General features: G+C 40.0%; 3 protein-coding genes across 12 annotated transcripts; 1 reads left to right on the top strand and 2 right to left on the bottom strand.

The window, feature by feature from the left end:
• Positions 1-65401: 65401 nt before the first annotated feature.
• On the bottom strand, positions 65402-71090 carry bambia (BMP and activin membrane-bound inhibitor (Xenopus laevis) homolog a). Of its 2 annotated transcripts, XM_061758759.1 has the most exons (4): positions 70503-71090; positions 69410-69566; positions 67900-68178; positions 65402-66425 (listed from the first exon to the last, which is right to left on the bottom strand). In XM_061758759.1, exons 2-4 carry the CDS (start codon positions 69432-69434, stop codon positions 66007-66009), a joined length of 723 nt encoding a protein of 240 aa, XP_061614743.1. In that variant the 5' UTR covers positions 69435-69566; positions 70503-71090; the 3' UTR covers positions 65402-66006. The 2 variants fall into 2 exon arrangements, with proteins under 2 accessions (XP_061614743.1, XP_061614742.1); XM_061758758.1 differs by lacking the exon at positions 69410-69566.
• Positions 71091-76142: 5052 nt separating this feature from the next.
• Positions 76143-101730, bottom strand: waca (WW domain containing adaptor with coiled-coil a). 4 transcript variants are annotated; one of them, XM_061757966.1, is made up of 13 exons: positions 101442-101729; positions 101230-101260; positions 100380-100572; positions 94222-94313; positions 93557-93672; positions 93321-93436; positions 87553-87804; positions 85434-85556; positions 85131-85282; positions 84187-84311; positions 80798-80993; positions 77752-77879; positions 76143-77669 (listed from the first exon to the last, which is right to left on the bottom strand). In XM_061757966.1, exons 1-13 carry the CDS (start codon positions 101480-101482, stop codon positions 77600-77602), a joined length of 1635 nt encoding a protein of 544 aa, XP_061613950.1. In that variant the 5' UTR covers positions 101483-101729; the 3' UTR covers positions 76143-77599. The 4 variants fall into 4 exon arrangements, 3 of the variants coding, with proteins under 3 accessions (XP_061613950.1, XP_061613949.1, XP_061613948.1); XM_061757965.1 differs by having other exon boundaries at positions 80798-80996; positions 85131-85279; positions 101442-101727; XM_061757964.1 differs by having other exon boundaries at positions 80798-80996; positions 101442-101726.
• A 2155-nt stretch (positions 101731-103885) lies between these two features.
• Positions 103886-137382, top strand: mpp7a (MAGUK p55 scaffold protein 7a). 6 transcript variants are annotated; one of them, XM_061758394.1, is made up of 20 exons: positions 103886-104145; positions 122228-122389; positions 122556-122674; positions 123970-124047; positions 125168-125248; positions 125678-125809; positions 126414-126495; positions 126773-126858; positions 127162-127236; positions 127940-128136; positions 128446-128510; positions 129234-129254; positions 129381-129395; positions 130244-130276; positions 131630-131800; positions 131889-131969; positions 133047-133140; positions 133745-133853; positions 133997-134140; positions 135512-137382. In XM_061758394.1, exons 2-20 carry the CDS (start codon positions 122353-122355, stop codon positions 135689-135691), a joined length of 1800 nt encoding a protein of 599 aa, XP_061614378.1. In that variant the 5' UTR covers positions 103886-104145; positions 122228-122352; the 3' UTR covers positions 135692-137382. The 6 variants fall into 6 exon arrangements, with proteins under 6 accessions (XP_061614378.1, XP_061614381.1, XP_061614382.1 ...); XM_061758395.1 differs by lacking the exon at positions 103886-104145 and adding an exon at positions 118414-118487; XM_061758396.1 differs by lacking the exon at positions 103886-104145 and adding an exon at positions 120325-120460.
• The last annotated feature ends 6797 nt before the right edge of the window (positions 137383-144179 follow it).

The following is a 144179-nucleotide window of genomic DNA, read 5'->3' as shown; positions in this document are numbered from 1 at the left end:
GATCCAGTAGTCAATGTGTGTGTCTGCACATTTAGAAAGGACCCCCGTCTCACACACACACACACACACACACACACACACACACAACATAGTGAAGTCATGTCATATCTGTGAACACTATGCACCTTCAGTGAGCACATACGTTTATGTTTAGTGTATCAGCCATCTTTACGGGAGCTGAAGAGGCAGATTTGAGCCTCAGGGTGCAGGGGGGCCGCAGACATCGATTATCAGTGGAGACACCGGTCTGTCTGCACTGGTGGGAGCAAAGCTTGCTTGCATGAAGACTGTGGCGCTTGTGAAGCTGGGGGCTACGCAGCCAGCCAGACCAGGAGGTTGAATGGTGGCGGGGCTTGATAAGTGGGAGTCACTTTGGGAGGGGGGCTTCCTGCTTCTTTAATGATTAAAGGAGGATGCGACAGCCTCCCTGGGGTCACACTAGTCAGGAATTCACCCTTAGGTGCTTCACTGCCACTGTTCTTGTTAGACCCTCCGTTGTCACTGTGCTGATAGACTTCTTCTGGTGCCATGATGAATGTCTTGATCACAACTGAAGAGACACATGTCTGGACTGAATATCACAGTCCTCTTTGACTCCTCTTCTGGCGAGAACTCCCAAAACGTGTGAGAACCACAGGTCCACTAGTGTTATTCTGCTATTTTACATACCAATAATCACGCCAAATTTGAGCAAATAGAGATGCTAAAACAATAAACTTCCTACTTTTAAATGTTTAATGTACAGATGACTAGCCCAGTCCACATAAATCTGCACAAAAGGAAAAACTAATTTCATATTCATGCCAGATGTCAGTAGTTGGCAATGTCCCCTTGTAAAGAAACAATGTCTGTGCCCACTCTATTTTGGATGTTTCATTTTTAGATTGAGATCAGTAGATCTCTTCTTGAAGAGAAAATCTGAATTATGGATGGAAATTCAGGCAACAAAACACTGTTGTCATCTAAAGAGGTAGTCAAAACAAGACTTTTGTTTTTAATTAAATAGTCATTCAACTAGAACCCCCTTTTTTTAAATCACCTGCAATTAACATGTCCTATAACATATATATACTCAATATACTAAACGTTTATGTACCATTCATTTTATGCAGAGAGAGAGTTATCTCTATTAACATATTTCAGTCTTGATTGTTGAATGCTGACAATCAAGCATCAATTGCACAAATGCGTCAAAATTAATAATTTTTACTTGTTTGGGACTGGTTAGCTATTATTTTCTCTAAATCCAAACATTAACTGGCTCTGAAATAAATTACGTATTGCACTTGTTTAAAAAGAAATTCATTGTGAGACCACAAGCATAAGTAAAGATTTAGCAATTACAACATTGTCGTAATAAGTCACTTACTAAGCATCCAATGGAGGCTGGATTTTGGTATGTGCTGTGTTTCCAGATAGTGTGGAAAAGAGTCAATTTGTTGCTTTCATTAGAATTTCTCAAAAAGGAAGGAAATTAAACTTTTGTATTATTACAATGCTGCAAGTCCTGAAACTCTGGTGAAGTATGTTAAATGTCCATTTCCTCAAGGGTCATGTTCTACTGCTGCTGTGAAGGAGGAGTATTCCTAATAAGAAGCTGACGGCAGGAAGTGAGGCTGTGCTCGTTGAGCCTCCCCATGGCCTGCATCTTGGTGCCACCCTCCCCCACCCACCATGCCGCCCCCTTACCAGTCAATAAAGATCAATTATTTTATTAATAATTTAACCACAGAACAGTGAGGCATACAGTAGACAATTGTCAACAGGGTGGGGTGGCGGGTGGGGGGTTTGGTTGCCTGGCAGAGGTTTGCCTCCAGAAAAATGGATGCCCAAGCTCATATCGCCCATATCAGAACCCGCCACTGGTAAGAAGTGTCTCTTCACATAACAAAACAACCCCCCCCCCCAAAAAAAATAAATAAAAAACACTAGCTAATTGCAGTTTTCAACCATGTTTTTTGGTGGAACTATTGATGTTTGATTGCTCAACAGTGATACCATTTATGCTGAAGTTGTTAAAATAATTACTAATAATAACTTTGACTACTTTTGGCACCTGTCAGTCAGTTCATCAGTATCAGTGCCAGCCTCGAGTTCAAGTATGGGTCTTCAGGCCAAAACACCCAACCTGAATCTAAAAAAAATAGTCTGCCACCATCCACTTGGTCCCGTCACTATTTATGTCCAAGGAAATGTTTGCGAATAGTTTTTCAGATTAGACCTGACTGCGCAAATATGTCTTTTGGGCCAAGTACAAAGAAAATAGATGGAAGCTTAGGCAGCTGTGCTATCAGACTTAGCGAGCCCTGCATAAGAACAAAATAGAATTTGACTCTTAATTAATTTTTAGGGATACTCTAAAGTTAAAATTTGTTTTAAAATAATGCAATTTGTAACTACTATAAAGTATACCAGCTATAGCTTTTTAATTTTTTTTTATTATTATTAGCATTTTTTTTTAGTCAATTAAATTGAAAAAAAAAGCAATTTACAACATCTGTCAATCAGTAAGAACAATGTCTGGGTTAAATTATCAACAATGGGATGTTTTTGACGTACAGTACGACTGGAAGCTATGAATTTACAACACAGCAGAGGGAGCCCTTGTGTGCGCGTGGGTGTGTGTGTGCGTGTGTGCGTGCGTGCGTGCGTGTGTGTGTGTGTGTGCGTGTGTGTAGTAGTAGTAGATTTGAAGTACAAAAATGCTTGAAAACAATGGCTGTTTACACATACTAATGTTTTAATTGTTACATTTTTGCATATATGTATTTATTCTTTTTCTTTTCTTTTGCAGACACTATAACAAATTTGTGGTAAGGTTCTTTTCAAACATGTCTCTGTCCCAGTGCATTTGGATGAGTTTGGTGAGGAAGAACTTGAGAGCCCTGACCTCACCACCATCAAGCTCCTTTGTGATGAATTTGAACAGATTCAGCGAGCCAGGCCCTCTTTCTCCAGCATGAGTGACACACACACTTCACAACGTCAGCCTCGCTCACTGTGGGAGGGTTCGTCAGGAGGTGATGAGGGGAGGGGGTTTCTATGGCGACAGTAATGAGTGAATGAGGTCGAGTTCAAGGACCCCGGGCTGCGATGCGCTTTGTGCCTCTCTTTGTCCCCATAACAGTGGAAATTAAGGGATGCAGGGGCAAACGGATTGAGTACACATGAGCTAATGAGGGTCCAGCGAGGGAATGTGGGTGGGAGGAGGTGGATAGACATGCCATGCAGTGGTGAGCAGAGCTGTTATACATTTTGACATTTTAAAGGTGTGACGACCGCTTAATATCTACTGTATCACCTGTTTTTTTGTTTTTTTAAAAGTGCTCTATAAATAATGTGGACTCGAGTTATAATATTGTCAAGTTTTTATCATTTGCATGTTTTGTCTACCTCCCTTGTTGCCTCCCCTTCACTCCTCCTCTCCTCTCTTTGCTTTCTACGCTGACTGCTTTGAGTCGATGTGACAGCGGCTCTCATTAAATGTGAAACACCGGTCACATGCAAAATTGACCCTGCAAGTGTTTTGGCTCACCCCATCCTTCCCTGTGCAGCGTGCATGACTCCCTGGTGAGGACTGACCGAAGCCCCAGAGGTGTCAGGTGTAAAGAGTACAGCCGGTTGAAATGAATTGAACAATGAATTTACTGTTTTGTCAAAAACAAAAAATAATTATCCACCAGTATTTTTTTTTTTTTTAATAACAATCTCCAACTGAGGAGTCACTCAAAAATAAATCAATGATCTTATTGTTGAAGGTCATTTTAAAGATACTTTAATATTTGGCTGCTATATTTGACTGAAGTAAGTGTGTGGGGGGAGAAAGAGAAAGAGTAACATCTTTGGTGGTGTCAGTGTGATAGTCTGGAAAGATCATTTGTTCATGGAATGGTATTAAGAAATATTATTTTTATTTTAAGTACAATTACTAATTCACCCTGACCGAACGTCTTTATGGGAAACTGATCTTTTGCCGCATATTTCTACAAGTAGAAGATGCTCGTTAGCCTCGTTCAACATGCGGGCTGAGTTCCGCATGGCTTCAAAAAGTCTTTCACGAAGTTAATGGCTGAACAAACATGATTTTTTTTTTTGGGATTCTTGAAAAATTGAAGATTTTGGAGATGCAAGGATTCAGCCTGGTGCCAGCAATGTGTTAATAATTGGTAAAATATGTCTTTTTTTAATTCAAAAGCGAGCCCAGGAGAAGCCAGGCGGAGTGTATGACAGGCATGGTCATTTTGAAGTGATTGTTTTGAAGTATACAGTATAATACAACTGACATGAATGTTGGCGGTTGCCTGGTAATTGCATCATATTGTGTCACTGGTCCTGTGTAAAATTGTATGGGGGTGGAGATTTGGCACATTTTGCATGGGTCCATTTAACCCTCCTGTAACTTCTGTTTTCAGGAATAGCAATAATATCCCTGGATCAATTTGATACGGGCATGTTTAATTACCCAAAAGTGTCAAAAATGAAACCAATTTCAATTAACATAGTTTAAATCTCATTCCTAACGAACTAACATGAACCCTTTTTATTGTACTGTATATGTTGATGGCAAATTCATTGTATTGCTTTGACTTCAAAATGGGTCAATTTGACCCACACCATAACAGGAGGACAATGTCTGTGTATTTTATGGCGCACTGACATTTATTATGAATTTTAAAGCCCTAACTAATCATTGTTTCATATTCTTTGTCTGTATGCAGACTTAATCGCTGGCATGTGCTCACATGCAATTCTGTGGGCCGGCATCAGTCTTATCTTCCAAGATTATATCTGTCACAAAGCAGTAAATTGCAGTCGTCTGTCCCAGGGCCTGTTTTTGTTGTGTGTTCCACAGCCCCATACAAATCTGGGTAAAAAGGCATGTAAATATGTCTCTGTAGCTCTGGACTAGCTAATCAGATCGTCGTCTGTTGCTTGTGCATTTGTTGTTAGTTAGCAGGATTACACAAAGACAATGCAAACAATTTCCACCAAACTGTGATTGATTAGCGCATAAGCAGAGGAAAAACAATTGAATTTTGGTGGTGATTTAGATAAAGCCGGCACGGTGGACGACTGGTTAGCACAACCACCTCACAGTTCCGGGAACCGGGGTTCAAATCCCAGCCCCACCTGTGTGGAGTTTGTATGTTCTCCCCGTGCCTGGGTGGGTTTTCTCCAGGCACTCCGGTTTCCTCCCACATCCCAAAAACATGCGTGATAGGTTGATTGGAGACTTTAAATTGCCCGTAGGTGTGAATGTGAGTGTGAATGGTTGTTTGTTTCGTGTGCCCTGTGATTGGCTGGCGACCGGTTCAGGGTGTACCCTGCCTCCCGCCCGAAGATAGCTGGTATAGGTTCCTTTGAATGTCAATGAAATCGTTCCCCACACAAATTCAAAAAGGGTATGGTCCCATCGTCATCCACCGTGAACAAGAAAGTGGCCCGCTGACATCCGGACGGACAAACAAACGCAAGTCAAGGCTACTAGTGATGTAGCGGTCACAAACGATCAGGTTCCTAAAGCCGTGAAGTGAACAACATGAGCTGATTCATTGTTTTTTTTTTCCTTTATAGACGCGTGTGTTTGAACAAGATGTGTGGCAGTGTCTGTCTATCCACATTAAGTAGAAGGGGGAAAGTGGAGGTTAAATAAATGCAGCACAGTGAGCACACAAACTGGAGCGAGGGAGAGACAATAGAATGTGAGAGAAGATTGCTAGATAATGAAAGACTACACACAGCTAAAACGAAAACATGAGAGTGAAAAATACAACGTAATTTGGTTATATTCTAAAGATCACCTTCCCTTACTGTTTTTCTATTCAATTTTGATCATCTTTGATGATTTTATTGGGTTTGCATGATAATTTTGGTTGGAAATGCCCAAAATGTCCTTTTTCAAGCTATTCGACTCGGTCTTGCCAGGCATTTGCGATGGTCGTATTTGTCATTATTATGCGACATGTAAATGAGCTTTGCTCTGATCGGATCGCTCATCTTCCCCAATTCATGTTGGAAAACAGCTTGCTCTGATTAGTCCATATCAGCCTCTGCTTTGGGCTGCCAAGCATTCATTGAGCTGTCGCCTCCTTCGATGCAACGTTCGGACTCGTGTCCCTCGGATGAGTTTGAGCGCGGGAGTTATTTATATACGTTGAACGTGCATTTGCTTTATTCGCACATTGATATGGGATCCTCTTCAGTGTGTCGTTCGGCAAGAGAGTGCTCTGAGCAGCCACGGAAGACGGGTGTCGCCCTGGCCGCTAAAATTTTACGAATTATGGAGCCATGTAATACTTTATCTAAACCCTACTGTTGTAGAAAATGTAAAATGTTTGCATTTATGCATGTGTAGGGGTGAGTGCATGTATATGAGAGAAAGTATGTATTGTGCTATATAATATTTAATCATGTGGTGCTCATTGTGCTTATATATGTACTGTATAGTGATGTGGATAAGTGCCATGTGTATATTGACTTGTATTGTATTGGGGCATGTGTAGAAGGATAGACACCTGGTATATTGTACAGATGTTGCCCAAGAACATCTTTAATGAAACTCTACAATTGAAAAAAATATACATTATCATTAATTGATACATTTATCCTAAATCGATGAAATGTTGTCAAATGCTGGCCCCTATTTTGTACGTTAAGTTTAACTGTTAACTAAATGTTAAATGTGTTTCTGATATACTTGGTCCACACATTTTTGTAGAAGAGATTATTAATCTAAATGTGACCTTTTCGCTTAATTTTGCTTTATGAAAGCAGTCTTTTTGAACCAATTGGGCAGTGACACTGTGGAATTTTGCAGCTCAACAAGGAGTACAGTGTGTACGTCTGTCTGTCTCATTCACTCACATCGGACAGACAAGGTGCAGCTGCTGTGTTATTGCATTTGGCCGCCTTTGACAACTTAATGGGATGTTTGATTTCCATGTTCGACTTCCTGTGCAACCGGCTCTTGACTCTTGGGCCTTTGATATTTTGGCTTCCCCTACTCACTACTCAAAACATAAAACAAACACACACAACACACACACAAACGCACTCACGCATTCATACATATCCAAACATATAAACACAACCTCTCGTCGCCTGTGAAACTCATAAAGTTGAGTTTGCTCAACCATAACCACACAACTTGTTAATGGTGGTCATTGACTTGTCAGGAAGTTATCCCCATAGTCCCGTAGCAAAGGTTACTTTTCATCTTTAAAAAAAAAAAAAGTTAGCAAAAAAAATGTCATCACTTCCAAGCCACACGGACATGAGAGACATTATCCTCTCAGCTCAGCAGTATCACTTCAAGCCTGGCAAGATGGCTATCTCACTCTCAGCCAAGTCTGCTCTCTATCTCCACGACATATGATGATAAAAGACATTTTTTGATGAAGTGATGACTTAAGGTTAGGGGCCAGACTGACCTTTCTGATGTATCTTTTTTTGTTTGGAATGTTGTGTGTAGGAGGTACGTAATGTGAATGTTTCCATATCACAAAACAACCATCATCTGTGTTTGTAGTTCACTGAGAGTGCTTTATATTTAGCAATATTTTATATAAATAGTGGTACCAGCCACAGGATGATGGCTAATCGGTGGGACTAAAGAGGTTTGATGGGAATACAAAAACATGGTTGTTACCTGGATAATCATGCACTGACACATAAATAGAAAAGACTAGATATAAATAGAAGAAACTCATAATATTATGAAGTGCACTCATCTAAAATTGATGCAACCTTATTAAAAATGTTTGCACTCACCAGTCACAACATTATACACCTGCACAATGAAATGTTGTAAAAGTTCTGTTCAAAGATAATTTCAATTTAAGAGGTATTGTACATATTTTATAAAATATCTGTATTACTGTGGCTGTACAGGGACAAAAAATATTTTTATAAACTACTGCTCAAGTTTTAGAGTACCCAAATTTTTCCAGCTTTCTAAAATTTAAATTTATGCAGTTCAATTTCTCATTTTACTCTGACATGAAAGCACAGAACACGTAAACTATTCAAGTTGCAAAAGAAATCATGGAATCAATCTACAAACCAAAATGTATTCTAAAGCTTTGACTCATTAAAGTAATAACCTTGTGTAGCTGTAACAGCTGAACACACTCTAAAATGGAAATCAAATATTCGTCAGACAGTTCTTCCCAACTCTGTTGTGGAAGTTCCCATAACTGTGTGCCTATTCATTGGACTTGAAGAACATGACTTAATTTTTAAAAAAGGAAAAAATTGGTGTGTTCTAAAACGTATGACCGATAGCACTACCGTAGTGCCACCAGTCAAAAACAGCAAGTGTCTTGAGCCCTCAGTACAGTGAGATGTGCATTTATGCAATCGAATGAAAAACATACGTAGAAGGAACCCGCGAGATGACTTGGATGAAGTGATGAAGTGTCCCTTGCTGTTGATTATCAGTCTGAACGCTCGGTCAAAGGAATGGAAGTCTGACTTAATGAGAAAACAGGCAGGGGAGGTCATTTTGAATTGATTTTGATGTACATAACAACATCTGACATAGCTGTTGGCGGATGTCTGCTAATTACATCTTGTTGTGTCACTGGTCCTATATGGAACAATCTGCTTATTGTTGTGCAAGAAGACTGATCAGACAAGCGGTAGACAGTTTTACCCCCAATTATCTCCCATTAGTCGCTCTGCTTCAAGCAACAAGGAAGAAGAAAAGACGGGATAAACAAATGGGATAAAGATTTAGAAAAGGAATTCACATGCAGCAGCACATCCATGACCCATGCGCAGTCAAGATGCTAACAGGTTTATGCATTGTAAAAGCGGCCATTTTCGATGAAGTAATCGATGGTCCTAATGAGCTCTACCAACAACTTCAACACTACTCCTCTTCCGCAGAAAAGGGGGGGTCAAAAAGGGGTGATTATGAATTGAGTTAATGAGCCTGGATGGGTGGGGGTGGCCAGGCAAGGACAGCCTTATTCACCCTCTTCCCCTCTTGTCCTTTCCTTGTTAGGAACAGACCGACATTACAGGTCTCAAAGTGAATGATTCGTAATGATGGATTCCTCTTGATGCCACTGAGATGCGACAGGTTCTTTGGCCATGTCTACGATGCTGTTGGATCTTTCATTTGTTATGACTTTCAGTTGTGACATTTAATCATTATGATGAGTATAAACACATAAAATGTGAAACATACACTCTTGAGTGTGTAGAATCTTGATCTCATACGAGACCCATATCCATAACTGCAATGTAAGCATACAGATGGCCACTATCAGAATCAGAATCAGAATCAGAATCATCTTTATTTGCCAAGTATGTCCAAAACACACAAGGAATTTGTCTCCGGTAGTTGGAGACTACCGGTATCCTGACATCATCACAGTGTGAAGATTTATGGGAGACATATCTGCAAATAACAAATTTGTTGTAAATCTATAATCTATAAAACTATAGTGGAAGTTTGGAGGCCCATCGCTGCCTTTTGAACCATGTAGAGATGGTCCAGACCAAACCAAACTGTGTATAATGTTGACGTTTGTTTACGTCTGTGTTGTTGCTTACTGTGTTTCTGTACAGGCTTGTAATTGTTTACCTGTGCTCTAGCCAGGTGAGCAAGCAGGTTGTGCCACGTGTTCATTATATGTAACCAAAGTGCATATCAGATGTTATGACACATAGAAAAGCATTGAATCAGATATTGGCATTAAAGCCAGCAGCATAATGCATGTCAGTATGAATGGAGTTATCGCAAAGATGGACCAGAACTGTTTGTTGCTGCTTATTGGACTCTTTCTGTCCATCCATCCATCCGTGCTGGTGTGATGAGGAGGTGAAGGCTGAAGGTCAAAGCAAAACAGGAGGATGATAGAAGGGGAGAGATGGGGGGTTATAGTTGGGGGGTGAGGTATGTTTATGTATTTGAGGCTTGGCCTACTTAGACTCATTTCAGCCCAGTCTGAGCTCCCGCGCGTCACCCGCAGAGTTCGCCTCAACACCGCTGACTTGACCAGTCAACCATGTGACTCGAGCCTGGAGCCAACGACAGACAGACAAACAGACTGACAGAAAGGCAGACAGACGGGCACACACAATTGGAGACAGTGGGAAAAGACAGACATGAGCCACAACATTGCCCTCATTTATTAATTTGATTTCCATTCTAATATGAGAAGGCTAGAGATCTCTATCAGAGCACTTATCTGCACAATTCATCAGGCATCCTCAAAAGCTGCGCTTATTAGCTCGGCCCATGGCGATGACAAAGGGTCAACAGCAGTAGACAAAAACAAGCTTTTTGGATTTGACCTTTTATAAACCAGGCTCAACTTTTCCATTACAGATAATGGCAAACTGCTGATCTGCTGCTTGGTATCAAGAGAAGGTCGCTTCCCACACTGAGTCCTGTCTCTTTCCCACAGACAGCTCCAAATGTTTAGAGATAGGTTTCGGTATTAGCCATGGCAAGTTTATCAGCCGTATTTTGATGCAGCTCTCATAGGCCTCCTTTCATTGCTGCTTTCACTGTCCTTCACCACAAATGATAGTGCACTGTTGCTGCAAAGACAGGGGGGGAAAGGAGTTTCAAACAAAAGCGCTTTTTGTCTATTATTCAGTCCGTGACTTCAGTAAACAAAGCGTGTTAATAAAAGACTTACTGTACTTTCTCCTCACTGGTCATTTACAAATGCCCTCACATGCTGTGTTGTACTGTATGTCATACCATAAACAGGAACATTGTCCAAGATGTGTTCACCTCTGCTTGGTGCATGTGGGCTTTAATGCACCTCTGGGTCCAAACTGTAGCTTTATTGTTCCAAGGAAATTAACATAACAGACAAATAGGCTGAAGAGGGTCTGACTGACCTGGTGACATCTGACTGGTGACAGGAGCAACACACTGTGACCTTGCAGCTTCAGATATAGGACTGTGTGTGTGTCTACGTGTGTGCTTGTTGTTTAGGTCACGAAAGACCAAACACTGATGGCCGTGATGACTCCTTGTCTGTCTGTCTCCATCCTTGTGTTGATCCATAACCATGAAGGCATGAAAGCTGACCGTCAAACAGTTACTAATCTCTTGGCACTTTCTTTTCACAGACATTAAATTTGAAATGACTCAGTAGCTGACCAGAAAGTAATTAATGTGTCCTCTCTTCTTTTTTTTTTTTTTTTTTTTTTTTAGTTTTCAAGGATAGATAGAACAGTTTTTGAATGAAAGTCAACGCATTTCCCACAGTGTTGGCTTGCTGACATCTGGGATGGATGAGGATACGTGATTTGTCTGTTGGTTGGTTTGTTTTGTGTTTTTTTGTTGTTTTTTTAGTCCACACAGAATTAGTTAACATTCAACATCAAAATAAGCATCAATCTACTTGGGCGTACACTTTTGGCTCAGTAGTTAAATTTGCAGTGTTGTAAAACTACATTACATTAAGAGGTTTTATCAATATTTTATAGCCAAAAACATATCTAAAATACTCCCCATATTTAAAAAAAATAGGAATTAATAATTACAATAACATTAATATTATTACTATATTATAATCTAATTATAATTAATAAATTATTAAATAAAACTCCAGGTGCAGTGGATTTCTACACCACCTCAAACTTCCACTGTAATGAAATACTGTAATAGTGCTCAGTTAATGTCACTCCAACAATGGCAAAACTGGGAATTCTTATTATTACTGAAAAGACAGCTTTTATTTGTAATCACAACCTGTGAGGAGATTGACCTAATGTTCTGGTCAGTGAACTTCTGTATACAGCAGAACTATGAAAGTGATATTCATAGTTGTGTTATTCTGTTTGAGTCACACTACCAACTACAGGCCTCCACCAATTTCTTCATGGCTCTATGTTCATGTTGATCATTCTTATCTATAACAGGAGGGTCACCCTATTTTGACCAGTGGTCTGTAAATGATTGACATGTGATCAACCAATGAATACATGAATAGTAATAGTGACCGAAAATGTACAATCAAGGCCAGAAGTTTTTTTTTAAGTCCTTAAAAGTGGTGGAAAATAGGACATCTGTTAAAAAGTAAACATTAAAAAAGACTGAAATACAAGGTGCCGGCTGTCATGTGAGTAGTGATGGCTGCTTTTACGAGACGTTCTAGCTACTTTTTACCTTTTGGTTTTGTATCTTTTTTGTCAGTGTGAACCCACTGTCAGAAGTAGGGATTAACGAAGTTATTTTATCATTAAATGACATAATCATTCAAATCAATAGGTGTGAAGATAAAACAACTACCGTTCACTAATCCTCAACTCTTTGTACTAAACTATTGGGCTTTATCTCTGAGGGGACAGGTCAGTTGGGGCTTTGTGATGTGTCAGAGCAAATTCCATTGTTGAAGTAATGGCTCAAAGACTAGCCCACATTCAAATGATGGGATTGGTAAAATAATTTGCCGCAATATAAATAAAGTTGATGTAGAGTGGTGAATAATGAAGTGATTACTGACATACACTAAATGTACCAAAGCCTGGATGCTTATGGAAGAGTGATGAAATTGCTGTCTGGCACAATTTAAATGTCCTGTTTTTCGTATGCCCTTTTGAAAGGCTATCAATGTTGTCAGATTGATATACTGTACATTGTCCTGATCCACTTCACACACTGAAACAGTGGCTAATGTTCTGGTTTTAGCAATTCATCATTCACAAACACCATCATTCCCATTTTCCTAACCACAACCCACCAGTGAGACGACAGGAAAGAAACTGTTGTGCTGCCAAAAACGACAAATGAATTAATCCAGCAGTTTCAGGTTTTGTTCCTTTGCTCACAATGTCAAACAAAACATACGCATAAGCCATTCAATTGCTTAAGTGTCATCCTACACTTCCTCGTTCTGGGAACCTACTCGCAATTATTCTTTAAATATTTTCTTATGTCTTTGGAGCTTTGATTTGGCTTCAGACCGATTACCTATTTTTCTATTAATTTGATTCGATCGGAATGAAATGCATAGCGAGGGTGAGGCACGGAGGAAATAAACATCAGCCATTCAATTTCTTAAGTGTCATCCTACACTTCCTCGTTCTGGGAACCTACTCGCAATTATTCTTTAAATATTTTCTTATGTCTTTGGAGCTTTGATTTGGCTTCAGACCAATTACCTATTTTTCTATTAATTTGATTCAATCGGAATGAAATGCATAGCGAGGGTGGGGCATGGAGGAAAGAAACATCAGTAAAAAATAAAATAAAAAAAAGAACTCTCCACCCTAGATGTGATTTGATATGTTGGACTTTTTCCTTTCCACCAACACTTTACTGTGTTGCTTAATTGCTACCCCTGGATTCTGACTGAAAAAAAGAGTGCGGTAAGGATATAATGGAATAAAGTTGATGGGCCACACAATGAAGTTGTGGGAAATGCTCAAGACCATTTTTGTTGTTTGTTTATTTGTAAAGCATCCTTGGGTGTCATGAAATGCGCTAATATTAATCAAATTTGTTAGTTTTATGATTATGATTAATATTAGCAGTAGTAGTATTAAGTGGACGAGAGAATCTGCATAGCCAAAAAAGTGCGCAACTGCGTATCTTTTCTCTAATGCTATGGAAATATTCAAATAACTGTTGGTTGTGTTTTCATTTGATAAAAACTTTAAAAATAATCCATCTATCCATTCCATTCCATTTTCCGTACCGCTTATCCTCACTAGGGTCGCAGAAACAAAATAATGCATCTGTACAATATTTAAAATATCGCTCTTAGAAAGAAAATCATTGTTAATATTTGCATGTTGTCAAAATATTTTTATGGAAATATGATTAGTCGAAACTACGAACGAATGAGTGGTGATTCTGATTCACTTTCAAGTCCATTTGATAAAACAAATCCTGATTCATAATTTCCACATTTGAAACGAATCAAAGAATAACATAGTACATACTTTATTTTGACAAGAGTTGCAATGCTACGAAGCCACATGTAAAACAGTTAATTTACAGTTTCATTGCAACATGCTGCCAATTTTGCACGTCTGTTGGGACACTTCTACATTATTCATCCAGTCACTGTTTTATCACGCTGTAGTATTTGCATTCTGTTATTGATTAATACTGGCTATGTGTTTGAGAATTATCTGCACCATTTGCACAATCGTCACTGTACGAGATCTTTGCAGTTTTAGTCACTTTAAATTGCTCTAAATTAATTGAGGACTCTTCATTATTTGCCCAATTTATTAAATTATTAAATTATATCAATATCACTACAATAGTGGTATATTTTCATTGCTCAATGATTAAACTTTTTTATGTCCTATATTTCGTCATAGTGGCTGTTTGCTATTATTCTAGCGTGGCTCCAACTACCGGAGACAGATTCCTTGTGTGTTTTGTAATATACTTGGTGAATAAAGCTGATTCTGATTCTACTTCTGATCATAAAGCTCTCTCAAGGCGTCCGATGGTCGTACCCGAGGAGCTGCGTGGATGTTCATGGCAGACTGCGAGTACAGCAAATGAATTGGATAAAGTTTTGAAAGATTCATTCAACACATCGTGGCAGATGATTGACGAGAGTTAGCCAGCTAGTGCTAACTAACAGGTACTAAGCTAATTTACGTAATTTACGGCACTGAGACCGACGCAAAACAGACCACGGCCACAATACAGCGAGGGATCCTGGTTAAAGTAAGCCATTTCAAACTTTCTTTTCCGGTGTTGTGACAAAATCTTTGACCAAAAAAAAAATAATACTGCAACCAAGCTTTAACAAGGGGGCTCTACATAGTTTTCAAATGATCAAATTATATTTTTCATTTGATGGACAATGACTTGTCTTGCCTTTATTTTGGAATAGTAAAAGGAGTAACGATTCGATTGTGATTCGCTAGTCATTCATTACTATCAATGCAAATAGCAAATGGGGATTTAGACGGCAAGTCCTAACAACGAGAACAACAACTACAACAACTACGTCTTCCACACAGTTCTGAGTTTGTAGGTTCGGATCTCAGCTGTGGCTTCCTGTATGTAGTTTGCATGTTTTCCCCATGCTTTGATGGATTTCTTTGAGTACTCAGTCTTTCTCCCACATTTCTTCAAAACATGCATGTTAGGGTAATTAAATACTCTAAATTGTCCATAGGTGCGTAGCCCACTTCTTCCCAAAAGTGAGCTGGGATAGGATCCAGCTCACCCACAACCCTGATGAGGAAAAGCGCTATAGAAAATGGATAGATGGATGAATGTAAATATTATTACAAAATTGCTTTATGAAAAATTTAAATATTATTACAAAATTGCTTTATGAAAAATATTTTCATAGTAAAAAATATTAGGCAGCCTAATATTGTATCACACATTACTCTGAGATTTACACCTTGAATGAATATGTTAATATAATTCTTATTTTTTACTTATTCATTTTTTTGCTCCAGGGCTGTTGTGAAGTCTAATTTATTTTTTCGTTACACAAATTAATGGTAAATTATGCAACTTATTATATTGTTAATATGAAACAGACATTGTCAGCAGCAAGCAAAAGAAGCCACAGCAATGACATGTACAGTACCTCTTAACCACTTGTGAATATGAAAACAATTAACAAATCAAGAGAGATAATTTTTAGTTTTTTACATTTAAAAAAAAAAAAAAAAACACTTTTGGAGTTTTACGGACACTACCCATGAATATACGTGGTTTTCACTGGACAGCTTTTCACGTTGTGTCTTGTTCTATATTACATATTTTTCAACCAACAACAAAGTAAATTATTTTTTTTTTTGCTCATCATATGTTTGCGCAGCTGTGAAGATAACATAAATTTCATAATGTACAACATGTATATACTGTATATCTTAAATCATTTACTGTGAAACTCATTATGTGGGACCGTGTAGAGCAGATGTTTCTGTTCTCCTTGTTATCAAGGATCTATGAGTCTGTCTGGTACTGGTTATCCAAAACAAGGGTTTAATCATTACAAAGATTCGAGACACGTTCCCATGCTGTGATTTACCTCACTGTCATTTTTCATCCACAAGTGACTGGAATGAACTTTATGGCCTTAGCTCCTTCACTTAATCCTGTTTTATGGCTCCTCTGACTCTCTTGTTGCTGAGAGGGGATGGCAGAACATGGCGACCAGGGGCCTTACACTAACAATTATGAGCGAGCTAGCTCTGTTTACCAGACAGTCGCTTCCTCGCATAGAGCCACATTCTCCCGTTCTTTTTACACGGCTGTCTTGCGCACTGTCAAGGTGTGCCGATTTTCCCCTTGATGACCTCTGACACAGCCCCGTGCGTACGCAACGAATATGTGTGCAACCGCCCATGAGGCGTGACTCACTGAAGTTTCAGGGAGGCTTTAATTACTGGCAAGTGGAGTTTCCCTGAGACTTGATTGCCATAGAAATCCTTTCGGAAAATATGTCAACACATTAAATGTGAACTTAACCCCTGTAGTGGATCCAGAAGTTGGGCGTCACCAGTGACACGTGAGCACCGCTCGTCTAACAGGGTACTTTGAAGGAGCATGTGTTTTTGGATTCTCTATTAAATAAATACTGTCCAATAAATGTAATAAGAATGCTGTGCTTATGAGTAAACACATGTTCAGCAGTCGGGCCATCAATAGGAAAGCGAGTGAGCTTGCTGTTGATCAGCGTTGTCCAGCAACCATACTAGTGCCGCACACGCAGGCGCTTAAACCGGTGATGACATAGACCAGTGATGACATAGATCACATAATAACAAAAGGAATCCAAATCTAACACATCATCGCACCATTAAGATGACTGCATTTGAATATCGATTCATTTGTATTATTTCTTTCTGTGTCCTCATTACAAAATGTATGTAATTGTAATAATTACTCGGAGAAAATCTGTAGTTCAATTACAGTTGCTTTTAGATATTTCCATGAGTACAATTTTTGTTACAGTTGAAAAATAGCTGCAAAAACTTTTATTTGTTTCATATCACTTTCTCCTTCTAATCCGACGCTTGTGATTGGCTCTCTGGTCATGTGCCTTTCTGCCATTGTCTCAAACGTAACATATTTTTCCAAATATGATCTTGAAGCGCCACCTTGTGGTGCAATCTATTATTTTGTCTGAGATTTTGAAAAGGTTTACATGGTTAATCCATTGTTTTAAGAGGAAACATGCAAGGGTCCCGTTGATGCATTCTTTCAAAATTTTGAAAAATAATCAAAATTTAATCAAGTGTACTTAGTTATATTACTTTTAGAAAGTAATTGAAATAGTTACACTATTATTACATTTTCAACAGGGTAACTTGTAATTGTAACCAACTACATTTCCAAAGTAATCTTCCCAACACTGAATGTTATAATGTTACAATCTGCTCAACCATTTTGTGACGAGCAGCTTTAAGTCAGTGTTTCTCATACTTGGATCCCCGGAGTTTGTGAGTTTCTCTTTTGTCTCTTGTATTAACAAGCTCCAGACGAAAGTTCCTTGAGAAAATGTGCGCTGTGATTCAACGGTATAACAGTAATAAAACTGGATTGATTGTGGTATGAACAAGTATCCCAATAGCAGAATTGAGAGTTTACCACAATTACAGAAACTATTGCAAATCAAACCAATATATCAAGCTGAGCAAAGCAATTTTGTTATTTGTAAAAGGACAGCTCTTGGCTTTATTCCTCAGTATTTATGTTGTTTTGCATAACCCCTGCTATTTCCATAAATAGATGTTCTTTGTCAATTTATTACATTTCATACACGGGTTCCAAAAATACAAACCCCCAAATTCTGCAGCGTGACCGTATAGCTTTTACATCTCGTCGTGCCAGTGTCAATAGTGGAGCCCTGCAAACCTAACCACATTGCTTTCACTTCCAGAACTATACCGTTGAACGCACTCAAGAACATTTTATGTGGAATTTGTTTACAAAGATGAACCTTCTTGATGCAAATCAAAGATCAAGGTCAGCAAACACATGTAACCGAACAATAATGTTAAGTGACGTTTTTAATGCGATGTGTAAGACTATGACTCCTTCACTGATGTAATGTGTCCTGGAAGGCCTTCATGTTGTCCTGACCTGGTGGATTTCCTCACTAGATTTAATTACATTCTGGGTTCTGCCCATCTCAGAATTCTGTCATTCAAATTGGATTTGGCTCTTTGCTGTGGTTTGCTTCAATTTGTTTTTCATAGAGCTAAATAGCAATGACAAATCCCCCTGCTATGACTTCCAGAGAGGAGTTTGAGGATTTCATGCACAAATAAAACTGCATATGTTTGCATTAAAACTCATTGGTGTCTAAATTTTTTTTCCAGGGTATTATGTAAAGCTTATTTGAATAATGGAATTCTGACACTTTTTTAGTTTGAATGAAGCTCTTCAAGCCACATTTTTTTTTAAAAAACAATTTAATGCAAAACAACATCTCATCCGCAGTGGAGTGGCCACACATTTCTAGGTGTCGAGTTCTAATAATTGACAGCAAAATCACACACAATGATACATTTAATTCAATAACAGTATTTATGCTACTACATGTACAACTAAACAAGAACCTTTCTGTACTGCTTGTAGTCGTGAAGGTCCCAAGTGCGTTGGAGCCTAGCCCAGCAGTGTGGTACATCCTGGACTGGTCACCAGTCAATCGCAGGGCACAGTGGGGTCCTACTTTGGATTAAACGCACCATAACAGATACTGCATACATGTATTACATTTAAACTGACATGCATGTGACCCAAATCAGAGGTGACACACTTGTCCCTGAACTACACTCAGCTTCCACAGTCTAACTGAGGAGCTATTTTATGATCTGTTTATGTTGGTCAAGGAAGTTGCCATTTTCCAGCCTTTTTTCAATTCTCCTGCTTTAACCTCTCCCATCGGACACATCAGGAAAATCTTTATCCAGCAGCGTGGGAATCCTGAAATGAACGACGGATGCTGGAAAGAAAAGGTTGTATCGCTCACATGTACTCATTCACTATAGGGATATGTTCACGCAGTAACACAAAAACCCTCACACAACCTCACGACTCCCTGAGCTCTCCTCACCTGCAGCAGCAACGTTGACAAGCCGTTAAAACCGTCACGAAAAATGGACAACATCCTACAATCACCTCAGGTCTGAAGAAACGCCACTCTCCATGTTTTTAGTATTTGGCTTCGTGGCCTGCATACTGCACTAAACAGCACAATCACTTCTTTGTTCACACATTTCTAGTGTTTCAGCACTCCGATTCCACAGTACATGTATTATTGTCTCGTACGTTATACAAGTTGGAAAATGCTTACAGACATGGGTTTGACACTTGTGATGCAGATAAAGTGACGCGAAGGTCATGTCATGGCCAATCTAGGATGAGGGAAAGCAGCGGTGGCCACAGGTCCCTTGCACATGTAAAACAGTCACAGCGCTGTCTTTGTAATTATGTATTTATTTTACCTTTCATGTCCTATTCCCAACGTAGTGAGGGTGGACATGTGGGTGAAAACAGAACTTTTAAAGGTCCATGGTTAGTGAACTACCACTATAGTTCAACAACACGGAAAACAAATGATATTCACGTGTTTTCTAAGTACAGTACTGTATACTATTGTAATGTTAGGAAATGCTATATGCCACATTGTACAGTTTAATTCATTGTTGAGTTATACATTTTTGTGTTCCTCTGACATCCCAGCCTGCGGTGAAAATCCAGGTTTCTTATTCTGTACTACTGCAAACTGAACTGAACTGTATCGCTCCAGGGAAAGCTTTAGTACTAGTACTTTAGTAGTGGTACTTTAGAACTTTTCCTAAGATTTGCAGATGTCAATTAAAATACGTAAACGATCTATGGGTCACAAAATGTTAGCATGGCAACCAATGATTTGGTGTCTACAAAGGCCAGGTCATATCATATGCTACATCCATATATTTTAATGAGATGTGATAAAAGTCTCGTTTCAGTCAAACTAGTTAGATATTAAGTGTGCTTTAAGTTATTTTTTTAGCTTGACTTGTTTATCATTTGACACAATTTTACTTCCATCGTGCAGTTGAAAATGTCATTATTGAAGTTGTAATGTTGCAGGTTGGGACTGGGTTCAAAAAGTAGCATTCATGCCTGTAATTATGAGATCTGTTCCTCCGCCACTATACCTGTTCCCATTTAAATGTTGTCTTTAAAGTTTCCACTTCAATTTCCAGTTACATCCTTAAATGATGAAGGAGGCCAAATTAAGCAGCCACAGTGGCAATCTGTTTCTTATTTCAAGATGTAAAAAGATTGAAAATGAAAAAGCAAAAGAACAGAGGGAGAGAAGAGAGTGGGCTGCTGCTTGCCACCATGGAGATGCTAAACATTTCCATGTGTCTGTGTGTCTTTACTAAATCCCCCACCCCGCCTTCGCTTTATGTTTTTTTCCAGGCTGTCCCACTGCTTCTTCCTGCCATAATACCAGCTATAAAGACCATACAATTATAGTGGGATGGACTAAACGGGGGGCAGGCACTTCAGGCAGCCAACCACAATCTTCCTCCCCCAACTGGCCAACCCTCTGGCTCCCTTGATTGGCAACAATGGTTGCACAGATGTTCCATCTTTAACGTTTTTGTAACCATTAAGTTAATGGTTGTTTATGGCAAAGAAATGCTGGAATGTGGGGGAAGTGGAGGAAGCTGTTGGATAAGAAATGGAGGGAGGGTACGGAGACAGGAAGACATGACAGTGGGCCAAGTGTGGTGGAGACTGTGGGTTAACACCGCTAGTAGAATGGAGACAGGGGCTTCACACGCCTTACAAAGACACACTCACACACTTAAACCCAACCACATTAAAGCTCCAGTCTGAGTAACTTGGGTCATTATTTTGCTGATTTGCAACTTACCTTAAAATGAAGTATAACTTCAATAACATGTTTTATTTCTTTCCTTTCCTACGTCTCCTGGACTACAGACTAAGTAGAAATTAATTAAATGTTCTCTGCTGTCTGCGGAACATTCCTCGCTATATTGCAAAGCCCCACATTAAAGTCATGAATGTCATTAAATATGTCATAATATATGATGGCATTATAGCATCCATCATGTATTACAATTTGGTGCATACTGTACTGTAGCAAGCCTTACAGTCGAGAGGTCCTGGTTTCAAGTCCCAGGGCTCCTGCTATGGAGTTTGCATGTTTCTATTGCTTGTGTGGATTTTCTCAAGGTTCTCCATCTTCCTCCCACATTACAAAATATGTGGATGTTAGTTTAGATGATTGTTTGTCCTTACTATGTGTGCCTTCCAGTTGGCTGGCAACCAATCGATGTACTCCAACTCTCACCTAAAGTCATCTGGGATAGGCTCCAGCTCACCTGTGACTCCAGTTAGAGCAAGCAATATAGAAAATGAATGGCTAGTGATCACAGAATGGGGTAGCTTCCTATGACAGGCTGTGATGGAACATTTCTTAGCAGTTTCAGAGGGAATTGCAATTTCTAATAACAATTAGAAATCCATGCAAACATTCTCCAGGCAACTGCAAGCATTGTTGTAACATTCTAAACCATTTTTCAGCGTGCTCGTACTATTTGTGCTACCTGTAGACATGGTGTTCTAATCCCTCAGATTTAATGCAACACTTCACCCAGTAGTTTTACCTCCTTAACAGCTGAGTGTCCCGCCCCCATTTCTATCCACACACCATCCCATCCGTCAACGGGAATTTAACCCCAGTTTACCTGTAATTTGAAACAGCATTGGCCTTCACCAACAACAATTCTCATTCCCAAGGTACGCACGCACACACAAACACATACACTCTTGTTCTCATGCTATTTAAAAAATATGTCCTAATGCTTGGATTGGTGTGAGGATGAAGTCATCAACACACATGCAAAAGCTTGGATAGGGATGCACATACATTCCCGCACTACTTGAGCCACACACACACAAACACGCACACACACACACACGGGCAGTATTTCCACCACTAACTGGCTGCTGGAGACAGCAGTGTTATGGCTTCATTCCGGGCAGACGTACAGCTGGGAATGTGGAGCATGCAGGCTTGAATACCATGAAGATTCTGAGAGAAATGCAGCATTGACAGGAAGGTATGGCTATGAAACAGCAAGTATGCATAGGCGTGTGGGGTAGGGCTTGTGAGTATTTGGGTACTGTTTGCATTATCGTTTCGATTTTTTGTTAAACCACAAACAACCCACCAGTCATCATCTTCTCATATATCATTCCAAATTTGTAGAAGATTAAGGCAAATGTGGAGTGACATTTGAGAGTTACAGTGGACCAGGTTGGACTCCGCTCACCTATATACATGCTACTATTGTTAAGTCAATATTGATTTGACACATCTCTAAGGACATTCCCTCTGCGTGCCTAAATACCCATCTTGGCACAGAACGGTCTGACAAATTGGCAAACATGAGCAGCGAACCTTGCGCTTGCACGAGAATCAGGATCCTCCAGCATTTGTGCCCCGCCGCAGAAACACTGTTTATTAAAATAGAGCCCCTTGTGTACATGCAGGGAGTCGCGGTGCTTGTTAAGCCACAGTTGAATGTGGACTGGCTCCATTAGCTGGTAAGCTCGGAGCACTTCAAACGGAGGAGGGAAGAGGGTGCAGATGTTGCTGATTTAGTAACACAACAAGGAAACTGCTAATGGTATCTGCTTTATTTGTTACGGCTAATTACAAAGGTTCACTCTCGGGAAGCGTCTTCCAGCAAATGACAGTGCTGGTTCTTGGCTCTCGTCCTGATCTCACAGTGGACACCACAGCCCCACACATTCCATATTCAATGAGATTTTGTCTGTGGATAAAATATATCTAATGCCAGCACGATCGTTAAAGCCAAGGGTTAGGGTGGATTTTATATGCCTTGAATGCTTTCATTTTGGCCATATATATATATTTGCTATGCTACAGTATTGCAGTATTACTGTTGTTTTTGACAAACAAACTTTGCTTTCTGTAAGCAGAGCCCTTTTTTACGAGATTATAGTTGTGTAAACGGACCCTACTCCGATGGCTGAGGTCCCAAGTCAACCACAGACACCATGAATGAAAGAGAAGTGACCACCGCATTAAAGGTGGAGCCCTATTAATTCCTTTGAAAGTCACTTTAAGACACAAGCAGCCACAGAAGATTTACTTCTGGGTAACATCATCATCTTTGCCACAACCACTCTGGCATTTCCTCATTAAAGCCCACATCCTGACCACTCACACAAACAACTTCAACAAAACTTTGAATCCGGCATGTAGTAAAACTCCCTGACATTATTATGTGTCACTTGTATCTCATTAGTACTGAACGTCTGTTGAATAAGTATTTTTGTACTTGACAAGATCCATCCATTTTCTATAACGCTTGTCCTCATTAGAGTCGCAAGTGAACCGCAGCCTATCCCAGGTGACTTTGGGCACATTATGTCTTAGCATTAAGACTTTCTTTAGATGAAATTATACTGTATGTCCTGTATATAATATACAGTACAATGTTTAGTTATTTTTTGTTTTATGTGTCAGTTTTATAGTAAACTTCAACTGCGAACATCTTGAAGCATGCAGGCTTTGCCTCATTGGGAGACCGGCGCAAGTGGGAGATTCTTCTTTTAATTTTCTCAAACCGATATTATACGAGCGAGAGTGAGAACTCGCACTAAGGAATACTGTAAAAGTGTTTTGTAATAAGTGCATGTGTGCTTTCCTAAGTTTAAATATATTTAAATGTACTGTATTTAAAGCGTGTGGGGGAAGTAAAAAAGAAATATGTTCTCTCTACTGTATCACCCAGATTTTCATCGTGGCTGAGCCCGGAACGGTTCCACCGTGATAAACAGAGGGTCACTGTACATTATATGTGTACAATAAATTCTCTTAAAATCACTTGTTTTACAAAGGTTACAAACAAGCCAGTGCATGCAGTGATGGACAGACAGCCGATGTCTCAAGGGGAAAAGGTGCATCAGGAAGGAGGAGGCAAAAAGAAATTGGAAAACTGTAGGGCGAAAATTGCCGGAGCGGGATTATGGAGGATTACCGCCCAGAAGCAGGATGTGGGGGAGCCAGAGAGAGTTAGCTTTCATCTGGTGGTACAAGACAAAGGAGCTGGTAGTCCCCCTACAGCCATGCTAAAAGTTGGAGTAAAAGTGAGTGTGTCGTTGGGTTCAGGTAGGGATTTTGCCGCATGTGTGAACTAATGCAAGAGACGCAATTAAAGTACATCCCTAAAATGCTAAGATTTACCAAGATTATTGCTCTTGGGAAAATATGTCTGAAATGCCTTTTGGAAAGGTCACAAACAAAAGCAGAAGAAAATAAGCATTTTGGAAATAGCACAGCCTTCTCACACACTGACACATAATAATACATTTTGAATGGTGGTCTCAAGATGAGTGTTTGCAGTCTTAACAGAAACCTCATTTTCATAGTGTTGTGCGAGCAGACGCTCTAATGACACCTCTGCAGCGCACCACACTGCTGCCTTAATGTCAGGTTAGTATGGATGAAGAGCTTCATGAACGCATGGGAATGTATGTGTGACTGCGTGTGTGTGTGTGTCCCTGCCACCTCTTAAATTCCATCTCTTCCCCATCACATGATATCATCAAGTCCTCCTCAAAATACCGTTTGTACTTTGGGATTATCCTTTCAAGCCACCATTGTAAATACAAATCGACAGCAATGAAAGAAGAATTCAAGCCAATGAAGTACAGTACATGAGTACAACAAACAGAACTTGACACCTAATAACCTGTGCTTGGAATTAAACTTTGTTTAATCCTTTCTGCAATGTTTTGCAAGCTTTGGACAAAACTGTAAATATTAAGTAACTGACTGAAATGTTGCCAAAGTATGAAATCAAGTAGACAGTAACAGAATTTCTGTTGTTCTTACAGGCCTGTGTATCATGCAATATATTTTAGTACTTCTGGATGCCCTAAAGAGGCCTTTCAAGCCCATTCCTGCTGATTGAGGGTGAGAGTGATACACTCATAGCTGATCGGGTGTCAATTAGCCAGTATCCAGACCATAGCGGTCCAAGGACAACAACTACAAATTCCCTTGAGAATCCATATCACGTCCTTCCATAGACTAGAACACTGGACATTGATCTAATTCTGTTATTGGCTGAAATGGTTTTTATAATTACCTGATTAAATGTATCATTTTCCAGCAACCGAAAAGTGTCCTGGTTGTTGTCAAAAGGTTTGTCACCATTAAGTCCTAACAGCAGAGAGTGTAACTTCTCAAGTGCTACTTCTTTTGGTGTTGCTACGGGGTTATTTGGGTTTGTTCTGTTGGTGTGTGTGGGCATACATCCACATATAAGATGGAACAGTGCGCATGTAAAACAAGAGAACATTTCAAAGTAGTAGATACTTCCCTCTGATTGCAGACAGAGAGGACCAAAGTCATTCACACATACACACACAAGTATAAATGGCTGCCAACATTATCTTCCATGATTGAAAATAGAACAAATATATAGTTCATTTTATATTTTGGAGATACCCTTCGTGGGCGCTCAACTTGGTGCTCATGTACCTCAAATCCTCTGTACCATGAATGTGTGACCCGAACTGATGTGTCACCACTTTTCTACCCTCATCACATGTATTACAGCCTTCACAATATACTACTTATTCTGGAAGCTGGAGCCTATCCCAGTTGACTTGGGGAGAAATGCAGACGACACCCTGGACTCGTCACCAGTCAGTCACAAGGCAAATATACAGATAAACAACCATTCACACTGACACCGCCACTAAGTTGTCACGTACGTGGTTAGGGCGAAGGCGAGGAACGCAAGGCAAGAACATGGTGGACCCATTTGCAGGGAAGCAGGGAGGCAAGGCAAGAGTGCGGAATCTCAAAATAATAATATTTAATTCCAAAAACAAATGAAAACAAAGATCAGGAAAAAGTCGAAATGCTAAATTAACAAAGTCCAAAATCTAAACACAAAGTAACAAAGAAACACTTGAGTGAACCCAAAACAAGAAACAAGACATGACTGGTGAAATACCTGAACGACAATGACATTGCAAGACATGTGACAACGACAATGAACCGACGAGAACTGAAAGAAACCAGGGAACTAAATACAAACAAATTGACGAGACAACGAGGAACACCTGGACAAGACGAGTGGCTAGAGAGAGCTGATTGGTCGACACAAAGTAGACGAGAACAGGTGGACACAACAACCTAATGAGCACACGACAAACATGGAACACAGGAAAACATTGAACAAAACTAAACAACCCAAACCAAAACACAGACCATGACATAAGTGGGAACTGAACCCATGCTGCCTGCACTGAAGTAAGGCAAGTGTACCACTACACTATCAGTGTCTGCAATAATTAGACATTGAATAAAATAAAATGAATTGTAAATGGCTCCGGGGCGCTCGGAGCAAGCTTTCGGAATTGGCACATCATCATAATAATATGGATTCATGTTGTTTGTTTGGTATTGAAATAGTTTTTTCAGACAGTGATGAGTAATGTGAAGAAGAGTTACTGTACAGCTTCACGCAGATGCTGTCCCACCCTCAGGCCCATTCCCTTCAATGCAATGCTGACTTAGTGCTGTCGCTCAGGTATCCCTCAGCTAAGACTTTAATCTCAGCCAGAAACTAGAGCCACACACAGCACTAATGGGCCATTATGCTTGACAAAAACACATGGAACTACCTGCAGGGCCTCTCCGGCTTTTCACAATCTGGTAATTCCCCTGTCCCAGGCCTTGCCCTCAATCTCCCTTTCTTGAGCCAGTTTCTTCTTCTTCTTGGTAACATTCTCCATCTCTCTCCATCCTGTGGTTTTACATCCTCTCTCACTCTCTCTCTCTCATGTTGGGCAGGTCTGTCAGCAGCACTGGATTCCATGGGTGCATATACAGTACCTTTGGGTCTTCTTTTGAGACCTGCCGACCCCTCCACTTAACAGATTTATCAGGTGTGTGGAATTGTCATTGTAAATAACTGGGTGGGTTTTAGTAGACCTGCAATCATGAATCTGTTATGAATGGTGCAGATGCATAAACTTGTACCAAAAGGAGCCAGTGCATGTGTCGGCCACTCTAATGTTAAAACGCAAAGTTCAGTGACAGTTTCCACATTTGATGACACAAGCAGTGTGTGCTTCCTTCTTGAGAGAAGAGCAATTATTTATCTGTAACATAAACAGTTTCTTGTCCTTACAAGACTTCAGTGCTACAATACTGGTACGCACACTTTTTGCAAAACGGCTTGATCTCCATTCACCAGAAAACAGAGTAAAGCTGACTTGGCATTCATAACAGAATGCTGATGATGATGTCATCAAACACATTAAGCAGCGTTATGAGGATTGTTCCAGAATTGTATGTCCTGCTGCTGCTTGCCTTGCCTTTTGATAGTCATTGCATTACTCGTTATACAATGTCAGGTCGTGTCTAATGTTAGGGTCATCCTCTGCCCCCCTTCATATTTCCTTAGTGTACTATTATCACACATTCATCAAGTAATCATCAAACTGCCTCAAAATCACAAAGAAATTTCAAAAGTTTGACTCTGATGCAGAGCTGCATCATGGGAGTCAGAGCTGGCAGCAGGAGGTACATCAACCTAGTTGCGTCTGAGTTGGAAAGAAAAACAATATGAATGGTGCTTTTAAAGACATGAATGATTATGGTTTGCACTCTCTACAAAAACAATATTCTAAAGTGTCCCAACAAAAGTACATTTTTTAACGCGCGAATGTAATGTTGCTAAGAAGAAAGGAGGTGTACAAAAAAAATCTCTCTATTTGTCATTTACAACTTGGTTGCACCATGCGTATGTAATACTTTATAAAAAAAATAAAAAATAAATTCTTACAGTATGTGACTGAGCACATGCAACTTCAAAGTGTTACCTGAAGATAATCTCCTGGAAGCTCCTCTCACATTTTTCAAGTCTCCTCTCTTCTTCAGCTTGCTGTTGTACACCATGACCCCTGAATTCTTCCTTCAGTGTCAGAATGCTCGATAATTAGTCACTGTCGCGCTGTCTAAACTAATCCTAAACAATGCAGAAGGCCCTGCTGTCCTGGCTTCTATCAAAGTCTGCGAGAATCTCTATTTCTCCCCCTATTTCAGAAACACGGTAATTCAGAGGAAAGCGCTTCTAGGGTTTCATAAACCTGGACTCATTAGGAGGCCATATAAGAGGGAAGCCACTCCTCCTTTCAAAATAAAATCACCCAACAATGTCCAAAAACATAACCCCGACCGGAGCCTTATTAATACCTGTGTTTTGCACTCGTAAGAAGTGTGAGACTGTTTATTTTCTTAGTACTGTAGCTTCCATTGCAATGTGTAACTGCGGACCAGGAATGTACAGATCGTGGGACGGAGTGCCCTCGCAAAGTAAACATTATTTAAGCATTCCTTGACAACGCTGGCTTGACACCATCTCATTTCTGGCCAGTGTGGAGAAATCATCTGCATTCTCGTGCCACAGCCTGAATGTGCAGTCACTCCCTCAGACCGGATATTTCTCTATTTTATGCCAAAGTATAGGGAGAGTACAGAGAAAATGACGAAGGACTGCAGATTAATTTAAGGCAAATGATGTTATTTAAATCTCTTGTGCTTTGTAACCCTCATCTTTCCATTCTTTCTTTCATTTTCACCCTCGCTCCCTCTGTCCCGCTAAACTATAATCTTAGTTGAGGCTACGGCATCTACCTCCTAACCTTCAATCTCACGCAGCCATAATTATGGCCACACCAAGATGGAGAGACTTCTAAATCATTCAGAAAGGGTTTTGGCTTCCTGACTGTTCTTCCCCTCACCCCCCTTGTTCTGCTTTGTAAATAAAGCTGGGCTTGTTCTGAAGGCTAAATTATAACTGTGTGGATGTGTTTCTCCTTTGCGGAGTATCCTTTTGATATTTTATCTCGCACTATTTGGAGAGCCTTTTCTAAATGGAGGGAATTATGGGCGGGGGCTGGCTCCAGGTTGATCTATTAAGCTGCAACATGAGCTTATGAGAATTTCGTAGAAAATTGTACAAAAGGTTGAGTGTCCGAGCTGGAGTGTTTTAGAGGATGAAAATTATGTTTCTTTTAAACATTATTAATTATTAAAGGACTAAAATTAAATGTAATATCATTTTTTTTTAAAGTAAACATTTTTGTCAAATATCCCAAACCTTTGCCCATTTTCTACAAAGTTTACTTTTTGTTGAATATCCTACATAATATGTACAGAATTGATTATGTTATTACCACTGACTTTAAGACATCACATTTTCAAATTAATACTTAACTCTGGGCTGCAATGTCATGAATATTACCTTGTACCCCTAAAATGTGTAACCTCCTGTGAGAATGACACAGGGAATGTGTTTTCTAGGATCACTGATACAAATGATACGCACATATTTGTTAGTCCACAAATTATTAATTATTAATTGTGTGTCCCAAAATTCATATACACATAAATTGTAGAAGAAGAAATTTGACTAAAATGTACTTGGCTACTGGAATAGGGTTAGTGTCTTTCATCTGTGAACTTCATCCAGAACAAAACAAAAAAAGCAACGCAAAGACAGAGGTGTTCCAGTTGGATGGTGGTCGAGGAGAGGAATGGAAAGAGACAAAGGTTGGCGGAGGTGGGCGGTTGACATGAAAAAAAATCTGTTTTCTATCTTCTGTGTAACAGTTTGTCATCTTCTGTAAATATATTTCATACAAGTTTATTTGCCTACAGCGATTCCCTGGAAAGGGAAGAAAAACAAAGTTCAAACGCCACTAATGTGATTATGGTGAGATCAGAGAGCAGCTCCTATCTCTCCCTCCAGCGCTTCAAAAACATAGTCGCACCACGAACTCCACAATGCAACGCTGACGCACACCAGCAGAGCCTCAGACGCCGTGGTGTATGGAATCCAGACAGCCACGACCAAGAGAGCTAGTGTGTGTGCTAATTGGGTCAAAGGCAAAGGGTGCATATTTATGCAAAGGACAGTGGAACGAAACGCTCTCACGAATAGAAATTAAGTGCTTACAACTTGACATGGCAAATCTAGAAAGGAAACAAAGTCTCTTGATGTAACAGTGAATTAAAAGCATTTATTTTTAGATCCTGATCAACTAATGATCACAGAAAAGATCTGAGGGGCACTCTAAAGGGCAAACCCATGCAGGGAAACTGATCAGACACATCCTAAAAGCAATTTAGCTTTGACACACGCGTACATACTCAAAGACCTCCATTTATAGGATTTCTTCAAAATGTCGCTCAGCGGGAGGAACATCAACACTACATCATCAAATATTGAATGGAAATGCCCAAGAAGATGAGGCTTTATGGAGCTCTTCCGGCCGCTGGCCCACATTTGGCTCCCGTGCACCTCTGCCATTCACAAGTCAGCGCAACAAGTTAAGGGGAGGAAAAGACCGAACAGAATGGGAGTAAAAGGAGGGCTTGTTTCATACTCTTCTATTAAATTAGCATCCATTCATGAGTTGGAAGGCAGGAACTTGCCAAGAGTTGGCAGAAAAGTGTTCACGCGAGATTCCTAGCCAGCGTTTATGGCCTCTGTTAATGCTTTAACGGGGAATATGACCTTGGGAACACAATATGTGAAGCAATGTGGAAAATATCAAAATATAACTCCAGCAAAGAGGGTCAGTAAACTCACACATTTCCTACTCCTGCTCACAAATTTGGATTATGGTTACAGGTTGTCGGTAAGCACCGTGTCATGTTACACTGGAACAGGAACAGCTCTGGTTGACCTGACCGGGAGAATTACGAGTAGTCTTTTAGAACAAGTCTTTACAAAGTTGGATGATGGATCTACTGTACAACGGCATTTTTTGTTGTTGTTTTTATTGTTGCTTATTGTTGCTGTGTTGTGCCATGTCCAACCACTTTTGCTTCGCAAGATGCTCTGCCATCCATTCATCTATGGCTCCAGTGACGTCTCCTTGGGCAAAACACTGAACCCGCCCATTAATATATGTATGTGCATGAATTGGGTGAATCTGTGAGCACCTGTAACACACTTTGGGCACCGAAATGGTCTAGTTAAAGCGCTATGTAAGTGCACTCCATTTACCATTTCATCTGGATCTACAATATTTTCAATGGTCTTACTTTTGCCACGACACATTGTGCACTCCTCCTAACACACACACACAAGTTAATGAATGAACAAATAGCAAGGCCATCTCTTGCTGTATCCTCCGCAGTACAGGTGCATTTGGGTTAAGGTCAAAGGGAGGGAGATAGGATGCCTGTCTGGATCTGACCAAGGTTACTGATGACAGATGCGCAAGTGTGTGTGGTGCGTGCGCGTACGCGCACACATAGACAGAGATAGTAGGATCCCAATGTGTGCAGACGTGCACCACCTGCTGCATGCAGCCACTTATCTCCCATCTGGCCTCTGGAGGACAGACGGGAGGAGGCACCTGACTCGCCCAGACATCCCAGACAATGGCGCTAACAAAAAAGGTTGGGAGGGGGTCAGGTGACGGAGTGCTGGATGGTGGAGACAGTCGACTGACTCTGGACACATGGAGCCAGTTTGCTTCACTAAAAGCTAGTGTCATGTCTGCAGCCTCTCTGTACCTTGTTATTATCTGTCCCCGAATGCACTAATGTCAGCCCCCATGGCTTCACGGACATAGTATACCTATAATGATGGCAGAGAGGAGGGACGATGTCAGTGGAACAGGCCCTGGGGCCAGCAATGATGGTGACTCACCGTACAAAAACGAGGCATGAACACAACCCTAGCTGGACTTTGAGGACATAAAAATGGCATGTAATCACACAAATACAATCCCAGCATCTTATCGTGCTGATTATTAATTGACCAAGGATGGTGCCTCTTGAGTTTGCAGTCCACTTGCAGGTAAGGATGTGGTAGCACACAGTACATGTGTGCAACGAGCTCCTGAAGGTTGTGTAACTGCTGCACTAATTCAAAGCTCTGCTGGACCGAGCGTCCCGCCAGGCACTGCACTTTAATGTCAAGGGGGCATGAACAGAGCCGAGGGTGCCCTTTGCAATTATCAAGCTTGATGGGACACTGAGAGACGAGAACATCTGGCACGAGTGGAAGAGGGGGGGGGGGGAGGGGAGAGGGATACGCACCTCCAAGCTCCCTCCCTCCTTCCTCCTCTTCTTCTGCACAGGAGACGCTGTGCTTTGATCTCCAGCTGTAGCTGTCTGCTGTGCCTCTCCAGATCAATCACGCCGACTTGAGCTGTTTTGCCATCATTGTCATCAAACTGTAACTACAGTCGCTATCTTGGAACATAAACCACACATTAAGGGTTCAACCAAAAGGTTTTCTGGGCTTGAGGGTAAAGGTTGGGTTGTGTGTTCACCTATTAACCCCCTCCTCTGCACCAATGCATTTGCCTTCCCACTCAAACTGAACTGTATAATGAAGAACAGTATGCAATGTTGTCGTCTGATTCTGCGTATTGTTCCCAATGGCCCATTCAGTTACTTATAAGAACACCAAAATATTGAATGGCAAGCGATAACTAACGAATGTGTCGTGATCTCAATATTTTGCACGACTCCTATTCTACATCCGTGTCAACGTCATTGCTAAATATAAAATGATTTAAGTGACTTCAATAGAATAGAATTCAATCGAATTAAAAAAAATGGACTCACACGAACTAACGTATCCTAAACAATAAGCACTTGGTTATTAGAGTTCAGACTTGAATGCAGGAACTGATTCATAAAAAGATCTCACTTTCTGTTTACATAGCTCATTTCTAATGGTTATGGGGTGTGACAACAGGCTCAAACCATGACACATGGGAGATTATCACAAACATGACATGTTTAGGACAACGTGACATCATATTCATGACTTGAGGGCACATTGTCTTTTGTCGAATTAGAGATGTGGAAGGTAAATAATAGAATGCATGTCCTTTTAAAAAGGAACAAAACATGACAACAAAAATACCTTGATTAGAAAGTTTTTAAAAAAAAAGGGATTTTCATGGAAACGGGATGTTTAATCAAGGACAAGGGACAACATTAAATGAAACAAAAGAGAACTTTCTGTCCCATACAACCGAAAATATGTTCACTTCTGTGTTTATTTTCTCTTAATATGGGTTCGGAATACTCTCAGCTTTCATCAACTAACTTGAGGCATGTTAAAATAGTGTTTCTTGCTGCTGTCACTCCCCACCTGGAAGTAAATCTCAGAATAACAGTTTACTGTATGTCATCTCTAAGGCCGGTGATACAGAGGTGAGAGATTTGCTGAGTCTAGGAGGAAATGTGCTTAAAATAGAACCATATGTAAATACTTACACATGTAAAAGGTTTATCTGCAATATCCTGCTAAATCTTGCTGAATGTAACCAAATGTGCATTCAGTACAAGGACCCAACCAAACTCAACCAGAGATCCGTATGGGTTCTGGCCTATGCTGTCTTAAGTCTTTATAGGAGATGGTGAGGTGATAACAAACCAGAAGAGGTGATAACAAACCAGTCGGGCGAATGTTAACACAGGTCATGTCATAATTTATCATGGAAACATGATTCATGTGCATGGTATCATACTGTATGTCAAAAGGAGCTCAAGAGTCCAAAGGAACATGCATTGAAAGAAGTCCATTGTAAATTATTGGATCCATTGTATATCACTTAAAGCGCCCGTATTTTGGCCATTTAGACCTCCAAAGAGTGACTCCCTAACATGGACAAGTGTCAATTTGATTTAAAAAAAACATTGGATTTGTCATATGAATGTCCAGAAAAAGCCCCAGCTACTGACAGCTACTTTTGTGTGATCCAGTTTTGGATCCGCTTTGTCCATACTTGGCTAAGACCTCCCCTTTTCCTCTGATTGGTTGCCACTGCGTAGAAGACCCACTTGTGAGCGCACACGTGTTTGTTATGTTGACAGCGCTGGCTCGGGAGCAGAAAGGGAAGGCGGAGATCTTCGCTAGTGATGTAGATAAGCTTAAGAAATTCGAATTACCTGATTTCAGGGCTATCTGCAGAAAAACGTCTGGAACTCAGAAATGCGTGGATGATTTTAATTTATATTTCACATGTTTACTGAGGTGGCGGCACGGTGAGCGACTGGTTCGAGCGTCTGCCTCGCAGTTCTGAGGACCGGGGTTCAATCTCCGGCCCCGCCTGTGTGGAGTTTGCATGTTCTCACCGTGCCTGCGTGGGTTTTCTCCGGGCACTCCGGTTTCTTCCCACATCCCAAAAACATGCATGCTAGGTTAATTGACGACTCTAAATTGCCCGTAGGTGTGAATGTGAGTGAGAATGGTTGTTTGTTTGTATGTACCCTGCGACTGGCTGGCGACCAGTTCAGGGTGTACCCCGCCTCCTGCCCTATGATAGGTGGGATAGGCTCCAGCACACCCGCGGCCCTTGGAGGAGAAGCGGCTCAGAAAATGGATGGATGTTTACTGAGGCACAATAGAGACAATATTGCATCCTAAATACTAGAAAAAGTTGGTTTGGCAAAATATGTCCACTTTAAATGATTATTTAAGGGAGTGTGTTTTGTGTAAAAAGGTGTGAACATCACAAAAGGTGAAATAAGCATCTGCTTTTGGGACATTAAAATCATAACCAGGTGCAAGAAAACATATGTGTTATTACCTGGATTTCAGTATTTCACCAAACACTGGATTTATATTAATTCCTCCTTAGTCAAATGCAGGTGTATATTTATAAATCAGAATATTGTAGAAAAAAGTTTGTTTGTAAAATTTCTTAAGATCATCCCAGTTATAAAAAAGTAATAAAATATTTTGCTCTGTGCGAAGTGAATCTATGAGTTTCACTTTTTGAATTGAACAACTGACATAAATTAAGTTATCCATGATGTTCTAATTTATTGAGACAAACGTGTATATGCCTTTTAATTCCTGAGAAAACACTCGCAATGTCGTCTCTTCTTTCCCACAAACTAGGGGACAGTTAAGCTTTATTACTTGTGTTTTTTTGTATTGTTGTTAGGCTATATCGGTGTGATTTTTGTTTTTCAATGCCTTGGTTAATTACACACCTTCAGGCCTGCTTGGGGCGAACAGGCGCCAAGCTGAGTTTCCAGTCCGTTTATGTAATGAAGAAGAATGGGAGGAATGACAAAAGTCTGCGACAGTTTACGAAGGAGGAAACCTCATCATTCTACGCAGGAACAGGTTGTCTAATGTGACAAACAGTGTTTTTTGGGAATTAAAACAAGAAATTGTTGTTCCTCTGCTTCTAGGACAAGTTGTGGACTAAGCATCTTGTCTTTGCCTGCAATTTACCCTTTCGAGTCCTTTGATTGACATTTGGTCGGTCTAGTGTGTTATTGCCCAGAGTAAAGCATCTTAAGATCCAGTCCCCCTTTGACCCTGCATTGCATAATAAAAATAGAAAAGGACTGGATAGTTAGGTTTTTCCTTCCAAAACCACCAAATAAACACGTGTAAATAATGTTTGGACTTCAACATGACAGTCTTTGATAAAGAACCACTAAAGCGTTTGTCCAAAGAACTATTACCGGTACAGTGCTTTATTTGTGATACTTTTTTCCTGCTGCTTATCTCCTGAAGGCCTCGTTTTTCATAGATGTGCATGTGTGTCCTTCCAGGGTCCTTTGAAGGTCAAACACATGTAATATCACAGACACATCGGTGGCATCAGCCCAGAAGATATTTTTTTAAAGAAAAATGTCTAGATGGCATGTTACCCTTTCAACGTTTTTTTGGCGATCAACAATATACACACAGCAGATAATAAATGGGCCGATTCAAAGTCTGGAATGCAAACATCGAGAGAACATTAATTATTGCAAGCTAGTATTAATAGTTTATACTGATACTGGGCAGTTTTTTAGATCAGGTTGCTAATACAGTGTTAGGAATACCCTAAAAGGAAAACGTTTTGACAGTCACAGCTAAAAATCATTTTCAAAAAGTGAGTAATTAAATGTTCACATTTTTTATTTATTTTTTTTGGCTTGGTTAAAATCTTTTCTATTACAGTTCAGTTGATCTAAAATGAATGCTACCATCCAAACCCTGTTGCAGACCAAACAAGGCGGATGAATCCGCTTGATGAGGTTGGGCTCAGTCCAGTTGCAAACCAACTCTAATACAGTTCAAATGAAACCAAAGACACATAACCATGTTAAAATGACTATGGAAATGATAAGAATATCATGATTATATACTCGAGGAACTAATGGCACTTTTGTTTGCCTTAAAAGGACTTTGTTACATCATGCTATGTATAAAATAGCTCCATGTAAACACAAATCCAGCAAATGTAAGTAATCCAGCAGGACAGCATTATTGTTATGGAACTTTGTCTTTTATGAGGTACTGAGCAATAAAACGCAATCAAGTTGTGACTTTATTTAAATGTTTGTGGTTGTTTTTTTTCTCAGCAACTTTTGGTGCAAATTCAAAGTGACCAAATGTGAAAAATCGGTGAAACATGATGTGTTATGCAAAACACACCATTAATCATTTCTTTTGTTTCAAGTGTTTCAAATTCCAAGTATGAGCAACCATCAATGCATTTTTCCTGTTCAGAATCAGGTGAGCTGGAGTCTATCCCAGCTGACTTTGGGCAAGACTAATACCGCTTTTCCATTAGAAGTGCCAGAACGGCCTGCACCACTCTGCCCCGCTCTGCCCCGCTCTGCCCCAACCTCGCTTGGCCTGGCCTAGCCTCCGTTGCTTTTCCATCACAACAGGCACCAATCAAAAGTGAAAGGGATTGGAGTGAGATCAAGACAAAAGTGACGCGCTTGTTTCTTTTCGCAGCTTCCATCTCACTGTATTTTATCTTCTGTCACAATGGACAAAAATGGGCGCACCTCCTCAGTCAACCACAGAACGAAAGATGCTTTCAGCCTGCTGCACATTGCGCGATGTGGTCCAACCCGACTGGAAGAAGGCTCATCGGCTCCATTCATCTGAACGTGCCCAGCGTGTACGTACGTTCGCGTACATTCTGGTCACAAGCTTTGCTGTTATATCCACAGGCACATTATACATTAGTGAATACATTAATATAGTTAAGTATTGATCTAAATCTGAGTATTTTATGCTTTATATACTATTTACTACTACTCCCTAAACCTGTAAATGTATTTTCCCCGTGAGAGAAATCTGTGGCGACATTAAGACGGCAATTCAAATTTTGAATCGCGCCGAAACCACTTGCAGGCTGAATGGCCACTCATGAAAACACGCATACTACACGACAGTTCAGTCGGGTTCTAGGGCGGCGCTCGGTGTGCGGCAGCCTTTTGACGCAATGATTGTGAAAGAGACAAATCACCGCGCTTAAAGAAACGCCTACATCTGTCGGCCAATCAGATGACAGTTACATCACAGCCCTCCTCGGCCTGCGTTTAAGAGGAGATTTTGAAAAGCGGTGCCATTGTCACTGCTCAGCCTCAAAAAAGTGTAATGGAGAAGTGACCACATGGGGCAGAGTGAGGCTGGTTGGGGGTAGAACCGGTACAATGGAAAAGGGGCATGGCTGTCCATCCCCAAGTTCCAGACCGGGTATAGCAGCCTGGTAAAGCTCAGTCCAGTTACTGTACAGTGCTGTCCCTCGAAACTCAATCGGGCCGCCCCTTACCCCAACATGCAAACAAAGCATTCATTGAAAGGCAACAAGCGAGGGAAGACGGTTTCTCAGGAGGAGGACAATAGGCGTTCTCCTCCATTTGGCTCACCCTTTCATCCTCGGACACCCACAAGGGACGCAATTGTTTGGACACAAAGCGATATGGGGCAAAGCTAAAGAAGACGCATCGTTTTTAATTAACTGCTGGTAATGATCTCATTATCAGGACCGAGTGGGCCCAGAGTTGCGCGCGGAGAGTTGAGTCTGAGGTCATCATTCTCAAGGCCCTCCAGCCTAACCGAAAAAACATGGACGGATTTCTCATGCCAACACAAGACGATAAATTCTCAAGTTGGACTGCTTTTGCTTCAGAAAAGAAAACAAATTATGTTTTGTAGCCCTTAAACAAAAATTTTTTTTTAACAGTACAGATTTCTATAGGGAATTTTCTTCTTTGGACTTATTGCGTGTAAAAATATGGAGGAGAGAAAAGTTATGAAATTAAACATTTGACTTTTGGGAAAGTTCCAAAGCTTTTGGATGGCCAAATGTAAAAATTCCCTGTGTGATGCATTTATGATCCATCAAAGAAGTGATGTAAACTGCAGACAACTAGGAACAATAAAAGTTATCCCACGAGGGTTGCGGGCGTGCTGGAGCCTATCCCAGCTATCTCTGGGCAAGAGGCGGGGTACACCCTGAACTGGTCGCCAGCCAATCACATGGCACATATAAACAAACAACCATTTGTCTCTCACATTCACACCTACGGATAATTTAGAGTCTTCTTTTTTTTTCATCTTACTTTAGAGTCTTCAATTAACCTACCCTGCATATTTTTGGGATGTGGGAGGAAACACACGCAGGCACGGGGAGAACATGCAAACTCCATACAGGCGGGGCCGGGATTTGAACACGAGTCCTCAGAACTGTCAGGCAGATGTGCTAACCAGTCAACCACCGTGCCACCCCTGGGTATGTTATTTTTACAAATTATTAGCAAATCTAAAGTCCTGATGATCTCAACAAACCATTTCTTTGGTTTCCTGAAAAGTGATGGTTTTGGAAATGTGAGGATTCCACCAGACGCCAACGATTTACAGGAATTATTTTTGTACATTGTACTGAAAGCCTCTTCCTAGGATGGAGTTCCTCTCATGCCTACCTAAAGTGACAGAAATATTATCATTCAAAAAAAAAACCATCCAACTACGTAGGTTAAGTTAATGTTCTTTTATTTATCATTAGCATGTTTAGACATATGGTTATTATTATTAATCAGTTTATTTGAAAGGGGACAATGCAATTTCATAAAACACATGAAGTACACATGGTTAAAAAAGCCAGAATTAGCCAGAAGGCTAGTTTTCATCTGTCGTCCCGTGGCCATGATGTAAAAAAGCAGTAAAATACATCTACAAGACAATGTTATGTTAATGTGATGGCGAGGCTATCATGTGCTCAATAACTTGGTTCGTTGGCCAGCATGCAAATCTTTAATTACACAATTTAACTGAACTAAATACATATAATTAAAATTTAAAAAAGCATAATTAAAACTCTGCCCACTCACTTTTAAAATATATATATTTTTTAAATACCATAAATAATACACCCATCCATCTTATCCTGCTTTGCCTCAGCAGGAAAGCACAGAACTTTATATTTCAATATTAATCGAATGGAAAGATATTTAGATATTCTGTTCTCATATGAGCACTGCTCTTAAAATCCAACAACATTCAAAGAGTTCAAATATGTTGTCATCATCATCATTATCTATACACATATCATATAATTATAATATTTTTTTTCAAAGTGACTCACCCTCACACTCCTGAAGGCTATTGGTTGCCCTGTGGGTGCACTTTGGAGCCCCACCCTCCCTCTCTCTTTTTCTTTTTCTCCCTTTCGCTCTTCTCTGTGTGTGATAGTGATGATAAAACTCATATAGTTCTGCTATGTTGTTTGAGCCAACACACAGACGTGAAATTGTTAATTTTCTGAAGACTGTTAGAGACCTTATCTTCAGACGAAGCTAAAGATGTAAATGTGCACTCCTCCGAGGAGATAAATAAGCAACAGCTAATTAAAGAGTACAGTATTGATGTGTAGGGTTGAGCTGGACTATTTGCTAGTGTAATATTTACAGCATCAACTTATTTACATTACCATGTACCATCAATTCAGGGTTGACACAGAATATTTTCAATATATTTAGTCCTGTGTTAAAAGCAGACTACAGATCTCTTTAAGAGTACAGTAAGGTAATTAAACTGTCTTAGGAAAGACAGAATGCTACTTTCTACCCTTTGAAACAGTCTGAATGAACCTGACAAATGCCTCTGGGCTTTATACAACTAATCCAATTCAAGTTACTTAAGTGATTCTTTCAGCCCTCACTGCACTTTCTATTAGTGGAACAGAGATGAGTACATCAATTTTTAGTTTTATTCCTCATACATAGATATACAAGGGAATCTATTATGGCTGAAAGACCATATGTGGTGCATTCTTAACATAAATAGTATGTTGTACAGCGCTGTAGACATGAGCATTGTAACAGTGAACCTCTAAGTGGGTCCATATAGGAAACAGCAGCAGTAAAGTCAGCGCAGGAGAAGCGCTGAAGGGCAAACTCAGGCTTCAAAGAAGGGGTGTTTCCTGCACTTTTTAAGACTAAACACATTGAGAGCACGCAACATGCCGTGTATGTGTTTAGAGTACCTGAGGGTTTCAGACTGCGTTTTTCAATGTGTACTTGCGTGTGTGTTTGTGTGACGGTGAGTCACTAGCTTTAAAAAAAATAATAATAATCTAAACATGGTGCAGTCTGCACCCTTCAGATTCAAGAAGGAAACAAGAAGAGTTCCTGATCGTAGTAAGATTAAAAAATGTAAAATAAAAAAAATTAAAATAAATAAATAAAAAACAATTGGGCCAATTGTCCTTTCAATTAAGTAAAGCTTTATACTGTACATCACATTTCAAAACGGGTGATACACATTTTTTTTTAAATAAATCAGACACAAAGCACACCCTAAAGTTGGGGACATCCAAAATTGTCAAACATTCAGTGATTATATTATATAAAAGTAATTTTATTTCTGAAATTTGTTTACATGGTCCCCTTTACTTATTCAATTTCTGTAGCGCTTGTCTCCATTAGGGTTGCGAGTGAACTGGATCCTATCCCAGCTGACTTTGGGCGAGAGGCGGGGTAGACCCCGGACTTGCCGCCAGCTAATCAAAGGGCACATCCATTCACACTCACATTCACACCTATGGAAAACCTACAGTGTTTCATTAACACGCATATTTTGAGACAAACTCCACACGAAGGATACAGTTGCGATTTGAACCCGTACCTCAGAAATGTGAGACAGAAATATTAACCATTCACTTACCATGCTGTTCATTACTGTACACCTTTATTTGAAGGGAAAAATGAATTTTAACAAAAGAATGTCACGAACTGAGACACAACAGTGAGATAAACAGCTGCTGTTGCTCTCTAGAGACCTGCCTAGATGAATTGTGGAATACTGTATGACTAAATGTGGGTGGCACGGTGAAAGAGTGCTTAGCACAACCGCCTCACACTTGAGATTGGTGGTTCGAATCCGGGCTCTAGCCTTCCTGTATGCCGTTTGCGTGTTCTCCCAGTTCTTGCGCAGGTTTTGTCCGGGAACTCCCAACTTCTTCCCACATTCCAAAAACATACTTGTTAGGTCAACTGAAGTCTCTAAATTCTCATTGGGTGTGAATGCGAGTGTGAATTGTTGTTTGTCGATATGTGCGCTAAGATTTGCTGGCGACCAGTCCAGGGTGTACCCTGCCTGTCACCCAAAGTCTAGCTGGGATAGCTCACCCCTAGCCCTTAGGTGGATAAGTGGTATACAAATTTATTATATTAATTATTAGAATTAAAGGTGTGTTAAGAATACTGGTTAGATCAAGTTTGATACGAGTACAAGTAATAATTTTAATTGAACTGTCATTATTTGAGTTGTTTTAGTATTTTCCTAAATTTAAGCAACTTGCTAATGTTCAGACTGCATAATGTTACATTGGCTTACAATAATATTAAATGTACTTTTTAGGATTAAAACCACTGTCTCATTTTTGATGAATACTTAACACCTACTACACTGCTTTATTTTAATGTTGTCATTATGGGGGTACTTGGAGAGCGAAGTAATTTTTTTAGATGGTACTTGGTGTAAAATGTTTGAGAACCGCTTAGTTCAATGATCAAACATACCCGACAAAAGCAGCGATTTCAGTCCGTGCAGTTTAATATGTTTCAGTCTCCATTCACAGAATCACATCAAGGTGTACATACTCTGTATTGTGTGAAACAATGACAACGAACTTTGGTGCTGAGATATAACACATTTTTTAAAACACTGACAGCGCAGTTTACAATAAAGATAGTTTGATGACGCAACAATGTGTTCGAGTGTTTCTTCTTAAAGCAACTCGTTAATAAAAACACCCATAACGATTTCAGATTCAAAAGTCTCGCCAGCAAATCCAATAATATGAGGCTGTTCCCTCCTGTCTCCATTCTCTATGGCAGCAGCTCAACGTCACCTTTTTGTCGGGAGTGCCAACAATAGGAGCAACCATTGCTAAAATTATAACCACAGTGGACAAAGACATGAAGCTGCACTGTGATGTCTAATTGCGCCCTGAGGCGATGACATGCTTTGTTCAGTCTCTTTCTTCCTGTTATACCTCAAACGTTGGCTCCCATTCACTCATTCATTGGCCGCTTCCGGCTTTAGGGTGCCTTTGATTACATGCTGTACATTGTGCATCTTCTTGTGTCAATTGCTAGGTTGTTACATTTTTGTTAACTTGAAGGTAATGACAGTTAAGTGTAAATGCAGTAGGAGCATAGAACACCGCAAGCCCCAACAGTTAGTTACGCCCAAACAATCTTATGAGATTAGATGCAAGATCTGTACTCCAAGTTCTGCCTATGTAGCTTAGGTTTGATTGTTGCTGTTTCATTATGGAAGTTTTAGTGTGCTTTGCCCCAATCTCTCAAGTCAGGTGGATAGCCTCCAGTTACCCTCAGCACTAATAAGGACAAGGTAAAGAAAATGGTTGGATGAATGGTTTGCTTTGCATGAGAAATATGTTTACTATTTTGGTCATCTCATATATCTCAAGAAGGTAACAAACTATATTTTAATTGTCGCAAATGAAAGAGAAAAGAAAATTAAAATGTCATTGCTTCGGCATAAAATAGCTAATTTTGTCTTGTTTGTCCCCTTTAAAAAGTATTACGTTTTGCAAATTGAAAGCCTGATATATTCATGTAACTGCTCCCTTTAATTGTAAAATCTGAGTAGGCATTACACCATGCCTAGTTTTTCAAGTTGCCGTGTGCCCATTGCATGGGGTACCCCATCTGTAACCCAACGTCAGCTTGGCTAGGTGGTGTCGCTTCCAAATTGGCCATTTTCTCATTCCACCTGACAATCACAGATCCCGTGGATCGGCTGACCTCAGTGGAGACGACACACATAAGGATTTGCGATCATATTGAACATGTTTAACATTTATGATTGTCAATCCTAATTATTTTCTGTGCACGCAGGATTGTCATGATCAGTGTTTTTGTTCACATTGTTCGGATTAAAGTTAGTTTTGTTTAATGTTACTTCGTTGTCCTTCACATCTTGTTTGCTTGTTAGGTTTTCATTTACATCTGTTCTCGTCAGCCCTGTTCCTTGTGTCTACAAATCGGCTCAAGCCACTCCGCGTCTCGGGGCCTGTGGCCTCGGCGTCGGATGGTTGCTTTATCTGGGAAGATTGTTCACGCGTGCTGGCTGCGGGAGGATGCTGTGCGCGGGTTGTGGATTAGGCGAAGTTCGCTGAGAGCGGGTCCAGTGTGGTGGAGTGTTTTGGCGTTGTGGCTGCGACGTATAGCTTGAGTGTTGTCGTCGGGGCGGGCTGTTTAGTGGGTAAAGTGTACGGGCATGGGGCACTACACAGTAGCTGAGATCTTGTTGTTGTTGGTGGTGGTGGTGCCGGCGGGGATAGGTCGCGGACTTACGTGATTTTTGCGGAAGCTTGCGTGACTCATTTCTGAGCGCGATTTGCAACATCCCAGCCCTCGTGGGCGGGATGCGCGCGCCGGCTGTAGTGAGCCGGGCGTGCGGGTAGCCGTGCCGCTCTCACAAAAACATGCATGGTACATTGACTGAAGACTCTAAATTTCCCGTAGCTGTGAATGTGAGTGCCAATGGTTGTTTGTTTATATGTGCCCTGCGATTGGCTGGCGACCAGTTCAGGGTGTACCCCGCCTCTCGCCCGAAGATAGCTGGGATCGGCTCCAGCACGCCCGCGACCCCAGTGAGGATAAGCAGTACAGAAAATGAATGGATTAATATTTGGGATGCATCCTGCCTCGCCTTCCTGCATCCTTGTGCTTGGGTCCTCCACTTCTACCACCAAGCTCACCACAAAACCTTGACAAGTCAGTCAGGATAATCTTTTAGCGACATCCAATAATCAGGCCTTTGCTGACTTTGATTGGAGGGGGTGAATCGACCTCAAATATAGCCCAATTATTGGTACGTGTACCCAGTTTAAGAAAGTTAACGGGTGGCTCTACTGTTAAGTCAATGATGACCAAGGCTACCTTTGAGTGCTCTAAATTGACAACACGTTTACCATTTTGTTTTATGAAAAACAATCATACAAACCCACCATGTATAATACCAACCACTTAAAACACCATTCAGAAAGATGAACTTTCTCTTAGACAACTCTTAGACATGCACACAACACCACCGCCCACCCAACAACTGCTCCCCCACCCCCCACGTCAGTAGCTGAGTGTTTGTACACAAGCTACTGTCTGTTAATTGAGCAGCCTCACCCTTCTCCAAACAACCCACACCTTTCATTAACCACACTTCCTGGGGAGTCGACCGGACAACAGCGGTAAATATTTGTTCCTTATCGCCTTCTGTCTTCTCACAAGCTGACACTGGTCTTTCTAAAGTAGCCCTCCCAGCACCCCCCACCCCAGCACCCAAAACAGTCCCATCCCTCCATCTGTTTCTTCTTCTTTCCCTTCTTCTACAAACAGAGAATGAATGCGAGGAAGCAGTATGGACAAACAAAACGCTGTAGGTAAACATTTAAAGAGCTGCTTGTTAATCTTACATGCATGTCACGCACACAGATGTACTGTCAATGACACACACACACACATACACACACACACACACACACACAACAGACACAAAAACGCACTTACACACAAACTGAGCATTGTCAACAGAGCAGCTGCGCTACATTTGTTTTGACATAAAAATGTTTACTTATTGTCTGACTCAGGCTTTTTAAAGACCAACTAATCCAAAACACACTTTTCTCTCATCATAGTTAAAAAACAAATTATGCTAAAAATAACGTAACAAAATTATTCAAATTATTACTAAATGTTGTTTGTTGAAAGATTTTAATCTTTTGACTTCTTGTTCAAATATACTACTTACTTTTGGTTAGTTTGTACATCTTTTCTCTGATCTATGTTATTGGTCTCGACACCAAACAGCTGCGGTGGTGACATGTCAGTAACAACTCAAAGTCTATTTACCCCAAACAGGACACAATTTTATCAAATGGACTTTTGCCGTAGGGTCTCTATCAGTCTCTAAAGTGGAATGCCCCCGAGCTTGTTCTGGTCGCAATTTCAGCCAAAATTTTCAAAAAAAGTCATGTCCGCCATTGCGTGATATCAAGCAAGACCTGCTCAAGACCAAATTTCAGCTATTATAAAGAATTAACTTTGCGTGTTTAGCTTCTTCTTTGGCTTTTGGTTCCTTTTTTTCCCCCCAACAATTCCAATAGAAGTATCAGCATCAACAAGGGTGTTAATAAAAGAACCATGGGGGTCATGTGATGTTATTTTTATTGACTGTCCTAATCAAGTGGTTAAAATCATGAGACCATTAAAGAAGTGACAAGTACTGAATACACAGTATGCACAATTATTTTAGAAGGGTTTTTACTTTCCTTTCCATTCATCAGTATGAAAGAAATCAGCGCAATCAGTTGGGTGATCAGGAACTGAAAACCAACTCAATCTTTTTTCATTTTCTTCATCATCAACATCATCATCACATTCACTTTCTGTAACATTAATCGGACATGAATGATTTAAATAATTAAGTCTGCTGGTCACATGTCACTCATCAGGAAGTGTTAATGTGACTCCTTGTTTGAGTGTCAGAGCCAACATCTGCTTCAGAGGGTATAATTGATTTAAAAGATTTAATGCTTATGTTTGGCACCTCAGGGTGACATCATCCCACTCTGCTGGAATGGAAAGAGTGAGTTTATATGGGCACACACGTCACTGGCCGCTACACACCAACATGTCCTACGGAGTGAATAAATGGCATCGACACTTGCATGTCATTCTCTGAAATGACATGAATGCTCTGTGCAGTGGAATTGTGGCTTTGCTCATCGAGAAAACAGCTTCATGCCTGAAGGAATCAGACAGTCAACATAGCCTGTAGTCTCTATGCATTATCAGAACCATTGACACTGAGGTCCAGACGTATTTGGACAATGACAGTTTTTATGATTTAAAAAAAAAAAAAAACATGTCTCCAATGTCAATTTGTATCAGAATAAAGGGAAGCGAAACGTGTGGAGCAAGAAAAGAAAAGTTATAAAACAGTGCAGATGAATAAGGACCATTAAAATACAGCTACTTGGGACTTTTTTAATATAAAGAATTTGACTATTCCACTCGGTGGCCTGATCTCAACTAAACTGAGTATGCTTTTCACTTATTGAAGATGAAAATAAAAACAGTGAGACCTGCAAACAAGTAGTAAGAGAAAGTGGTTTCAGTAAAGTTCCGGAAAAGTACTGTAACTGTAATTCCTGAATAGTAAATGTCATATGAAAGTATAACCTCCATTCTTCTTGAATTTATTAAGCCACCATCAAGACTCATGTCATTGTTCAAATATGCTTTTATCTTTTCACTTTAAATATCAAGAATTTCTCCTTAGTGGCGACATTGGGATGAAGCTTGGAAAGAATGAATGGTGAAAAAGGGAGGGAGATGAGAGGGTTGCAGAGAAGCACAAATGACAGGGTGACGCGGCATGCAAATTCTCACCCTGACACACTCCAAGTCTGCAAGTTGTGGCAGAGGATGAATGTTAGACTTTTTATTCGGATTTTTAAAGTTTAGTATTCAACAATCACCTATGCGGTGATAGAAAAACATTTCTATTGGTTTTCCACAGAAAGGTTTCTAGTGTGACGCAAATGACATTTCCCTTTCATTCCCAATACAAGGGGACCTGATGCTTGGTGAAAAGTGAATTTTCATTTTCATCTCCTCGTCAGAGTCTTTCAAAGTTGTGGAGAGGTACCAATTGGCTCCAGACTTGAGGTGATGTCACAAAGTCAGCTTGTAAACCAATCGCTTAAAAATGTATTCCCCCTTCAACAGAGGAATGAGCGGCTAAAATCAGTCCCATGTTGAACTGCAGTCAGCTCACAAGTCTAAACGGACTAACCAGCTAAACATGTTTTGACTAGATGGTGAGTTTGAAAAAATATATATAAACTCAGATACTAGAGTCATAATAAAATTGTTTTTGTTGAAAAAAGAAGTCTACTCTCCCAATGCGAGCCAGCAGTTTCGCACTACACTACACGACATGTTACATGCCACGATGAACATGTTTTAAATATTGACATGCAGCCAGACATTTTAATACAGTACTTGCATTGGGTCTCATTTGATTGCGAAGGTGTGGTCACAGATTTGGTAATATACTGTTTAATAATTTGCAAAAGTTGACTGCAGACAAAAAGGAAAAGATGCCTTCGAGCTGAAACCAGCTTTGAGAGTTAAATGACTGGTCTGAGGCTGCAGGAATTATGCAGTATGGTTGAGACACTTCTGTTATTTACAGAATATCACAGAAAGAAAGGGTTTTATTGAAGAAAATGCCTTCTATTTTTTGGAAGTGTTTGCACAGTGAGCTTCCTCAGGTCCAAACAGAAAAATCCCAAACTAGACAAGTCACTGTTCTCACACCTCAGTCAGTAATTATATAATTATGAACTATCGCATCAAATTGAGTAAAATGCATGTAAACATCTTAATTTAACTGTGTTTGACTTTCTAAACGTGACATTAACACACCAGGACTATGCATTTGAAAATAAAATCTCCATTGTGCAACATTCCCTTCACCAATTGACCTGTACCAGCATATTAAATGTGAACTGGGACTTCACAGAGAAACAGAAACAGAGAAACTTTACAGAAAAAACTGCTTCATTAATTTGTGCATGTAAACAAAATCGGTGTGTTTGTAGAGAGGGACGAAGGGGCAGGGAACAATGTAGCCATACCTTTGAACTCAGTGTTGTTCCTCTCTCACATTGAGCAAGGGTATAAATGCATGGGGTGTTTTTTTACTTATATTTAATTTTCCATTTTTGATTAAAGCAAATGATGCAGAAATTGTGAATAAATGGGTGTTGGTGCAAAACAAATTGCAAAAGTGAATGTATTCACAGGTAAAAGTCACAGGTGCATACTTCTGAACATGGGTTCTGATCAGATCTATCTAAATTGATTTAATGCCACTGTATTGGAACCGAGGGCAACAAAAACTAGAAATGGATGGTCATTCGTATATGACCATAATGTATGTTGCTTGGCATCCTCATTGTATCTCTGTCCAAGCACCCTAGAGTACTAGTAGTAAAAATAGTGGATGGTAAAGAAGGAGATAACATTTTTGGCCTCACTACAAACGCACTTAATTCAAATTGTGTCTAATTTCAATTTTCATGTCACCTGTGCATCATACTCAAAAAGGGAGAATTGGCAAACCTACAACACAAATAAATAAATCTGTTGGCTCACCATTTTAGCGACACATTTTTTACTGTCCGCGTTTTAATTTACAGTATGTTCTTCAGAAGCAAATGTGTGACAGTCTAATACAAATGTTGATTTCATAAAAAGATCAAGTGTTTGCAGTGAATTTTATTGCCTGCTGGTTGACTTTTACTGACTCAAGTCATGTTTTGAGCTCACAACTATTACACAGAATTTGGGAGCAAATGAGAAAAAAAAACACAAATGGGCCAGGCACAATTTTGCCCACATGCCTTTACTGAAGTATCATTATAAAGTAAAGACAGTGTAAGCGCTTCATTACATGCAAGTGGGTTTGTGTGTATGTAGTGTTTTATTTGTGATAAGGAGACTCATTTATATTCCCGTCGGAAAATCCCCCACCGTGCCAAATACCTCATAAACTTGAACGCAATTACACTTCAGTATGGCGTCTGTGGTAACAAATGAGGGGAGGGGGAATGGAATTTATACTCATTCCAAATAAATGCACAGATCAACACATACTATAAAAAGTCCCCCACTTTCTCAATGTGTGGTACATCATCAAGTCATAAAGTTGTCACGTTTTTAGCCTTTCAGCAGCTCTTGGTTAAAATAGTTTACATGGCGCAGAAAGGGTGATGCTTTCTTAAAGTCATTGACGTTGATTTACATTGAGGCCATTGCCATTAATATGTAAATGTTCTGTTATATCCTGAAGTTGTATTAGGACAAAACCAAATACATCTTCAAGTTTCAATTTTGTTTTTGTCCAAATGCAATGTTTTTTTGCACTACTAAAAAAGATGATGTGTCTGCTGTTTTAAAAGAAAAAACTGGGCACATCTGGTTTTGACTTTTACTGCATTCTTTGACCAATCATTTTGCATGTCATGTCTGGAGAACACTCTTTTATCATTTGGTCAGGAAAAAAAAGAAAAAAAAACATGTCAGCTTTCCTGCGGCTCTCTTCCTCTGCAGCAGGAAGTTGAGCAAACTGTAACCAAACCAATACATCTGCCCCGGAGTCCGCCCTTCCTCCTGTGCCCATCTTTGATGAGCATTATTGACTTGCAAGGAAATGAACAGGTCAGGCTCCGACTGTGATGTTGAATCACCATGCGAAGGAAAAGAAAAAAGGAAAAAGAAAAATATACCCTTTAAACCATTAATCTGTTTCTCATCATATTTTTCTTTGAATGTACAGACCTGATGTGTGTCTTGTAGAGGGAAGCATAGTGAGGGCAAAGGAGAGAGATTGTAATGTTAACTAAACTGTAAGTGGTAGGCTGCTTCAGGCGGTAACAGGATATCATAATGAGTGAGCCCTCCCACTGGGCATCTCTTCCTGTCTCTGCTCTGCCTCAAAGAGGCTACCACAAGCACTTCGTTTGCTTACTTCATTTCAACATTTTCTTTGGTATGTCATTCATTTCCTCTATTCTATTTCAGTGAAAACACACTTTACATAGTGTAAAAAAACAACAACAATTTGATCCAAAGATCTCATCGACAAATTGGTACAGTAAAGATACATTTCTGTTCCTCAAGATGTAATATACACTAATGTACCACACAAACACAAGATATTTAATGTTCAAACTGATAAACTTTATTGTTTTTAGCAAATAATCATTAACTTAGAATTGTATGGCTTCAACACGTTCCAAAAAAGCTGGGACAGGGTCATGTTTGCCACTGTGTTACATGACCTTTTCTTTTAACGTTTGGGGACTGAGGACACTAATTGTTGAAGCTTTGTAGGTGGAATTCTTTCCCATTCTTGCTTGATGTACAGCTTCGGCTGTTCAACAGTCCAGGGTCTCCGTTGTCGTATTTTACGCTTCATAATGCGCCACACATTTTCAATGGGAGACAGGTCTGGACTGCAGGCAGGCTAGTCTAATACCCGCACTCTTTTACTACGAAGCCACGCTGTTGTAACACGTGCAGAATGTGGTTTGGCATTGTCTTGCTGAAATAAGCAGGGGCGTCCATGAAAAAGACATTGCTCGGATGGCAGCATATGTTTCTCCAAAACCTGTATGGACCATTCAGCATTAATGGTGCCTTCACAGATGTGTAAGTTACTCCATTGACACTAACACAGCCCCATACCATCATAGATGCTGGCTTTTGAACTTTGCATCCATAACAGTCTGGATGGTTCTTTTCCTCCTTAGCCCGGAGGACACGACGTCCACAATTTGAAATGTGGACCACAGAACACTTTTCCACTTTGCATCAGTCCATCTTAGATGAGCTCGGGCCCAGAGAAGCCGGTGGCGTTTCTGGGTGTTGTTGATAAATGGCCTTTGCTTTGCATAGTAGAGGTTCAAGTTGCATTTACGGATGTAGCGCCGAACTGTATTTACTGAAATTGGTTTTCTGAAGTGTTCCTGAGCCCACGTGGTGATATCCTTTACACATTGATGTCAGTTTTTGATGCAGTGCCGCCTGAGTGATCGAAGATCACGAGCATTCAATGTTGGTTTTCGGCCTTGCCGCTTACATGCAAGGATTTCTCCAGATTCTCTGAACCTTTTCGATTATATTATGGACCGTAGATGATGAAATCCCTAAATTCCTTGCAATTTTACGTTGAGGAACATTGTCCTTAAACTGTTCGACTATTTTCTCACGCACTTGTTCACAAAGAGGTGAACCTCGCCCCATCTTTGCTTGTGAATGACTGAGCAATTCAGGGAAGCTCCTTTTATACCCCATCATGGCACCCACCTGTTCCCAATTAGCCTGTTCATCTGTGGGATGTTCCAAACAGGTGTTTGATGAGCATTCCTCAACTTTCTCAGTTTTTTTTGCCACCTGTCCCAGCTTTTTTGGAACATGTTGCAGCCATAAAATTCTAAGTTAATGATTATTTGCTAAAAACATTAAAGTTTATCAGTTTGAACATTAAATATCCCTAAAAGTAAAATTGTATAATAAGTGAGAGTGATAACCCACAAGCAGTACAAAAGTGTATCTGTTTACTCAAACTGTAGTTAATCAAGTGAAAATGTGCTTATGCTCCTGGACCTTATAGATCAATAGGCAGGGACACTTTGTTTTCATGAATTTGACGTATTTAAGTATGTAATATAAATAATAAATATCATTACAAATATAAATGAAAACTTCATGTGTGTCCTTTGTTTTCACAGAGACATTGTTGGTGTCATATTCACAAACTTTGTTATCCATTTTCAGATGTTTGAATTGTTTTAGCCTCTATTCTCTGCAATTACTGTAGAGCAGAAAATAATACACAGATATATGGGAAGTCGGTCGAAGCTGATTGAAGCTGTGATATGTGTCGTTTGGCGGCCGACCTGGGGGTTTAGTCAGGTCGGGGAGTTGGGGGGTAGCTGTTGGATTGGTGGGGGTCATGCTACCGTGGAGACAGACATGCAGGGGAATGACTTTCATTAGCTGAGCACTCAGCGGGCCCCTGTCAGTTACTCTGCCACTGGAGCAGAACGAGATGGAGCAGACAAATATGAGGGAGCCTAATCAACAACACGGCAAGAAAAACAAGCTTCAAAGTCAATGTGCACATTCACCACTTTTGGCCACTTCAGAAGGAAGACTGCATGTAGTGCATTAGACAGATAGTCTTCTGTCCTTTGAGAGTCCATTTTTCGGCCGAACCACCATTGACATTCATTACATCTTAAATCAGCAAACAACTTTTCTGATTACGCATCAGAAGATCTGAGCAGCAGGTCATGAGAGTCATCATATCCTGGCCGTGTTTGTGCCTGCATCTCAAATCTAATGAATTAGAAGTTGGCTGTGCGGGAGCTCTCACTTTTGGACCAGCCAGCCAAAGCACTTTGGACCACACTCCTGCTCTCCTCTTTGTGTAACTGCCGCACCATTCAGAGAATGCAGCAACCTCACTGTAACGAGGTCATGGGAACTGAGAGGAAAAAAGTGGAAATTGATCCAGATTTTGGTTATGAATGAAATGTTTCATTTTGGTAATTTGCCGACACTCGTGTAGTGAGCTCAAATGAAGGGAAACACCATTGGTTTCGGGATACTACTTCATAAAATATACTTCCATCTCCATCTAAACACTTCCTTACTTCAACGAATGTGATCCTCGTTGGGGATATCGGATGTAGATTAAGTCCTTTAAGGGGGTAGTTTCGGGTCTGTGGTCTGACCACATAGCACCTCGTCTCTCCTTAGAAACGCAGAAGGAAGCCTGTCTGTCAGCCTGTCCGTGTTAATCGCGCCTCATCTGGTTCCTGTTTGCAGCTTTATAGGGCCGCTGCAGTATCCCACGCACTGCTCCTCCTACACCCCCCACCCACATACACACATTAATTTTCCTGCACAAACATGCACTCTCATTAGAATACCACAGGAGGATATGGGGCCGTCATGCAGTTAAACCTTCCACCATCTTGCAGCCAAAGCAAACGAGCATAGACAACCTCGAGACAATGTGGTCTTCATTGAGCTCAAACACAAACAGATGAAATGTTAATGATGCTAATTATGGAGTTCATCGCACACATCTAAGGTCCAGAGCAAAAAAAAACACACAAAAAAAACCCAAACTTTTTTGTTGTTCATCATTTTTCTGAATTCATTGTACAGTGGTACCTTCACTTATGAGGGCCCCAACTTATGAGTTTTCCCAAAAAATAAAATTCAGGCGCAAAGTTGTTGTTGTGACTTCCGGCTTGTCCCAACATATAGTAATTACGCTAAATAAAAATCACTTTATACCTTTACATTCTATTTTTTTTTTTTTTTAAACAATAAAGTGCTAATTGTCTTTATCAAAATCGGTGGTTTTTGGTGGCTCGACTGGACTCGTGGAATTTAAATTAATTTCAGTGAGGAATATTAATTAAATGAATAGGTAAATTTCATTAGGTGATTGGTCATGGAACACAGACTTAAGTCTAAGTACAGCTGTAGTTCTAAACCACTGAAAATTACAATAGAAATAATATGAATACTGTATGGTTAAATAAATGCCACTCCAACAGTGTCAATAAATAGTAAGCATTATTAATAATAAGGCGATAATATATATATATTATATTTAGCCCTTTGGGCATTGGTAAGTTAGTTAGCAGTATTACCGGTAAGTAAAAATGACATTTCCTTGAGTCGTGAATGGGCTTAGGAAGAACCCATGATTTATTGATGCAAATCTGGATAAATGTATAAATTATTGTAACTTTTAAAATTTTATTTTCATTCACTTGTTGTTACAGTATGCTTGCATTAGGCCCAAGTGAGTCAGTGAACCATCAAATCCAGTAGATGGAGCCGTGGTGAAAAAAGCTTGCTGTGTCTGTCTAGAGTAGGATTATACACTTCAAATGAGTCAGACGAGTAGACTTTTTTTGGCTTTGGCAGAGGTCTGTGCCCAACCAAGCACAAATCTAGTTATCAATATAAGAAGGAATTTATGACACAGGGCTTATAATGGATAGCATTAGCCTGTATAGGTTTAACAGATGTGTGTACAACAAATATCAGTGTCCACACATAACCACAATCTGTCAGTCAAAGTAACATTGAAGCAGGTGATGAAAATTTTCTGCACTCTTGCTGTGTGAACCTGCCGTATATGTGAAATGTAATGCGCGTATGTAGTGTGGAAAGGCACGCTTGTCTTTTTCATATGTTGACAACAGATCTCCCTTGCAGAAATAGAGAATGCTCAAACACACACTGAATGAGTTGACTGAATGATGAATGTTCTTCTACAGTATGTAGGCCCTAGGTCCGTTTTCTATACTTTCATTGATGAACATAAACTCACCAAGCGAGGAAGTTAAAGAGGAGGAAACATCACATCACGCTCAAGGCTGTCACCGGGGAAGCATTTATACGAACTTCTAACATTAACAAAGCTCCACTTACATTCACAAACCAGGTTTTATATAACCCCGTGTCCCTGAAGCCAGACTGACTGCTGAGTCTTTGGATTGGATTCAGCTCAAGTTGTAATAGCAGCATTTCAATTTAGTGGGACTGTATTCTCCCTTACACGCAATATTAAACACAGAGGTGGTGTAATAGGCTTTACACTGAATCAGACAGAAGCCCTTACAGGCTCCAGCCCGGTAGACGTCCAGATCACATGGCCTTCATGTATGAACAAGAACATCACTGATAATGTCACCCTCCATAACACTAATTCAAGCATAAACAAAAATATCTGGGGTTGCACAAGTTCATAAAATAGAAGAATATCTCTGGGCACAAAAATATTAGTGAGGTTAAGTCCCATTAGGTCTGAGTTATAAGCAACGCCATTCCAGGCCGGGCCATGCGGGCCTCCTGTCATCTAAATGGAACGGGAGTTAAGCCAGTGCTTCCTGTCAGGGATCTCAGGTTCCACCTCTGGTCCAAATTATGTCTGTCTGTCCTAAACTGCCACACCAACCCTCACCCTCTAACTCACCCCCCTTCCCAACATTGCCTTCATCCCCATCCAATCACAATGCCCCTACAGAGTACCAGATACCCTGCTATGTTTCAGATACTGAAACATTCGGGATGAATCCCCACAGTGGCGATAAATGGACAGAAAAATAATAATCTTTTTTTACAAATAATTTACATTTTTATGTTTTTTTTTTAAATTGAAATAGAGTATGTCAACTGCTAAAAAATATATCTATATATCCTGGGTTAAGCAAGGAATGTAAATGCAGTTTCTTCTACTGTGGTCTCATCCCCCTCTGGTCCTGACTTGCAGACAACAAAGGTCTGCCCAGTGTTGGGGAGACAGCCTTAATTTGCCTCTTGTTCTAATGCTCCACAGATGAAGGATGCCACAGTCGCCTTAACCACACAGGACGTTCCTGGCTCCTGAAAGGAGCAGGTCTGGGCTACAAAAGGTTTTGCCAATGTTGAGAGTAGAAAAGTGACAGCTTGAGAAACTAAGTGGGGGCCGCAATAAAAGCATTTTCTTGTACACAGGGGAGTCAAATGAGTCGAGCGCTTAGGGGAATTATCACAAAGATCTCTTTAACAGGGACGCAGGGGGAATCAAGAAAAAAGGTGTTCAGAGCAGCCACAAACCCCCCGCATTGGGGGGAAAAAAAAAACTAATCAAATCCAAAACTGTCTCTCCTTGCTCACATGTTAAAGAATGGTACCAAATAGTCACAAACGCATGATGTGATGTTTACTCAATCAAAACTAGGGGGCAAATGAAGTGACATTTAGGCTATACTCAGAGTAAATAAGCCATAAGAACATAAAGAGCTCCAGGATATCGATAACAAAGCATGGCAGATGTCTTATCTGAAATTCTAAAGGGCTTTAAACGTACTTTTGTGGCTTGAACTTCAGAATCTGACAAAGATGAGCCTTTTTTTTAGCACGAGGACAGAGGGCCCCTGTTAAAAATGAGCTTCGCTGTAGCTGTGGCGTGCACATAGTGTGTTGGAACAACAATGGCTCTTCTCAGAGAGGCTGTAACCATGTGCATAGATCTTGACCCCAGCAGTAAACAATGTTTCCACCTGATGATGAATAGCAGATCAGGACCCGGCTTCGATCTATTTCTCGTGGGCTTCTGACTCCATAGTGTTAGAGTTCACTGGAGCTGCTAAATAATGAATACTCAATTAATAACGTCCCATTTGTAATGAAAGACAGCAAGTTACAGTATGATTGGCTGGAGCCCAAGTTGTTGTCTGCGGCGTCTCCTAGTTAGCCAAGGCAAGGCATAATTACCTGCTCCTTTTTTTGGCCTTTTTTATCTGAAACCCAAGTCAGAGATGATCTATTGCTGTCACATGATTTACTATCTAATTTGACCTGACGTACAGTACATTCATTGTTTGTTAAGCTCACGTCGCCATTGCAAGTTCAGCCATAGCAAAAAGCAGGGAGGGGAAGCTCTCTGTTTGTTTCTGTTCAGATGAAATCTTCTGAGTCTTTGCCTTAACTTATTTACGTCTGGAAGTCAACTTAGTACCCTCTGAGGGAAGGAGAAGAGGCTCTCTGGGGCTTTGATTCAAGAGCATTTTTATATGATGTGCCTCTTATCCAGTCAGCCTCTATCAGACCTAACATGTCCACTCCGCTACTTACCTCTTTTTGGGTTAGTTTTATTTTTTTACATTTTTACTTGTGAGTTGATTTTAGCTGCCCTGCCATTGCCTGGCGACCAGACCAGGGTAAATACCGCCTCTCGCTTAAAGTCAGCTGGGATAGGCTCCAGCTCAACCATGATCCAAATGAGGACATGCTGTATTGAAAATAGACTCATTCAATGAAGATTTGTTTGTTGCCATTAAATGTAAATTATTTAAAATTGTTGGCACCCTTTTTTTAAAGAAAGGAACACACGCAATCATCATTGAAATACATAACTCGGGAGCAGTGAGGAAGCATACTATCATCTCTCTAACAACTAGTTGCAATTTCTCATTCGTCGGCAATGGGACTGGACTCGCCGTTTCAAAGACCAAGTCCTTAAAGATAAGCTACTGCCACTCCCCAAAATCATCACTGCCCCGTGTGAGGATCGAACTCACGACCTTCAGATTATGAGAGTGACACGCTGCCTACTGCGCTAACAAGTCTATAAGGCACGTGGTTGCTCAGGTGTTCAGTAAATGTTTACAAACATGTCTAGGAAGTGTGTGTGTGTGTGTGTGTGTGTGTGTGTGTGTGTGTGTGTGTGTGTGTGTGTGTGTGTGTGTGTGTGTGTGTGTGTGTGTGTGTGTGTGTGTGTGTGTGTGTCTCTTGAAATGTACACGTGAATAGACAGTATAATAAACCCATAAAGGTTTCGGCAGTAAATCAAAATTGCAGTACACGAAATTGGGCACCTACACCCGCAGCCGTCAATCTAGTCTAAGACTTCTGTAGCTTAATAAATACTCTGTGATTTTGTTGGTTGGATTTTTGACTCAATTTCTCAATGACATGGAAAGTCTGTCCACTTGAGTGGTTGCGTTTGTGAAACTGGCCTGAGTAATTTCAATTGTGAAGCAAGCTGCCTGTTGGGTATTGCGGGCGCTGGCTGAGCGGCCAAAGTGGCTATTGGGAGTGGCTTCTCTACCCGTCAAGCCCTGATTATTTCAGTATTCATATTTTTGTTTCGTGGTATGCCGTAAGATTTTTCTACTGTAAAATAGATGTCTGGGCCCAGTAAATGTTGGGAAACACTAGTCTAACTGTTTAGTTAGTTTAGCTCTAGCTTAAATGTAAAGCTCTCTGAGCTTTATGTATAATTCACCAAAACAAAACAGTTAATACTTGATGGCATCCGTGCAAATGATTCCATCTATAAATAATAAGAATCATTTTAAATATTTCTGAACATATAATTTGCATTTATAATCCTTGATAATGTCTGCCAATTTTGCAGTTGTGTTACTTGTGTTACACTTTACCACGACCTCTCATATTATTGACTAATGCAAAGTATGTCATACTTCTTCGTAAATTGTATGAGTGGAAATTGCACAGCAAATGTAGATACATACAAAGTCTATAGGAGAATAAATGAAAGTGTGCATGTACAGTATTTCAATTGCGGGAAAGCAGTACAGTGAGTGATAGTAACTTGTGTACGTGACATCATGTCTTGTGGCGTGCTTTGTGTGTAGGATCAGTGGATCACGTTAACACGTATCCGGTAGTTCCCGCAGGGAGCCAGGCTTGTCCTAACAGAGAGTTAAGTGATGCTGTTATCTGTCTTCTTTGTAATTTCCCAGTGAAATACACATTCAACAGAAGCGCACATGTAACATCCAAACATTAATTTCATTTAATTTATCTGTTTATTTTCCACGCATTTTGCTTTAGTTATCTGTCACTAGACACTGTAATATTGACTACCCTTCCCAATTTCTCATAGCTATAGAGACATTTTCCCCAAAACATTCCCAAGTAAATGTCATCCAGCAAAAGAGTAATTACCTGTTCCCTAACATACAGCCGCTCCTATACATGTGATTTGACATGCCCCGGGGCATCACTAAACGAAGGCTTGAACATAAACAAATGGATCCATTCAGTTTGTCAGGAGGAGGGAATTCTAGTGTTTTGTTTGCTTTTATCACATCTAAACTCCTTTGGCAGCATAAAGTAATGTGTCTTCTCTGGCAAAATACGTCAACATGTTGTATGGCTTCACTTGACAAAGCCAGAATAAACACCAGATGAAGACGGGGCTATAAAATATGTAGAAACACAGTCAGGGCTTACTATTTAGTCTGTGCGGTTCTTAAAGTCTAATTTACCAGTTGCACTGCAGGAGATAACCGGGACTCGTAAATACTTGGCTGTCGTCATCCCTGCTCTTGGAAATAGGATCTGTTACGAACCTCTGACCTCTTTTGATGAAAAATTAGCAAGGCAGGAACATGGCATAAGAATACATGTGGCAATGAATCACAGCAATTTTAACTCAAACCATACTCAACCTCCTCAAAGCTTTCAATGAAGGCTTCTATTCTTAGTGTCTTCCGCTCCATTTAATCAAACTGTTCTTTTTTAAATGAACGGAATGAATCTGTTCCATCGTAAAACGCGACAAATGCCGAAGGCGTATTGTGACACATTTACGATGTGACTTTGCCTCACACATCTACAGCATTTTTTTTTTGTACGTTTACTTGTAAAATGGGGGGAGGGGGGGAACAAAACATTGATGTCTTAACTTGGCTATTTAATTAGAATTCCTGTAAATGACCCTTTAGGTTTATGGACTTTCAAAGTGGAAATTGAGCCTCAGTTTTCATAATTAAGAGCAATGTCTGTTACTGTTATCCTATTTAGAGACTTTCCCCATATTTATGACGTACAATGTGATCAGAAAAGTGCCTCAACATATTAATAACAGGATAGACGTAACACTAACTTAAAATGGACTGCACTTAAACTTTGGAAGTAATCCCCGTAAACAAACGGTGGCGTATAATGCCAATTGTCTCAAAATGTAGTTTGAGGCTTGCGTATGGAGGCATGAGAGCCTTTTTTGCTCTGGGCCCAGTAATCCCTGGGATCTGCAGCCACAATGAACACACATCAGAGTAAAGCAGCAAGTATCCAGTCCCAAGGCTAGGCTGTCAACTCAAGGTGCACATCTCTGTTCCATAGAAAGGCACTGGCCTTCTGCCAAGCCAAATGACTGTGAAAGCTATTATCGTTGGCCTCCAACACGCACACAAGCATTGGGAGGTCACCACACCTCCGCGTGCCCTTCGTCCTGCTCCTGAGGCTTGTTTATCAAGTGTACAGTGTTCAAGTTGCCATGGTAGTTGCCAAGTATTATGCAAAAAAAATGTGCTTAAAACGTGAATTAGTAAGGCTGGCACGGTGGATGACTGGTTAGCACATCTGCCTCACAGATCTTAGGACTAGGGTTCAATTCCCGGCACCTCTTGTGTGGATTTTGCATGTTCTCCCCCGTGCCTGTGTGGGTTTTCTCTGGGTACTCCCACATCACAAAAACATGTATGGTAGGTTAATTGAAGACTCTAAATTGCCCATAAGCAATGTGAGTGTTCCTCTTGCCTGAAGTCAGCTGAGATAGGCACCAGCACACCTATATATATATACATGTATCCATATATACAGCTTGAATTAAATGTCATTATATTGAAACCTTTTGCTGGAAGAGGCCCTGTGGTGCTGTAAACATTTTCTCTTGGGGCATAATTTATATCTCACTGTTAACAGCAGGATGAGGTAAATGAGGACACACACCGTAGAGGCACTTTTATCCATTGGAAAGAAGTGAATTAGCTAAATATTTGGAGCATATCCTCTTTCTTTTTAAGAAGGGGAAGATTTGTTTCCGCAGTCACGCAATTTTGACGTAAAAGAATAAGTACTTTTTTTCCCAACGGAATGACAAGCTGTGTTTATTTCCCTGAATTCTTTGTTTGTTTGTACCCCGGTATGGGTAAACAGCCCTAGAGTATCTGTGATATTCACCCGAAGGCCTCAATAGAATAGAACTTTTGTACCAAATTAGTGTGGAGATATGTCAATGATATGTTAAAATCTGGAAAAAATTCAAAAACAAATGACCACTCACAGTACTCCGGAACTTAACAACTTACTTTAGCCCAAAAACAGCAACAGTTTAACACATCAATCTATGACAGTGATTTGCAACCTTTATGGAGCCAAGGAACATATTTTACATTTGAAAAATCTCACGGCACACCAACAAACAAAAATGTTACAAAAAATTGATACCGTACATTATTGTATGTACTTTCTGCCATCTAATAGAAGAGCATTTATTTGTTCTGTCTGTCACTATGCCTCACTGGCATAAATAGATAAATAAATTATTTCTTGGAAATATATAATTTTTGGGGAAATTAAATAAAAATTTGAAAATTTCCCATGGCACACCTGAAGAGCGCTCACAGCACACTAATGTGTCCCGGCACTGGTTGAGAATCACTGATCTACGAGTTATACTTTAAAAAAACTTTTGAAAATCCTAGAAACCCTCTCCAAAACAACACAGTTTCAGATTAAGGATACACAAGTTGTCAATTTATGTCATACAAGACAGAACAGAGTACACCATACAACTCACTAAACTCTAAGGTAACTGTATCTTTCAAACAGTGACATTCAGGTCAGGTCAAAAGAAAAATGGCTGCACCTACTGTGGGAGGTGTACACCCATACGTAAGTGTTAACAAGTTCCATGTGTGTTTACACCTCATATACTCCTCCAATATGGACCTGCAACATATGAGGCCTCTCCTGGGCTACTACTGCTAGGATCATGCCATGCCAGCAATGCAAACTGCTGCATTTAATAAAAATCACCCTTGCGAGCAAAAGTGGACTAACTCCATTTTTGTAATTTTTTTAAAGTGGCAAAATAAATAGAGCAAAGACATGTTACAGATGAATATATGTCTAAATTAAGGTTTAGTTTCAAATTTGAAAGACAGTGGGAACTTATTATTACACTTTTCCTGTACTGTCTTGCAACAAGTGGGTTAACTCCCATTTACAAGATGGCTGAACCAATGAAACCAGGCTTCACCTCCCACAAAAACATCCCAGAAAGTGACATTCAGAGATTGATTGAAGATTCGAAAAGTAGTGCTTGAGCTTGTGTACCAGTGCATCTGCATGTTAGTATAAGGGAATGTTATTTATCGTCTTTAGTGAAATACTGAAAGATTGGACGTATGTTTTGGGGGGAAAAAAATAAAAAAATCTGTGGAAAACCACAATTTCTGAAAAACAAGTATCCACGAGAAGTAATCATTGCCACATAAAGCAGCAAGATATAAAATACCACATACTTTATTGCAGCCATAAAAATGTGAATCACTCTGCTGCAAAATGACAAAAGTTGAGTTATCCCACTCCAGTTCTCAGTGACTCAGTTGGGGACTTCGGAGTTGAAAACCAGCATCAATGCAAATCCAGTAGCGAAGTGTCGTGCTGCTTCTAGTGGTCGGGCGCAGCAGAGTCGCTTCTAAACAAATTGGGTCCCTTTTGACCGCAGCCGCTTGGTTTCCTCATTAAATTTGCATGTGAATACAAAGAGCTTGACTGCCGAGTGTTGCACAAAATGGCCGATGCTAATGACCTTGCCGTGGCTGCTGGCTTCGGCAAGTGTCACGACCCAACTGACAGCTGGAAGTCGGTGAAAGGAGTGTGTGTGTGTGTGTGTGTGTGTGTGTGTGTGTGTGTGTGTGTGTGTGTGTTTGTGTGTGCATGTGTCTGGTGGTATACAGTAAGTGGTGGTGTAACGCACAAAAAAATGTATGACTTGTTAGCGTGTCTGCCTCACAGTTCTGAGGACCGGGGTTCAAATCCCAGCCCCACCTGTGTGGAGTTTGCATGTCCTGCGTGTTTTTTCTCCAGGCACTCCGGTTTCCTCCCACATCCCAAAAACATGCATTAATTGGAGACCCTAAATTGCCCGTCGGTGTGAATGTGAGTGCGAATGGTTGTTTGTTTATCTATGCCCTGCAATTGGCTGGCAACCAGTTCAGGGTGTACCCTGCCTCTCGCCCGAAGATAGCTGGGATAGGCTCCAGCACGCCCGCGACCCTGGTGAGGATAAGCGGAACGGAAGATGAATGAATGAATGAACATCCTTAGACATACAATGACATTTGTAAGGTTATACATTTTGGAAATTGGCCAAAATTGGAGGGAAATATGTCATCACCCAAAAATGTGACAATATTCCATGAGACCTCAACTCAGCCAGCTTCAAAGGATTACCTCTAGCTGTTTTTTCTATTACAATTATATATTTATATCATATTTTTAATTATTATGTTTAAAAATGTCAGTTTTTGCAAGTGAAACAATAAAATACATCTATGCCAACATTGAGGCAGCTAACAAGTTAAATGGGGGTTGCACTCTTGCACTGATGGTTTTTAGCGTTTATTTTAGTCTTTAAACCAACATGACAGCTGATGACAGACACAAAAATAAAATATAAATTAGTTTACCATACTGGAAAGAAAGTAGAAACAGTCACATTACAATCTTAACATTGAGCTAAAACTTCCCAAAGGTCAAACTAGTGGCGTAACATCACAATGGATTGGGACAAAATTCACAATAACATCTCACAGTATCCCAAACACTAACTTTGTGTCTCATCGGTGGGTAGGTATAGGAATCAACGTTTTACAGAGCATTTGATTCCACTCATTACTCTTTCATTCATTACCCCAAGTCAAATGTTCATTTTAGTTTATGCTGCGGGCTGCTAAGAAAATTGATGTTCATAATTTGGACACTCTTTATTTAAACCACGCAAACCTTTTTGACCCAGCCCCCTAAAAGAACCGGAATCGAAATGAGGAACCGGAATCGGTACCGGAATCACTCAAATTCGAACGATGCCCAACCCGAGTATTCACTATTGAGTACTCACCAATACTAAATACCAAAACCACTAGTAATTTTGATACATAAAATTTCAAACAACACAATGAATGATCATTGTGAAAAAAGAACTTTCTTTCTTTCCGACGCAAATGATGATTCGCCAATGTGTCAAACCGCGACAGTCTAGCGCCAAGTACTGCCGAGGAGGACGTACTGGATGTTAGATTGTTTTTTGCCTTAAGTATTGGTGGTATCGGTAGCTTTCATGAGTACCTAATATCTTGAAATAAGGCCGGTATCGTCTCATCCCCACTAAAAACAGTAGCCTGTAAAAATTGAGGACATGCGTGAGTCTGTCACAGTCATAACAGTAATAGTAGAACACAGAACAGTGTGTGCTCATAATGTCCAGCAGAGTTGACACTCCAAAGCTTCTCGGCTGGCGACCAGTTCAGGGTGTACCCCACCTCTCGCCCAGAGTCAGTTGGGATAGGCTCCAGCACACCCGCGACCCTACTGTGGATAAGTGGTACGGAAAATGAATGAATGAATGATGCAATGATGGATAGCAGATGTCAGGAGATAGCCTTGTTAGGAGATGGAGGCCAACCACCAAACATCCATTTGGACCATCCAAAGTAGCACAACATTCACCAGTGAATAAAACAGTAGGAAAATTAGCTTTCATGTATTTCTGAACCCATTGCAAACGTTTCTCCTTGGGAGAATGATTAGGGTATCAGAAAAAAAATTGTTTGCATGACTGAAAGGATCCGAAATTGAGGTCTTCCGACTCTAGAGACACCAGCAACTTCAAATACCAGCTTGTTGCTCAATAGCTTTTTCACAGCTTTTCACTTAATACAATGCATTTGCCACACATACGCTTTCCTTAATACGCCTTTATCGGAACAAACCCGTTCAAGAGCTACTTTTCAACATTGTTCCCTGCATGTGTAACTTTTCAAAAACACAATGGGACAAAAAAGTTTGTTTTATTCAGTTGTTGTCATGTAAACATTCCCCCAGCTTAAGGTGGACACTCTCATTGACTCGTCTCACTGCCACCTGACACCTAAGGTTGAGTCAGCAAAGTGGGCTGATGCTAAAGCAAACAGCAGTCACATTAGGCAGGCTGAGCAGAGGACATTGTTATGATTACATGTGTAATAGTCCTGGGGGAGGCCCCGACTATAGGCTGAGCCCCCACTAATACAAGCTGCCGTTAAGTGGTTAGCTGCTAATAGAGTTTTCCTGTCCTAATGCAAAGAAACAAGGGTCAGTTCTCAGCACATATTCAGTAAGACACAGATCAACACTAACTCAGTATTACTATTGCGACTGACAAATCCTGAGGGTGTTTTCTTTCTTCTTTTTTTTGTATTTATTAAGCTATCCTGAATAGTACATTGACAGAAATAAGAGTATAGTCCATTTCTATTCCTCATGGTACAGTGTACCATTACAGTATGTACTGTATAGGGCTGATTGTTAGACTGCAGTTTGCATTTTCTTCTAGTGCAAAAAAAAGTAGGTTCCCAAGGACATAAAAGTGTGTGACAAGCTTAATGGTACAACTGTGAACCTTCTGCTGAAAAATCTCAACCCTCCTGAGCCAAGCGTAATGTTTTTACTAAAGACAAGGGTCTTTTTAAGAAAGGATAAATAAATACATTTCTAACATGTGTGGTGAGAAACGTATTTATGCGACAGCAGGGACAGTGCTGTCTGGCTAGGAGATTGAGGCTAACATATATCTACCAACACCGGGAGAACTATAAGCAGTGCAGAAGGAGAAAAAAAAAATCTGAGCTGAAGCAAAGAGATTGAGTAGGATCAGCTCAACTACAAAAAACAAGGCCTTACTGTTTAGCACTGCCCCAACCCCCGCACAACCTCACACATCATCCTGCTAGGCATACCTTTGCATCCTGCTTTCTACACATCTTGACCTGTCAGAAATATGACCGCAATAGCACGTGTAAACCCCCATACTAGAATATAATACGTTTTAAGGCATCAGCTACGAGGAAAAAAAATCCAATAAGTCAAATAAATAAAAAGTCACTTTTAATGAAGTCTTTCACGCTCACAATCAAGCTTAACGTCTGATCACACAGAGCGATGCTGAACATTCTTCTAAAACAAGACACACTGGTCAGTTTTGAATCAGACAAAAAAATATATATATATTTTCAAAATCTTTACAATAAGCTTGAACGTACACAGAGGAGTGTGCGCACCTACAGTCAATTTAACGCCTCAAACAAGTCTGTACCCTGGTGTCAGTGTTAGTTTTTTTTGTTTTTGTTTTTTTATCCAAATGTGCAAAATTCAGATCGGTGTGGAATCCTTCAGCGCTCAGTGTACAAGTCCAGGATCTTCGGGTGCTCTCACTCCACCTCACAGTCCCGGCCCTCTCGGGTTTAAACACGGCTCCTCGCTGCTTTGCCTTTTCATTTTTCAAGTAAAGTGCTCCTCTAGCAAAAACCACACGGCATGAGATCAGTCTCGTATTTTTTGCCACTGGTAAAAATAAATGAAAACACAGACCCAACAGTCCAATGGGAGAAACATTTGGGAATGTTTTTTTCCAGAGTAAAAAAAAACAAAAAACGTCTGCCACACTTGAGGTGTGCTCCTGGACAGGAAGTCATACAAATTCCAGCTTGCCGTGGCCGCTGTACATCCCCCAGTGGACAAGGGATAGTATCTTATCGTTGCTGAGGTCCGTCTGCCTCATCTTATCACAAGTCAGACAGCAGTTCTCGTGACCCGTGACGGGCACCATGCACTCCAGGTCGAGCTTGGCCACGTGGCCTTTCTTGGTGTGGTGGCCGTGGAAGCTGTAATGAAGCCGCGACAGCATCTGTTGCCGCTGGTCCTGCAGCCGCTTGTTCTCGCTGCGCAGCATACGCAGCGCCAACATGATAAGCAGCACTAGTATGAGGCCACCCGCGATGGGCACGGCGATCACCGCCGCTCTGAACCACACCTCCTTGGCTGAGGCTAGCTCCTGAACTCGTGTCACCAAGTTTCTGTTGTTGCTCTCTGGCTGGTATGATCTATGATCTGCACACAGAGATTGAAAATTAATATGGTAAACACCCATTTGTTACTTGATGAAAATCTTTTATGGTGAATATTCTGCTTTATAGCAATTAAGCCACTGCTGATCTTTTTCCCTATTACCTTTTAATTTAAATGCACTTTGAATTTTTGCCATTTTTTGCACATTAACAAATTACAACATAAGACAAAGATAATGACATTCGAACAAACAGAAAAAAAATGGAAACAGATTTTCAAGGACAAAGTATTTCCAAATGTTATGCTGTAATTCATATCTTTATTGTTAATTACGGGGACCAAAAAATGAGTTATTTTATTCCTCATACATTTTCCGCGCGGTACAGTGAAGACTGATTCGTACATCTGCCTCGCAGTTCTAAGGATCCGGGTTCAAATACAGCCTCGCCTGTGTGGAGTTTGGATGCCCTCCCCGTGCCTGCGTGGGTTTTCTCCAGGTACTCCGGTTTCCTCCCACATCCCAAAAACATGCATGGTAGGTTCATTGAAGACTCTAAATTGCCTGTAGGTGTGAATGTGAGTGTGAATGGTTGTTTGTTTATATGTGCCCTGCGCCTCTTGCCCAGAGTTAGCTGAGAGAGGCTCCAGCATGCTTGCGACCCTAGTGAGGATAAGCGGTATGGAAAATGGATGGATGGATATAATTTTTTTAATTTTTTTATTAATCGGCTGACTAATTGGTTATCTTTTTTTTATTCTGACAAATATCTGAATTGGCATTGGCCTAAAAAAAAAATCCATGTTGGTCGGGCCCTAGTTTATATATTTATAAGTGTTTTTTATTTGTTTTTAGATTTGCATGGTGGGCTGGATCATATGCCCTTGACAGGCCGCAGGCTCCCACCCCTAAAGTGGAAAAAAAGTAAACCAGAAACGGGGACAAAAACAAATGAGTCACCTTGTCCCAACTAAGAGCCAAAATTCATTTGACTTAATAAAAATTGGTTCTGTCGAAAATGGGGTCACTGTTAAGAGGAAAAAAAAATCCCTCCCCTCTCTGGCTCATTAAGCACACTGCATGCAGACATGCCAGGGAATATTCAGTCCTTCTCAGTGGGAATACTACAATGTGAACATGAGTTCAAAAATCCACGTGTTTAAGGTAAACTGATCATTCCCCTCTTTCTCAGGTGCAGAGGTTTTAGCCTATTAAATTTTAAAGTGAGGTTCTGTAACGCTGGGAAGTAGAGGGAAAAAAAGTAAAGGGGGGGGGACAAGGCTGGGCAGGGAGACCATAAACCAAAAAAAAGTTGTTTGAAGAAACCTACAGCTTCACTTATTGCTTCAGGGACAGGAAGGCAGGGAAAAAAATGAATATTTACTTGGAGGGAATCATAAAACTCCCCCAGAGAGATCACTTTTTAATTCACTTGGATGGGTTTTATGTTTAACTCCCCTGAAAGGCAAAGCAAATAAACAAACATTTTCCAACAGTGACTGTTTCTACTCCTCTTACCTGTGGAGTCCCTTGCGTGTGCCAGGTCATGCAGGCCTCTGTAGTTACACATGTCGTCGTGGCAACAGTCCAGAGTGGCGGCACCGGTGAGGGCGTCTGAGCCCCTCTGGTTGCTACAGATGTCGCCGGCGTTGCTGATGGGGTCTAAACACCCATGTGTGAGGGGAGAGTTTGAGCTGAGAGGGTCCAACACCTTGGTGAAGCAGGCGTTCAGCTCAGACTTGCACATGTAGCCTGTGGCCACACAGTGCGGCGCGTCACAGTAACACCTTATTTCTCCTGGTGGTGGCAGAAATTCGAGATGATGATTAGTTGAGGCCTTGAACTGACATGTATAACACATCCTCAGCTTAACATTTGTCAGGGTTCTTCAGCCATTTGTACCCCCCCACCCCCATACATAAAAAAAATACAGAAGAACCTCCAAAGTTGTATATTATGGAGTTGTTCAAAGCATCATCACGACTTCAGCTCCAAGAGTGTCAACAAATCTTTCCTGCTCCTTCCATCAGGTGTCTGAAAATGGTGAGTAGTTTTACTTTATTTTACTTTTTATTTTACTTTTTATTTTACAGTTGACCCCTCTTTCTTCTTGCATGACAGTTAAGAATGTTACCTAAAGTAGCAAATGACTCTACATTATTTTGCTATGAGGACATTAGTTTGATGTTACATTAACCACCGTTATGAAACAGGTATCAGCAGTATTCACTAATACAGTGATTCAAAAAAACTATTATGCCAAAGATGATTTGTTTTTAGATTATTATTTACTACTAACATCTACATCTTTGTTCTATGCCAGTGATGTATAGCCAGTGAGAACAACTACAGTAAATGATTTTCCACTCACTGGCAGAAAGCACATACTTAACCTGCGTATCTGCTTTTGGTGAGATTTTTGTTTGGTCATGTAACATGACATTTCCAAAAATGTAAAATATGTGCCTTGGCACAATAAATATTGGCAAACACTACTCTGATAGAACTCTACTGACATCACTCTTGCAATAATATTACATTTCTGCATCAATTAGGCTACATTTGCCATTTTTACTAAACAGGAACAAGGTAGTATATAATTCGTGGTTTGTCCACTAAAGTCAATTTCTTTCAACTATAATGGAAACTCATAAAGAAGGAAGGCGGTGGGGGGGGGTTCTGAGTGGCAACGGAGGCTCCTTTTCCCATTTACACGCAACCAAGCTTCACTTGTGGCTTCCTTGCCGAGGAGGAGGGGGGCTGAGACGCCGAGGTCCCGATTTAAAAGTGTGCAGCTACCTTATCATTACGACTGCCTTGCTGCTTCTAAACCAGACCCAGTCATTAGTTCATCCATGACATCTTTTCTTTCACAGCATACACTCACAAGCCACATTAGGTATTCCTACACCACTGTTTCCCAAACTTTACAGAGCCATGGCACATCTTTTTCTACATTGGAAAAAAAAACCTCATGGTACACCACCATACAAAAATGTCACAAAAAGTGGAGAGATAGTTTATGTACCTTCTGCCATCTTGTGTGCCAGCATTTAATGGACCTTCTGCCTATCATACCTCACTGGCATAGATTGATGATCAAAGATACATTGTCTTTGTGAATAATTCATTTTCGGACCAATTATGTGGAATTGGATGGTTTTCCGCTGCACACTTGACGATCTCTGATGGGACATTAGTTTGAAATTACTAACATATACGATCTAATGAAATACAATTTAATACAATCTTGTAAGATATGCCACTGGACTCCAACATACTAAGGGGAACTTCTAATGTTACTGACACCTTTTTTAGCCACAATATCAGCTGCTCAGTATGATGCAGTAGTTTTTAATCGCTGCAAACTACAAAAACGGTAATAAATGTGTTTTTACATTTTTTGCAGGTCGTGATCTCTTGTTAACAAGGGGGGGAGGGAATAAAAACAATTCAGTGTATCTCAGTGCCAGTTCTCCCTCTTTGAATGCAACAAGTTTCAGTGGAGGAGCACATTCATTAGATCAGTGTTTTGCCTGGGAATGATTGGAGCAGCAGGGCCCGGCAGGTCATTTGGAGAATATTTCATTAGAGAGGAGAGGCCCCTTTGTGGGCTGAAGGGGGGGTCGACCTGGGCACGGAAGCTTTTTGGGCCCAGTTCACTTTTTATATGAATGGCAGCTTTAAGAGTTACACTGAAGGTATCCCTGAGGAGACGATACAACTAAATGCTACGTTGACTCTTATATTTATAGAAATGAAGGCTTTAGCGTGGAGAACTGCTTGAAGCTGAGTGTAACAAACGTCAGTTAGCTTGGGCTAGTTAACTGTCATTAATTAACAGCAGTTGTGCGAATTGTTTTCGACGTAGTTACATTATTGTTGTCTACACATTTAATACTCCACAAACCAACTCAAGCGGAAAACTTGCTTGTAAACCGAAAAAAAAAAATTAGAAGCTTATAACTGAAAGGCTTCGTGTCACATTGTTTTAGCAGTTTGTGCATTTGGGAAAATGTTGTCACGAGTCACCATGGGAGCGTTTTACGACTGATTTCAGGCATTTCTTAGCGGCGAAGCAAAAACGTGTCAGGGAACACAGAGCAAAATATATAATATACCTTTCGTGAGAAGGACGGCCACGGCACACAGTTCCAGTTGGAGCCAAATGGAAATCAAACTGAAGTGACGATCCATTGACGCCAACGTTGATGCGCAACACGCGCTCGTGTGTCCACAACTAGCAGCACTGTAAGCCAAGAGGTGGACGTGGAAAAAAATAATTAAAAAAAAAATATATATATATATCTAACACGCTTTACATAGGAGAAAAAGTGGCCATTCCTATTCCTAAAACGTCAGCTCGCAATTCCGCCAGTAGTAGAAAAGGGCTGCGAGACGCTTTCTTTCAAGCATGGAAGCATATAAAAGTTGCTTTTAAAAACGGCCCCACATTTACAGGAGACTCAGAGCACTGCGTCTACTTCAAGTCCAAAGAAGAAAAAAGAGAGACGATATAGTCCTGTTGTAAAGAGTGTCAAATTAGAAAATTGAAAGCCTTGGTTCCTCGTTTACTATTTCTTTCCCTCTTAGCGATGATGTTGAAGCATCATCTTAGTATTCCTGGAAGGATAATTTGTTGAAAGTGACGGACAAACCCGTTTTATCAGACAGTACGAGCGAACTCGAAGTAGTCAAGATATAACAGAAGAAATAGCTGTGAGCCGCGAGAACTCCGCCCCCTTAAGCTGATTGGTCAGGCCATCAGGGACGTTTGTGACAATCTTTTACCCCGGTGTACTTCCTTTCAAAATAAATTATTTGTATTTGGGTAGTACATTTGGAGTATACGGGTTGGCAATGTGTTCAATTTAAGTGCTGAATGATTTTAAAAAAAAAACACACATTTAAGACCACATTTATTGTGTGAGAAAACACCCAGAGGCAGTCTACAGTGCCAGGAAAGTTTGTGAATATCTCGGACCCGGTGCATTCCTTTCAAAATAAAATATAGGGAGTTAATTGGTTTAAAAAAATAAATCACTTATATACAATAACCATCCATTTCCTTTACCGTTTATCCTCACTAGGGTCGCGGGGGCGCTGGAGCCTATCCCAGCTGTCTTTGGGGGAAAGGCGGGGTACACGCTGAACTGGTCGCCAGCCAATCGCAGGGCACATAAACAAACTTTGCTGAATTCTTCCTCCATTGATTTTTTTTTGGTCTTTTCATGCTAAGTACTTGAAGTAATATAATATATATATAGTATATACATTTTTTAGTGTAAATACTATCATGAGAGGGAAGAAGAAATGTAATGCGTGCAAAAGATTTATTCACTGGGCGATACAGTGGTCTGAGGTTGTGTGTTCGAATCTCGGCTTTGGCCTTCCCGTGTGGCGGTTCCATATTTTCCATTTGTGTTGGTTTCCTCAGGGTACTCCATCTTGCTCCCACATTCCATAAACATGCTTGTTAAAGTCATTGAAGGCTATAAATTGTTCATAGGCACGAATGTGACTGTGAATGCCTTTTTGTCTTTGTGTACCCCTGTGTTAAATGGATTGATTTACTGGATTTGTATTTATTTTACTTTTTTATTCAGGCAACAATAATAAAATATGTAATTTCACTTTATGTTTGTGTTTTGGGACATTTTATTCATACAGTGCATGCTGGAATGTTTTTTTGTTTTGTTTTAGGGGGTTGTTTAATTCAAAAGCCACAGTTTCTTCAACTACGTATTTCCTATGATAGGGAAATCTGGTTAATGTTCGGTTTACTACTTTACGTTATTTCTATAGTTTAGAAAATGATGTAACTTATGTGATATTTTGAGTAAATATGGAAATGTTAGAATTATATATAAGCTTTAATTATCTGCCAGTGTTTATGCACCACCGATTGTCCAAGTCCTGTTTTACAGATTGCACAATAAATCCCTCTATGAGCCTCTATTATGCAAAACTGCAAATTATAACCAGTACTTTTCAATAAAGACTGTATCACCGTGGGTGCACTTATTTAATTGCAAAGTGAAACATTGCCTGAATGTTTGAGGTCACCGCAAGACTGAGTCATTTTACTGCATCGCTGGGCTATTGTCACTTAAATGTGGCCACAGTGTTTGTACCTGCAACGTCATCCCTGCTTTGGCAGCCAGGTTGACGCTGTACTGAACCTTCAAGCCTTCAGGCGAAGCAAGGCTGCTATTGCCGCCTTAAGGGAGGAGCGGACAGTCGTTAAAAGAAATTAGCAATCCAAAAAGACTCATGGCGCCACTGAGACGACAGCACGCGCACGCGCCGCGCACGCACACGCACACACGCGATTGGATGTCACAATCTGCAATGCAAAGTCGACGACACGGATGTAGCAGTAAAAAAAAAAAAAAAAAAAAAAAAAGGAATCTAATTCCTGAGAAATGTTTATTTAACTTAATGAAAGTGTTTTAAAAGTGATTTACATGCACTATAAATACAAAAAAAGAAAGAAAAAAAAGTTGCATGACTGCCAGAAATAAGGCTTTACGCGTTGTACATGAAGCCAACAGCCTACTGCAAATGAGTATACAGCTTTAGTGAAAAAAAATACACATGACAATTACAGCAATTATCTGCAATTCACAGAGGCGCCAGTCCGGAGCTGTGTCAGCTATGCAAGAAGACTGCTGCAAATAGAAGTGTCTGGAGTCAACCAAATACGGCTTTATGTCTTACAACTATACCTTCGTAAGTATTATTTCTTCTTCGCATATAGATATAGATCTTAATGCAATAGAACGTGTTTATTTGTGCAACGTGGAAAGCACGTTCGCTTTACTTGTAATTGCAATCGATTTTCGTTGGTAGTTGTATTCTACCATCTAGTGGTAAGAGTTCGTAACAGCACCGTCCCTATGCATGAACCACGAACTTCATTCCCCGATCCGATCCAGTACTATCCTGGAGTCTAACTACTTCACAGACACAAATGCTGTTGATACTATCACATCAATAATATTGAATAAAGGTTGTAGTGTTTAGTGGTGCAGGCGGCATAGTAGAATAGTGGTTAGCACATCTGCCTCACAGCCCTCAGGGTTTGAATCTCTGCTGCGGCCTTCCTGTGTGGTGTTTACAGAGATGCGAATGTTTGGGTTTGCATTAGCTGAAATCTGTATCATCATCAAATCTATGAAAATTAAGGTTCGAATTATTTGACTGTGTGTAAGGAATCTATGAGTTTCACTTTTGCATTTAAACTACTGAAATAAATGACGAGTATTTTAATGGACTGATACTCACCTGTATTACTATGTGATCATTTTACTGTGTCAGCATTTAAATTATGTACCTTTAGTTGGCTGACATGACTATACTTGTAGCACTTAAGAAAAGCCACAGTTTTAGCAAAATTTTTTTAGCCGTGAATTAGAAAATAATGTGTGTGTTTTTTCCTGCTGAGAGGATGAGGGTTAACAAGCTTTCAGCACTGGGTGGGTAGTGATGCAAATGACATTTGCTGTGTCTGGTTTCACACATTTGGCAACACTTGTAGGTGTGACCCGGTACAGACGGTGAAGGCTTTGTGCTACAAAAGCCCCCTGCTACTTTGTGTCTGTTGACATGATGGGTGAGGAGGGTGGGGGTCTGCAGGTAATATCTACCTAAGATTATGAGCAAGCCAAAACTTCTAAAAAAACAACCCTTTACATATTTCATAATAGACTAAAAGTGGCCATAAGTTGATAGATATCTCCACTTTGAAGATGTGGCCTTCACATGGAGTCACACCAAGGCAGACAAACTTCCTCCAACACCTCATTGGCTTCCACCCCTCACTTTGATGTGAGCCATATCAAGGATGGAACAAGAGACAGGCAGACTGTCTCCACGCTGCTTGTGATAATGGACTGAATATTCCCTCCATTAGACCCCACACTATTGTGCATGCAAACAGTTTGTGGTGCAGGAAGATGGTTCACAGCGACTTTGATGATAAAGACATACTTTAAGGTGCTTGCATCCCAAAGCCTTCATGCTGTCTTTATCTTTAGAGTGCTTCGAGAGAGAGGTAACTGATGGCATCCGCTGATGTGTTTCCGGTTTTGTAATGTATCTGTGTTTGATCGTCAGGAGGGATTGTACTGTGAAGGTGGTACAGTCTATCAATTGGATAGTTGAGCTTCTCAATTTAAATATGGAAAATAACTGCGCTCTGATTGTCTCGGTATCCAAACAGCCAGCCCAGTTCCATTTCTGGTTTTATGGGAATCACTATGTTCCTCTTTGCGTCACTGGTACTGGTAACAGACACAAATCCAAAGCAGCAAAATACCTTTCTGGTTTAGATGTGCACTGAGCTGAAGTCAAAACAAGATTTCCAGATGTCTTGTACAAAAAAGTACAATTAAAACAGCGTACAGTACAAGAAATATTATTTAGAAATGAAAATACTCTAAAAAGCATGAGAAAAAAGGTTTTTAACCTGGATTTAAAAACATTCACACTTGGGGCTGACGTCACTTCTGTTGGCAATTTATTCCATTTGTGTGCAGCATAATAGCTAAATGCTGCTTCACCATGTTTGCTTTGGACTCTGTGCTCCACTATTTGACCTGAGTTTGTCGATCTCAGAGCCCTACTGGGTTATATTCTATTAGCATTTCTTTCATGTATTCAGGACTTAAACCATTTAGTGATTTATAGACCAGTAGCAGAAATTTAAAATTTATTCTAAAGCTGACCTTGAGCCAGTGTAAAGACTTCGAGTAATATGCTCTGACCTCTTTGTTCTGGTTAGAACCAGAGCTGCAGCATTCTGAATGAGCTGCAGTTGTTTAATGCCCTTTTGGGGGAGTCCAGTCAGAAGACCATTACAATAGTCAAGTCTCCTTGAGATAAAAGCATGGATGAGCCTCTCCTGGCCTGCTTGACACATGCAAGCCTTCACTCTAGATATGTTCTTCAGATGGTAAAAGGCAGTTTTAGTAATTGGTTTTCTATGACTGTTCAAAGTCAGGTCGGAATCTATCAGAACACTAAGGTTTCGGACTTGGTCTTTGGTTTTTAAAATAATGATCCATAATTTTTTTGTGTGATGTTTTAGAGAAAGCTACCAAGGGTCCCGTTGATGCATTCATTCAAAGTAATACAAATTTAAATAGTTGTATTACCTTGAGATTAAAATAACTACAATAAGTTTTTCAACAGGGTAACTTGTAATTGTAACCAACTACATTTCTAAAGTACTCTTCCCAACAGTGTCCAAGAGGTAGTGAAGCTCTTGATTGCCACCCTCACATATGGCCAAGAGCTGTGAATCATTACCGAAAGATCACAGATCCAAGCGGCCGAAAAGACTTACCGCCGCAGTGTGCCAAATTTCCCTTAGAGAAGGTGACAAGCTCAGTCATCCGGGACGGGCCAGATGAGTTGCCTCTGGCATCTAGTTTGAATGCCTCAAAGACATCTCTCTGCAAAGGTGTTTCAGGCATGTCCAATCAGGGTGTGGCCGTGGGGAACACCCAGGACATGCTTGTCTGTCTCTCGGCTGGCCTGGAAATGTCCCGCGACCCAACCCTGGATGAGCTAAAGAGGTTGGATTTATGTCCCAACAGTTTCAGTGAGTCTTGGAATTCTATTGATAAAAAATCTTGCAGTATTGCACACCACTCAGTGGACAGAGGACTGCAGGTGGGTGGAAATAAATATTACAATGAAGTTAAAATCAGCTAATTGGGGTATTCACAAATGAAGTTCAAGAACGCAAGAAGACATAACCCTGGAGAGACATTTTATTACATCTGTCATATACTTCAGGAAACAATATACAAAGCAAGGATGTGGTCACTTTTATTGAACGTGTGGTGGAGTCGAGTTTTGGCCTTGAAGATGATAGCATGGTGGAACAAAAATTTGCAGCTTGGGGACCCTGTGATTCACAAGTGGAGGGCAAACAATAAGGATGGGACATGCTTTTTGAAGATCTTGTTTTTTTTATTTTTTCATTTTATTTAGTCAAACAGAAGGCCAACGAAAGCCAACAGGAGAGGGGTGTGTAGGTGAATGAGACTTTCAACAAGGCACTAGCATCATATCAAACCAAACCCAACACTCCAATAAAATAATCAGGGCTCTCTTTAGCTTAACACGTTTACTATCTTACATATAATTCATATTTTAACCTTGTGACCACACACACACCTCTGTCCAAACCTGCCTGTTTGCTTCTTGTTCCTTCCTACACCGAGTGCAAATCAAAGTGTAGCTCTCCACAACTCTATAAATAAACCCTGTAAAATAAATGATGTCCCCTTTGTTGACTGTACAATGGAATGAACCTGCATCTTGAAAGGGAACATTAAAAAAAAACAAAAAAAAAACTATGGAACGTGGGAGGATGTGGCAGGACCAAGCTGAAGCCAGTCAAGGGGTGTGGGAATGATTCAGCGCAACATCCCAACATTTTTTTTTTTTTTGACTCACACACAACCAAACCACCAGGCACTATTTTGTCAAGACTGGGAGATGCAGGGCCACCAGAAGCTGCAAATACACCACCCATCTATTAGGAGCAGCTGTGTTGGACTTTGCTGGAAGGAGATGTTTCACCATGCCTGAGTACACTTCACTCCAAGAGAGCAGAGAAGGGAAGAGTCATCAGTTCATTGAGGTTTGAGGAGGAAAGAAAAATGATATCAGTGTTCCTCTGTATCGCTTCGGTGTAAATTAACGACTCAAAATATTGTTCTGTGATCTATGAACTAACAACAGGAAGTTGTAGACGAGTTAACATGAAGGAAAGGCTAGCTAAAGAATGTAGCCGCCAAGGCGCTGATTAGTTTGGATGTCAAAAGCTTTGATAGACATGGCTTTCCATGGCTTCATTCTACAAAACATATTTACAACAGATAACATCTACAAGAAATCTACATTTTTTTCTCTCTCTCTTTTTTTTTTTTTTTTTTTTTTTATAAAGCAGAGTTGTAAATCACCCCTCCTCTCCAAACAGCTCTTCCTTTCCTCTTTTCTCTTGGTTCTTCGCCGCCCAAATGGTCCAAAGCTAAACCAACAACAGCTGCTGTGTGCATGTGTTAAGATGGGCCTCGAGAAGAACTGAACAACCGCTCTGCCTCTGGGCTTCCAGCTATGTGCAATGGGTCTCCCTCCTCCTATACCCTTTTTTTCTTTTAACCCTCCTTGGACGCCCGCTTCGACCTCCGACAAGAAGTTCTCAGACCATGAAAGAATTCTGGTTCTTCAGCTTTTCAAGTTCTTTGATTTGCTGTCTTAGAAACAGTATCCTGTGGGAGAAGGAAATCAAGAAGAGAAATTAGTTGTGTATCTATTTGGACTACAAGACTCACTGTGCTAAAGCGTTCTTACCTTTGCTCGCGCAATGTGGCTTGTATTTCACTGACTCGGACCAAGGAACGCAGGTTTTTAAGCTCAGTGCAGTTCTCAGACATGCAAATGCTCCCCATCGTGTGGGCCTCTTCACGTAATCTTGATGCCTGTCCCACAAATGGTTTGAAAAATGCATAAAATATACTAATATTCTATCTTGCACATTATAACTAAACAGAATGACGAGAAAGAGCCATAAAACCCTTGTTCAAATACCAGGTTTGACACAAAGACGACAACTGCTTATTACCAAAAGAACACCGTACCTACAGTGAAGCATGGTGGTGGCAGCAGCATGCTTTGGGGCTGTTTTTCTTCAACTGGAACTAGGAAGGCCTTAGTCAAGATAGAGGGAATTATGAGGCGTTCCAAACTGCTGTCAGTGGTAGCACAAAACCTTCAAGACTGCTGCTGGAAAGCTTTCAGCATGACAGTGACCCAAAGCACATATCCAAATCAACAAAAGAATGGCTTCACCAGAAAAACGAACGTTTTGGAATGGCCCATCCAAAGTCCAGACCGGAATCTAATCGAACATCTGTGGGGTCATCTGAAGAGGGCTATGCACAGGAGATTCCCATGAAATTTGAGAACTCTGTAGTGTTTTCATGGCACTGTATCTGTTTGCCACATCAAGATGTGCCAAACAGATACAGTGCCATGCAAAAGTATAGGCCCCCCTTCTCAAATTATAATATTTTTGCACCGTTTCCCCAATTTATGTTTAAGATCAACAAACAAAGGTAAAAAGACAAATATAACCCAAGTGAACTTAAAATGCTAAATGAAAATGACATTTTTTTTTTAAGGAAGAAAACTATATATATAAACCCACAGTTACCTGTGTGAAAAAGTAATTACCCTCCTTGTTAAATCATGAATTGTGGCTAATCATATTTTTTGGTTAACTTTCACTGATCACACCCAAGCCTGATTACCTCTAGACTTGTTCAATCAAGAAATAAATCTGTCCCGAAAAGAATCAAGTCAGACAAAAGATCTAAAAAAGCTGCAACAAAATAACACGATCCCAAGAAATTCCATAAAAGTCGAGAAATAAAGTAATTGACATCTATCAGTCTGGAAAGGGTTACAAAAACCATTTCTAAAGCTTTAGGATTCCAGCGAACCATAGGGAGAGCCATTATTCTCACATGGAGAAAATATGGAAAACTAGTGAACCTTCCCAGGAGTGGCCAGCCTATAAAGATTACCCCAAGAAAATAGAAATTACTCATCCAGAGTCCACAAAGGAACTTCTAAAGAAATACAAGCCTCCCTTGCCTCAGTTAAGGTTGGTGTTTGTGACACCATAATAAGGAAGAGACTGGGCAAAATGGCATCCAACAGAGTTCCAAGGCGAAAACCACTGCTGACCAAAAAGAACATAAATGCTCGTCTTACTTTTGCAAAGAATCGTCTGAATGATTCCCAAGACTTTAGGGAGAATATTACATAGATATGAGCTTTTTGGAAGGTTTGTGTCTCATTACTTCTGGCGTAATTGTAGCACAGAATTTCAGAAAAAGAACATCATACCAACAGTCAAACATGGTGGTAGTAGTGTGATGGTCTTGGGCTGCTTTGGTCCTTCAGGAGTTGGACAACTTTCTGTGATTGATGCAACCATGAATTCTGCTCTTTAACCGAAAATCCCGAGGGAGAATGTTCAAGCCATCAGTTTGTGACCTCAAGCTGAAGCTCACTCTGGTTCTGCAAGAGGATAATGATCCAAAACACACCAGCATGTCAACTTTTCAAAGGCTTAAAAAATTAGTTTTTTAAAAAATAAATAAAAAGAACGTTTTGGAGTGGCCTAGTCAAAGTCCACACTTTAATCTGATTGAAATGCACTGGGATGACCTTAAAATGGCCGTTCATGCTTAAAAACCCTACATTTTTTTCTGAATTCAATCAATTCTGCAAGGAAGAGTGGGACAAAATATGGCCACAGTGATGTGCAAGACTCATTGCCAGTTATAGAAAAGGCTTGATTTCAGTTATTGCTGCTGAGGATGGCCCAACCAGTTAGTAGATGCAGGGGGTAATTTTTTTTAAAATTTTTTTTTAAATATATAAACACAGGGCCAGGTAAATTAAAACTTTTATTCATTTAAAAAGTCACACTTAATTTGGGTTATATTTGTCTGAGATTTACATTTGTTTGGCAATCTTAAAGTGGGGAAACTATGTAAAAATATAAGAATTTGAGAAGACTTTTTCACGGCACTGTAAACTCCTCCCCATAAAGACTGCAGATCATAATAAAAGCCAAAGGTGCTGCAACAAAATATCAGCAGCCCTGCATTGACTTAAGTATCGCTGGTATAAGCAGCCTTCACGAGTACCAGATACATTGAAATAAGGCCGGTATCGGTACTAGCCCATCCCTAATATTTGTATTGATTGGAGAATTGAACCACTTTGTCTGTGTGTGTCACTCACCAACAGAAAAACAATCCAGCTGTTGACGGACTGTGGTTACTCGTGTACTTTCAAACACAGCTTCCAGTGAGTGACGTCATGCACACTGCCATCACAACATCTATGATCCCAGCACTTTCAAACTGGTCAAAGGAGACTTATCTCAACGATTAAGTGTTAAGGGTTGCGTGAAGGAAGTTTTGGTTTATTATTTTTTTGTGTTGGGTTTTGAATATGTATACGTTTTGTTTTGTGTACAGTTTGCGAACATCACATTTTACGTCTAGTTCTATTTGCTTTTATTTTGCCTTGTACTCTGCTGTCAACAGCCAGGTTGGCATTGCAAATGAATAAGTTATCAGTCCGCTTACCTGGACAAATAATGGCTAAATAAATACATCTTGCTTAAATTATACATACTGTACATTGTACAAATTAGAATTATATTGGAAGGTTATGTTAAATAAGTATCCCACCTCATGACTTGTACTTGCGGTAGCCCTTTTGTGTGTCCTAACTTATAAGTGCACCAATACATTATTCTACAAGGGTTCACAATATGAATTTAGCAGGAGATTAAATTTGAGCAGCTGGTACAAACCTGTTTCTCTGCGTGTTCAGCAGGCCAACCTTGGACATGCTTGATAAGATTCTCGTTGAAGTGAGCAGCAAGGGTGGGTGTGAAGGAGCAGGACGGCCGGGTTGTCAAAGAGGTGGGCGTAGCAGAGACAGATGTAGGGGCATTGCTGCTGCTACCATGTGCGACATGGTTGGGACCAGGAGAGGGACTCCTCTGACTGCTGTGATCGATAATAGAAGCATATCAGAATATGAGTTTACAGTGGGTACGGAAAGTATTCAAATCCCCTTCAATTTTTCACTCTGTTATATTGCAGCAATTTGCTAAAATCATTTAAGTTATTTTTTGTCCTTATTAATGTACACGCATATTGACAGAAAAAATTGGAATTGTTGACATCTTTGCAGATTAAAAAACAAAAACTGAAATATCACACAGCAATAGGTATTCAGACCCTTTGCTCAGTATACCCTTTTGAGCTAATGAGTCTTTCGGGGAATGATGCAACAGGTTTTTCATACTTGGATTTGGGGATCCTCTGCCATTCCTCCTTGCAGCTCCTCTCCAGTTCTGTCAGGTTGGATAGTGAACATTAGTGGACAGCCATTTTCAGGTCTCTCCAGAGATGCTCAATTGGGTTTAAGTCAGGGAGAACAGTCACAGAGTTGTTCTGAAGCCACTCATTCGTTATTTTAGCTGTGTGCTTAGGGTCACTGTCTTGTTGGAAGGTGAACCTTCGGCCCAGTCTGAGGTCCTGAGCACTCTGGAGAAGGTTTTCGTCCAGGATATCCCTGTACTTGGCCCCATTCATCTTTCCTTCGATTGGAAACAGTCGTCCTGTCCCTGCAGCTGAAAAACACCCCCACAGGATGATGCTGCCACCACCATGCGTCACTGTTGAGACTGTATTGGACAGGTGATGAGCAGTGCCTGGTTTTCGCCACACATACCGCTTAGAATTAAGGCCAAAAAGTTCTCTCTTGGTCTCATCACAACAGAGAATCTTATTTCTCACCATCTTGGAGTCCTTCAGGTGTTTTTTTTTAGCAAATTCCATGCGGGCTTTCATGTGTCTTGCACTGAGGATAGGCTTTCATCTGCCATAAAGCCCCGACTGGTGGAGGGCTGCAGGGTAACTAAGTAAGGGTAACTTTCTCCCATCTCCCGAATGCATCTTTGGAGCTCAGCCACAGTGATCTTTGGGTTCTTCTTTACCTCTCTCACCAAGGCTCTTCTCCCCCGATTGCTCAGTTTGGCCGGGCGCCAGCTCTAGGAAGGGTTCTGGTCGTCCCAAATGTCTTCCATTTAAGGATTATGGAGGCCACTGTGCTCTTAGGAACATTAAGTGCAGCAGAATTGTTTTTGTAACCTTGGCCACAATTCTGTCTCTGAGCTCTTCAGGCAGTTCCTTTGACCTTATGATTCTCATTTGCTCTGACATGCACTGTGAGCTGTAGGGTGTGTGGCTTTCCTATTCAAGTCCAATCAGTATAATCAAACAGCTGGACTCCAATGAAGATGAAGAACCATCTCAAGGATGATCAGAAGAAATGGACAGCACCCGAGTTAAATATATGAGTGTCACAGCAAAAAGTCTGAATACTTATGGCTGTGTGATATTTTGGTTATTCTTTTTTAATAAATCTGCAAAAATATCAACAATTCCTTTTTTTTTTTCCAATATGGGGTGCTGTGTGTACATTAATGAGGAAAAAAATTAACTTAAATGATTATAGCAAATGGCTTCAATGTAACTTAAATGATTATAGCAAATGGCTTCAATGTAACTGAAAATTTTAAGGGGCTCTGAATACTTTCCGTACCCACTATACATCAGCCTCACACTAGGTGCACACAGTTAAGGATGCTTTGTGGTACAATGACTTTTCAAACAGCCATTTTTAATACAATTGTAGTATGTTATTTAAAACAAAAATAGGTTGTTATTAGGTGACCGGAATATTCTGTGTGTTGAAAAAAATACAATTGTATGGAACCGGTTGACCAAATAATAAGTCAACATTTTTAGATCGCTCTAGTGTGAATAAGTGCCCATAAACCAAGGAAGCTGGCTGAGTTCCAGTTCATTACCCATACAATATTATGCACCTTTTTGTAACTTACATTAGCTGCTCACAACTATTTCCATTGATTTAACCAATATCTATACAAACTATGCAAAGAAATAAGCCGCTGTGCATCCAGGACTTGGTCTTAACAAATTTACCTCATGTTCAGAAATTGCGCCACAAAAACACTGGAAGATGCTCTAAGCAGATATCCGTGTTTTGTTTCTAAATACATTAAATATGTTTGAAGTCCTGAAAATATATGCAAAGACCAATATATAGTGCTGAATTGCTGAGATATAGCTTAAGCATCTTTTACACCGGTTGAATGTTCCTGATTTTGTGGGTGGGGCTAAAACACAGCCCTGTGAAGTCCGGGGGTGTGGTGTATACTTTTTAGCGAGTACCCTCCTTCACTACATAAGGACAAAGTGACGTAATTTCATTTGGCTATGCTGCTCAGTTGTGAGTTAGCTGTGCTTAGCTTCCAAAAAATGAAATAAAAAAGCAATAGATTGACTTTTTAAAGGCACACACAAATGGCGAGCTGAACATCAACACCACTAGCCGACTAGCAGTGCACATTTTACGACAGATAGTTTTGTAAACGTTCACCAGAGACAACATGGCTTTGTGGGTAACTTGATAATCGTGAATGGGGCAGTGCCGACTAACTACTTGGGCTTCCTCCTACCACCCCGCTGTCGTCAGGTGCTGTGTTCGGCTATGACATTATGTCACCAACAACGAGGGTCAGTTGACTTGTGTGCTTATTTTATGATTATAGTCCACAATAACATTTTTGTTTTGAAGTTGTACCTCCTAATGTGATTTTATATCATAAAAGTTATCACCCCCTCATTATGTTTGATTCCTTTTGGTGCATCCAGTCGACACGCCCACAGCTTCTGAGAGGTGGCCCTTATTATTCAAGTTGTGAAACCTGATTTTATATACTTACTGATAAATTTTTTTTTATTCATTAACATTTGGTAGGCTTATCATTACTCTTCTCTGTGGCGTGTACATGCCATTTTTGGGGCCTGCTTAATGCCAAGATTTTTGTCAACCACGTTTCTGTCAATGACCAGCAGATGGCGAGACAACATTGCATTGCCTTACAACAGCCACTATGTCTTGGGAGCCAACAGAATTCACAAATGTGAAACCCAATGCCATTTCCTTACAATGGTTAGTTAGAATTTTAGTACAAGACTGAGACAAATATTTGTTGTGTCAGTCGTAAAACTATGACACACGTGCTTCTTCCATCACATGGAACAAGACAACAAACCCTCAATTATTCTGAATGGCTTCTGCATGTGGTGGAGGTACTATTACCCTTGGCGCTGGAGGGTGCGTGGTGATGCTGTGGTAGCATCATGAGTGTGCTGCTTATCACTGGGAAGGGGCTGCTGGGATGTCTGCTGAGGATGAGATGACTGCTTGACTGCTGGTGTGCTCACCTGTACAACAATCACCCAACATGCAATATGATGATTTTAGACTGGATTTTCACTGCAGGTCCAAGTGCTCAATTCTGATTTAATGCCTATGTCCACTTCTCCCCCACCCCTACCCACCCACCCACCCACTGTGAAACTGTGTTTCCGTTCAGTGACAGAGCTCATTCGCAGTGTGGTTCTTTGCAAGTTTGTGGCTTTCAACAAGCATCGTGACATTTCTTCTTTACTTGAGCAGATGGCAGGATACTAGCAGAAAACAGTTTTTTTTTTTCGAGGCCAGCAGATTGGGAAACCTGCCGGCCACTTTCGTCTTCATAATACAAGGCCGAGCATAACCTTTAGACTTTGGCACTATTAGACTAATCGTGCCATCAGGAGACAACGAAAAATCTATCAAAGAAACTAAATGGTTTGACTATTTCATGACTTTAAAAAGAACAAAGATTAGGTTTCTAAGGCAGTGTGGGAGTAGTAAAGCAACCAACTGTAAACAAATGCAATTCTATTTTATTTCACCAAGAAATACCCATGGTAAATATGTACAGGATAGTTGATATAATACCCAGACATCAGTATTTCCCAAAAGAGCCAACACCAAGGTAAGAACAATTAGAACTAGGCCTGTGGGAATTAACAGACCACTGGGGACTGACTGAAGAGCTAATCATAGATGGGCTACAGAGCTGCATCATGAGTCAAATCAAATCCATGCTTTGGGCACATTGTTGACATGTAAAAGTAGTTAAGTAATGTAGTTGTTGGTATTCATTATGGACGTAAAAATCTGAATAAACAAATAGTTCTATCTTATTTCCCTACCTTTGATAGTGAGATGACCGGCTGTGTGCCGAGTAGGGGTTTGAGGGGACCAGCGTTGGTTTGTGGTGTGCTGATACGGGGAGAAACATAGGATCTGGGCGATGATGCATCTGACGTTAACGACATTGGTGACTGGTTTGACTGCTGAGCTGCTAATGACAAAACAAAAAATACCAAGTCCAACATAGAAAAATTATTAATTACCAGAAAATGTTATTATGGTCCTTGCTGCAGCAGCATGCTGGACTAAATGCCTACAAATATATACATCACATTGCACAGCTTTCCATAGGTTTCTCTTACCATGGCTGGAGAGTTGAGCTGCTTGAGACAGAATAGTAGTAATATTGAAAGCTGATGGTCCAGCAGTAAGGATCTTATGAAGCATCGACTGTAATGAAGCTTGTGTGACGGCAGCTGTTAGTACTAAAAGGAAAACATGCTAAAATAAGTCACCTCCAGGCACAGAAAAAAATAGGACCTACGCTGCTTCACATGCAGGATTTGTATACGCACAATATAGTACTGGAGGGGGGAGTACAAGGGGTCACCTGTTTATGACAGTTACATTTCTACGGCGTCAAAGTAACAAATTTGTACCCAAGTCAAAACGTGCTGTAGTGTGTCACTAACTTACGCAAACGCAGGACAGTAAATATTTGTCAGAAAAACACTTCTAGGCCACAAATATAAAACAGTCAATGAAATACATTAAAATATGGCAAACTGAGCATGCCTTCTTGTGCTGCATGATGTAGTGTGCCGTGAAAAAGTACTTCCCCTTTCTTGATTTCTTTGCTTAGTTATCACAGAAATGTTTCAGATCATCAAACCAATTTTAACAACCCAAGTATATACAAAATACACATTCTACATTTTTTTTTTTTATTAAGGGAAAAAAAATTCAAACCTATCAGGCCCTGTGTGAAAAAAAAATTATCCCCCTCCCATCACACTTCCCTTACTTTGAGTTAGAGAACTTAAGAGTTCAGTAAACCAAATGCATGTGTACAACTATTTAGATTACAAACGAGGACATTAATTAAAATATATTTCAAATTCTGATGGTCTGAAGAATAATTTAAAGCCAAAGCCAATAAACATCCAACATTGTGAGGTTGCACAGAGACACACACTATATTGCCAAAAGTATTCACTCACCTGTCTTGACTGACTTTAGGTGACATCCCATTCACAAACAGCAACTCTTCTGGGAAGGCTTTGCACAAGGTTTAAGAGTGTATTTATGAGAAACTTTGACCATTCTTCCAAAAGTTCATTTGTGAGGTCACACATTGATGTTGGAGAAGTAGGCTTGGCTCTCATTCTCTGCTCTAATCCATCCCAAAGGTGTTCAATCAGGTTGTGACTGCAGGACTCAAGCAGGTCAGTCAAGTTCATCCACACCAAAGTCTGTCATCCATGTCTTTATGGATCTTGCTTTTTGCACTGGTGCACAGCCACGGTGGAACCAATGGAAGTGTCCAAAATACTGGCCTTTTAGTTCCAGTGAAAGAAACTCTGAATGCTTCAGCATACCAGTCAATTTCATGCTCCCAACTTTGTGGGAACAGTTTGGGGATCCCCCCTTCCTGTTCCAATATGACTACACCTGGGGTAGATGAACCTGCCTGGCTTGCACAGAGTCCTGACCTCTACCCAATTGAACACCTTTAGGATGCATTAGAGCGGGGCCTGAATTGAATGAGAGTCAAGCCTTCTCATTCAACGCCACTGTGTGAACACACACGTGCTTCGGGAAGCCAAATTCTTATAAACAGACTCCTAAACCTTATTGAAAGCCTTCCAAAAAGCACTCAACCTTTCATAGTTGCAAAGACTTTACTGATGTCATATTAAACCTTATGGATTAAAGTTGGATTAAGAATGAAGTTCATATGCGAGTCAAGGCAGGTTAGTGAATACTTATGGCAATATACATTAGTGTAGATCAGGGGTGTCACTCATTTTTGCCGCGGGCCACATCGTAGTTACGGTTTCTCTCAGAGGGCTGTTATGATTGTGAAATCTAAATGTTTAATCACCTCCTTGTATTATTACAGACAACAAATCGATGGATGACTAGTTTTGAAATAAAATGTCAAGGGTAATACTTTGTTCAACTATTATTCAAGTTACTGTACTGTAAAAGGGGTGTTGGTAACAAAAACATTGTTGCAGTATCACAACTTTATTATTTATTACATACGACAATTAAATTTTTTGTACAGATTTGAGCAAGAATCATGGCGTTTCAACCAAATGATTTGCTTTCACGGGCCACATAAAATGATGTGGTGGACCGGATCTGGCCCCCGTGCCTTGAATTTGACACCTGGTGTATATGGAGAGTAATTTATGCACAAATACCTCTGATTGCAAGCCAATGAAAAGCGTGACATAAATATAAGAGTGGACGCACCTTCGTTGATTTTTGCCATGTCCACACTGGCATGATTGAGCTGCAGGGCAGTCTGAAGTGCAGGAAGAAGTTGACGTAACAAACTAGGATCTTGGAGAAGTGGAGGTGCGGGGGACTGCAGGACTGGGGAGACAGGGACTGTGGAAGAGGATGATGTCCCCGGGGTGCCTGATGAGGGGTTCAAGCTGCCCGAGCCAGAAGAAGAAGACTGCGTCGCATGAGTCGTCGCGGGCTTCTCCGCCTGTGCTGACTCTGAAGTAGACAGAAAGGAGGTTGGCATTGTAACGGTTTGGTGTCCGTTTGTTAAGATGTCTTGCTTTAACTACCCTTCCTGCACTGCCAATATGCAGTGAAACCTCTAAATTCAAATGCTTGAACCACCATAATGGATGATGTCAGAGACCTCAGCGAATCTTGTTAGACATTGGCATATCTTGTGATACTTCTGTTCAGTAAGCATGTAAGCAAGTCGGGGGTGTCGCGGCAGCTGGTATTGGCTGGTTTCCTCTGCATTTTATGGCCAATTCTGGTAGCTGATTTTACTTTCCTTTCCGGAAAAAGCAACAAAGCAACAACAATGGCGACTGCGGAACAGTGCTAGAACAAATGGACCTAGATGACCAGATGATGTGTTTAATTATATTGCAAAATCGATCAAGGCGGCGGCGGTGTAGGTGGTATGTGGAACCAAGGGGAACGCTGAGTATGTCATCACAGCATGTTACTAAAACGGACCAATCACGAGAGATCTTCGCGGCATTCTGCACACGGCGACAATTTGTGCCGTGTGCGCGTCAAGTGAAGCATATGGGTCGCGCGGCCCAATGCGTCGGTCACGTGATGCAATGCGGGCGCTGTCGACGAGTGCGGGGGTATAAAGAGGCCTTAAGTCCTCATTTGCAGAGTCAGCAGACATGATTTAGTCACGTGACTCAGTGGGAAGCAAAATAAACTCTCGTTTACAAACTAAAACTGGGCCGAGCAACATTTTCAGGAGTTCAGCAGCTTAACAAGTGGGTGAATTGAAACAATGGACTTTAATGGAACGCATGTAGCCTATAGATTGTTGTTGGCCAAAATGACACAGGCCATTCGAAGTATGTGCTGGCTTCCCAAAGGTGGCCAGTTTAAAAGAAATGAGATTGGACCGTGCTGTTTCGATTGTATATTCACTGGATGATTTATTCATTTTGGATAAAAGGTCATCCCGACTGTTGGTGAGGCTAGTAGAGGAGCTAGCTAGCATAGCCGTACTGCCACAGCTGTTTGAAGTAAATAGTGTATTTCACTACCCCGGCACCGATCACCCACTGCTTTACTTATTTGAACCCTGTACTACTGCATTACCAATATCAGCTGCCAAACTTGTCACCGGGAATAAAAAATATAAAATACAAAATAAAGATTCTGCAGTCATGACGTCACAAAACATTGCTTCAAAAACAAGTAAATGGCAAGACATAAAGAACACCAACTACATTTCTTTCTGCAGTGTTCTAGCCAAATTTGTATGCCGTCACTACACTTGCTACTGTAGACACTCGCACCGGCGCGCACTTCTTCCTCCTTCCCAGTCCCGTCTCACTCACACATCGACGCACACGCCCACACAAACTGAGCTTGCTGTCACAATCACGTGGGACAATACCCGTAACAGAAGTATTTCGCCGTAAATTTCGACTTTAACAGTGAAATCCGACTGACGCGGAAATTCGTAACTCGTTCGTAAATCGAGGACTTCCTGTATTGTAAACTGTTATCCATTGCAATAAAATTTTAAAAATTTAAAATAAAAAATAAAAAACATTCCTGCCCTCTGCCAAGGTAAAGGCTGCTGCACACCTAGCAACAGCTTACGTCTAAATGCACAGAAGCTTTCCCTCATGTTGAAAATATATTTCCGGGTTTTAATCGCGCTGCCGTGCCAACTCAAGCCATATAAACAGTATATAAAGCATCAGATATTGTTTTTAATTTTCACAGCATATTTTCTGCCATGGTGAAATTAGCTTGTTTTAGGGGTGGATCTGTCTCATGCAATGAGTCAGCCCTCATCCTGTCCTACATACTGCTGGGCCAATGGCAAACTTTTGTTAGAATGACAACCAGTGGGTTGGAACTCATGGATGCATTCCTGACGGTTTTTGGCCGTCTCCTCTTCCGTCGCGGTCGGCCACAAGTGTTCACGGCGGCCAGTTGCTTGCTTCGACTAATGGAAGCAGAGCCAAGAGAGTGGAAAAAAAGTGAGCCCTTCCTTAAGACAGAGAAAAGCATTTTTGTAGCGCATGGAAACATCGCCAAACACCCCCCCCCCCCCGCAAATAACTTCACAAAGCAATCAGGCGTCTTTTATTATGATAATGCTAATTTAACCATTTCCTTCCCACAAACTTAAAACGACAGATATGTTGTTGCATTACCACCTGTGGATGCAACATTTAATCACAAAGCCATTGAAATACACCTGCCAATTGATGTACCAGTAAGATGAATATACAGTACTTTACTGTCATTATATGAGACGCTACAATGAAATTGAGGTGAACTCACAGGATAAGGACAGATCTCAGAAAAAAAATAATAATACATATACACCAACCACACTAGCATTCATTCATTTATCAAAAAGCAGCATCAATGTATGCATAAGCCATACATTGCACGTTATGTTGAGCTACAAACTAATCAGTGGTGATTCCGATTGACTTAGGAATCCCCATGAAAAAAAAAAATCCTGAGTGAATTTTCCCATTCTTACCAAAACGAATCAAACATTAACATACTTTTTTTCTGACGAGAGATGCAATGCTGCCACTTCCATTGTTTTACGGATGCAGCCATTTGGACTTAGTGCCCATCAGTCCTGTGCATGTACGCATTGTATCGCCACTGTGCGCTATATAAAGTTTGTTGTAGTGGGGAGCTTACCCGCTGAAGGAGGCTTGCATTTAGCCTAGCTCCAATTAGCTGCTACATGGAAGTGCCAAAATGGAAGCTGAAAAGGAGCCATCGCTGGAGTGGGCGACCACGGCAGATTGAATAGGAGAAGGTTTATCCAACACAGCGGGAATGGTGACTAGAGTGGCTAGGTAGCCAGCAGGTTAGTTGGAAAGGCGGCAGCTTGGTCCGCTCCACAAGGATTTATAGCACCGCCGAGCACAAAAGAGACCTGCGATTCTACCTGTTGCCAAGGTATACTGGTTAAAGTAATCCATTTCACACTTAAAACAGCTAAAGCGTGCCAGTGTACTCTCTTACCGGTTAATATATAATATAAAGTTTTCAAATAAATTGTATCTTTCATTTGTTGGACTATTATTTCAGAATAGTACAATTAGTAACAATTTGATTGAGTTTCACTAGTCATTTGTTACTGTCAATACGATCAGCGAATGGGGTTTTAGGGGGTGAGTCTGACCACTAGTGTTGAATTTGTGTTTGCTTCTCTGGTGCAGGACGTCGCCATTTATCAACAACACACATAAACGCCGCCGGCTTTTCTGGGCCTGAGCTTATCTTAGATGGACTGATGCAAAGTGGAAAAGTGTTTTGTGGTCCGACGAGTCCACATTTCAAATTGTTTTTAGAAATTGTGGACGTCGTGTCCTCCGGGCCAAAGAGGAAAATAACCATCCGGACTGTTATGGATGCAAAGTTCAAAAGCTAGCATCTGTGATGGTATGGGCCTGTGTTAGTCCCAATGGCATAGGCAACTTACACATCTGTGAAGGCACCATTAATGATGAAAGGTACACACAGGTTTTGGAGAAACATATGTTGCCATCCAAGCAAAATCTTTTTCATGGACGCCCCTGCTTATTTCAGCAAGACAATGCCAAATCACATTCTGCACCTGTTACAACAGCATGGCTTCGTAGTAAAATAGTACGGGTACTAGACTGGCCTGCCTGCAGTCCAGACCTGTCTCCCATAGAAAATGTGTGGCGCATTATTAAGCGTAAAATACGACAACGAGAATGGGAAAGAATTCCACCTACAAAGCTTCAACAATTAGTGTCCTCAGTCCCCAAACGTTTATTGAATGTTGTTAAAAGAAAAGGTGATGTAACACAGTGGTAAACATGACCCTGTCCCATCTTTTTTGGAACGTGTTGCAGCCATAAAATTCTAAGTTCATTATTACTTGCTAAAAACAAAGTTTATCAGTTTGAACATTAAATATCTTGTCTTTGAATTAAATGAACATGAACTCGTGAATGCCAGTGATGTGCGAGAATGTGATTGAGGTGCTCGCGTGAACGCATTTGAGTAGTGTTGTTGAGAGCAAGATGCGTGCGTATGAGAGCATTTGATTAGTGTTAATGAGAGCAAGACTCGTGCGTATTGGAGCATTTGAGTAGTGTCGAGAGCATTTGAGTAGTGTCAATGAGAGCAAGACTCGTGCGTATCAGAGTCTTTGAGTCGTCCTTATGAGAGCCTTTCAGTAGTTTGTGTGTGTGTGAAAGCATTTGAATAGTAAGTGTAAGAGCTAATCCTGAAAAATTTCCCTAACGGCCCCTCATAGCCTCTAGCTTAGTGTCAATGTGAGCAATTGACTAGTGTAAATGAGAACATTTGAGTAGTGTAAATGAGAGCATTTGTTTAGTCTTAATTAGAGCATTTGAGTAGTGTTAATGAGAGCATGAGTAGTGTTAATGAGAGCAAGACTCGTGCTTATGAGAGCATTAGAGTAGTGTCAATGAGAGCATTTGAGTAGTGTCAATGAGAGCAAGACTCGTACATATGGGAGTGTTTGAGTAGTCCTTATGAGACCCTTTCAGTAGTTTGTGTGTGTGTGAAAGCATTTGAATAGTAAATGTGAGAGCTAATCCTGAATAATGTCTCTAACGGCCCCTCATAACAGGCAACTACACTCTCATTTGCTGTTTCCCATGTTACTCATCAGGCCAAGCCCCACCTTGCAAAGCAATATACATTCAAAGATACTAGGATGGTGACCCCAAATGGATAAAAATAATACCTGCACTTCACATTCATTTTTGCATTGCTATTGTTGTTTAATAATGCAAAATCAATTTTTATGCAAATACTTGGAAATTGGATAATTGGTAAAATAATAGATAAGAATATTCAAAGCTGCAGCTCTGGAGTTAATCATGTGGAACAACCTCCCTAAGTAATTTCCGTTTAATTAGGATCAGCGGGAAAACTCATTATCAAACCTGTTTGATATTAGTGATGCAAACACACAGGCAAAGCATGCTATGCAATATCCTCCACAAAAAAGCTCAAACTCCAATGTTTTTTTCTTTTTTAACTATAATTCTACATGCATAATTTGGAACAGTGTTATAAGGACCGTAGGTCCCCGGAACATAAATATAAGACTCACACAATTTTGTGAAGCGAGCACAGAGGCCACTACGTTAATCACCAGAAAAGAGATCTTCAGGTAACATAATACCCTAATAATATTCAGGGAACTTTTTGGCAAGATGTTGCAAGACTACACTTAATCTGAGAGACTGTTTAGGTGCCTCAGTAGGTGCTGCTGTCTGGATTAGCAATGGAGTTCAATTGGACTCAGCAGTTAACTGTCAGTGTGTGAACGAATAGCACCTATGAACTGAGGTAAATAAAAATACTCAATGCAAAAAGGTAAACGGTTAATTTGAGGCAATAAGGCATAGTGAACAACTGGAACTTGATCAGGACATAGACTGAAAAGTCCACCATAATGGCGACATCACCATGATGAATGGCAGCAGACAAGTGAGGAAAACTAGAATAGTTTATGTAGTTCTTACTTGCTGGAAACCCAGGGGGCACTGATGTCTGCATAGCCTCCCTTCGATAGTCCCTGTCCTTGGGGAAACTGTTGACAACTGCAGTCTGTTTTGTTGCCTCTTTTTGCCGCTGTTCTCTGCCAAATAAGCGTGCATACATTCATAATGTTATGGATCAAAGAGACCATTTAAAAAAAAAAAAGAAATAAATAAATCATGTAAACAATCAAGCGTTTTGGTGGCTGGATAATTGCTACCTCTCCAGCCATTCTTTGGGTTTCTCCCACTGGGACACCTCTGTTCGGCAGTTGTAATAGTATTTCTTCCCAGATGAGCTGATGTGCTCTGACCAGTCATCACTTGGTTCGTGAGTCTGAGAAAAAGAATGGAATTAAGGAACAGAATCAGACAGCAAAGGTGAGTGCAATTAATGATTATAAAAGGTCTGATGCAAGAGGTTTTAATATTTATAATACAGGCAAAGCTGGGTAGTTTTTGCAGATCAATTTTAAATTAAAGGCTTATCCAGTGTTGAGAATAAATGAGAAATACAAGTTGTATACCTCTTTTTATAAAAAAAATTTAAATCAATACTGGTATCTACAATTTACCTAGCAAACATGCATTTTATCCCATCGTAAATGTTCAACTTGTGTCCAACCTTAAGTTGGTATCCCACAATAATTATCTTCAAAACAGTAGCAAAAGTTGCAACAGCAAACAGTAATATGTTTACACAGGACTGACTACAAGTCAATGAAAAACAAGAATCAAGGAAAGGATCAGATGTAGCTATTCACCACCAAGTGAAAAAGACAACAGTGTGACAATGGGACATAGAAACACTCAACAGTAGTTATTGTCAAGAAACAATTCAAGCAGTCACATTCTGTTTCAGTCACATATGTCAGAGGCAGCTTACTGTGTCTGAGGTTTTGCTGGGGTTTGAATGAGAGTTGGAGCTTTGAAGGGTACTGTGGTTGTGAGAATTTTCATGTGGCGAATAACTGGTCCCTGCAACACAAGTTTTTTTGTCAAAAAAAATCTACATTCCTTAAGTAATGAATGCTTTTTGTTTATTGAACTAATTTGACTGATAAAGAATGCTGATCAAAACTAAAATGGACCCTGATATACTTGATTAAAAACACCAATTTCCTCCTAAACCAAATATACAAGCTTGGGCTGCATGATTAGGGTAAAAATAATTATGATTATTTTGATCACTATTGTAATCACGATTATTCCTTGTTAGGGAAAAATATTTGTATTGCACTACTTTATAACAAACAATACTTAACAGATTTCAGTTCAAAATGAATCTTTAAATAAAAAAAAGTAATGGTAATTTTAAAAAACAAATGTAACCCCCCCCAAAAAATCTACTTTAGCAAGGGTTAACTGAATAAATGTGCTATTACAAAGTGTGATCACAAATTGCAACTTAATGGAAACAAATACAGTTTATGCACAGAAGGCAATAACAGTCTGCAAGCACCGACTTTTCATTTGAAAATCCCGTTGTCAATATAGTGAATTGTCAAGGACGGCACGTCTCCGTTGTTCTGCTTTGACCATTGGTCAGTCATGCATGGTCAATAACTGCAAAGAACGCAACAGTTGTGATTTCCCTCTCTTTTAACTCCGGGGGGTTTTTCATTGCGGTCAGGCCAGCTGAAAAGTTGAAGTCAAGGGACCCGCTACGATTGTAAATTGTGTCTTACCGTGACATGCCACCTCTCCGTCAACATGCTGACAGGTCCATCTTCAAAATAAAAGCTTCACATATTACTACATTGGACATCAATGCCATTTTATGTTTTATTTTGAAGTTGGCACAGCAGGCCTTAACCATGCGTTCGGCCCCTGGTGGATGACTGACTAAGTTGTGGGCACAACTGCAAATGAAGCACTTATGCATCAGTGCCCGCATTTGTATTTTGCATGTTTACAAAATAATAATAAATCTGGGACGATCAAGCTCATTTAATCGTGGCAGCCAAAGTCACAATCACCATTAAAATTGTATTCACTGTGGAGCCCTCATACAAGCATTTATACTTTGTGTTTTCAAAGGTTCGCATGCAGCTTTCGCTCTAATTTTTAATATAGAAAATCAACCTCATTCTATCAGATACACACTGCACTTTTGGGAGCAATTTCAATGGAACATGCAATTGATCACCCCCAAAAGCTTATTATTTAAGCGATGTCCTCCCCTTGGCTCAAGGAAGCCACTGTATTTCAGTCCACTTGCTGATGGGAAATTACAAAAAAATGCCAACAACTTGTGCTATTTTGCTTATTTTTAAATGTTAGCAACCATACACATATGACTGCATGTAAAGAGGTGGTTTACAGTGAAGCTAAAAGTCACTTGGCACTGACTGTAAAACATCTGTTTGATGCAGCAGAAAGTAACACCACAGGTGCATCAACAGTGAACCAAACAAAGATCCAGTTACCAGATACAAACAAATATGAGCTATAAAGGGAGTATTATAATTGGCAAAAATTCATTCCCTGCAAAGTGAGCACTATGACATTACACTTGGCCAGTCTAAACCATTATGTGCATACAAATAAATATCCTAATAAATTGGGGGTTATTACTGACACTTTTTTTTTTAACATTATGTATTTGTAATGTTTGAGAACCTGACCAGGTACTCCAAATGCCTCATCATGAGTGTGTCAGGTGGTCAAACTCCTTCCACGGCAGGTAATATCATTACGTGAACAAGACAACACTGTAAAAGTAATTGGAAATATTCTGAGGTACAAACTGTTATTTTGTTATTTTATGTTTGTTGTGTGTTATAATTGCAGCCCATTACAAATGTGAGAACAATTTTGAAGCAAATTAAGTTTAATCTAACTAAATGTCCATAGACAGTCCACACATTCAACTCTTGGTAGGATAACTAATTGTAATTGAATGCTTGTTTTCTACCCCATGTTCCTATTTTTCAGTCTCTGGTTTCCTTGAGGTGTTTGGGTAACATGAAGTTACTGCTGATGTTACTTGCAGTTTTTGTTGATTTGAGAAATGCTGTTGTTGGTAAACTCACACTTTGCTTGATAATGTTTATCAAATGACGACTGGTAATGACATCTGTGAACAGTGCTGTTAATCATCACCACAGAACCTCTAGCATCTCTCTCTGCTGAGGTGGGCTGACTCACCATGCACCAAAAGCATGTGCGAAATGAATATGTAAAATGACTGTAACAGTTAATAGATATCAGGGATGCCCAGTTTGCTTGAGCAGCTATGTGTGTGTCAGTGCTTGCAGCTATAGACTTTCTTAGTCACTGTGATTATTTAACCAAAACTGAGACAGTTGGCAAACTGAGGGACATAAGCAATTAAGCATCTTTGGGTGCTTTCACCTTGGAGTTTCTGTCATTGTTCCTAATCACCTTAGAGTTTCTGTCATTGTTCACAATACCATTATTCTTTACTTTTCAGATGCATTTGGACTCACACACATCGGGTCGTCCTCTCAGCGGCCGAAGCTATCCCTAATGTTGTTGTGCTACTGCGGATATGCAAGGTCTCAGAATGCAGAGAAGACGCGAGTTGTTTAAGGTAAAATTTGATGCGCTAATATGCTGGTTATATTGAACTGAGCTTGGATTGCTTTCACATCACATGTGAACTGTGCTAGAGTTCCTTTGGAAGCACACACAATATTTTAAGAGGCAAAGAAACGATGAGGTTTACAATGGCGTAACCTAAATTTGAATGCAAATTGAAACGCACCATACCATAGTCTATCACTAACCTATGCTAATGCCGCAGTAAAGTCATAATTATGTTAACTAAATGTATGAAAAACACTTCTAGGTCATAAAAATAAAACAATCAAATGAAAAACACTGCACCCTGCAGTAACTGAGCGTGCCGTGTGACGCAGCACAACATATCCTCATGCCGCTTTGCAAACTACCGTATTTTCACGACCATAAGGCACACGTAAAAGTCTGAAATTTTCTCCAAAGTGGACGGGGCGCCTTATAATGCGGCGCGCCTTATGTGTGCACCAAGTCCCTCCATCTATAAATGTTGTGTGATGAGCGCTCCGCTTGACTTTTTAATTTTTTTTTTTTTAGCATTTCCTGCCGACATGCTGCTTACACAGAGGAAAAGTGGACATGGCTGAGGACAGGGGAGGGTGCATGAAGGAAGACGCTAAAGCCACGACCCCGCGCCGGGGTGTTTTTTTTACCACTTGACTGACTGGGAGCATTTCCGGGGTGTGCATTGTGCAAAACAACATCGGTTTGGCTAAGGACCCCGAAAATGTCACCTACGAAGAGACACGCTTACGAAGCACAGTTTAAACTGCAAGCTATCAGTTACGCGGAGGAACATGGGAATCGAGCAGCCGCGAGAGAATTCAAGATCAATGCATCCATGGTTCGCAAGTAGAGGAAGCAGGAAAACAACCTTCGCCAAGTCAAGAAGACAATGCTGAGTTTCCGCGGAAGAAAAAGAAAACGTGAAAACAAGGCGAGTTGGCCCGAGTTGGAAGACCAACTCGAGCAATGGATTAATGAGCAAAGACCAGCCAGGAGAAGCGTCTCAAGTCACCATTCGACTGAGTGCAATAACTTGGGGCCTGCCATCATTCCGGGAGGCTTGACGAACCGCTGGGCATCCGTGTAAACAGGGCGTTCAAAGTGAAGTGAGCGGCGTGGGAGCCATGGATGACAGATGGCGAACACAGCTTTACTAAGACTAGGAGGCAGCGCCGGGCGAGTTACGCCACAATTTGTGAATGGATTGTGGATGCTTGTTCGAGCTTTCGCATGGCAACGAGGCTGACTCGAACCTGGCGTGTTTGATTGAGAACTTGCCCAGCTGTTCATTTCGGATACAGAAGATGAAGACTTTGATGGTTTTGTGGATGAGGACTGATAAAAAAATAACGTGAGTACATTGTTAAATACTACAATAAAGTACAACCGAACTCAGTTTTGCTCCAGCTGCCTTTTTAAAAACATTGTTTTAGCGTGCATGCATGTTACCTTATCTTTTAAGATAGCGTATGTTTTACCATGGCTGCGCCCAATAATACGGTGTGCCTTATGTATGTGTTAAATAGAGAAATAGACCCCGTAACTGACACTGCCCTATTGTCATGAAAATACGCTAGTTCATTGCGCGTCATTCATAATGTCCCATGCCAAGACCGTTGTAAACCAAAGAACTGCAGTTTTAAGTTTGATTCAAACTGATAAATACTTATCCCTCTAATGTCACACAGTTGATTACTCCATCTATATTTATTTGTGTCATACAATTCAGAATTTGAGTCGCCATCATACGCAACGCCACGGAAGGTCTGCGCATATTACGTAAATTGAATAAGTGGACATTGTGACTTACTCCAAAGGGGTGTTGACAGACGACCATAAGTGAAGGACATAATCAAAATGACTGCCGCTTAACCACAATCACTTGTTAACAAAGCAAAGAGTTTTTTTTTTTTTTTTTACTATTAACACTAGTTTACCTTTTACTATACAATTGTGACAATTAAGAATGTTTAAAAAAAAAAAACAACAACAAGACACCCAAATTAAGTTACAGATGCCCTGCTTTGTTTTCATAATTTAAGTTAAAACTGTTTTTGTCTTAATATCATCAGTTCAGTTAAGTTTTTGCATTTGTATGACAATTAAGAATGTTACCTGTCACTGCCATTGAAGTTAAAGATTTTATGATTAATCTTACCCTGGAAATTCCAAATCACTTCCACCAAGTATACAGAGATTCCACTGTACCGTGTTATTAAAATAGAATATTCTACTCTAAAAAAGGTGTCATTAATTAAAAAAAAAAACCAACATGTTATGGGTAGGACAAAACATTTTTGCAATCAATGTAACCATTCCTCTTGGTGAACTTCATGACAACTATTAGTAGTCAAGCAGTCTGTAATATGCATTAATTAGTCACATGTGACAGAAGACTCTCTGTTAGGATGAAGTGCAAAGTTCATAAGACAGTGGTGAGGCCAGCCATGATGTACGGATTAGAGACAGTGGCACTGAAGAGACAACAGGAAGCAGAGCTGGAGGTGGCAGAAATGAAGATATTGAGGTTCGCTCTCGGAGTGACCAGGTTGGATAAAATTAGATATGAGCTCATCAGAGGGACACCCAAGGTTCGATGTTTTGGAGACAACGTTAGAGAGAGCAGACTTCGATGGTTTGGACACATCCAGAGGAGAGAGTGAGTATATTGGTAGAAGGGTGATGAGGATGGAGCTGCCAGGCAAGAGAGCTAGAAGAAGACCAAAGCAAAGGTTGATGGATGTAGTGAGGGAAGACATGAGGGCAGTTGGTGTTAGAGAGGAGGATGCAGGAGATAGGTTTACATGGAAAAGGATGACACGCTGTGGCAACCCCTGATGGGACAAGCCCAAAGGAAAAGTAAGTCAAAGCATTGCTTGTACACAAAATCCTACTACTTTCTGCGGCAGCCACGTCAACCAATAAAGAACTTTATTATAATGCACACATTCCAGTTGTTGGTAAGGTTATACTTATTGTATTAAATATAGACAGTGCAAATGTGTAACTCCTTTTAACCTACTCATGTAGTGCCAAGTAAAAACATTGACGAGTGATTTTCTGCCATGGAAACAAACTGTCCTATTAGGGAGGCAAAACCAGTATAAACCCAAGCAAAAAAGTACTTATTTTCTCCACCAGATATTGCAGAATTAGGCCTCTTGAGTATCACGGCTGTCACTTTTTAATTTTCAGCATAATATATTCTGCATTGTTCAAATTTAACCACAGTGAATACCAATACAAGCAAACATTTGCACATGGAGGGTAAAGGGGGGCAGGCGGGGGGCAACTCAATCTAGTACAAATGTACTCATCAATCATAACAATTGTGTACCTGTACTTCATTATAAAGCGGATGACACTGCATAAAGATGCTGAGCAATACAGGCAGAAAGCAGTTTCACTATCAAAAGTTCAAGATAAATATTACAATTGCCAACTGATTACACTCGGCATGATGTTTAAAATCTAAACTAATTCTTCGTTTCTCACCTCCATCACGATCTCTGGCCCTCTGTGCATGGACAGCCTTTGCTCTGCTGTGGCCTGTGCTGTCACTGTGTTTGTTTTCTGGGCTGTCAGACCTCCGAAGCATTTTGCAGGGAGGGGTGACATCTGAGTGGTCTCGCATCTTTTCATGTCGGTGATCCCCTCCTGGATGGCTCTTGGATGAATATTTGAGAGTCTGGAATAAAATAAACACCGTACACATTATTACTGACATGCATCAATTGTTCTCAGTAGCTCTCGTAACTGTATGTTTTTATTTTTTTATTTTTTAAATGCACTACTTAACCTATGCCTGGCGAATTCTGCAAAGACTCTTAGAAATTAATTATATTCGATATTATATCCCATTATACATCTTGATAACGTCAGAGGACAAAAATAACAATTCGGATTACGATGTTACATCGCGCGGTGTGCGAGTTTGGTTTAAATTAATGCCACGTTTCAATGTTGCCACTGGCATTTTAATGTTTATTCGTACATGAATGTTGATTTGAACGTTCCGAGTCGTTTGCTGGATTAGAAATTACGGTCAGGCCTTAATCAGACTGGCTAGCAAGCGAGCTAACGGTAACGCGCTAACAACCTGGACAAGTGTAAGACTCGCCTAAATCTTCCCCTCAACGACAATCTCCAATCATTAAACTCGTTTTCCACTATGTTTATCGGTCGGCAGTCTCCAGAGAGTAATCTTGCAGGGCAATTTGAAACAAATATCTACTTTTGACTTTTCCGCACTGACTGGGGCCTGTTGAGCTGCCCAGAAGCCTAAACCGGAGTTTCCATTTTAATCTGATTTGCTGCTAGCAAGCTACATCTAGCTTCCAAGTACCTGATAGGGCTGAGAATCTCTTCGGTCGCACCTGCAATAAGAAACAAACAAGACGTGAGTAGAAGCCTTTAAAAGTGTCAACGTTGGGGAAATACATCAAAGTCAACGCGCAACTTTCCACACTTATTTTGGTTTCAGTAAAAATGGCGGATTGTCAAGCGTAGCTATAGGCGAAAGGAAAATGTGAAGTAGTAACGTGAAAATATGTTTACCCATCGCCGAGTCTCGGTTGTTTCCTCGCATACATTACCATCAATGCCGTGTTAGTGTGTTTAGAGTGGGATGTGAAAGACTAATGACGGAACTGTCTTTTTTTTTTTTTTTCTTTTTTTTTTTCCTTGAGAATTCAGGGACCTGAAATCGTCAATTGGAGCCTAGCTGGTAGGTATTTCGATGCTATAGGCAGCAGTGGTGGAAAGAGCGCCCTCCCTCCCTCAGTCCATCTCCCGCACAGCCAAGCAACGTTTCTCCCGATCACACGACAAAACGTAGCAGTGCGGTGCTAGCCGGGTTGCCACATCAGGCGAAATTCACCAGCAGATACATGGGGCGTGAAACTCATTCTGTTCTGGGGGAGGGGGGCTAATAGCCTAGTAAGCTATAAATAATGACAATTCCACATTGTCCCAATTGTTTTGGTGCAAACAATAAGTGCATTTGGGGAAATATTCACATTTATTGATTATTATCCAGTTGCAAGTCGCATGACCAATCTGAAATTTCTTAACAAAAATGAATGTAATTTTAACACTATTATGAATCAGTGTTTGCATGTGAAACTGCAAATTTCAGATCACAGTGGATTGTAGTACCTTCAATAAAATGACTTGTTAAGGTCTATAAATTATTTTAAATTGACATACATTTCCACACTCAGCCGATAGCAGTTCTTGTATGAATTCTGTTACTGCTCGTGCGACCACATCGAGGGTATTACATAGTTTTTAAGGTTTGGGATTTTTTTTTTTCATTACTAGATTCCTGAAATCCCACTTTATGTATTATTTTTTTATTGCCCTCTTTTGCAATTTAATTAATGGATCTAGATATGTTTCAGATGGATTTCCCCAGATTTCAGAGCTTTAGGTCAAATGAGTGATAGTTGCTGAAAACGATAACAACAATTGAGTAAACCTTTTTTTTGTGTTTGTTCTGTACAGTAAACCAATTGATGTTTTTGATACTTAAATATGTAAATAGGCGGCACGGTGGCCGACTGGTTAGATCGTCAGCCTCACAGTTCTGAGGACCCGGGTTCAATCCCTGGCCCCGCCTGTGTGGAGTTTGCATGTTCTCCCCGTGCCTGCGTGGGTTTTCTCCGGGCACTCCGGTTTCCTCCCACATCCCAAAAACATGCATTAATTGGAGACTCTAAATTGCCCGTTGGCATGACTGTGAGTGCGAATGGTTGTTTGTTTCTCTGTGCCCTGCGATTGGCTGGCAACCAGTTCAGGGTGTACCCCGCCTCCTGCCCGATGACAGCTGGGATAGGCTCCAGCACGCCCGCGACCCTGGTGAGGAGAAGCAGCTCAGAAAATGGATGGATGGGAAATATGTAAATATATATCTATAAAATGTTTTCTATTTTTGGCTTCCATCCCCATGTTCCACATGTTGATCCCCAAAACTCATAGACCCCGTTAATTTTTAGTGATATTCAAGCACACTTTTAAATTGACATTTGGCATATTAGATCCAAAATAAGTGAATTTTGCTTTCTTTTATTTAGAGAAAGTTGTTTTGTGTGTGTGAACCATTCATGTTCTACCATTTAACCGAGAAGCATTTACACGTAACAAAAAGACCTAACCTGGCAACCCTACCCGGAAGAGTCTCTCCTCCCCCTTCCAGAAGCTACATGACTCACACACTCGAGTCAAACTCCTATCATAACCTTACAACTCTTCACATGTGAGGTTTGGCCACCTAGACGAGTGTATTGTTAAGTTATTAAAATAATTCCAGAGTGTCAATTTATAGGCATGAGCTATAATTACACGTTTTGATGTTCAGCAGTGACTTGTTGTGCACTGCCATCTGGTGGTCAATATTTGCCATTGCTCCAAGAGTTCCATGGATATCGCTAATCATTCCACTTTACTAAGCCAGTTATGACATAGTTACATATTAATTAATTATGGAAAAGGTTGAAGGATTATATTCAAATGCTTTAGCATATAGAAGACTTCTATTGCTTGTATTTCTGTCTCCACCTTCGTTCTCCCCCCTCACACACACTCGTCTTTTCTTTCCATAGCCTTTAGGGGGAGACATCTAACTGTCTTTACACCGGTTTGAAACTGACACAATATCACATAGCCATATGTATTTAGAGCACGAGTTATGTCAAACATCATGTCAATAATTTGTCATGGGAGCAGGAATTTAATACTTCATTAGCATAGTCATAAAATATTTTTATGAATCAGGCACGAAAACAAAATGTACACCCAAGCGCGATGACATTCAAATTCATGTCAAAGATGCTTGGCTCGGATTGGCTAATAAAAGCACACCAATGAAAATAAAGAATTTAAGTAAACAACCCGCCTGTTAAAGGTACGGGCCAATGAACGAAGAGATGGGGCGGTCCCTGTTGCCAGCGCCTGTACGATACAGACCGCAGATCAGCAAGTTCTTCCCCATTTTGAACACAGACCGTAGTATCTAAATAAACAAACTGCTTCCAAATCAGTAACCGAAATATAATTGTATCCTTGGCGAGTGCCACTGCCAAGACAGAACGTTTTGGAAGGGAATTTTAGCAGATACCCGCGTTGAATGTTGTGGGAAAAAAGAGTTCTGAAGGACCAAAGCACAGGGTTTTTTTAAAGTCGAAACTAAAAACTTCTTATCAAAAGAATGGTTGGAATACAGCATACCGAGGCACCATTCGACTCCGACCTCAAATACAAAGTAAGTAGCAGTATTCTACATTGTATTATGATATATTCCAAAATTTTACTACTTTCCAAAGTCGGTGAGAGAATAAGTTCGCGTTGGTTTTGTTTTTGAAATGCAATCATTTGACAAGGCTGGGATCGTTTTATGTTAAGTACAGACGAAATATAGCTCTTCATGCTTGCCTTCATGCCATCATTTTGTTGATTTCAAGTTGATTGATGAATGCTAAAACATTAGTAAGATTACAAGACGTACTAAAGCATGTATGTGTTTATGTATATCAGTTTTTAATGCGAAATGACCTGTCCTACAGTGTAAGCTATCTGACCAAAACTGCAAACACATTACATTGTAACATAATACTTAGCTCACATACATCTACAATGACCAACTGTAAATTGTGGAAGGGATCTGGACCTTAAAAAAGTAACTGCGCCCAGTAAAGTCAAGTGTAGTGACTGGAGCATGACACGCCAAACCACAAGTGCTGAAAACTCAGCACTTGGTCAGCCTCCCCCACATCCCAACTCAGTCATTTACATACTTTCAGTTCGTATATAATAATTAAACAGGATCCATGTGGGGTTTTGTCTTACACCATTTTTACAATTTTGTCTGATGGTACAATACGGAATAAACCAGCTTTTAGTCCTAACGATAGTGTGTATCTACATAAGAGTTGTCCATAATCCTTTATAAAGACGTAAATTAGTAATTAATAATCATAACAATAAAGTAAATTAGTAGCTCTTATCAGGTCAAAATTTCTTGTAAAATGACATCACACAAACTGAAATGTGGTTGTGGGAAAACAGGACAGCAGTTCAATCACTGAGAAATTGATATCCAAATGTCTGACATTCTTTTGTCATAACCCTTCAGGAAAGAAGTAATCGGCCCAGTTAATTTTGCAGTAGCATCAAGACCATCATCAATTCATGATATCGTACATTTAAAAGCATGGACTGACACCTCCAGCAACCAGGACCAATTTCCATACTTTGGTCCGTGGGCTTGAACTGACCCTTCTCCTGTCTCCAAGCCAAGTCTTTACAGACCGAGCGACTACTCGCTCTATGTTTGTTGTTTTGGATACCTGACAGGAGTGTTGTTGTCTCATTCGTATTAGTGTAGGACACTCGACAGAAGCAGGGGCAGACAAGCTTCGGGAGGAGGTCATATAGTGGCTCAGACGATGGCCAAGGTTTGCCTGATGTTTTGGTTGTCTCTACAGGTGTCTCCTAAGCTCCCTACATTGTTCACATTCCAAAGGTTTTATTCCTGGCTTGGAGGGTCACTAACTTGGCCAAGCAATGTGTGGGAATGTAGAATTCTATGAGCTTTCAGCTTCTGTAGGAATGTAGTCATTCAGGTACAGAAGATTGTAAAGTGGGTTTGTCAGATGTCTTTTTGTCTCTCAATAAGCCATGTTTGCACCAAGCTGTACACTAAGCATTTTATTTCCATTGTAAACAGTTCTAAAATAGCCTGCCTAAACTGCCCCACTTTTCAGTACCCCTTTGCTGTTTTTCTCTCTGGTCACAGTGATATGCTTGATGAGCTGAACACATGGCTGTCTGTTGATTGAATGGTTTGGTACGCCTTTGTTCATAATGGATGAACTGATGCAGCTACAGAATTACAATCCTGCTTACATACATTGTAGTGGAAACGCAAGCCAGATCAGGCTTTACAAATCAATACTGAAAAGTGATTAACCTTGTTGAAACAAGGCTATACTTTGTGTTTTACTTTCAAGAGCATCAGCTTGTCGTTGGCTCACATCATCTGCTGGGTTTCACACATCTGAGATGCCAGACAAATTAAGGTGAACGTGTTTTGATTCCATCTAAATTAGGCAACATATGAAATCTGAATACTGTGCTAATATCCAGTTGCAGCAGCGCAATTCAGTAATACTAGCTGAATAATACAGTATCATATCTCTAGTTCTAACTTGGGCTTGCTCATTGTTTGTTTTTTTTTCATTCTTCCAGGGAAGCCAAAGCAAAACAGATTATCATTATTATTATTATTACGATGATGTAAATGGCTCGAGCAGCATATATAAGAGGGATGTGTTAGAATGATGTTAAACCACACACTGTCCCATTCATCAACATTTCATTAATTAATTCCATCATTCACTATTTCCCTGTGTAAGTGTGTTTCATGTCCGTTCATCCATCCATTCAGATACCCATCCTGCTTAATCACTGTATTACTCCACGGTATCACTAATCCCCGATGCGAGTCCCCAATGAAACTGTGAGCCCACTCCCACTGTGGGACAGAGAGATTCATGTAATGTTCTTGGCGGGGGTCACAGTGAATGAACAACACTGGTTGTGATCCCTTTGCCAGCCCCAAAGAGGTGTAAGGATTTCTCTCAGTACACACTACGCCGCCACTTTGTTTAGCGTGAGCTCACAGAGAATACACAAACATTCTTTTTGTATTATGTTTGCAAATATATCGAGCCTGATGCTGTCAGTATAAGAATGAAAATATGTTGTATCAGTGGGGTATCGGATAGGTAATCAGTCTAGTATCCTCAGGCAAATCAGTTTGGAACAACTTTAATCCAGATTCAAATGTTAACCGCTTGGCTAATAATAAGTATCCCTACTGGGAATAGCTGCAGTCCAATGTGAGCTATGGCACTTTGTTAATTTTTGTCATTGATTTTGTTTTTGGAAGCTTTTGCGAATATATAAAAAAAATACCATGTCAAGTTTATTTGTATAGCCATTAATCTCAAACAAGTCTCAAAGGGCTTCACAGGCCCATAGTTGACAAAGATAAGCGACGTCCCATGATCGAAACCCCCCAACACAGTTTAAAATGAAAGTGACTCAATTTGGACACGAACCTATCTGTATGACACTTTAGCAGCTGTTAAATAAGTTTTTATTGAAGCGGTATAATTTTAACAAGTAGCGGGTTAACTTCACTGATATTTAGTTATCCAGCAAATCACAGCAACCCTGCAGGTCTTGGTGTATTGGGTGAGAATTCTGTGATCGCGCTTGTAAAAGTTTGGGTGTAGTTAAGGGCAAGACTGAACTAAGAATTGATTATTCTTACCTCTTTACCTAAGCCTCTAATTTCATTCAGTAGCGCTGTAAAATGCACATTTTCCAATCAGTATGGATTATGATATTTTGGTGATGAATGCCTGGTGCACCTGGAATAATAAAAAAAGAAGCTTGGTCCTCATAACCCACTGGGTTAAACCCAGACTTCTGTCTGATGTTTTTGTGCCTTCTTTTTAAATAAATTTGAGTGAGAGTAAAATAACCATTCCAGATAAGATATAGACTATAATTTATCTAAGGGCATTGAGCGTAAATTGGTGTTATTTGCTTAATGTCATTTGATCCTATTTTGATTATGTAGAAGCGTTTGTGGGTGAACGCCAATTGATTGTGTTTATCTTGTTGATGCAATGGTTTGATTCTGAATAGTTGTACTGAAATTAATCAGATTTTATGGTCAGAAGAGGCATGTCTCAAATTTAAAATTGAATAATTCAGTTCACCTTGTATCAATCTGATCTTTAAGAGCAGTGCATTTCTTCTGACAGAATATTTTAATAATAGGAGTGTTTTAGTGAAATGTACTGAACAAAACCAGGCCATCGGCCCACAGCATACAGCTAAGCTCAAAGTAACAGCACAAAACAGACAATCTCTGTACGTTGGGTGCTTTATGATTCATTCATGGAGGCCAAGGGCCCTTTGAAACAGTGCCCATTTGTTTGAGGGCCTTTTCATTAGTGGCCTGTGTTTTGTCAGTCAGCAGAAACTCCTTCATGGGCTAAATTCCGTAGTGTATGTGTGGCATCTCAAGGAGTGTCTTGTATTGCTCTTTACACTATTACTGTGTCGTGTCACCCCCTGTGTAGATAGTCTCTTTGACCCTCTGATACTGTTTGTACACATTCAGTTCAACTGTTTTTGTCTCATTTGATATTGACTGAAGAGCCTGTGTTACTGTCTGTGTACCCCATAAGTCTTTCTTTGAACTTGATTCTGTCTGTACACCCTCCACTACTGTATTTCCTCCTAGAAACCTCCTGATCTTTCTGTAGATCATCGGGTAATGTCTCCAAGTACACTTCCTGATGGTTAAAGACCCTCTGATAATGTCTGACCTGCACACACTGTAGAGCTACTGGTATTTGCCCTTCCTATATTGCCTGTAGACCACAAGTGTCAAGGTCATGGCCCGGGGGCTAGATCCGGCCCACCACATCATTTTATGTGGCCTGGGAAAGCAAATCATGTGCGCCAACTTCATTTTTCTTGCTAAAATACCAAAATTGTCTCCACTTTTAATAACAATATATTGTAAGCATTTTTGTGTTACTAATCCCCCTTTCAAAATAAGTAGTTTAGTTTTTTGTGTACTGTATATGTAATATGAGGCAATCATACGTTTACTATATATGGGTTTAAAGTCATAACGGCCCTCCGAGGGAAACATTACATGACAGAAGTAATGGGTGCTAACTTACTGTTTAAATTACTTTAATAAATACTGTTAATCACATGCTTACTCTAACTTTCTCACTGTCCCAGCTATATGGACGGGTGTTGTCCAGAGTTCGAGTCCGTTTGACTCCCCCCCACACCCCACGCTGCGTTGCTTGAACGCAGCATGCTCCTCGTGTACATTCTTCAGGTGCTCGATCAAATTTGTTGTGTTGAAGCATTTAGAGGACTTTCCCCACGACGTACTTCAGTTGTGCGCAAAAGACAAAACTAACTTGTGTTGTTTGTCTGAGACACCGTAAAATAGTCCCACACCGACGAAGTGTTTTTTTCACCCACGAGATTGAAAAAATTGACCGTCAGATACTTACAGTACTGCACACCAAGACACGTGACAAGGCTAAAAATAAACAAGCTTTTGGATTTATACGCAATGAAGACGTGGAGTTAAATGTCTTGTGCGGAGCCGATCGATGACGTCATTGATCGGATCGGCAATTTATGACATAAAAGCTGATCAGCCGATCAGCATAACATGCTAATTATCGGCCGATAACATCGATCAGATCGGCGTAAAGTCTTCTTGTAGCACATGCAGACCTTGTGTCAGGACCCTCTAGTACTGTTTCAGACATTCTGTAGACCTGATACTATCTGTAGGCCCTCCACTACTGAATCTCCTTCTGATTTTGTGTGGGAAACTTCTGATCCGTCTGTAGATCACCCGATACTGTCTGTAGACTTGTGGTGCTCTCTGACCTTATATGAATGAAGATCCTCAGATAATGTTACTTCTTCCTATAATTTACTGTTCTTTATTCTTTATTTCAGACCCAGGGGGATCCATATCACAAATTAATAATAAAAAAAAAATCAATTTAAAAAGACAATAATACAAAAGACAAAACAAAAATGTCAGAAGACCTAGTAATGCCTGTCATTCACCATGTAGGACCTGTAGTACGGTCTATAGACCTTCTGGTGCTGTCTGTTGATACTCTGCCTTTATCAATAAGCTAAATCAGACATGCTTTACATAGGGATAAATACACATAATAGACTTCTATTTGAAATTGAAAGTATGGGTGTACTGTGTGTGTTTGCATACATTGGACAAGCCTTTTCACGGACAGGCAATCATTTACCTCAAGGCCTACCCTTTAGTCTTGTCCTTTGCTTCTCATTGAATGCAATTAGAGCAAATTACATTGTCCATCCATCCATCCATCCATCCATTGAAAGTCTTCAGTTAACTTACCATGCATGTTTGTGGAAGTTACTAGAGAAAACCTATGCAGGCACGGGGAGAACATGCAAACTGGAAAACGTATTGGCTTCACATACCTACACTATGATGTCTACATGTTATACTCAGTGAAAACATGGAAACGTGCTTGTGTGGTATTCCATCCATCCATCCATCCATCCATTTTGTGAGCTGCTTATCCTCACAAGGGTCGCGGGAGTGTTGGAGCCTATCCCAACTATCTTTGGGCGAGAGGCGGGGTCCACCCTGAACTGGTTGCCAGCCAGCCGCAGGGCACATTAGTTTAAGAAAATTGTTGTGACTTACTTAGATGATCAGATTACAATTGTATGACCATTTTATGCGAAAAATAAGGTAATTCCCAAGGGTTCACAATTATATATTTTGCAATTGTTTATGGGCGGCACGGTGGCCGACTGGTTAGAGCGTCAGCCTCACAGTTCTGAGGACCCGGGTTCAATCCCCGGCCCCGCCTGTGTGGAGTTTGCATGTTCTCCCCGTGCCTGCGTGGGTTTTCTCCGGGTACTCCGGTTTCCTCCCACATCCCAAAAACATGCATGAATTGGAGACTCTAAATTGCCCGTAGGCATGACTGTGAGTGCGAATGGTTGTTTGTTCCTGTGTGCCCTGCGATTGGCTGGCAACCAGTTCAGGGTGTACCCCGCCTCCTGCCCGATGACAGCTGGGATAGGATCCAGCACGCCTGCGACCCTAGTGAGGAGAAGTGGCTCAGAAAATGGATGGATGGATGGATGGATGCAATTGTTTATGCAGTATGTTGTGGTGTATCTCCTTTTCGTCATAATGCTTACACATATCAATGAATGCACAGGTTTATGGACCAGAGACTCTGTTTAGAATAAGAAAATCTGATACTGAAAAAAAATCCAGACTAAACAATTGGTTTGGAATTAAAATCTTTGACTTGGAATGTCACTGCCCTGTAAAACCTTAAGGCAGTTTCCCACCACAGGAACGTAACAGTTCCAATATTTTGCCTTTTATTTATTTTTTTACATGCTCACTCCAAAAGCTCTTGCAAAATTATTTTGACAATTGGTTGTCTAGTCTTGTTTGGAGCAATCTGTTTCGAGCCCAATTTGGCAGTGTTGAATCGTGTATAATTGAAACCAGTGCAGTATTTAGTTTTCCCCCAAGACACACTGGCTTAGCAGAGGTTCTACTTGCATGTCTTGGTTTACAGCTGCTTTTTAGAGAAATAAGGAGTACATTAATCATCATGTCTCTGAAGTACAGTATATTAGATTTTTGTGCCAGAAAACACGGTTTGTGATGATTCATTTGTTATTCCAACATTATATATAGTATTTAGGCTTTACACGGTCAGGATTTTTGGGGCCGATCACCGAGCAGCAAGTTTAAAAAAACAATAACTGATCACCAATCCGATCACATGATGGAGGAATGTGTCTATTTAAATGACCTGTTCATTTACTGTATATACTTGTGTACTGAATTTCTAAAAAAATTACATTTACAATAGATATTGTATCTTTGTTCCTCTATTTATGCCGGTGAGGCATAGTGACAGACAGAATAAATGAATGGTCTTCTATTAGATGGCAGGAAGTAAATACAGTAATTAAAGTATCCACTTTTTGTGACATTTTTGTTTGTTGGTTTTCCGTGAGATTTTTCAATTGTAAAATATGTTCCATGGCTCCATAAAGGTTGGAAATCACTGCTCTAGTCAGATCGTGTATTCTAATCAGTCTGGTCAAACCAACATTACAACATGACAGAAATAATGGATGCTAACTTACTGTAATTAAATTACTTTATTTTTAATTAATTTACTTCACCCACACCGAAACTTTAGAGCATGATTCGAAAGAACGGCGGCATGTTTACAATAAAACAACAATAAAATTGGTGTAAAGTCTAATAGTATTTATGTTATTTTCAAGGCTTTTGCAGACTTGCTAACATTTCAACTGTGGTTGAACTAAGACACTTAACTCAAACAAATAAATCTCAGCAATGGTGTTAGAAATGCTGCCTTCATCTGTGTGACTGAGTGCATCTCTGTTCTCACCTGTATGCATTTGCGCTGTGTGTGTGTCGATCATACTGTATGTGCTACCTCTGAGCATTTGTAATGTTTCCATCACCGTCAAAGGTGGCTTTTAGGTCAACTGGGTTTAATAGAGTGTGGAAAATGTATCTGTAGTTCAGAGTGATGCAGCCAGCTGCAGCCATAAACTTCACCAGTGAATGAGTTGTTGTGTAATGAAGTCTTCAGTGACTCAGTGTTACTGTCATTCACAGAAATAAACAAGTATCCCTGGTAGTGCTGCATTACCATTAGTAGTTTCCCTGTCACTAAGAGTCTGGGTCAAATGAGTTCACAGTAAAGTGTGTGCAAAATGTTTTTTTTTTTTTTTTTTTGCTCTACACATTATGAAATGAACTCCACCAGAGAATATTTGTTCATGTCACAAAGGCTGTATACTGAAGTGGTGGATGTGTGTTCTCCAACAACGATAACGATGATATCACTAGGCTGTGAAGATACAAATTATAACATTGGGGGAATTGGCATCTATACAGTAAATACAGTGTATATATCGCAAAAAAGTCCATTTAACTGAAAATGAAAATGTTTTGCAGTCTTTTACCACATGTAGCATACATAATAAACAGTTAAGTGAATACTAAAACTACATTTTCTCTCCTAATACTACCATAAAAACTAGTGATGCCGTGAAATTGCAGCTTCTGAAATGTTTCGGCCAGAAATGGGCCAACCGTGCATTTCATTTTTAGACCGAAAGTCTTTTGTCACCCAAATAAAATGTCCGAAACAGGATCTTGTTATGATGCAAACAAAAACCGCAGCCAGTGCGCGGTCACAAACACCATATTGTAAAGTGAATAAATAAATAATGGCACGTCCACATTGAACAGTCGCCCGACTTTGCTGCTTTCCGCTGTATGGGTACTAAGGGGAATGCTTGTTACACGCTATTATGCGCCGGCCCAGCTACCTAAGATCTACAGCTAACTTGGCTAAATGCGATGCCGAGCCGCAGAGGCGAACGTTTGCTTCGCGTCCATTGTCAACACAGCATAAGTCACTAATCATCACCTCCATGGCAGCAAATATGCTCTATTTCTGACAAGGATCATGATCACAAAGGGAGGACGAGGAATAATTAACAGGAGAAAGATGGGAGCTAATTGCTAAGCTATCGTGACATGAAGTCGCAAAACGCTAAAATAATTGATTCGGTGATACAGTGGACTTGTCAAATAGGTCTGACTGGAACCGCGTTATAGCCGCGGTATATACTGTGGAACATTGCAATTAAAAATTGGCCTTTCAAAAATGATTGCATGAGTGGAAAAATTCTCCTCTCTGCTTCTCACTTTCCCTGCGCTACGCTGGTAAGCCAGGGTTGTACCAGCCTTTCAACCGCACTATTTAAAGACACAATATTAACCAGTGTAATTCGTCGGAGGTTTCAAAAATTACATTGTACGTGCTAAATTAATCTATATATATATATTCCTTCCACAACCTGCAAAGGGAACTCCTCACAATTTTGGCCGTATGGCAGATGCCTGGGCATGCCTGGTTAGCGGTTAGTGGATCAGCTTTCACATCTGTTTGTGTGTGCAATCAACTTGTACCCATTTTGGCATACACAAACCTTTAGTAGATCATGCGCAACACGCCCACCAACAGCATGCACAATCTCTTAGCACAAACACGAAATTAGTACCCGCTATTTGGGATCTTCGTAAATCAGGCCCCAAGTATTTTATAAAACGACAACACAACCTAGATAGACTTATCATTGAATATGTAAATGATTATTTCACAGTCATCACTGTATGTTGTATGTGCACATTTATTTTTTCATGTTTTTAAACAAATTAAAACAACGGGGCAAGCCAAGTTTTTTTTCTCAGTTTTTAACAATAGCAAACAAAGTAACAAAAGGTAATAAAACACATTTCCATTGGTCTTTTAGCTACTCGGGGTTCACAGTGCATGGACAAAAATGCTGTATAGTACTGAGATTCCAATCACCTTAAAAAGTCAAAAAAAAAAAAAAAGACTTTCAATGCGGAACTCCACGTACTTAAATTAGTGAAAGGAGCAATGTCTGGGGGTGCATCGATTATATACTTTGAGATATCACGAGTCAATATGTTGTGATCTCAATATTCCTTCCTCTAACACGTGGAATGTGGTGAAGAAAAGAATGCACCTACTGTAAATAAGCAATGTAAAAGGGAGCCAGACATCAGCAGAATCACGGAGAGGTGAGTTGCAATTGGGTGCCTAAAGTGTGTGAGTGTATAGAGACAATAGAGACAAACAGACTTCCACCAACATCGGATTAATTTGAGTGACTGAGTGTGTTTGCAGTTGAGTCCCCTGATGGCCCTTTCCGGCTCATTGTTAGACCTTAGTCACCCAAAGACACGTGGTATTTAAGTAATGTTACTCATTTAGATTTTGTGGCGTAATTCAGGGATGCACAATTGCCGCATTGTTTTTTCCGCCCCCTCTTCGTGCCAGTTTTCACTTTCCTAGCAACCCATGTAAAGCCCATGCAAATGATTAGGGATACCAGGAAATGCACACACTTACACACACAAACACACACACACACACACACACACACACCCTTGCTTTCAGTATTATCATGTCCACATCATGGAAAGGTGGTGGAATGTGTTAAATGATGTGCAAAGACAGAGGCCTTCTGTTGGGGACATTGAGCAGATAAATGTTCCCTTTCCTGCCTTTTATGCCATTGGTTCATCCTGTTGATTTTTTTTTCCTCTATCCATTTCCCTTGGAAGCTTTAGTTATTCTCTGTCTCTTTGCTGATACTGTATCATGTTTTGACCTGTTCCATACGGGTTAGGTTATTATCAGGTTGAAAGTTCAACAACCATGAACTCAAGCACCATAAAAGAATATGCTTGTCTCATGCCTCACAGGGTGAGACATTGTGGATACGTTAACACAACGACCTAGTAAAAAAAGTAATGATTTTTTTCCCCCTTTGGTTTTCACAACAATGACTACATTTGTTATTGTTATTGTTCCTGTGATAGTGACAATAAAGTGCAATGCTATTCTATTCTATTCCATTCTAGTTTATTCTATTTTTCAAACAATCCCTGTTGACATGGACCTGTAAAAATTACCTTAAATGTTGTAATATGCATGCCAATAATAGTTAGAGATCAGTTTGTAATAATGCATGCATGCACAACAACACATGCACGTGATAAATAGCATTACAATATAATCAATCATACTGAAAGCTTTTTTGGCAACCTTTTAACACCGTTACAGTTGAGCAAGTTACTGTCTTTATTTCGATAAACTGCATCGTCACATCAACTTCCACATGTACAAAGAACAGCTTGTCTCGTATAGGGGTTCTCAAACCTTTTAGATCCAGGGACCCCTTACAGTGGGGAATATTTTTCCAAGGACCCCCTCATAATCGTAACAGCCATTATCAGATTGTCAGATTTATGTGATATGTCACAATCATAGCTTTTAATTGGCGCAAAGGTAAGGAGGAGTAATTAATTTATTTTGTCTGTGTCATTACACAATATATTGCTAATTATTTTGCAGACCTCAAAGCTACAGCTAGCTGACCCCTTTGGAGTCCAGTTTATGAACTACTGGTCTTGTATAGCCGGTATCTGGTAAACCAATAAATAAATCTATAATTTATAAAATTTGATTATTTCATTGACCTTTTACTGTACATTCACGACGGATGCAGTCATTGTTGATTTCTTCGTCAGAGTACACTGATTGCCCGAGAAGTCGCAAGTAGTAACACTGACCTCGTTCGCAGTTCAATTCCACTTTACCTCTTTTTTTCTCCCTAGTCCAGTAATAGATTACTTGATTGTCTCGATATTTACCATTTACATTACAGATGTCCGACTGTTTGTTTGTTTTACCAGAGTATCTGTGTATTTATTGAAACTGTATGAGGTGTGTTGCTATGGACATACAGTATACTTGCTTCATGCATGCTACATGTATGCCCTATGCGCTATACATCTATGCTGCCCTCTGCTGCAGCCCATCTGCGTTAGGGTATCTTGAAAGGGTCAGGTCTGGGTCATTATGACTGGCTTTCATCATAACTCCCTTGAGGATCCACGTGGTGGGAGCAAAGTGGTAGTGGTTTAAGAGTGCAGAGGGCATTTGTTCATGGGCCAGGAACCACAATTTTGGTATGTGCCAAATACTGGTTTGTATTTTGCTTTCTGCAAAATTATCTTTTTTCATTTGTAAACACTAGAGGAATTTTGGCACCCTGGTTGGAATGCCGAGGAGTGGAATTTATTTATTTTTTTTTATTTTATTTTATTTTTTTTACTGTGGATTTATTCCAAGTGGGACAAACACAATTGACTAGTATCCAGAAAAATTATAGGGAATTATGTCATTTAACATCATTATGAAATAAATTTGTACAAATACCGAGAAGAAGAAGAAGAAGAACTTCTCTGGCCCTTATAGTCGAATGTATTAAAATTCTGTCCTACTTTCTTTGCTCTCTTTTTTTTTCTGCCACACCTCTCTATTGTCTTCTCAACTCTATTAATGATGCATCTGTTAATGAGCCGACTTCCATACAAAGCATGCTGTTGACACACATACAAAGCACAGATTCTTGTTGCATGTGTGCGGAAACATGCACCTTGTAGAGTATACTCGACTTGGCCTGTGTATCAATATGTATCTACTGTCTATACGCACTCTATGTATGTATGTACAGTATATTATATCCCATCCCTACCTGTACATTCCACAGGTAGTATAATTCACTCTATTAATAGCTCGACAGCATGAAGGTTACCACGCAACACTGAAATTTTATAGACCTACAGATTAGTGAAGTTTATTTCTAGCTGCTGTTCTCTCCCTGTCTTGCATTGCTGCACAAATCCACTATCCTCAGATTAATGTCAGGATACGTACAGTATAAGTATAGACAACCCGTGTGCTGATGTCTTAAATAAAGGAGCAAACCATATTTTATTTTTCATGAGAACATTGTTTTCATTCACTGCATTACCATCCATTTGTATTTGTCCTCATATGATATTGAATTCCCTACCCCCCTGCCCACCCCCCACTGGGATGGATGAAATTTTAATTCATGACTACTACCCGTCATGCTAATGAATATTGCTGAGAGAGGAATGTGTGAGTGGTGACTGACACCGACTGCGGCCTTCTCTCCTTGTTAATGGGTCAGTGAGAGACAATGAGCTGCTTTCTTGTATGAAAACCAGAAGAAGGATATGGGCCAGGAGAGTAGGTGTTAAACAAGGATGATGCAGATCATAAATACATTGCTTTTTGAATGGCACATTGGTCGCTTGCCACACTGTTTGCATTTCCCACCTCAGGGTTAATAAGGTCATAAATGCTTCCCACCTTTTCAGTAAAGAATTAAAATTTTTCCTGTTTATAATTTCATCTGAGATTTTATATAGTTTATATATACTTTGATATGCAGATTTTTATTAAGTTTTCATTCAAAACATCAGTTTATACTTTAAGCCTACATATTACAAATATGGATATTGGTTCAACAAAAGAAACTACTCCTACACTTACTACTACTACTCGTACTACTCCTATTACTACCCCCACTACACAAAGCTGCTGAGGAGCACACCATTCACTATGCAAGTGCTTCATGCGCTCTACTTATTGTGACAGCTCTATCTAGTGGTCATTTTAGGTACTTCATACTAAACAGTATGTCCCCCTCTTTAGGTACTGTGCACAAACATATCCATCCATCCATTTTCTGAGCCGCTTCTCCTCACTAGGGTCGCGGGCGTGCTGGAGCCTATCCCAGCTGTCATCGGGCAGGAGGCGGGGTAGACCCTGAACTGGTTGCCAGCCAATCGCAGGGCACATAGGAACAAACAACCATTCACACTCACAGTCATGCCTACGGGCAATTTAGAGTCTCCAATTCATGCTTGTTTTGGGGATGTGGGAGGAAACCGGAGTACCCGGAGAAAACCCACGCAGGCACGGGGAGAACATGCAAACTCCACACAGGCGGGGCCGGGGATTGAACCTGAGTCCTCAGAACTGTGAGGCTGACGCTCTAACCAGTCGGCCACCGTGCCGCCTGCACAAACATAGTTTTTGTCAAATGTTTAACATACAAACATGGTCATTGCAAATTTTGTTAGCTAGCTTTAGGAAACTCATCTGAAAAGTTTTATACCCCCCAACACAGAGTTTATTAAAGAGTAACAACAGAAACTTACGTTTGACTTTAATAACCAAAGTATCCAGTAGTTTAGTAGTTAGTAGTTCATATTTGTGGTCCTAATAAAATTATAATAAGAGTAAATAGAAGGTGGAGATCTGCAGGCCGTTTGTGAGAGACTTGAGTTTCAGGTCTGATCAGGTGAGCCGATATACCTGGTGGGCAGGCCACTTCCTGTATGGGAGGATTTTGTTTTCATGCACTCTAAGTTGAGTGGGAGTGCCCGCACATGCGTGTCAAGCTGTGTTTCAGTTGCAGGAAGGACGTGATCAGGTTGGTGATCTTTTGTGCCTCCCAATTTTGTTTTCCTTATTGTTATCATATCTGGATTTGAGCATTTCCTCAATCTAATATGTCAGATCATCTGTTTATGACTGTTTACACCCTCACTTGTTTGGTTTTGTTCTCACAATTGACCTGATTGGTCTTGCATTGCGTTATTGTAACACACCTCCTTCTGTGACCACAGAAGCTTGTTATGGCAGCGTGTAATTGTTTATTCATTACTGTGTTATGTTCGACTTTGTAAAAAGGAGGATTTTATTGTGTTCAGCATGAACATGAAAATCTTACTTCTGAAGATACTTTTTAATGTAAAGGTTCTTTGTGTCACAAAAGCACTTTAATTTGTTTTCAATATCATTTTTACTTGTAAAGCGTGAAAAGAAGTTAATTACTTTAATTCCAATTAAGTCCATTGAAACAAAATCATAATTATTTCAGTATTCATGTTTGTGCTATTTTTTTTTTTATGTGTTGTGAGATTTTTTAAAAATCTAATGTAAAATGGGTGCCTTGGCTTAATAAAGGTAAAATAATAAAGGGAAATAATGAGCTAACCTTTACCAGCTGATCTGCTGTTAATCCAGCCCTTTTTCTGCATCAGCATGAGAAGTTCACCATCCTGCTTTCTCTGGTGTCATACCCACAAGGAGCCTCGCCTGGCTCTCGGATCTCTACTGCTATCTCCAATCACCCTAATCCTTAGGTGGCTAGCAACTGGTGACCAAACCTCTACTAACATGGAGCGTTAGAAGGAGCAGGGCGTTTGGGTGGCATCTTATATCAGTGTTTCCCAACCTGTTAAACCAAGACACATCTTTTACATTCCCAAAAATCTCATGGCACGCCACCGTGTGTCTGAATGGCAACAGGTGGATATACAGGTTAATTTTTCCTTCTGCCATCTAGTGGAGGGGCATTTAACGTTTCTGCTTGTTATTTTACATACTGTAAAATAGCTGGTATAGAGAGGTTAAAACATATACATTAATTGTAGTAAGTAAATAAATAATTTTTGAACCAATTAATTGAAACAGGATAATTTCCCACGACACACCTTATGATCCCTGACAGCACACTAATGTGTGCTGCAGCACTCAGCACAGAGGATGGGCATCACGTGGTCCAGAAAGAGCACAAAAATACATTTGGATAGACGTGTACATGGGAGTTTTTCAACATATTGCGAGTTGGTGACCAACTGGTGAATCGCAAATAGCTAGGGCTTCACTGTATTATCTTCTTCTCACACATTATTCTTCAAAGAACACAGCTCTTTGATGCTGGTCCCGCTTCACAAAATTTTTTTGCTATGACAACAATATGAACAAAAAGTAAAAACACATTCAGTTTACCCTTTGTTGCTCACTTAACTGAGGTCTTGTGAGGTACACTGAGATAGAACTTTTAAAACTCAAAGGTTTTATTTGACTTCAGAGGTATATTTTTAATGAAAATTCTGGTCAAGTTCCAAATTGGATGGTTTGAGGTAGTGCTCTGTAGCTGACTGGATGTGCTTATTGGTAGGATCAGTGGAATGATTAATAAACACACATGGGTGAATGCCTACATGAACCTCAAAACGTAAGAAAAGGGCAACGACATTTTTGAAGACAAGTGCAGCTTTACTAAATGATAAATGCGCTATGGTAGCAAGTGCAAACATCACAATAGTGTACATACAGTAATTGGTTTCTTAATTGTGATTGAGCAAGTGTTATCCGTGCAGGTTATAATCTCAATGAGGATTAGTGCAGAATAGATAAACCAATCAGAGTTGAGTGAACCTGCAGATCCTGAAGCTGGTGGATTACTTAAAGCAAACGGCTCCATCGAGACGTAACAAGTGAAGTAGTGGTGTCCTTTAACGGGACTGTCATGTGATAAGGATATCAGTTTCATTTGTAAGAATACTAAGCAATTCCGGACAGAAAACCTAACACCTTGATGTCAACACTGCAGGGGTATGTTATGGTTTTGTTGCTCTCAGTTCTATAAACAGTTGAACAGTCCAGTAAATCGTTTTTCTTTCATCTTTAACATAGTAAACCCCCATATGCCAACTCTTCCCTCTTTTTTTCTTCCCTCTTTTGACCATTCAACCTTACATCAACCTGTAAAGTTTTCTTATGCTCAGCTCAATTTTTAAATTAATACTTAATTAGTAACATTATTTTTAAACCACACAATAAAACAAAGAAAATGAACTAAAACCGAAATATACTGCATGTAAAAACATCCAACCCTTTTAACTTACCTTTAAGTGAACATGTTGCTACTTTCTTATTGTAATTATATAGTGTGTATTCTGGCATTTGGAGTATCAGAGGTTGGACTGGTAGTATCAGTGGTGTGTGTGTTTTTTATTGGCCAACCTGTTGTGATTGACATATTACCCTGTGGGCTGAATAAACATACATAATGCTCTGCTAATAGACAGATGTTTACATATGATTCATGTAGCATTACAACTGGTACTACTAGTGTTTTAAGGTGTGCAAAAATGTAAATATTGGAAAGTAACAATGGGCATGTAAAGCTTTTCCAAGTTGTCCTAGCAGTGGCCCTGTTGCAGTAAATCCACTAGATGGTGGTAGAGCATTTTTAAGACGCCTGATTGGAGCAGCATGCCAGAGAAGTGGAGCTTAGTCGCATGAGAAAGTGTCCATACACGGTATACTGACCAATAACATTGTATAATCTGTACTGACATGGTCAAATATTTTTTTTACTGAGCCATTTTTCTTTATGTCCATCTTTTATGACCCTTTTCACCCTTTTAAAATTTCCCAGGTGTTCTTACTCTGCAGCATCACTGGGCATTGGAAAGCTTCCTCAATGGAAAAAAAGACCTTTTATAATATTGAACAGTATCGAGTCATTTATCTTTCCACGCAACAAAAGGCACACTGCTCATATTACAGTGCAGTGTACCTTTAGATGAGACAGAGCATGCTTTCCCCACTTCAATTGTCTGTTATTCAATTTACAAAGTACTATGTACAGTATAAGGCCTTGCCCATGGCCTTCTCTCTGAAACACTAATGGGTTTGGGGTGTACGCCTCAGATCTTTCATTTTGAGAAACACTTTTTTTTACCTTTGGCATCTACTGGAATGTCCTTATGCAAGTATAAGCACAAAGTTTGCTAACTGCAGTAAACTAGACATGCGACATGTTTCAACAGTTCAGAATCAGAATCATCTTTATTTGCCAAGTATGTCCAAAAAACACACAAGGAATTTGTCTCCGGTAGTTGGAGACGCTCTAGTACGACAATAGACAATCAATTGACAGAGAACACTTTTGAGACATAGAGACATTGACAAGAACAGTCACTGAGCAATAAAGGGTTGCTAGTTATCTTGTAATGACGGTAAGAATGTTTTTGTTTTTTTGACAATTGCGTGTTGTCTAGTTGGCTGACTTCAATAAAGTTGAGTACAGTATGTTTGTACACACATCGGGCAAGACTACAGGAAACTTGGAATGCATGTACAGTATGTGGCCAACATTGCCCAGCCATTGGTAGAAATACCAATAATGCAAATACCAAGGGTGTAGATGCCTTGGGGAACCCCCTGGACATATTGCCAGTCAATTACAGGGCTGTAAATAGTTATAAGATCCAGTTACGCTTACTCAAACACCCAAACGATACACCGTAGACATTTAAAATGTGTTAGCAGCTATTGCACCCTGTAATTATACTTTAAAATCTCCTCTTGCAGGTTTTCATGCCATAAAACCTGTCCGCAAATGCAATTGGTCTTTGGGGAAAGCTGCTGAGGAACTCACAACCCTGTTGCCTCATTGCCATTTTCCAAAGCCCGAGGGGAGGTAATTGGCAGAAGCCATGCCTGCCCTGACCACCGGAGTGGGCGACGAGCCAGGTAGCAACCAACCATTCCGATGCGCCGAAATCTGAACGATTCTGCAATGTTTTTTTGGCTGTAATGTCACACAGTTTTGCTTGAGCTGACATTATTGGAACCTGATTTGTTTAAAGTGGTAAAGTACTGTCTATGAAAGACTCACCTCAGCTCCTCTTACTTACAGGGCTGTATGAGTTGCTAGCAGCATTACCTTCAAAACTGAAGCCCCATGGCAGCCACCCTGAGGAGAGCGCTTTTCTCCAGGGCATGTTTGGGGAGAAAAGCCTCCATTCACTCTTCATGGTAAAACAACCCATTGAGTAACATTTTGTTTGTCTCTTAAATAACCTTTACAGGGGTGTCAAACGATTTTTTGTCGTGGGCCAATTTTTTGTTACAATTTCCCTCAGAGTGCCAATATGACAGTAAAACCATATGTTTGCCTATTCATATTATTACATACACACAACAAATCGAGGGATAACTAGTTTTGAAGCGGCACGGTGGTTGACTGGTTAGCACATCTGCCTCACTGTTCTTAGGAACTGCGTTCAAATCTGAGAATTTGAAATTTTGGTACAGATTTGAGCAAGAATCATGGAAATTGATAGTCATGATTTGCTTTCGAGGGCCACATAAAATGGGCCTTCAGTTTGACACCCATGCCTTAGATCAAAACATAAACAAGCTAAAAACACCCAAGAATGGCTAAGAACAAAATATCAAACTATTATGAAGTTGCCATTGATTGAGCCCTGCTCTAAATTGTACTGAACATTTGTGGAAGTAGTTAAACATTCAGTCTGGAGAAGGCAGCTGGAGTAGTTTCCTCATTGCTAATATAGGCCAAAATACCTACTGGCAGTGGCATTAGACTCATTGATGCATCATTTGATTGCAAGTTAAGGATATCATGATTTTTGTCCAGGCTACTTCCATTAGCTTGTTTTTTAAAATAATTCTGTTGAGCAACAACAACAACAACAACAACAACAAAAAATGCCTGATAAGGTCATTCCTAATTACTACATTTAAATTTGTATTACTTTTATACCTTCAAAGCAATTTCAGTGATTATTGTGGGTTGTCTTTCCTTTAACCTTTTTTCTTTAATTTTAAAATACTTATAATTTATTTACATATGTTGTAATATTTTTCTCAGTTTTTTTTGTTTTTGTTCCATGATTAAAGGAGCAAGTCTATTCTACCAAACCAACGACTTTGGAAGAACATGAAGGGCGAATTTGAGAAGTTATGTCTTCCATCCCACAAGAGTTCCTTGTGAAATCAGTTCATGCAGTTCCCAGGCGGCTTGAGAAACTGGTGGCTAATGCTGGCGCCCATATTAAATTTTAAATAAAACTCCATGCAATACACTTTCTTCTCATGTTCATTTCTTGTAAGAATTATAGTTCAAATATATTCCAAGTACTTAAAAATAGGGAGTTACTTTTCAATCACCCGGTATATAGACTAGAATAATTTAGCATATGTGTATGGCCGCCATTTGAAACTTTGTCGTAGACCACTGTTGTTTGTAGCCATGAGACACTCTGCATCCCTTTCATTCTCACCTACTAAAAAACACAATCTTTCAGATCCATGAACGTCTGCAGCATTATGAAGAGAGCAAACCCACTCCTGTGTTCAGCAACGCTGCAAGTCTGTGCAGTCAAGTAAGTGGTTGAAAAGCAACTGAGAAGGCACACCACACAAGTGTGCATGTAGCATGCCTTTAAAATGTTTGTCCAGACTTCTCCAAAAAGCACCTCCACTCATTTCTTGTGTAGCTTTAGAATACACTATTGCCAAAGTGATCGCTCAACTGCCTTGACTCAGATATGAATTAAAGTGACATCCCATTCTTAATCCATAGGGTTTAATATGAGATCGGTCCCCCCTCTGTAGTTATAACATCTTAAAGTCTTCTGGAATGGTTTTCCACAATGTTTAGGAGTGTGTTTTTTGGGAATTTATGACTATTTTTTCAGAAGCGCTTTTGTGAGGTCACACTGTTGTTGGATCTCAGTCTGCGCTCTAATTCATTCAAAAGTTTTCTATAGGGTTGAGGTCAGGATTGTGCAGACCACTGAAGTTCATCCACATCAAACTCTTTCATTCATGTCTTTATGAACTTTAACATGTGCACTGATGCACAGTCATGTTGGAACAGGAAGGGGCCATCTCCAAACTGTTCCCAAAAAGTTGTAAATGTCCAAAATATTAGCCTTTGAGCTCCAGTGAAAGGAACTCTGAATGCTTCAGCATACCAAGAGATTTTGGCATACATTTTGGGGATTACCCCTTCCTTCTGCAAAATATCTGTTCACCAGTGCACAAAGCAAGTTCCATGAAGACATAAAGAATATTTGGTATGGATGAACTTGACTGGGCTGCACAGAGTCCTGACCTCAACCCGATAGAACACCTTTGGGTTGATTTAGAGTGGACAGTGAGCCAGGCCTTCTAGTCCAACATCAGTGTGTGACCTCATAAATACAGTATGCTCCCGGAAGAATGGGGGAAAAAAGGCCATAAACTCAATCCTAATCCTTGTTGAAAGCCTTCCTACAAGACTTGAAGCTGTTATAGCTGCAAAAAGTAGTCCAACATCATATTAAACCATATGGATTTAGAATGGAATATCCCTTAATATGCGAGTCAATCCAGGCGAGCAAATACTTTTGGCAATATAGTGTAGCTAGGTAGATGGGTAAAATGAAAATTAAGTACTGTTGATGAATTTTGAATGTATGTTCTCAAATAGCTATAAATGAAGAAACTTTCTTTTTTCAGTTGTCTGAAGAGTTTCAAGGCAAACCAGTTAATAGAGAAATGAATGAGCTTCTCAAGCTATTGGCCAAACCCCACTTGAAGGTGAGCATTTTTACGATCAGTAGCTTAATGTTGTCTTTTACTCCATTTTCACTACATTGTAGCGACTACATGTAATGTACTTCCTCAGCTTGCCGCAGCTTTACTCTCTCATGACACATTTGCATTAAAAGTATTTATTTTATTTTAGTATTACATCATTATTATGTCCTTGCTAGTGATGTACCTGTATTATATTCCAAACTAGCAATTGGAACTGGTTGTTCTAAAACAAGTTAAAACAAAACGCACTCCATCCCTAGCACGGTCTCATCTTACATAAAGTACATATCTTAAGTTTCATGAATTGGGGCTTTAAACTGCTTGACTTAACGGCCCACTTAATACTCAGTTTCACCATCTTCATTATGAGGTGATTTTCTTCGTTGAATGCTTGCTATGTCTTCTTCTTCTTTCTCCACCTCTCTTTAGAGCCTTCTGTCAGTCCATGATATCGTTGCACAGAAAAGCTATGACCCCGAACTACCGCCAATGCCTGAAGACATCGGTGATGATGAGGATTCTGTGAAGATCATAAGACTGGTTAAAAACAAGGAGCCCCTCGTAAGTTACTTGTTATTTGTACTATTATTTGTCCTCATCATTTTAAACGTTTACATTATTTAATGCAAAATCCTGTGCTTGGCGTCCATCTAAATCAACCTACAAGATACTGGTGGCAGCCATGTGTTCTTGTACTTTGATGGACATATACTTTCAATGGTCCCTTCCTGTATTACTTACCTTAACTAATTCATACATACATATTGGCATATTGTATGTGCCAACAGTTCTAAAGGGCTTGTTTTACTGTATGTGTTGTTACTATGCTAGAAAGCCCATGTAGTCAACTTTATTTTTTCCTGTTTTTCCTTTTTGATCATTTTTTTCCATTATTATTATTATTTTAAATCTCATGCATTAGTTAAGTTATTTTATTTTTATCTATTCCAACGGAAATGGGACTTCTTATTTGTATCCATTAATGGCTAGATGTTTTTTGTTACTCATCTTAAGCCATCAAGTTTGATTGGTCCGACTTTTGGAACGGTCCAAATTGAACTGTTTTGACAACTGGAATATACTTGTAATACTACTGAAGTAACAACAAAGCTGAGATATGATGTTTGTTAGCTAAATATGAATTCTCCTCATTAACTTTATATAGGGAGCTACGATAAAGCAAGATGATCTCACAGGAGCCATCCTTGTTGCCCGAATCATGAAAGGAGGGGCAGCAGACAGAAGTGGTTTGTTTCAAAACTGTATTTGTGTTTATGGATTGTGATCAGCCATTGACAGTAAGACAGCCAGCATGTTTTTTCCCATGTATGTTGTGGAAACAAACATGCAGTTGATATGCATGATAACTACTGTGTACTTTGTCAATTGTAGGTGAGCTAAAACAGTTCTATGGCTAATCAGACAACACAGTAGTGAATGTAAAAAAAAAAAAGACAAAATTTTTTTGATTTTGTCTATTTTAAAAGTCTATTTGTGTGGACTGTGATTTATTTTGTGCAACAGGCCTTATTCATGTTGGAGATGAGCTGAAGGAGGTCAATGGAATCCCTGTGGATAACAAGAAACCCGAGGAAATTATTCGTATTCTGGTGCGACTTGTCTTTTTGTGAATTCTCCGTTTCCTTTGCCAAAATAGCACTTCTCATTTGTGAGCCATTATACTTCCTTTCCACTCATCCAGGAATCTGTGACTTCCATATCCGTTCTTAAACTGAACACTTGCCTCCCTCTATGTAATCTTTCTTGGCGTTTTGACCACTTGCATGGAGCTACACCATGCCTCTGGAATGTGACGCTATGTCCTGTAGATTTTCCGAATAGAGCAGTCTTCAAATTAGATATGTACTTGTCACATAACCCACTGTACCTATCTTTTCTCTCCTCATAATCAGGCCCAGTCCCAAGGGGCCATTACCTTTAAAGTTATTCCTGGGGTCAAGGAGGATGTATTAACCAAGGAGCCAAAGGTGCGCCATAGCTGATTAAGTTGTTACTGTAAATTTACTCACATTTGAATTATTTTTAAATTGTTGCTTGCACAATACATCTTCTGTCATTCCACAACCTAGTTTCTAAAGGTGAGCCAGTTACTATCATGCAAGGGTTGATGTGATGTGCTACCCGTACTCCCATACTGGATTAAACCTTCAGAGTCAGATACATACAAAACAACCGTTTATGACATAACTTTGTTCCTTGTGTATGTAAATATGATCATATTATTTGTGTTTAGAATGATTCAAAGTCAATTGACTATGCCACTTTGTTGAGTCTATAGTACACATCTATGCAGGGTGTCCAATTAGTTTCCATGCATGTGGTTTTTAACATTTTAATCGTTATATTTGCGATACCATAATACATGTTTGAATAAAGAGCAGTGAATTGAATTCATACTGAGGACCCTGATGGAAGTCTTAATGCCGAACAGTATCTTCACATCTTACAAAAAGAAACTTTTCAATCCCTGCTCAACAAGGATGGTAACTTCCCAGTTTTACTTTCAGCAAACTGGCGCTCCATCTTATTATTTGCATTCACATGCGTCAGTGGTTTGTGACCGGAATTACCTTTTTAGAATACTTGCCTTCAGACTTTCAAGAAAGTAACAAAAAGCCATTTTTTCCTGTTGTTCCCTCTTTCTCTTGCCATCTGTACTATAACATTCAGATGTTTGTGAAGGCACTCTTTGACTATGACCCAAAAGACGACAAAGCCATCCCATGTAAGGAGGCTGGACTCGCCTTCAAAAAGGGCTCCATTCTTCAGATCATGAGCCAAGATGATGCAACCTGGTGGCAAGCCAAACATGAAGGAGATGCTAACCCCCGTGCTGGCTTAATCCCGTCCAAGCAGTTTCAAGAGAGGTGAGAATTAAAAAAATAATAATAATCTCCACGCCTCTGCCCTGAAATGATCAGTGAATCTATATTTGACAACTCTATGGAAAATTGGACATCAGCGTGTCCTCAGGTGGCCGTACATAATGTGAAAAAAAAATAACATAAAAAATAATAGTCAGATTAAAGCAGAAGTACGTTTTTTGTTTTGTTTTGTTTCACTTCCACACTACATTACTGCTTTATCCAGTCTTCCCCATAACTACTCCCAACTCTTGATATTTCTTGTTGCAAGAAATGTTTATGACCCCTATCATGTGATTGTCTATTTTACAGGAGATTAGTTTTGCGAAGTCCTGCTGCAATTCTACCAACCCAGAGGTCTTCTCTTCGACGATCAAGTAAGTTTTTATTGAATGAGATCAGAAAATGTATGTCTTGGGGGGGGAGAACCCAATGCTGTCGTATGCCTCACGCAAATAAAAAATAAATACATGGAAAGATGGAATGCATTTTTTTTTTTTTGCTTTTTGTGCACACCCATCATGCAGTTAAAATACTTCAATGACTAAAGCCATTTTTTAAAACGTTTTTCAATGATTATAATGTAAAATACAAAACGACAGCTTTGTTTACAATGATATTTATCTACATAGAAGTGCCCCCTTAACAAAATTATTCTGTATGATCTTGCTATGAATGTTCTGAACTTCTGTTTCAATATTTGTGTTGTTTTGAGCAGAATAATGGCATATGGAAGAGTTTCCATAACTGCGGTCTGTGTGAATGTACCTGTAGTTGCTGGTTGCAACAATGTATTGCCGTCCATTAGGCTCCAAAAAGAGGATAAAGGATAAATCCACAATCAATTTCATACAACTGATGAAATTTGTTAACAATTAAGTAATCGCTTATTTTGCCCATCCCACATTTCTTGCTGCCATGCGTGTTGGACTGTGAGTCTCTGTTTGTTCGTGTGTGTGCAACATAGGCTGATACTGTTATTATATAGAAGTCATTTTGTAGAAACAATTATTTTGGGACTACGTACTCGTATAAACCCATTTTTGTTGGTGAAATTACTATTTATACAGGGTATTAATAGTTTGTTTTGCTTTTTTAAGATGATGTGGCTGTAGAGTTTGGTAGGTGTTTTCCTCCTGTTTTCTTTTTCTCTTAATTCTTTTTTACCGCATATTTTCACCTTGTAATCCAACCTTCTCGCTAACATACTCAATTTCATTTCTTGCTTCTTTCACTGATTCTCACAGTTGAGGAAATTGAAGGTACAACTCATCTAACACCTCTCATTAAATAGGGTTTTAATTATTAATCATATGATAATGATCGTGCAATAAGAAAAACATCACATTTGCTTCAGAACTAATTATTTAGCAATGTATTATTAATTAACAGAGAAAGAGTCAATATGACTGTATAACATAAATGTTGCCCCTTGTCTTGTGCAAACTATCATATTTCATGAACATATTTTTTACTGGACATTATTTTTTTAATGACACTGTGCCACTTCGGTCAAATATTTATACCTACAGTAATCTGGAGATTTCGTTCACATACTAGATGCAGTTTTCATAACTTAAGTAAGGCATATGCTATATAAAAATTGTAATGTATTTGGAAATGATCAGGCCCTTTTAAAGATAAAAAACAAACAATCGGGAACGAATTGGCAGAACCATGTCTTTCACATCCACTATAAGGTACTGTAATCAGATCAGCAAGTGTTTTTATTATTAGTTTTTGTAATTAAGATTGTGATGTGTTCTATTTTTTGAGATGTCAGAACTGTCTCTTATTCATTCATGTTAGCTCAGAACCTCCAAAGCAATGGACATGGATATGGCAGTTGTAGTCTTGAACGTTGGAACCAGATGAAAAGTTCTAACTTTGCTTTTCTAGTAAACTTAAACATTAAGCCTGGTTTTCCTTGCTGCATACACGGTACGTCGTGTGTGTTCCTTCCAAAAGAAATGTGTACACTTTTCTTTGAACAACCCAGTGTTTAGTTTGGAGGGCTGGGTCCCTTTTTCTGTCCCCTCTGACTCTTCTCTTCCAATATGGTAATATGCCTCTCCTCTGGCCCCTCCTTTTTTCCTTTTCTCATCACCAGAGGATGCTGACTTTATTAGCGGATGCCGTCTAGGTGAGAGATTTATTCGTTTCTCTTCTTCTCCTCCTGTACTCCTTTTACTTTTTGTTGTTCCAACAGTGAAAATAGCAGCTAAGACCATGTTAGTTTTCGTCTCCATTTGCCATTTGAAATGTTTTAATGGTATTCTTTCACTCTAGAAGACATTGAAGTTAGTTTTAAGCTCAGTGTGGAAATCCTCTCTTTACAAATGTGCAAAATTTAGAATTGGGTATTGTCAGAGCTATTGTATGTGTATTGTCGAAATTTACTTTGATCCTGTTTTCTAAATCATAAGTTTGATGGTGTACAGTATGGAGTGTGGTTGGCATTGAGTGGTCTCTGTCTGCATTTTGAAAGGAAGCTTCAACGAACAACTTCTAAGGGGGGGGATTGGTGTGATAGAATTTTTGGGACCAAGCAGGTTGCAAGCGTTGTTTTGAGATGAGACATTCCTTATCCCTAAGTGCTGTATGATAACACAGAGTGGAAAGATGAGTGGACTACAGGTTTTGACTTGGGTTGGGTACCACTTTCTAAAAACGGTGGGGAGATGGGAAAGTACAACAATGGTTACCACAATGTCCTTCTATACAGTGGAACCATGAATACGGAACACAGGTTGCATGTTTATTGTAAACTGTAAATACAATAATTTTAACTCACCCTTTGATGACCAGTGACAGATTCAATTGCAGTATTCTATAGTTATAAAGTATTCACATTTGTCTTGTTTGTCTATATGTGCCCTGTTAGTGAATGTGTAACCAGTGTGTAGGCTACCCGGGTCCTAGTCAGCGGCAATCACCGTAGCCATGAACAGGAAGGAGCAGTAGAAAATTGATGGATGGCATTCAAAGGATACATTTCTGTCTGTCCTGAAATTGTTTACTTATGTCTTAGCATCTTTCCTCTCATCAGCAAATTCCTCTCCCCAATTGAACCTTAACTGATTTTCTATTTTCTCCATATTCATCTACTTTTATGACCAATCAAACTATTTGCTTATTCTATCGACCCAAGGTGTTTGCATTTAACACTACAAAAAGCACTGTTCATGGTTTTATCCACTTTTAGACGGTATTGGTCACACATGTTGAAGCCAACGATAACAATCACGAGCTGAGCTTTATATTGCAATTTGTGGTATTGGACATTAAACCATGGAGACATTGGCCAGAACATTGAAACCACTTAGCTTCAGGCTTATGTGTGGTTGTATGTTTTGGCACACCAACAGGGATAGAGACACTGAGTTTGTTCTGTGTACCTTACAGATGAATATTTAGTTCATCTAGGCTGTATAATTACGTTGTTTTTTTAAATTCGCCTTTCCCTTTTCTTTCTCTTCTTTTTTTATGATGCTAGTTGGGTTCAGAAGAAGCTTCCGTCTCAGCAGAAAAGACAAGAAGACCAACAAGTCCATGTACGAGTGTAAGAAGAGTGAAATTTATGACACAGCTGACGTTCCCACTTATGAAGAGGTCACTAAATACCAGAGGCAGGGTAGAGCTAAACACCGGCTGGCGATCCTAGTTGGTGAGTAGTGTGGTGGTAGACAGCATTAGTTGAATTGGGGATCATTAGTGATGAGAAGGTGGTCATCTATGTGTTTGCCTTTCTGCAGGACCGACTGGAGTTGGCTTGAATGAGCTGAAGAGGAAACTTTTGATTTCTGATCCACAGCACTTCAGTGTGACCATCCCACGTAAGTTGACTTTTTTAACTTTATTTTTATTTTTATGAACAATATTAATCTTTCAGATTTTGCGTACCACGTATAGAGAATCACTGCAATAGACCAATGTTGAAATCTAGGTTGTTGTTACTGCTCCTCAGAGTTCATTGACCAATTGTATGAGAAGTGGGATGATCAGACTTGGGGCATATTTTGAAACAATACATTTTTGCTCATAAAACATTTCTTGAAATTTCCTTTCCTGTGCCATGACAAAACAAACTTTGTCATAGCATATTACCCTTTTTAAAATGGTATTAGGTTTATTGCACTTTATTTTTAAGCAAATAAGGCAAATTGACCAAGTTGGGTGCACAAATATTGTTGAAAATAAAATAATTATTGTAAGGAAGGCCATGTGTAATTGATAAGTATATTTTTTTGCTTGTCAGAAATGTTTTTCATGTGGAATGGGATCGGTCCAATGTTTGTATCAGTGCAGTTACACTCTGTAGTTGCTAAATCTTGAGGCACTAATATGCTGGCTAAATGTGTTTGTTTTCAACAAACACATTTAGCCAGCATACATTTAGCCAGCAAACACTTAAAAAACATTTTCCGCCATCTCAAAGTAAACAATTACTGTAACAAATTAACAAATAATTGCACATTTTCCTGATTTACTCAAGAAAATTTGTTTTGCTTTCCGTCCACGTGTTTTGTTTGTACTGTTGTACTTATGTCTATATGCAATTTAGAACAAAAGTAATGTGGTGGAAAATCTTGAAAATCTTAACTGTACTTGAAAAGAGTAAAAATGGAATTTGATCCTTTACCTTACTCTAAGACTGACAGGTAACACACTGACTTCTGTAGCCATATTACCTGTAGAGACAAAGCTAATGTCAAAGTCTACTTGCGCTTGTATTACACAGTAATACATACAGGGCTTTCTGTGGACAACCATACTTTAGCCTTCTTAAGATTTCCAGCAATGTTAATAGAGGCTTACTTCACATGGTTTCTTGCCCACCAGTGAGTCAGAGTCTGAGATTGAGGTCATCAACGCTCTTTCTCACCCTCTCTGTCTCTCTCTCTTTCTCTTAGACACAAGTCGTCCCAAGAAGAACGTGGAAAATGATGGCATAGAATACCATTTCATCTCGAAACATCTCTTTGAGACGGATATTCACAATAATAAGTACATCACTGCACAATGGAAACATTTACGAAACACATATACAATTGAGGCAGCATGGTGGACGACTGGTTAGAGCGTCTGCCTCACAGTTCTGAGGAGTGGGGTTCAATCCCCGTCCCCGCCTGTGTGGAGTTTGCATGTTCTCCCTGTGCCTGCGTGGGTTTTTTCTGGGTACTCCGGTTTCCTCCCACATCCCAAAAACATGCGTGGTAGGTTAATTGAAGTCTCTAAATTGTCCCTAGTTGTGAATGTGAGTGCGAATGGTTGTTTGTTTATGTGTGCCCTGCGATTGGCTGGCAACCAGTTCAGGGTGTACCCCGCTTCCTGCCTGATGATAGCTGGGATCAGCTCCAGCACTCCCGCGACGCCTTGTGAGGATAAGCAGCTCAGAAAATGGATGGATGGATATTCAATTGAATTTATAAACAAAAAAATATATATAGTGGTAGATGCTAACTTACTTTGTTCTGCCTTATGTACACATTTATGTTACGTCGCTGCCGTAGGAATAGATCTCCGTTGTAAATCGAGGACCTCCTGTTTGTTAGTACTGAGATGTTCCCAGCAATATTCTTATCTTTCTTCTTTCCATCTCACCTCTTAGGTTCATTGAGTTTGGGGAGTACAAAGGGAATTACTATGGGACAAGTTTAGACTCAATACGGTCGGTCCTTTCCAAGGACAAAGTGTGCCTATTGGACGTTCAGCCTCATGTGAGTGCCCCCCCCCAAAAAAAATCCTCTCTATTTTTGGTTTTATGTTCTGCTCTGTTCTACTTCTTTTTTTGCCCTACATAAAACATGCTTACACCAGTTCTGTGGTCTTGCTGTTTTAGTAGCTTTTCTTTGTCTTGCAGACATTAAAGCACCTGCGGACAGCAGAGTTTAAACCATTTGTAGTTTTCGTGAAGCCTCCTACGATTGAGAGACTGAGGGAGACGAGAATGAACGCAAAACTCATTTCAGGAAAGGATGATAAGGGATTGGCTAAGCCAATTACGGTGAGTGCAGTATACATGACAGACTGGAGGAGCGATTTGATTTGATTTCCATTTTCTTTCCAAACAACAATTAAACATAATTTACTGCTTGTTTGACTGTCGTGTGGTATATGACCGAGCTAGTCTTTGCTTTTACAAGGTAGTTAACTTTGTTTTGAAACAGATTTCAAATGCAATTATCATTAAATCCAATTCCGTAAGAATTAAAGGGAAACCTAAAAAGTTCTGGGCATAAAATTACAAAATACAGAAATTTTATAGTAAAAGGATTAATTTAGCCATAACACATTCTTTTAAACACACCAATATAGTTTGTTACACATGCTTTTATGTACGTGCTCAAAAGTAATATGAATATTATAATAATATAATAATACACAATAATATGCTGACCTCAATAGTACTCCAAAATTCAGTATTTATACTTCTTTTCAATTTAAACATTCCAACAAGGCGAGGAGTATGTTAAAAGTGGAACATTTTTGAATGTCTATTGCTGTTCTTATATTTTATCTTAATTTTTAATAATGTTTAACTTTTCTTTAACATTGTACAGTATACAATTTAAATTACACGTGTATGCCAGTGTGAAATGTTTATTTGCCAATTAGTTTATGACTGCTTGAATTGGGTACAGGTACACTACACACATCGCTTATTAATATTTTAAAAGATTTTGAAAATGTGAGAGACCCCAGACATGACAAAGGAAAAGAATCTCCATACATGCCAACAGCTGTTATAGTGTTTGGTGTATTCGAGATGAATCACACGGAATGATTGTCCACTAACAATTGTGGTTGCCCTCCCCGAAACCGGATGTCGACCAGAGTACCAACTGACTTGCGGTGCCACATGGCATCCAGACTGCTGGAAAATACAAAGAAGAAGAAAGTGTGGTAGCAGAAGAAATTGCAAAAGCTAGGCTAACTCTTAGCTTAGCTGGTAACCATACTTGAGAGACACAAGTAACACTGCCAGTTCTTTCTCTAGTTGTGTCCGACATCAACGTCAGCTTTAGGTAGCTTCCTAATTGGCTGTCGTTCCGTTTCATGTCACAGCCACGGAGTCTGTTGCTCAGCTGAACTTGGTGTTGAACTCACACATGAGGATTTGGGGTCATAAATATTGAACATATTTACCAATTATGATTGTCGGGCCTGACCGTTTTCCAAGTAAAAATCACTCGCAACACACCCTACACCACAGAATAATCAGTTAGGATCAACTTTTAGCGAGACCCGATAATCGGACCTTTGCTGTTTTTGATCGGGAAGGGGGAACATGTTCAAATTCGCCCCGATTTTTGGTAAAGTGTAAGCCGATCTGTGCTTTTGTTTAATCCTCTCACTGTTTTCACACCTACCCCAGGAGGAGGACTTTCAGGAGATGGTGGCAACTGCCCAGACAATGGAGAATCAGTACGGACATCTATTCGAGAAGGTCATAATCAACGATAACCTTTCGGACGCCTTTGGCGAACTCCATGCAGCATTAAAGAAAGTGGAGATGGACACACAGTGGGTTCCAGTGAGCTGGACTCACTCCTGAGAGCTACACGGACAGTAAAACAAGAAAAAGAAACATGAAGGCTTTTGGAGTATCTCTGCTGTAGCAGGTGTGTTGTGTGGAAAGAGAAGAAGACAACAGGCTGCTGTGCTATCAATGCAGTTTAATGCAGTTTATGGAATCTGTATTATGAATTTCAACTTCCAGTAAGGTCTCAATTCTGATCTTTTGACGTTTAAGAGGATTGCACTTTGTGTTGAGGTTATAGGAGTTTTTCCAGGATGTGGGCACTTATCTAGATTCTTGGATGCAAGATGAAGTGCTTCGTTCCAAACCAGAATGTTGAATGAGCCTGGACCGTCACAGTACCAGCAACCTTGCCAGCGCATCAGCAGCACCGCCAACCAGAAGCCTTTCTTGAGTGTCTTTCAAAGATGAGACTATTTGAAACCAAAGGAACTGTCACATTTCTTGTTGGTTTGGCAACTTACTTGCACATGTCTGTAAAAGAATGAAAAGGAAGGGAAATGGGGGATTCAAGATTTTTGCTTTTCTGTCTTACTATATTTTCATGCTTCTAAAATCATTTCTGCTTCAAAACCTTTTTTTGGTACATTCTCCTAAAGGGCAGCATATGTTTAATTTTTATTACAAATTAATATATATTTTTTAATATCTTCTTGGTTCTTTTTTTTATCATTTTACATAACATTTTTAGAGCCACTTGATCTCAATTGTTCTTTAACTATTATGTTAGAATGTGTATTCACAAATATCTTTGGTTTGTTTTCCTCCCACAAGACATTTTTTTTTCAGGGATTGGAGCCACTCCTGACTCTATTTAGAGTTTATTGCTAATTTTGCTTTTCTTCATCGCCTAAACGACCCCTTTCTTCTAATGTCTTACGTATTTTACATAGCACACGTGGCGCAGTTTACCATATGTTGACTATCAACCTCATGCTTGTAAGAGAAATCGACACAATTCCTACAAGCACAAGCAAATGTTGTCTTACAAAGATGATATTTTAACAATTACCACTTTTGTGCCTGGCTGTAGTCATCAGCTAGTTTTCTAAGCACAGAGGCCGTGCTTGTGTAAGTTTTTTTTCCCGGGTACTCGGGCTTCCTCCCACAATCCCAAAAACGTGCATGTTAGGTCAAAGTCAACTGGGATAGGCTCCAGCTCACCTGTGACCTTAATGACGAAGGCGGTAAAAGAAATTGGATAGTTGTTAATGCTAATCCTTTTTGCTCCAACAATAACAAGGTTTTATATTCACTTATTTAAGAGAGGAAAAAAAAAAGTGTTTTATGTGCCAGCTCATGTTTTCAACTTTTAATGAATAGGGTTGCAGATTGTTTACAGCCTTTGTGCTAAGCTAGCTAGCTTTTGATAGTAGCTTTGTGTTAACTGGACATTATCCGAGGTTTCTTAACAGCCTCAGCTGGAGGATGAAATACATACTATCCCCACAAGGGGGGGTGCAAGGGATTTTTTTGTTTGTTTGTTTTTTACGTATTTATTTTTGGAGGTTTTATTTCTGCTATTCAGTAATAATCACACTCTTAAAACTAAAGGAACATGTCATCACATTTTCATGTTGCCCTGTTAAACCTGGGTCACTTCACTTCGAAACTATACACACACCAGAAAACATTTCTTGTTGTACATAGATTGCTCATTCTACTGGGTAATGATGACATTTTATATTAAAAGAATATACAACCATTGAATGCTTCTTGTTTGACTTTTGTGCCAGAGCACAAGTGTAACAATATACATAAGATGTCAAGCTTTGCTGGAGTAGTCTATAAGATATTGTCTAACTTCACATACAGAATACCCTTTTCCTTTTCAGCAGTTCTCAATTTGACAGTGTTAACCCACAAAGTGAGGTTTAGTCTTTAAAAGGATGTGTAATTAAATTGACATGAACAGTATTTGGTAAATAATCATTTAAATGTCTACAAAATTAGCACTATGAAAGGAGACGTATAAACAATTTTAAACATCACCTATGTTTTTATAACTGGGCATGTGCCTAATTGAAATACGCACAGGATTAAAAACTATAGGATACCTTACACACACTATATCTTGTCTTGCTGAAATTACCCATTTTGAGGGTCCAGCCCCATCTTCAGCAAGTGAATGACTATACCCCACCCCATATGCAGCTGGGCCAATAGCTAGTCCAGCTTTTATTAGCGTGATGACTGGAGGCATAGCCCTGCCAGTACAACTACAATGTCCCCCCCACTGATGCAGGGGGATAGGGACTGAGCCCTTGCCGCAAATAACGAAAATCTGTGAATAACTGACACCCCCTTAAATAGGTTTAGAGTTGCCTGTGTATGCTATAAGATGGCGGCAAAGCACTACTTTTGCCTTGAGTGTAGTTGCCTGATTCACATCTGTTTTGTGTAGTTTGCCTGATTCACACCTGTTGATAACTCATTCATAGTCCACATTGCTCCCCTTATCTGTTTCCATTAGTTTTTGAGACTTGCTTGTACCATGTTTATTTTTGCCTCGTCAACAAATTCTAGGTTTGAGCCTCTTCCTCCTACTTCAGCCATGTGAGACACTGCTTTTGACTGAAGCAGCCCAATCCCTCGTAAATCATCATGCAGACATCTGTTAGTGAGAAGCTGCACGGCACGCGCCTGAAAACACAACCCTGTCGCTGCAGCCTTCCATTTAATAGGAATGGACGTGGTGACATTTTTGGCAGTGGCGTGTTGAGGCAGGAGGAAGACATTATTCAACAATGTGTTTTTCCACAGGAGAACCCCCCCCCCCAAAAAAAAATGTCCGGCATTAGGGGGGATATTTAATTTTCTCTTTCCTTGAAGCTTGTATTTCCATTTCAAAAGTGTCATGTTGATGAACAGTGGCCTCGGCCACAGTTTAATATTCTGCAATTATGCACAAACCACTGAAATGGAGGGCCACTGTTTGCTTATGTGCAAATTAATATTCCCCGTTACCACACTTTAATACACTGTAATTATATTCTTATGGTTGTGGGCATATGGCTGTAATTGTATCTGTATCATTCTGTCTGATGGTACACATTTATTTTAGATTCACTACTGTCGATATGATTTAGTGCCTGAAGATACAAGGATTTTGTACAGATGTACTGGATATAATAATCATGATAAAACATATTTTTTAATTCTTTCATGATATTACATCAATTTTCTTTTTTAATTTGATAGTTTTCACAGTCATAACGGCCCTCTGAGAAAAACCGTAATTAGGATTTGGCTTGTGACAAAAATGAATTTGTCACCCTACAGTTTACAACAGCAACACTGTACTGTGCACGGCTTACGCCACTATTAAAAATTATGTTCATTAATTTACTGTACTTCTCAGCCAGGCACCACACTGCAGTAGTTGCTAGCACTGCTCTGCCTCACAGTTCTAAGGTTCAAGGTTCATATCTCGGCGCACTCCTTCTGTGGAGTTTGCACGTTCTCCAGTGATTGCATGGGCTTCCTCTAGGTGCACCCTGCCTCTTGCCCTGAGTCAGCTAGGATAAGCTCCAAAATGAGGACAAACACTATAGATAATTGATGGATGGGTATGTCTCAGTTTCTTTATTATAATACTGTACAGGGCCTGGGGAAAAAAAAAAAAAAAAAACTCTTTTTAGGTGCCTGTCTATTAACGGAACCCCAATGATGTCATAGCAATATCTGTATCTGTCCTGCTATTTATTGTTTTACTATGTCAGAATGACTATGATGAATATTTTCGCACAGTACGTTTGCCTGAATGTGTTTTCTTTGCAGGCCCCTTCTCCCTGCGCTATTAAACGTAACCACTAGATGGAGGTAGAGTATTTTTAAATAGTCTGATTGCCACCACGCAGTTGTATTGTAGCCACCTGGCAAAGGGTCCCCACTGACCCATGACTGTATTGTATAATCTGAATTGACATGACAGAAGATTTTTTTTTACAGAGCCTTGAGTTTCTTTAGGTTTGTCCTTTATGATCCCTTTCGGCCTTGTAAAACGTCCCAGGTGTTCATCACTGGACATTGGGAAGCTTCCCGAGTGGAAAAAGACCATTCATCATACTGGGCAATACACAGCCAAGGCTTCAGCCTAAATACAAAAACAGCTTATAGGTGAGTTTTTCAGCAAATAATGGAGAATAGATTCCACCCAAAAATATGCAAAAAGGGGAATTCATAGATAGTGAATCAGGAATATGCCAGGGAACACTGAAGTGTTGTTTTTGGAGTTATTTTCTAAGTGTGTCAGCACCTATTTGCCATTTTAACTGATGCCATATTGGCCTTGCGAAAGTGACCTAAGCAGCAAAACAAACGTTTTTTTCTTTCTCATCTACGATGCTGCATCTACTACATTTTATTTAAGTTGAGGTGTAAAATTCAACCACCGCAGTGTTTAGTTCCAACATAGAAGTGCAGAATACAACAAGCAGACCAAACTGTATGTGTGTGTGTGAGAGCACGCGCGTGTATGCATGTGCGTGTGTGCGTGTGTGCCTGCTGATGTACGTGTGATGTCAGAATGAAGAACTAGAAATGACCACCTCGCCCCTCAGGATTAACACGGTCCAAATCAAGAGTGAGGTCACAGGGCTGCATACATCATCATGCACACATGCAGAGAGCTCATGATAGCAAGAATACAAAGAGAGGGCTGAGATTGATGGATTAAGAGTGTGTTCGTTTCTATTCGTGAATTTGAAACCTATTTATTGAAGCCTGGAAATTGAGTGAAGACCAAAGTAAAACGCCAGACCACCAATTACGATTAGAGTTATTTTCGGGCAATTACCTCAAGGGCTCGTGTTTCCAAACAAAACATGTTAAGAGTTGTGTGTCTTTCTTGATGGTGATGTGAGGCTCTGCGTGCAGGTGCAAAGATCATTTATATTTTGACAAATGGTCTGATGGTGCGGGTGAGGGATGGTGGTAAAGGCGGATATCACAGCTGACTCACAGTCAAAGGTTCTGGGCTTGAATGTCTGTATCTCTCTGTAATGTAGGACAGTTAATTATAAGACTGATTCAGATGTTTTACACTGGGCTTCCATTCTTCTCAAGTTTAAAGATGGGCATGTTTGTGCTAGGCAGGACTGTGCTGTAGTGGGTTTCAAGTTTGCCTCAGGAGGTTTAGGGTTTGAAACTTCCACACAGTCAAACTTCCGTCTCCTCAAACTTGTAAAATAATCTATGCCCTTTTAATAACCCTGTTAAAGTAACATTGTTTTTCCAAGCTGGACCTGCATGTTCTATCAAAGTTAACAGCCCCTGTACAGCACTTAAAGTGGAGAGTGTTTAAGCCATGCACAGCTGCAGAGGAGATGAGCTACGCTCACACGAAACACTACGCATGGATCTCTTTTGATCGGACAATGATTTCACCAGATCTGCTAATAACTTCCTGGCTGCATGTTTGTGCATTAACCTAACATAAAGGATTTGTGCCATTTTATTCTATCTAAGCATGACCATTTCCTGTCGGCTTGAGTATGCAATGACACCGACTAATGAGATGGAGATACAATGGCAAAACAATCAGCGTTCTATTAGATGTACATACAGTATACTGCACGTACTTTTTTGTCGCATTCATGCACTAACACATGCTGAACATACCTGTATTTTTTATCTTTCAGTGTGTCAGAGTGACTTTTTTCCATCTCGATTTCAAGAATCTCGAGCATCTTACCCAGATGTTTTGGAGTTTTGTCCGAGACTCAAGGGAAGCCTGGAGGACGGTGTTGCCAACAGTCTCCGTATTGGACACATTGATAGAGAACAAAAAGCCAAGGATTTGTTGCCATTGGAAGAGCTCCGCATTTCCACTTAACTTCAGGAGTGAAATTTCCACTGGATATTTGTGGCAGGTAAAAAAAAATATGGAAGGAGCAGTATATGTGACTGAGAGACAAATTATTGACTTTTATTTGTTGGATTACAATGAATTCATCCACAGTTCAGTCATTTATTGTCTAGCATTGACTGGAATACTAACTTTCTCTGTGGTAGGTTCAAGTGCAGAGTTTACCATTTGTCATATGTAATGTATTACGTACGGTGTGTCATAAAAATAATTATACTATAGTCTTGCCTTATTTTCATTAGGGATGTTCGATACCAATTTTTTCAGACCGATACCAGTACGAGTATTCACTCTTGAGTACAGACTACCAATATCACAGGCACTTTTGATACATTCAAATTACAATGACTGATAATTGTGAACAAAAACCTTTCTTTCTTTCTGACACACATGATGATTCTCCCATGTGTTAAACTGCCACAGTGTTGCGCCAACTACTGGCGAGGAGGACTTGCTTGATGTCAGATTGTTTCAAGTATTGGTGGCTCGTACCAGCAGGCTTCACAAGTATCCATTACTTTGAAATAAGGCCCAATACCGACACCAAGTGTCAGCACACACTGATCCCTACTTTAATTGTTGTTTTTAAGGACTGTGATTTGCATTGTACTTCCAGAGGTATGTTCCTAGCAATGATGAGGTCACCAAAATAAAATACTGACAGGTTAATATTTTGTGGTCTTTAATTTAGCAGTCGAAAAATGTGTATTATAGTATGTGTAGTGCTGATTGATTTACAAATACATATCATGTGACGTATAGATTCCTAGTAGAGGTATTCTTCTTCTTATTAGTATTATTATTGATATTAAAATTAATGTCACCGATGGTGTCGTGGTTCGTTCAACTAAATTCTGTGCATACAGCGTGTGTTCAGTTCTCACTCAGTCTAAATAATTGTGCCTCTCTATGCGCCCTGTGATTGACTGGTGACCAGTACAGGGTGTACATGGTCTGCTTTTTTTTTTTTAGTCAGCTGGTATAGGCTCCAGCTTCCTGGAACCCTGATTAGGATAAGCGTTTATAGAAAATGTTCTCTTTTAATTGAGATTTTACATTGCACCAATAATTAACGAGCTACTAGCAGGACAATGGTCCCTGTCATTGAATCCATACATTGTCATCTCCTGCTGAGTTCTTGAGAGCACACTGATGATGGCGGAAACTGCAGAGAATCCGGACCAGCACACGTGCTGTCCAATGCACAAAACATTTAATTTTTTCAGTTGATCTCCCACACAGACCAGAGACTGATCGAATATTCTGTCATGAACTCTGTTCTGTGTGCTACACCTGAGCGATGTTAAATCCCATCTGTCCCACCCACAGTCTGTGGAGACTGACAAAACTGTTTCGGCATATGTGTGGGAATCAATTTGACCGGAAATGTTCGAACCATGATTCTCTGTTTTTGTCATGGTGTTTCTAATTTTTTTTTATTTCGACCCCATTCTTCCCATGTACATTAGAATGAACAGATATTAAATGTTATTAACATTAAATTTGCGATATTGTGCTTTTATATTTTCTGATTCATTGATTGACACTGTAAGAGAGGTAGGAATACTTCAACCATTAATTTTCTATAGGGCTTGTCCTCATTAGGATTACGGGTGAACTAGAGAGATACAAACAACCATTCACACTCTCGTTCATACCTGTGGACAAGTTACGGTATTGAATTTACCTAACATGTATGCTTTTGGAATGGGGGTGGGGGAGGAGGGGGGGGGGGCAAGCACAGGAAGAACATGCAAACTCCAGCCACAATGGCCAGAACTGAGATTCAAACCAGACCTGCTTATCACTCGTTCACTGTACTGCCATATTGGAGTTTATTGACACATAATTCTCGGACACTGTCAATCAGAACTGAGTATTCTGATCTCTGGATAGACATTTAAAAAAAAAAATATCCAGCACTTTTATCGGATGTTATTCGAGTGTACAGATGTACCCAATGTTGTGGCCAGTTGAGTGTACATGATCAAACTCATACACTGTACTCCAAATGCTCACACACAAAAACACAAATGTACACCCTTGGATTATTCCTGAAAGGTTTATGAGTGAGATTGATTCATTTATTGGCTGGAAACATATATTTCACATTTTCACATTTTTGACAGTGTATGTTTGTGATGTATAATTTGCCACATAGAATAGACTTGTCACATAGAGTGACAAGTCTATCTTCCAGCAAGTCCATGTGCCCTTGATGTGGTGTGTCAGTGAACACTGCTAAAATTGCAGATGAATCATGACGCTGGTCAAATTTTGCATTATAAATTTGTTTTTGTTAGAATAGTCCCTGTAATTTCTTCGTCTTTCTGTCCTCGAGGAAAGCCTCGGAGGTTGTTGACCTGGGCAACTAGCAATTAGAATCATGTTTAAAGTATTTTATTGTATCTGTGCGTGTGTTTTGTGTGTGTGTGTTTTACATACAAAAAAAAAAATCTGTGGAAAACACTTGTTTTCTCAGATTGATTGAGCATGAAAGGGGAAGAGCTGCTTGGCATTTAAAGCGGTTCCTTGCTCTGTGCAGGATGTTTTTTTCAGTTCTCTCAAGATTTGTATGTACAACATCGCGACGGTCATGGGGAGCACTGGGTTAGGCTGCTCCACTTGTAGCCA

The sequence above is a fragment of the Phyllopteryx taeniolatus genome, chromosome 20, assembly GCF_024500385.1.
Source record: "Phyllopteryx taeniolatus isolate TA_2022b chromosome 20, UOR_Ptae_1.2, whole genome shotgun sequence".
Taxonomy (NCBI): domain Eukaryota; kingdom Metazoa; phylum Chordata; class Actinopteri; order Syngnathiformes; family Syngnathidae; genus Phyllopteryx; species Phyllopteryx taeniolatus.
Note: the sequence above shows the minus strand (reverse complement) of the source record. Positions and strands in the feature narration are given on the sequence as shown.

Bases quoted from the DNA above. Each gene is read 5' to 3' on its own strand.
- bambia (XM_061758758.1), bottom strand. From the start codon at position 70,578: ATGGATCGTCACTTCAGTTTGATTTCCATTTGGCTCCAACTGGAACTG. The intron at 68,179-70,502 runs GTATATTATATA...TGCCACCACCAG, and splicing joins GGCCGTCCTTCTCACGAAAG to GAGAAATAAGGTGTTACTGT. The intron at 66,426-67,899 runs GTAAGAGGAGTA...CTCTGTGTGCAG, and splicing joins ACACGCAAGGGACTCCACAG to ATCATAGATCATACCAGCCA.
- waca (XM_061757964.1), bottom strand. From the start codon at position 101,482: ATGGTAATGTATGCGAGGAAACAACCGAGACTCGGCGATGG. The intron at 100,573-101,229 runs GTACTTGGAAGC...ATTTTATTCCAG, and splicing joins GAGATTCTCAGCCCTATCAG to ACTCTCAAATATTCATCCAA. The intron at 94,314-100,379 runs GTGAGAAACGAA...CTTGTGTTGCAG, and splicing joins GGCCAGAGATCGTGATGGAG to GGACCAGTTATTCGCCACAT.
- mpp7a (XM_061758394.1), top strand. From the start codon at position 122,353: ATGCCTGCCCTGACCACCGGAGTGGGCGACGAGCCAG. The intron at 125,810-126,413 runs GTAAGTTACTTG...AACTTTATATAG, and splicing joins TTAAAAACAAGGAGCCCCTC to GGAGCTACGATAAAGCAAGA. The intron at 126,496-126,772 runs GTTTGTTTCAAA...TTTGTGCAACAG, and splicing joins AGGGGCAGCAGACAGAAGTG to GCCTTATTCATGTTGGAGAT.